Source organism: Calliphora vicina, chromosome 1, assembly GCF_958450345.1.
Source record: "Calliphora vicina chromosome 1, idCalVici1.1, whole genome shotgun sequence".
In the NCBI taxonomy this organism is placed as follows: domain Eukaryota; kingdom Metazoa; phylum Arthropoda; class Insecta; order Diptera; family Calliphoridae; genus Calliphora; species Calliphora vicina.
The window spans coordinates 41,892,884-42,037,062 of NC_088780.1; positions in this window are offsets into that span (position 1 = coordinate 41,892,884).

Consider the following 144,179-nt stretch of genomic DNA (forward strand, 5'->3'; position numbering starts at 1 on the left):
TTTAAATTTTTTTCCAGATGTTTTTTCGAAATTGTTTTTTTAAATTTTTTTAATTTAAAAAATTTTTTTTTTTAGTTTTTAATTTTTTTTTTAATATTCAGTGATAAAAAATTTTGGAGAAAAAAAAATTCGGGTTAAAAAAATTTTCCGATTTTGACCCATTGTAGGTCCAACTTACTATGGTCTTATATACGTCGTTGCACAGGTCTTTGAAATATCTATCATTAGATATCCATATTGTCTATTTTAATGATTTAGTAATACAGATATGTGTCAAAAATAGGTCAAAAATCGAGGTTGTCCTGGTTTTTTCCTTAATAGCAACTGAGCCGGAAGAATTTCGGAGATATTGATGTATCATTCGTATATGTAAGTTATTTGGGGGCTTCAGAAAGTTGATTTCAACACACAGACGGACGCTATCTATAACGATTCAGAATATATATACTTTGTGGGGTCGCAAATGAAAAATGTAGAAATTACAAACGGAATGACAAACTTATATATACCCTTGCCACTCATGGTGAAGGGTATAAAAATAAAAGGAAATAAATCCGTAACTTCTAAATACTTAGCCCGATTTAAATAAAATTTTACATGCTCAAAGAGCAAGTTTTGACCACATGGGCGCACCAGGGGCGCGGCCAGGGGATTCCAAAGTAGGACACCTCTGGTATGTTAAATTTTTAAAATGTTTCTATTTCTTCGTTGGGGTTCCGATTTCAAAAAAAATTACATATAAGAAATCTCCTCGCCAAGCACTATCGTAGCTATCAATTATCTCTTATAGCTTAGGAAATATTCGCATTTGAAAATTAAATTTTTAAAATTTTTACTCACCCTTATTCTGTTTTTTGATATCAGAGGGTCCAAATATTTCCCGACTTTCTCCATTTCTATTTTGTTAGACCAGTATCCCAGTAGAACAAGAGAAGCGTTGTCGCTGTGTCCGCTGTTCTTCACTTGGTATCAAAAAGCGTACAAAAATGATATCCTCAGGTTGCAAACCGCTTTGTGTTACTAATGTTTTGGACCATTCCACAAATTAAATCCCTAATTACATTTCTAAAATGCAAATAAATGTGTACTTTTATCTAAATTTAATAATATTCTGATGTTTTATTAATTGCGAATTACCCATCAAGAATACAGATTGGGATTTTATGTCCCACGAAAAATGCTTATTGGGATTATATGTCCCAGGATAAAAGGACGATTTCAGGATTTCTGAATATTCAGAACATACTATTTTTTCACATCATTTAGAATATGCAAAAATGTCTACCATATATATTTTGGTTCTCAAAATAAAACTCCGTCCCTAAAGGGTTAAGCCATTTAATATAATAACTATCCAACTTTTTTGTAAGTGTATTTAAAGCACTGAATTATACATTTTTTTCTAAATTTAATTCTTTCCGCCTTTCATTATCCAAAATAAGCATTGGGCTTTGTTACTACACATTTATACATTTAATGCCGCTAAGTTATTTTGACCACTGTGCAGCGGCTTGGAAATCTTTGGTTGTCGTTGTTTAAAATTTTTAAAGAAATCAGACTTTTTAATTAGCTTTAAAAATCATGCATGTAATGTAGACATAAAACTACACCATCTGCACTGTCATTTAGATAAGTTTCCAGAAAATCTTGGATTGTATAGCGAAGAACAAGGTTCTTAGCAAGATTTAAATGTGAGGGATGATATATACCAAGTTCGCTGAAATCAACATATGATAGAAGATTACTGTTGGAGTATCACACGGATGTGTCCTAAGTACCACCATAGCAGAAAATCAAATAAAGTAAAATATTTTGTTTTCTTTTTTTTACCCCTGCAATTTTCCGAAAACTACTCATAGCACATACTTAAAATCAGTTCTAGTTTGGCGGCACCAACATCATTGTAACCTGTGTTATCATGTTAGCAGAGCTATAACCAAATATTTTGTGAGATTATAGCCGATAAGTTTAATATTGAAAATACTCTACCTATTTTTTTCAACCTCGTTGTAAACATGTTGGTATAGAGATGAAACAACAAGGAACATTTTAACATGTTTTTAAAAGAATGAATTTAATAGCGTTACATTTTACAAATTCAACGTAGCGTTAAACCTTAAACGACAGAGGACAATGCACGATAAGAATTTATTATATTCATGGATATGTATGTAACACATCTACTGTGTAACGTGTAATACTTTTTGTGTGTATTATTTCTATATGTATTTGTATGTTAAATAAAATGCGGTTAAGGTAAATATTTTTGTATGTTATATTATTTTGTGTACCGAACACAAATTGGTATTTATTTGTTTTAAAATTGCAATAAATTAAATAAAATTTACTTAAGTTTTATTTCAAAGTTTAAATTTAGTTGAATTGTAAATATAGATCTTGAATATACGTAAATTGACTAAAAGAAATAAAATGTAATTGTTTATTATAACTTAGTTATCATTTAATATTATGGGTTGGATTTTCATGCATTTATTATTGGAAAATATGCGCCTAAAGTAATCTTTAAAAAAATCAAAATACGACCCAAAAATCTTAGAAATATGCATTTAAATTTTTGTGAAGAAATATAAAAGAATTAACTATGAATCGCTCAATGGAACAACAGAGTTCCCAATAGAGGCCTGCACAAATGCATTTGAATGCACATCAAGACCGCCAAGAATTTTTAAATGCTACTACTGAACTGTAGTCACGAAAATCAAACACTGCAAGTACTGTTCAGAAATATTTTAGGTATGTGTGTGGATTCGAAGACGCAAAAAAACTAACTTCGTATGCGTATTGATGAGCGATTAAGACAGAAGACACGCATCTTCCAGACATTTTTATATTTGTTTCTTTTTACAAACTATTTTTGTTCGAATTTGCATTTTAACTTTATAATAATTCATATTTTTAATATTGAGATTTTAATGTAAATAAAGAAGAAATATATGTTTAATGAATATAAATACAGCAAATACATATATATCACGACTTAGTTACCTAAAATTTGGTAAATTTAAATGGTAGATGTTGACTCAATATCAATTTAGCTCCTAGATGAATATACATATAAATACAATACTTTTAGTACCGTAACATATTTTGAATACACTCATTAAAATAATTTTCGGAAATGGGCATTATATGGGAGCTATGACTAATTATAATTATAACTATGCAACAAATGAAGACTTTTGGAAAAACACAAGATCATTACAGTATATGTTCGACTCTACTACCAAAGGATAGTAAAACCCTATACTCAGTTTGTCCATTTTGGTGTCCGATATTGTTTTATGGGCCCCCAAAGTTTCTGTAAATCAGTGGGGCCTCTAAAAAAGGTGTCATCAGTTTTTGGTTAACAGCTAATTCAGACTTTGTGATAAGGCTTAACTTTATATGGCATAATATAGCTAAGAGACCGCCAAATAAATTTTGTTAAAACTTGTTTACAAAAAATAGCTTTTTCGTGCACTTTTGTTGACAAAATATAAGAAGAACATTTTTTTTTTTACTTTTTTTAGAATAACTACCAGGGACTCCTAATTTTTCACTAACAATACTTAGCAAATTTGTAGCTACGGTAAATCTGAATAACTCTTGTGAACATATCAATGCAATCCGAACATATCTAGGCATTCTAAATAGCTGAAAAAATCACTTTATAGCTTAAAAATTTTAGTTTTTTACAATTTTTTTACTCTAAAACAAAATTTTTTTGTTAAAAATGTATGTTCGAGTGTATACTTCTATATTGTACTGGAATAATGAAGAATGGGCAAATCATTATCGGTATGATCCGGGCGCATCACTTTATCCAATCTTGACCACGCAAGACCGGCTTGATGCAAGTTATGAAAAAACATTAAAATTTTTGAAAGCGGGCAAGGTTTGTGGAGCTTCTGAAGAGTAAATATAAGCTTTTTATATAAGTTTTTGACATCGGTGGAAACCTTATGACTTGTAGATTGACATTTTAGTGAAATGAATTAATTCTGTGTTTTTTCGGACGTCATTTACCTTAAAAACTAACAATATTATAAAATGGTGATTTTCCATCAAGAAAAATAAAAATTTTGAATTAATGTAAAATTTAAACAGTTACAGACATCACAATAAAATTTGGAAGTAATATAGATCTTAATGTTCTTAAGTCAATGGCATCACTAATGTTGCCATTCTTTTCAAACATCGAAATTCCTAAAACGGGGAAAATGTGTTCCAAAAACTGAGTTTTGTTTTAGAAAATAGTTCACTTTGACGTTATTTACAGTATGATAGTATAAACGTTTTGTATGTATATAAAAAATATATAGGGCTATACAAATATGATGAGTTTTTGAGGATCGGTGCTTTGCGTTTTTAGAAATTTTTACTCAAACCTAAAATTTTGTTTCAAAATTGGCCAAGTTTGGATAGGGCTGGGGGTACAATTTCCGTTTAATTAGTCAAATTTTGCTTTATACATTTTTGCATTAAGTTCTCTTTCCAGATCATAAAAAAATTTATATAGCCACGAAGAAAATTAAAAGCATATTTTTGTAGACCTTCTCAAGGTCTAATTATATTTTAGCTCATTCGGATCATAAATGGCTTTTTTGCGATTTTTGTTTAAATGTGTGACTTTGAGGGTCCACTCACTGATCCCCATTCCGAACACCTCAGCCGAGTAAATAATACAGCACAATATAGAAGTGTGGACTTGATCATACTATTCTAACAAAAAATCTTTCTTTTAGCGTCAAAAAATAGTAAAAAGAAAAATTGTTAAGGTACAAAGTGATCTTTATGTGCTATTTAGGGTGACTAGACACGTTCAGAAAGCATTGATATGTTCTCAAGAGTTGTTCAACTTTACCGTAGCTACAACTTTGCTAAATATTGTTAGTGAGAAATTACAAAAGTGCACGAAAAAGCTATTTTTTGGAAAAAAAATTTTAACAGCATTTATTCGGACTCTTAGCTATATTACTTCCATATTAAGTTAAGCCATATCACAAAGTCTGAATTAGCTGTTAACCAAAAACTGATGACACCTTTTTTAGAGGCCCCACTGATTTTCAGAAACTTTGGGGGCCCATAAAAAAAAATCGGTCACCAAAATGGACAAACTGAGTATAGGGTTTTACTACTCTTTGGTAGTAGAGTCGAACCTATATAGTCATGATCGTGTGTTTTTTTTCACTGTTGCACTGTGTTATGGACCGATCGTTATAAAATTTAGTGAGATGACTTTTGTATATATATGTATATAAATTATTTGTGTTGAGTTTTTTAAGAGATTTATGCCAGTTAAAGAGATTTTCGGAAATGGACCTATGGGCTATGACTAATTGTGGACCGATCATCACAAAATTTGGTGAGGCGAGTTTGACTTATATTAAACTTATTTTTGCAGAGTTTGGTTTGGATATCTAAATAACTAAGATATTTATGATAGCTTAACTATTTTCAGATAGGACAATCGTATGGGGCTAAGAGAAATAATTGACCGATTATAACCAAATTCAATAGGCTTCGTCCTTGGCGCAATAAAAGAGCTTATACCAAATTTTGTCAAATTATCTTTCAAAAAACCTTCAGAAAAATTATGATACCCGAAAAACAAATATTATTGAAATTTTAAAAGAAAAATTTTTTTGCTCATTTACTTAGTATACCACACTTTTGTACATGTTTTCTTTTATAGTGTTGAAGCATAATTTTGGACATGCAAAATCGCCTATCAAGGTCTCTCGGCTTCAATTCCTAAGGTACTAAATTTCCTTGCTTTTAAGTTAATCCTACTGCTAGCAAACGTTTTGCAATTGCTGCTTCAGTAGCTCCCAATGATTTAGCAAGCTGTTGTTGAGTTTTACAATAATCTTCAGTAGTGCCTCTAATACCTGGTCTTTAAACTTGTTTGGCTGGCCTGGTAGATGTTTGTCTTCAATGTCAAGCTAACCACGTGACTTATCTTATACTCAAAATTTATGTTTTAGTTTCATTGCGTTTTCAAAGCTTTTTAGTAATCAAAATTGCGTCTAAAATCGTATAATGTCAGAATTTCATCTACACTCCTATTTTCCAAATTGCTCTCATAACTTTTAAATTACAGAATGAAAATAAAAACACGTAAGAAAGTATGGTCGGTCAAGCCCGACCATATTATACCCTACACTAAGTAAAAGAGGAAAAACATTTTTCTTTTAAAATGTCAATAATTTATATTTTTGAGTGATTTTCAAAAGTGGGCTTATATGGGAGCTATGAACAATTATGGACCGATCACCATGAAATTAGGTCGTGTGATTTATGTCTATATTAAAGTTAACTATGTTGAATTTTGTGTGTATACCAAAATTTTTAAGCGATTTATGCACGTTAAAGTGATTTTCGGAAGCGGGTCTATATGGGAGCTATGACTAATTATGGGCCGATCGTAACAAAATTTGGTGACATGAATTTTGTATATATAAAACTTATTTGGATCGGAATTTGTTGAGATACATATATAAATTAAACATTGATGACCGATAAAGTCCAATTTCGGACGGACATTTGTATGGGAGCTAGGTGAAATAATGGACCGATTTCAGCCAGTTTCAATAGGCATGGTCCTTGGGCCGAAAAAGTGATATGTACCTAATTTTATCGATATATCTTCAAAATTGCGACCTGTAATCTGCGCACAAGGTTTTTATGGACAGCCAGCCGACCATACAGACGGACGGACGGACATCTTTTAATCGACTCAGAAAGTGATTCTAAGTCGGACGGTATACTTTAAGATGGATGTTAGACTAATATTTTTGGGCGTTACAAACATCTGCACAAACGTATTATACCCTCCCCACTATTCGATGAAGAATTTAAGCAAATTTTCCATGAAAGCCATATGCCTGAAATGGATATCAAGTTTGCGGAATACATGTTGTATGTAGTTCTTCACTTCGGTATATTTATAAAATTCGCGTTAACATGTAAGTATTGTGAACTAGAATAATAACACTGATTTTTTATATATACAACTTTTAATTGGCAGCAAATTTCTATTAGTTTCATTCATTAGTTTTTTGGAAATTTTATTAACAAGTCAGAAGATAAACTTTTGTAGGAAAACATTTTAGTTAGTCATTTTTTTACCCTCCACCAAAAAAATGGTGAATGATGATATATAAAAGTATGTCATTTCGAGTATAACATTGTGATATATTCATCTGAGATGCAACACCCATCTTTGTCCAAAAACACATCTAAAGTGTGCATGATTTACCCCAAAATGTGTGCCATTGTCCTAAGCAATCTGGTATTGCAAATTGGCAAAATCGGTCTATGAAATCCAGAGGTAATGCCAGAAATGTTTGTTTGCTATTTTGTTGACATATGTTTCAGATAACACCATGGACATTTTTATTCCTTGTTCCTATAATAAAGGGACTTACTCTGTTATAAGTGGCTCCAGATTTCTCTTATTCCCGATATTAATTTGATTCAGAATTATTGCTCGATGGCCATTACAGACATCAGCAAAAACGAATAATAGCCTTCCCACTATGGTGATTTAGAGTATAATGAACTTCTAATACATATGGTTAATGCGCCGTGGTATATTAAAATCATGATTTCGGATTCGATTTTGTGAAAACATTAATACAAATTTTACTAGCTCAAAAGATTATAAACCCAATTCAACACCGATGCCATCTTTTTTACTGGCAAGTACTCTTCAACGCACGAAACCATTTCACATGTAACCACTGTTTTGGATAGAATAAATCAGGTCTTTAGTCAAATTTAACTAGTTACTGAATAAAACAATTTAGAGTACTATATTCCAGTTTGCTGAATTTTATATGCCTTTCATTTCTATAGAAAAATACAATACAAACATGCATAAGTGTGTCATTCCTATTTTCACTTCTACAATATTGAAAAGCGTTGTCATTTACTTCAATACGTTAGTTGTAGCCATGAGAATTGATATTGTGAAGCAGAAAAATCTTCCAATAAATGGCTTAGTTAATCTCCAACTACTACTTGACTATCACATAAAATCGGGGCCTCAAAAATCGTCCTTGAATAAAACATATTTTTCAAATGTTGAATTTTTTATTGAAATGAAAGTTATACAGATTCATCACAGTCGAATATAGCACTCTGACATATTTTATTTTCATAGTTTTAGTTATTAAAGAAGAAAATAAGACCCATTGAAACCAAATCTATTTTTAAGGGCAGGTCTAATACACTCATGATGAGTGTTGAATAGTATATACATAATACCTGATGAAGGGTATAAAAATCACTATTTTAAAGATTCACCAATAATGATGAAGCATATAAAAATCAAGTTTTTAAAGATTCCAAGAATTTGGCATTTTTTAATTAGGTTAATTGTAATTTATTTATATAAGTAGTACGACTATTTTATGCAAATATATATTTGCTGTGGGTTAGTATAAAGAATAACTTTGACTTTAAAAAGCTTAATTTTTATTTTATTTCTATGTTTTTCTCATCTTAAATATTATGTACTTCTTTAAGGATATACTTTTCAAACAAAATAACCTTGAATGTTAAAGTTAAAAGAAAGAAAATGAAAGAAATACTTAAGAAATCATGTTCTTTAAAACTTTTCTCTTTCATACTTTATGATTTTTAATCAAAAGCAATGATCAAATTCAGTCTGTCTTTCTGTCTATATGTACTTCTACTATGTTTACAATATTTATTTTTTTTTTCTCAAGTTAAATCAAGAAACTGTGGTAAAGTGCTTTAAATTTAACATACAAATTTGGTGTTTTGTAAGTGGTATGCTGTTTCTTTATACATTTTATAATTTTAGCTTATGCATGTTGATTTTTAAACAAGAAAATAAAATTAAGCAGCTTTCTTGTATTTTGTTTGTTTGATAATTTAAGTAAATATTTACATAAATTTCCTTTAATAAGACTTATATTCGTCCTGGGAAGGACAGTTGTTGAATAATTTTAATAATACTAACAGATTTGTTTTTTTAAAGGTATTTATGACTGTATTTTTATAAAGAAAAATGGGAAAATTCATTGAAAATAAATAATTTTCTTATTTTGTTGTTATCTTAAATGAATGCAAACTATTAAAGCTAACACCAACAACTTAGTCTTGATTGCAATTTATGCATTAGAATAGTGCTACCAACATATGGCTGACCCTATAAGGTTTATTATTATACCCTCCAAAACTATAAGTGCTGAATGAGGGTATATATAAATTTGTCATTCCGTATGTAACATTGAGAAATTTTCATCTAAGACCAAGCAAAGTATATCGAGGGCCTATATTCAAAATCCTCTATCTTAAAAACCACAACTTTTCAGGAGTGCCAAAAAACTGTTTTTTCGCGTATTACTTGAGTTATTAAAATTTGGTATTATACAATATTTTTTTTAAAACAACTACTGAATCTCACACATAATTGGTTTTTAAAATTTTGGAGTTTGATTGGTGTAAAATTTTGGAGTTTGATTAGTGTAAATTATCGTACAATACACAATGGTTTAGAAACTTTTTATACCCTACACCACCATAGTGGGGAGGGTATAATGCGTTTGTGCAGATGTTTGTAACGCCCAAAAATATTAGTCTAACATCCACCTTAAAGTATACCGATCGAATTAGAATCACTTTCTGAGTCGATTAAACGATGTCCGTCTGGTCGGCTGGCTGGCTGCCCATGTAAACTTTGTGCGCAGAAGATATTACGATGAAATTTGGTACATATTATTTTTTCGGTTCAAGGACCAAGCCTATTGAAACTGGCTGAAATCGGTCCATTATTTCATCATACAAATGTTCTTCAGAAATTGGACTTTATCGGTCATAAATGTTTAATTTATAAATGTATCTCCACAAATTGCGCTCCAAATAAGTTTTATATATACGAAATTCATGTCACCAAATTTTTTTACGATCGGTCCATAATTAGTCATAGCTCCCATATAGACCCGCTTCCGAAAATCACTTTAACGTGCATAAATCGCTTAAAAATGTTGGTATACACACAAAATTCAACATAGTTAACTTTAATATAGACATAAATCACACGACCTAATTTCATGGTGATCGATCCATAATTGATCGATTGGGGCCTTATATTGGTGGGCCCCCATATGAGGCCCACTTCCGAAAATCGCTCAAAAATTTAAATTATTGAAATTTTAAAAGAAAAATGTTTTTGCTCTTTTACTTAGTTTTTTTTTGGAAATAATCTTGGGAACTATTGGAGATATTGTTACGAAATTTCACATGGTTTGATCTGAGGTGATTTCGACTTGATTGCCTCAATTTTTTTAAACAAATCGCCATAAATCTATTTGTGATCCGAGTGAGCTAAAATTTTAAATATAAATAGTCCTTGAGAAAGTCTAAAAAAATATGCTACAAGAGTAGGTTATCTCTATTAGTTGCGGAGATATTCAGGTTTATTGATTTATTTTTTCTAATTTTAATCGATCTTTTCATGGGTTTTTAGATATGGCGGCCTACGGAGTTTTGAAATTTATTTTTAAAATATTAGCTATATTGGCTATACAATTCTAAATAAAATAAAAACAAACTTGCTAACAGTTATCTCTTGCCTATAAAAAGTTATACGCACCCAAAGTTGGCTATACAATTCTAAATAAAATAAAAACAAACTTGCTAACAGTTATCTCTTGCCTATAAGAAGTTATACGCACCCAAATTTGGAACATGTAAAAGCGCCGAATTTTTTACGTTTCGGGACTGTATAGAAATTTTATATGATCCGAAAACATAACTTAATGCAAAAGCGTGTACAGAAAAATTTGGCTCACTTAAGCGGATATATCACCCCCAGATTTATCCAAACTTGGCCAATTTAAAAAAAAAATTTGGTTTGAGTTAAAATTTCTAAAAAGGCAAAGCACCGATTCATGAAAACGCTCCACATTTGTATAATCCCATATGTTTCTTAAATACTTGCTAGGTGCTTTTACTATTAAACGAAGTGTTTATAAACCGGTTAACCGAAAAACCGGGTTTTCTTCGAATTACAATGATTCTAAATAGTAGAGGACGATGAGTTTACTTAAAAGCATTTTCAGAACAAATTTCACATTATGAAACTATTAAAAATTAAAATTAAATTCCGCATAGTTTAGGCTAATTCTTGCTAATGATTCATTAAAAACTTAGTGATGATTTTACAAAACGTTAAATTGAATTCGATGTACATATCATCTTTCAATAAATTTTACTTCGTTAGTGTGTTCTGTTCTTAAAGTTTTAATTTATTAATCATTTCTTAGCTTTTCAGAAGTATTACAGGAGAGAAAAAAAACTCTCTAAAATCCATTATTTGAAATATTTATGAAATATGATAATGGAGTTTTTTATAATGACAAATAATAACAGCTAAGAGGAAGTGCGTTTACATCTTATAGGTCCTTTTTTGGGACTTGTAACACTTTCTGTTTCATATCGGAAAGTCGAGGTGATAATAAGTTTCAAATTATGAAATATTTAATTAAAAAAGTGATTCACATTTTTTGGTTGAATTTTAATGAATAAACTAATAATTAAAAGAAGTATTATATATTTAGTAACATATTTATACTCAATTCCATTTGACTGAGATAATAATTTTGAAATTTTTACAAAATAAATGGACTTAGCACTTTTGTGCTAAGTAAATTACAAATTTTAAAGCTGAATATACTTTATTGGACATTTTATGTTTTCTACACATATATGAAGGTTAATCGGTTTAACCGGTTTTTTCGATGTCGGTTAACCGAAAAACCGTTTTTTTAGGAATTTCGGTATTTGAAAATAAAAAATGTCAAAAATTCTAATGCCATTGATTTAAGGACATTTGAGTCTATTGTTCCCAAATTTTGTTATGATATGTTGAACTGTTATAATTTTACATTAGTTAAAATTTTATATTTTTATTCGTGGAAAATCACCCTATTATAATCTTTTTAGCTTTTAAGGTAAATGTAGTCCCAAAATTTTATAAAATTATTCAATTTTACTAAAATATCAATCCTCAAGGCATAATGCTTTCAACAACTTCAAATACTTATATAAAAAGCCTTTAGTTACTCCTCAGAAGTTCCACAAACCTTGCCCCCTTTGACAAATTTATACGCATGCATTCTACAAAGAGTTATTGGGTCGCTATTCTATTCCAAAAATGCTGTTGGGCAGTGTAATTAGTCATAACTCACATCAATCATAAAGTCTTAATTTGTTGGACAGGTCATTTGTATGAGGGCTAAGTTAAATAATAGACCGATTGCAGCCAATTTCAATAGGCTTTGTGCCTGGGGAAAAACTATAAGAGATATTTTCATAATTTTTTCACATTTTGATTCCCTATTATATTCTTAATAAATCCCAATGAGATGATCAAAAAATTCTGAAATTTGTTTCACAAAATTTTTAAAAATTTGAAAATGGAGTTTTGAAACTGCCGTTAAAAACATTTTATTTTTTTGTTCATACCTAAGAATAGGTTAGCGAATTTTTAATAACTTTAACATTTTTTGACCAATTTCAGTTTTTTATGTCTCATTAGAACGAAAGTTACGTACACATTCGATTCTTTTAAATTAAATTGCAAAAGTAATTTTTTAATGGCAAAATTTTTACAAAAACTGAAAAAATGCATTTTCCCCCTTGTAAATGCATCTCAAAACTTCAGAGGGCTTGCGGCACGTCTTATCCCCAACAGATTTACCTAAAATTTTTTCAGGATGATGTTTTTTACTAATGTTCACCAAACTGTAGGGTGAGAATGGCCAAAATCCAACTAAAACCGTTTTCAAAGATTTTGAAACACCCTCAAAATTTTGAGTTATTTTGCAAAACGGTTTTAGGGTAGGTCGTAGTTCTTTAGTACCTCTAACTCCCACATTTTTACACCGCTTTAAAAATAAAATAAAAAATTTTTTTTTCCAAAAAATTCAAAAAACAACTGGAAAAAAAAAATAAATTTTGTTTACATAAAAATATTTAAAATTTTGAAGTATAATTTGGTGAAGGGTATATATAAATTCGGCACAGCCGAACATAGCACTCTTACTTGTTTTTATTCATATGGTCTGGGGGAGAAAACACTAAAAAAGGTGTTAATGAAAGTTCAATAACTTTTACAATTTCCATCCGATTTCAATAATTAAAACGATGGTTTGTTAAGAACTAAATTTCCTTAATACATTGGTATAAATTTGTATAAGCTTCCATATCAAAATAAGCAATAAAAAGCGCCAAAAATCAAAAAAGTTGATAAATTTTGTTTTTCATTTAGATATTCTTAAATAAACAATACTTATAACTAACAAATATATCAAAAAGAGCACGTCATTTTAAAGCGTAATCAGTTTTCTTTCCAACCCCATTTAAAAATTTAAAGTCGGGCAGAGACTGACTGAGTTACAGATCGATAAGTTGACGAACATCACTGAAAACGGTTTTTTCAGAATAACTTCTGAATTTGAGGGTGTTTCTGAAATTTTTTGACACAATTTCAAATGTACTCAGCAAGCCCTATAACCCACGCTAGGTCGTTTTCCAAGTTTTTTATCATCGTAGCACCGTGTAATTAACACTGAATATGGATACCAATGTAGTTTCTATAATTCCGATTATATTTAGATGGAGTGTATTTTTAATTCGGCACTGCCGAATATAGCACTCTAACATGTTTTTCGCTTCTGTTTATAATTGTATGTTGTTTGCAGATAATTTTTTTTTTTTTTTGTTACAAAATTTAATATAAAAGTTGTTGCAATTGATAGGTATACAATATAATTGTAAATTTTTATAATACGATATACTTGAATCACTCTTCTCCTGTTTTGTTGACTTCAAAATTTGTAAACAATGAAATAAAACGTTCCTTTTCATTTTGTTTACGCCGACACTTGGTTGGTTTTGACGTTGACGAACATTTAGAGCATACAAACACATGTTTCGTCATAGCTAAAGTTATGTGTTGTTTTTTATCACGTATAAATGTGTGCAGTGCGTATGTTTGTCTGTTTGTACGTTCCTGGTGTAACTGTTAAACCCAAAGGCCATCCAAAACTCATGAGACAATACAATCTGTTAAACTGTAAACTCTGTTTGTCATATATTTGTACAAATATTTCTGATGTCATGGCAGTCTTAACTAATGACACAGGAACATGTGTTATTAGTCAAGGCCAAATATGCAGACATTTATATATTTCTTAATTTCTAATGCACGATTACGTTTTAATTTTCTGAAGTAAATTAGCATACAGACACAATATAATTTGAATATGATGAAGTGTTGTATACTGTTAAGGTTAGATTGCAAACAGGACTTTCTAATAGGGACATACACATTTTGTATTTTAGCTCACATACTCTCATAAACTTTTAAATTTTTTTCATGGCGAAGTTTACGATGGCGAAAAGTTTATTACACTGCTGAATTTCTGAATCGGTGATGTCAGTGTAAATTTTTGCTTAACCAGTATGCAACAAAACCATACACATGTGCTTCAAGAAACTATTGCTGATTCATTTTATTTCGGAGGTATGATGGGACCATACCTTTTCGTCATGTTACTGTACGATAGACTATTTCAGATTAGAATTGATGGACTTGACATCAGTTGTAATTATTCCCAATATTATATTAAATTGTTATAGAGAATCAAAATTTTACAACTTCCAAATTTATTGAAATTTCGTTCGCAGGTTCTCTGTTTTAATATGAATTTTGAAGTTGCTTAAAATTTTAAATTTGGTTTGGATTCTATAGAAGTTCAAAGTTTACATTTTTTTTAAGAATAGTTTAAAATTGTGCATACATTTTTAATCGCATATGCAATGTTTACAATATAGGTCTCATAGTAATGGTAACGTACCCTAGTTTAAATATATTTTCCTAAAACTCATTTTCTTTTAAACACAGGATATTGATCAAAATAGCTATCTTCTATTTTCTAAAGATTTTCTTTAATTATAAGCCATTTTATTGTGAACAACACATAACAAATTCAGATGACCATGAAACATAATATGACCATGAAATAATAAACATTTAGAAAAATTGCATAATATTTGTTTCGAAGAATAATCAAAAAACTTCAAATAAATTTTTATTTAAACTATGTATATCTTTAAGCAAAGATATTTTAAAATACATACATAAAATGTTCCCTCAAAATATCGTATTATTTTGAATGTATATATTTGCTATCAAAATGAAATGTTTGTTTTTATTATTTATTAAATTAAAAAATATACTTCATTAAATGTTGATAAAGACGTAAAAAAAACAAAATACCCAAAGGTTACTATCATGGTTGTCTGATTGAAGAAAATGGGCCTTTTCGGAAATGCATCACTGCGCTGCATCTGATGCGCAGTACATTTTTAAATTGCAAAAGTTTGCAACACTGCAAATGTCCTGAGTTCTAAAAAGCAACAGTGAAACAGATGATGCACAAAAACCCATCAAACAAGCATCACCAAAATGGCTGATGCATTGTCTGCTCATCAGCATCAGCTGATTTGCATCAGCATCGCAAACTAATCACAGATGCCCATCAAATGCAGCGCAGTGATGCATTTCCGAAAAGGCCCAATGTTTTAGATACTGAAGATCTTGCCATTTCTTCTTGGAAATTCTTAACTAAAATTTTAGCAGTCCATTGTCGAAGCTGATAAACGTTCTTAATGTATGGATGTTTTCATTATAACTATGTCTGCTGGAAGTATAGATTTTAGATACTGAATATGTTGTCATTTCTTTCTGGATATTCTTAACCTTTGACCAAATTTCAAAAATTTTAGCAGTCCTTTGACGAAGCTGATAAACGTTCTTAATGTATGGATATTTTCATTATAACTATTTTATGTAATAGAACACATTATATTATTTTTATAACACTTTATTGTTTTTTTCTTTTCACTTCTGTAAAAACTTTCAGTTAGATGACAAATTTCACTAAAACTGAGATAATAGTGAATAAAACATAAAAAAGTAATAAAAATAAATCTAAATTTGTTTTTTTATTTAAAAAATTTTAATTTTTTTTTAAGAAAATCATGTGCTTGATGATACCGTTTTATTGACCAAGTTGTTAGCGAATTTAGATATTTTGAGTTTTTATATAAAAAATCGATTATTCTTAAGAAATATGAGTGATCACAGATCGAGTTCCTTTTCTTGATTAAACTCTTATTGGCCAAGTTATTAGCAAATTTAGATATTTTTTTAGTTTTTATATAAAAAACCTATTTTGGTTCAGAAATATGAGTGATCACAGATCGAGCTGCTTTTCTTGATTAAACGCTTATTGGCCAAGTTATTAGCGATTTTAGATATTGTGAGTTTTTATATAAAAAATCGATTTTTGGCCAAGGCAAATAGAAACACTCATCGTTTCTCGGATGGACCTAATGTGTCGTTAAAAAATAAATGGGGGAAACCTGGAACTGGAGCGCCTTGTTTCCGTCGTTGAAATTTCTTTAACGATTGATTCCAAGTATATATTCCAAGGATTATAGCAGCGTTCTGCAAAATTTATCATTCCGGCACATATCAAAACCATTTTTCAGATGCCATATCACTACCTTTGGTCACATATTTACAGCACTTGATAAGTGGGCGTATTAGTGAGCGTATTATTGGGCGTAAAAAACTTTTGTGGACTATTGCGAACATTTAAAAGAAAATAGCCAAATCGGTACAGGCGTTCTGCGATTTTAGATATATTTAGATTTACCAGTCTGGTATTTTTCTATTGCAGAATATTGGTATCGTTTTCGATTTTGCATTCACACGAGGTGCCTCACTTTTAGGTCCCGAGATGCGATCTCTCGTTGGTCTATAAAGTCCAAATTCAAAACATATACTTTTCCGTTTCTATATTCATGTGAAGTTTTAAGATATTTAAAACTAAATATTTTCCTACATTTATGCAAAAAATACGCTTTTTGTGTAGTAAATTAAATTCTTAGTTTAAAAATTAATAATAAATATATGGGCATAAAATACAAACACAAAACTGTATCGTGACTCTCATGTAGCATGTTTTCATAATTTGAAGTATTATTTCAACATATGAATGTTGCTGAAATATTAAGATAAAAAAATATTAATTGTTTTAGTTGGAAATTTACATAAATAATGCTGTTGAATAAAAGTTATTACAATTTATTTGTATTTACAAGTAAAAAGCATGTGTTGTTTTTATCTTAAATGAATGTACATTAGGGTGGTTTTAAAAAATTTCAGTGGCCTCAAAAAAATTCTGACATTTTTTTACCTTATGAGATACCTGACATAAAAAAAATTGAACGGTATACCATAGCAAACATATTTAAATGAAATGGGATTCCAAAGTACAAGTATTTGTCCATAAAAAGCAATAATACAAATAACGCATCTTCTCATTTTTGTTTACGCTATGAGATAAAACCACATGTACATACATATATTAGGGCGACCAAAACAATTGTCTGTGTTCTTAACTAAATTTAAATAATTCATGAATTCCATAAAAAAAATATGGACATTACGAAATCAATTATAACACATCGAAGTATTGACCATGAGCAAACTAAATTATATAAATTCTTTGTCCTTATAGAATTCTGAGATGATCTAGCTATGTCCGTACGTCTGTCTGTCTGTTGTGGGAATGACAGAAAATTAATTTAGACAAAATGTGCATCCTAACTATGTAGAAAGCACGATAGGGCCTAGATGGAAAAACCTAGGGTGATGCATTATTTCCTAAATATTCTCTGTTAATCAGAAATGGTTGGTATTGAAAGTTGACAAAATCAGTGTAACCAAAAAAAAGGACAATAATTAACAAAATAAGTAGAATCTTAGGATAGAATTGTAGGATAAAAAATGTTAAGATGGCGGTTTAATTTAGTATTTCAAAAACAAGGGTTGAGTAGTATATGCTTATTTAAGACCGACCATATAATACCCAACACTGAACATATGAGCAAAAACATTTTTATTTAAAAATTTCAATATTTTTTCGCTAGAGCTAGGAATAATTATTGACCGATCGTCATCATATTAGGTCATGTGATTGATTTCTATATTAAACATATTTTTGACAATTTCAGGAAAAACTGTCAAAAATGTTTGAGTCTTTTTTTGCAAAATCAAAAACTTTTTTCGAAAGCTTGAAGAAATAGCTATTTAAACTATTTGGGAAAAATTTTGCCCCAAACAGGATGAGAAAAAACACCTGTTTTTCCAAACCCCTCTAACGCAATGAGTTTTTGACCGATCTTGTTGGAAATTTGTGCCTAAATTATAATCAAATAGGACTAACCTCAGTTATCCCGGTCGGAAGACATCGGTTTTAAAAGTTTGTTCACTTGACATGAAATCCCCCATATATAAAACACAAAAAATGTTTCTACCTACCTAGGTCCGTTATAGACTCTGAAACCAGCCCTTCGATGAGATCCAAACCAGTTTCATTAGAAAGGAAATTTGGTGAAGATGTTTTGAACACCTAATTATATTAGGTCCATTCAGTCAATTTTCGAATTTACTCATACAAACATTATTACCAATTTTGAACTTATGAAAATGAAATTGTGTATGTAGGCATCTCTCCCAATGCACAGTGGTTCCGCCCATAGGCCAAAAATAAATAAAACGATCACAAAATATTTAGACAAAATACAAAAAAATTATCTCTTAAATATCCAATCTTTTTAATGGCAAACCGGTTTTTACTGGAAATCAAACGGAACTTTTTAAAAATAAAATTGAAAGCATGAGCAAATATTCATTTGCAAAGCGCAGCTGAACGCTGGAAGAATAATTCAAAGCAAAAGTGCACTTCAAAACGGTCTTGCAATTGCTGTAGTCTACAAAATTAAATTATTTTCAATGGATTTTGAAGTTAAAGGTATTTATTTTATCTTTAGAAAATAATAAAAACTAACTTGTGTTGTAATTCTTGTGAAATTAATGTTTTAGTTAACCTATATGTTTGTTACTTTTTTGTAAAACTTCATTATGTTTACTTAAAGTTTTAGTTGTGTTCCCCCAAAATTCCCCCATAGGTTTCTTTTTCATTGTATTTATCTGATTCTTAAGATAATAAAAAAGCTGAAGTTAGTTGCGGAAATTTGCGGATGGGCGTGTAATCTGAAATATACTAACCCGCCCCACAGAGGGATGGCTTCATACATTTTTTTGCAAAAATTATAAGGAGTGGTTGTAGAGCTCTGAAATTTGGCACAGATAATTATATGGACCAAACTAAGAAACAAATAAAATTTTATCAAAATCGACCACGCCCAACGCCCACTGCCCATACAATCCAAATAGATTTGTTCGCATAAAATGTTTCCTATTCAAGTAAAAGTCTATAAATTTTGTACATATATTTTCTGAAACAAAAGAAGAACGTATGCTAAGTTTTATTAAAGTCGGCCATGCCCACTGCATACCGCCCATGCAATCCAAATGCAATACATTTTTGAGCAAAAATTATAAGGGGTGGTCGTAGAGCATTGAAATTTGGAACCGAGAATTATATTCACTAAATTAAGAAAAAAATAAAATTGTATCAAAATCGACCACGCCCACTGCCCATACAATCCAAATTGATTTTTTCGCATAAAATTGTTTACATCCAAGCAAAAGTCTAGAAATTTGGTACATACATTTATTGAAACCAAAAAGGAACGCATGTCGAGTTTCAATAAAATCGGTCACGCCCACCGCCCACGAAACCCATACATAGATAAGAATATTTTTGATATTTCTTTTATTATTCGACAATTTTAAGTTTTCATCCTGTTCCGAAAACTATTCTTTTTTTTAATCGAAACAAGACACTCCCACCTTTCATTTTATAAAAAAGAGCTTGGGGGAAAGTGGGGCTACATTTTTTTTTCTCCATGGAAAATCAAAAATAGAATAATAATTAGAGTCTTATAGATTTGGGCATATCTTCTTAACGGTTTATGGTTTCCCCATAATTTTTTTTTATTGATGTTGAAATGTTATATTTTTCAAATATGTTAAAGGTAAATAGTATTATTAGGAAAATTATACATATATAAAAAAATTAATTGCTTGAAAATATAAGTAAATTTTAGCTTAACACCCTTGCATGGACTTTAGTTCAATTTTCTAAAAATAAAATAAATTTTTTCTTAAAACTATAAGTGTACATTTCATCTATAAACATTTATCTACAAAATTGCATCATTTGATTGTTGAAATTAAGTGTTTGAAAATTTGACTTTTGCATCGGTACATAAAAATCTGATCCATGGAGCTGAGGTAAGCAAACATGTAGTAGTGTCAATAGGTGAATTATCGGAGGAAGCAGCTGAAGCGAAAAATATTCATATAAAACAGTTTAGATTGCAACATCCCCGAAAAATATCGTGCAATGCTACAAATACAGAACTTTTAAATAGCGTGTTTTAAGTTCAGATCCATTTATTTCTGGAGGACAAACTTACCAACAAAGAAAACAAGTAGTTTAAGTCAAGGAGTTTTAAATTTGATTAATATTTGATATATGTATATTAATGTCTTATTTTACCTTACCTCATATTGCATTCTATAACTTTGTATAACTTTTTAATTTAGTTTTTTTTCAGTGTATAATTCAGTAATTAAAATGGAATAAAAATTTACTTAAATTGTTTAAAACAAACGAATTTTCATACTGAAATATTTTATTTCAAAAATGCATAAAACATGTCTAAAAGCCAATCAACTCTTGAAAGATCAAAGGGCTACTGTGGTTACAGTTGTTAAAAGTTTTTCTTAAAAATTTGCAAACTTTAAGTTCTTCGGGCATACTATGCGGTAACAAATTTTAAAGACCTTAGGTTTTTTAGTTTTGGAGATATGGATTATTGACCGCTTGTTCATATAAGGGAAACCACTGTGCAATGTGTAGATCCACTAAGAATCGATTTTTGGAAATTCTAATTTTAAGGGGGAAAATGGGTATAAACGGGTAAAATCGGTATCTCTACATCTCCGGATCTAATAAATCTAGAACCAAAAATCCAACTTAATCTGAATTTATTAAAAAAGATAAGTGGTACTTTTGGTACTTTTTGATGATTGCACTTTTCAGGGGTTAAATCGAGCGATTTGTTTATTTCCCATATCTCAGAAATTAAATTTAAATGGAATTGTTGTCCTTCTAAAAAATGTCAAAAGAATTTAGGAACATTTTGAAATTTTAACAAAAATGTTTCTAATGAAAAATAAAAGTTTTTGATTATTTTATTTTGAAATATTTGCAAGATTGGTTGTGGACGATTCGATTTTAAATTGTATTTCCCCTTATTGAAGCACTCTTATTTAAGTGATTCACTTCATTGTTATTTGCCACTTAACTTTAACCAATCGTAGTTTTTGTGGTTAGCAATGATGTTCCGAAGCTCTTTGATGATGAGCTCTTCTTTCGTTGAGACAAAATTGCAAAAATTTGGCGGGAACGAAATCAAACCATTCCATGCGTCGACACGAACACGACCATTACCAATACTTAACTGTGATTGGAGAACACTTCGGCTGATGGATCGATTTACAATGCAATATTTGTTGTCAGCTGAAGTGTATGCACACAACGCCACCTACCGGCAATACCGGAACCAGTATTTGAAATAATATTCGTTTTTAAATTGGTACAAAAACAATTGTCACACAAATTTGGTGGAAAAACAATCTTCGTCTGTCATGAAGATGGCGTCGTAAAATCACTCCACACAAAATGTATGGGAAAATGAATTGTCTTGATCACTTTTTTTTCGGGGATATTTCGCGAATTTGCTTGGGTATTAGCCAGAGACCAGTCCGAATTGGTATAAACATAGTAACTAAGGTCAATCTCTTTTATTACAAGTTATATTCCTAAAGTACATACATACATAGAATTAAAAATATGATAAAAAATTCAGCTTCCAAATAGTTTGTCTTTCTGATTTCTTTCTTCAGTTTCTTAGTTGTTAGCTTATTTTTCAGAAATTTCAGGGGTTGCTGGTTAAGTTTCTACGAGTGACTTTGAATAGTTCTGTTGCAACGTCAATGGATTTGGCACTCCGGTCTGTAAATAAAATTATAATCAAATTTACATTTAACAATACCTCCGACAAAATTATTGGAACTTCAATATGCTCCGTTTCTACTGTTTGCAAAAATATGAAATATGAAAAATATGTTTATTAATTCAAATAAAAACTATTATGAAATCTGAATTTAAGACCAAATAAAGCTTTGTTTGGAGAAAAAATAGTTATAATTTGTTCTGTGTTTATAAAAAATACGTAAGTAAATTGCTTTGTAAAAATGTGCTGATGTTTAAAATACAAGCATCATTGCTTCCTTTTCCATGATAAATACGTATTATCAAAACATTTACGAAGAGGATACACATATTTTATTTTGACACTTTTGGAAACTTAACCTCCTACCATATCCACATTAAGTAAGAATTTGTTTTTCAAGCAAATTTCAAACCACTTAAATTGGATATTGATTTATAGTGAAAAATAGTAATAGTTAACTTCCTATTATCGTTTGCCCTATTGTTAAAAATTCTATATCTCGCATTTAGTCAAAAATAAAAGTTTGTAAATCTGTAATCAATATAAATGATAAATATAGATATGTATGTGTAAGTGTAAAAGTTCTTCCATAAGCGCAAAGTAAATACATATAAAAAAAGAATTTACAACAAAAATGTGTGACACACTATAATTGAAATAAATCGTTTGACAAATGATTACTGCCACAAAACTCAAAAAGAAAGAAAAGAACATACATACTTATATACAAGATTGTACCGATGAATAAAGCAGGAACTACCCACCAGCTACCAGAAAACTATTCCAAATAACCCCCATAAAATGTCAAACAAAAACATGAAAAGAAAACTGTTACGAATTTCTTATCATTCAACATTAATATTACACACATTTGCTACGCCCCTGCCACACATTACATGGACTGACCTCAGTGAACGAAAAGTGGCCAACCTTCTACTTATTGAACAGAATCAATAAAAGAGGAAAATGAATGAAATCTTCTTTCAAAATACCACATGGTGACAACAAAATTGTTAAGGAAATAAATTTTAAGGGGCTTTTGTATACACATGAAAGAAAAAATATATACTATACTAAGTATGTAATAATTCTTTACTATCTTTACAACATTTTCTTTTTGTTAAATTTTGTTTTCCTTATTTGTGCCTTTTTTTGTAGCATTCCTTTAAATGTCATATCCACACGTATATAAACATACATTAATAGTAGTATATCTTTTAGTTTTGTTTCGAATTTCTTCTCAATCTTTAAAAAGGGAATATAAGTAAGTATTAAAACTTTTATCAATACTTTCAGCCACATTACTTACAATTTAAGAGTTTATAAAACAGTTTCTTATTCGAATATTACTACATTGACAAATGATTTTGTTTATAGATTTATTTTATTGCAAAGATATATAGAATAGAGTTTTATTTAAGTATATGTAAACTGAAAAAGGTATAAAAAAAACGTTATTTGCTATTCAGGGATAAACATATTGATACTTACATAAATTTCTTCAGACGTTCGCATCTAATTTTGTTGTATCGTATCTAGGACTAATTACCTAAGTTTTATGTTTTTTCAAGAACATGTTTTAAAAAGATAATTCTATGTAGAATATAACATTTATGCCCAGTTTTTCACTTGTTATTTAAATACGTATTTAGTTAATTTTTACTTAAAATTAAGTTATATTTAAATACAGTTTGAGTTTTTCAGTGCTACATAATTTGTCTTATTCAAATAAGATAAAACTATGGTAGCACTACTAGATATCAAAAATTTATCGATAGTATTGCTTAAAACAGCTGTTCAACCAAAAAAAAAATTGATACATTTTGCGCAATAAGAAATAAAAGTTTATTAATCAATAAAATTATTGGTAGGAAAATGCACAAAAGAAGCTCCAATTGCCCCGCATCGGAATTGTAGTTTTTGCAAGATGCTGTTTTTAGCTGTTTGGTTTCTTCTTCACTACAATAGAGTGAAAAAAACCAAACAACAAAAGTCAGCTGTCAAAAACATATGGTAGTTTATGAAACTAAAATAGAATTTAAATGGCCAACGTTGGCCATTTAAGTATCATTTAAAAAAGCACTGAGAAACTCATTTTCGTATTTAAATAGAACTTAAATATAATTCATATTTAAATACGAAGTCAAAAACTGGCTCTTAGTGTAAAAGACAGAAAAAGATTTTCTTAATTGCAAAGTTGTTGTAAAAATAAAAAAAATAACTACTCATTGGGATCACATTTGGTCCGAGGCTAGTGAAAGGCTTATGGCATATTCAAATCATACAAAGGTATTTAAAACAGTATTCCCTTTGGGATTACGTGCTTTGGGATTTAACAACAAAAAGGTTACATCCTAAATTTCGACATAAAATTGGTGAAATTTTGAAGCAAATATTTTTTATTTTGGAATTAACCCTATAGTAATATTTATATGCAAATGAATGTTTTTTCTCGAACGTCCAAATACAATGTAGGCTAATTATTCATCCAAATTGCATATTTTTGCATATTTTGTTATATTTGACTTCAAAATGCATATTTATATCCATATTATCCAAGTTTTTAATTAAAATATAATTTTTTGTCGTCAGTGGGCAACATATTTGTCCCATTCACAACTTAGTTGTATGTTGCACGTTGTATGATACAACTATTGTGGTTGTGAACACAAATATCTCCAAGTCGTAAGTTTACCTTGTGTAGCGTTGAAAATGCCTAAAGAGGAAGATGAAATCTAACATTCAAATGTATATTAATATTTAAAATTAATAATGCAAGCGAACAATAGCAAGCTAGTGTCTGCATTGTGTAAAAATGCAAAAAATTGACAAATATTTAAAAAAAATATCGTTTTTTATAAATTAAATAAATTTATTGAATTCAGTGTTACCGTTTGGTTGTTATTTTGAATTAAAATGAGCTAATTTTTTTGTTTATGTATGATATGAACTTTTGGTAAAACTTAAAATTTCATACAACATTTGAAAAACATATTTATGTAAAAATGTTGTAGGTGTTGTACAAAATAATTAAATAGAAATTATCAACAACATTTGTACAACTATTGTAAATTCAGAAGACTTATAACTCATACGACTGTACAACGTTTTTTTTGTCGAATTTATTATTGAAATATCATAAAATTTGATCGACTAACTTCTTTCGACACCGGAAAACTTGCATTAAGTTCTTCATTTCTATATCAACAATCATACCAAAATTTTTTTTTCCAAAAAAGTCTAGAGTTTTTTTTAAGTAAAAAATTCATTTAATATATCGAAAATATTCGTTTTTGCAGTTTCGATAAGATTTTGTAACTCCACATACACAATTAAAAGTCCTGACAGTCATTTCTCAGCAGTTCTTGGAGACTATCCTGAACAAGTGATTTTATATATCATTTGGGGTGACAACTAGTTACATAACTAGCTACGTAACTAGTTATTTTAACACATGCATGTCCTAAGCTTATGATCAATTGATCCTTTTGAATAACTTAGAGACAAATGCATTACTTTGAGACACTTAATTTACAATTGTCTTTAACCTAGATTGTTGTCGACTTCTCTCTGCGTTACAAATAGAACATACGTGTCAAATTACCCAAAATATGTAAATTGGAGTCAGCTAAATGATCAGACTTAAGTGACAATCTATAAGGTATACATTTACTACTTGCTTAACTGCTGGGTTATTACGAGATGAAAATGAAGGTTGGCGATTTGATGATTTTAAAAGTCAATTCGCAAAATGAAGTTCTAAAGATTATGGCATTAAACAAGTATTCATACCAAGATATTATAATTAAAATATCCATCGTTTTCTTAGAAGAACAATTATAAATTTTTTCCTGTATAATTTATAGAGTCTTAACTGCTGGGAACACTATTGTGTTTTATGGGACATTGCGCGATCTCTAGTTAATTGTTTTATGTTTCTGCACAAAAATATAAGTGGATATTTTTTAAATTTGATGCATGTTTTAGGCGCCTATTATCCAATAATAAATGCATGAAAATCCGTCCCCTAGTAATAACTTTAAGAAAATTAAAATATTTTACTTTCGTATATGGGCAAATCCTGCGTAACAAACGTTTCATTCGTACACGTTTTCATATTTAAATATGAAAATTTTTCGGTTTTTCAAATAAGGTACCTCCAACGTATCCCAGCAGTTCTAGGAGACAGTACCGAACTAGTCACTTTACCCATCATTTAGGGTGGGAGCTAGTTACTTCAATAGCCACGTGACTAGTCATTTTAACACGGGCATGTCCTAGGCAGGGGGTCAATTGTCTCTTTTTGATTACAATGGGACTGTCTAATAGCTGGTCCAAAGTAGGCAACGCATTGGCTTCACATACTGGTTACATAGCGTCAGTTACCTCGCTAGCTTTGTAACTGGTTACTTGATCAGCTACTTGACTAGTTATTTTAACTCATGCATGTCCTAAGTGACTATCGGATAGCTGATCGAAGGTAGTCAACGCTTCTGGTGGGTAAAATAAACTGCAGTACAAAAAAAGTTTGAAGTGACTTCATCATAGGTTACTAAGAGACACTAAAGTGACTATTGACTTCATGCTATGTTACATGCGATATCAATATACTTAAGCAAAAATAAAAATAAACTGTATGAGAATTATATTAACACAATTTGTAAAAAACCAGTTTGTACGAATTACTCACAAAACGTTTAAAGTGACTACACTCTAGATTACTTAGAGACACTTAAGTGACAATTGTCTTCACGCTAGATTACTTGGGATGCATAAAGTAACCAATTGTCTTCTCTCTGCACTACAAAGTGCACACACGTGTCAAATGACCAAAATATATAAAATGGTGTCAGCCAAGTGATAAGACATTTGTGACAATTACTGTCTTTAAGGGATACATTGACTACTTGCTTAACTGCTGGGATACTACACGCTATAGTGCAGGGATTACCAAAACTAAAACTGTCATTGTGTTGGTGAGAGAGCTACCCAGCAAACATAATGTCATACACTTAAAATAAGAACAAAATAAAGAATGTTGAGATTTAGAATTTTTGCCAGATATAACCAATTTATTAAATGAATGTAATTAAAATTTTAAGGAAATAAAAAAATATACATTCTACGGCCGAAATTCTCTCAATTTTTTTTATTTATTTCTGACTTTGTTGTTTTGTGTTCAATTGTAATTGAAACGCGTGTGTTTGCTATGCTTCGTCCAAAAACCAAACATCAACAATGCTTAATGAATTTCTGAAAAAATGAGGCATTTGTTATGCTCTTTTAAAGAGAATAAGAATAAGTGTTGTGGTTCTGCACAATTGTGCTATGAAATGACAATCCCTGCTATAGTGAGATGTAAGTGCAATTCCAAATGGCATAAGATATTACCTTTTAATTGCCATTTCTTGCGAAATAATTGATCGCAAAGTTTTGAGAAGCACATTACATAAAGTGTAAGTAACATTAAAAGTTGAAGTATTTATTCGTAATTTTAGAGAATTTGGCATAATAAAGCACACAAAATCTTATTCCTAAAAGAAAGATGAATGAAAGAGAATTCTAATATAACTTATTTGCATGAACAAACATTTGCCGTTTTTATAAAAATCCGAGAACATTTAGTGACGCTCGTTACAAATTATGCAGATGCTTGAAAAGTATCTCCTTTTCCGTGAGAAGTTGCGATAAATTCCATTCAAAGTGAAATTACTCAAAATTTATTTGTATTTAAATTGAATGGTCAAAAATATAGCTGTCAATCAAACCATCTTGTTAATATATAAGTAATGATAAAAACACATTAAAAAATTAATTTTTTGGTATAAAATTAAGATATCTGCGCTAGTGTTGGATTTGGTAATCATTTTTGTATGAATGACCATAGAAATACATTTTGTTTATATATAAAATATAATACACATATCTAGGGCCTATTTCACTAAACTACAATTCTACAAGTTTACAAGTTACAATTACAAGTCTAATTCTTACAAGTGCTGTTGAATTGTGTTTCATCAACATTTTCCCAACACTTGTAGCTTTTTGCACTTGTAAACTACAATTTCTACAATTACAAGTTCTTGTACATATATATTGTGATATTAATTTTACAATTCTTATTTATTTTTTTACTCAAAATGCAAAAATATCATATAAAAACACAATATAACATATTTCAATAATATTTCTTATATAAAAAATATTTTTTAACCCGAATTTTTTTTCATCAAAAAAAAATTAAAAAACTGAAAATTTTTTTTTAAAATTTAAAAAACAAACATTTTTTTTAAAAAATTTAAAAAAATAAATTGTACGTAAACAAATTTTAAATTTGTATTTTGAAGTTAGGTGGAGAAGAATATTAGGTGGCATAACTTCTGTATATATGAAACCTATTTAATAGTAAACAAAATAAATAGTTACTTTAATATAGAAAGCCCCTAATTCGTGTTTTTTATAAGCCCAGATTTTTGATTATTTCGATAAATGGTCCAATCATATATCATATTTAACAAAAAAATTCGACTTAACATTAAAAATTTTGGATTTTGTGTTTATTTTAACTAATTTTTATTAAAAAATAGTTAAAAATCGAATTTTATTTAAATTTATCATTCACTTGTAACTTGTAAAAATTTTTCTGAGGGTCTCCGTCGACCCTAAACTTTTTTTCTACAATTCTACAAGTTTACAAGTGCAAATTTAGTTTAGTGAAACAAAACCACTTGTAGAAGTATGACTTGTAGACTTGTGACTTGTAAAATTCACTTGTAGCTACAAACTTGTAATTGTATTTTGATGAAACGCAATTATTCACAAGTTCACAATTTTACAGGCAAAAACACTTGTAATTGTGAACTTGTAGCTTAGTGAAATAGGCCCCTAGTCTAATATTACAATTAAAAATTTCGAGTTTGACTCATTTGGGATTTGCCCATATATCTTTTTTCCAGGGAATAATATTTCTATGTGGGGTTTTGACTAACAATCTATGAAATTCAAAATGTTTATAATATTCAACTTTAAAGTTACGTTATTAGGTGAGAGCTTTTTCTAAACGAAAAGTGCAGAATTTTATTCGACATGGATTCAGTTTAATGATTTCAAAAGTTATCCTTATATGAAGATAAATGAAGACATTTTTATGATGGCAAGGAAATATTGTGAATCGTATCATTACATTTTCAACAATGTTTGTTTTTATCACAGGAATAACGTGTGCAAAATTTCACGGTATTATCTATATGCTACTGGACCAATTATGCTGATTTTCGATATCAAACAGCTTAGGACGTCAAGAAATAGGATGATAAACAATTTTGTGAATATCTCGCTAATTTTAATTGTGTATTTTTGGTTTTGCAGACGGGCATATCGATCGACTTAGAATTTCATAATGATCGAAAATATATGTACATTTTGTTGTCTGAGATGAATATTTCCCATATTAAATAATTTTAAAAAGTATTGAAACAAATTTAATTTCAACATATTATGAAAACGATTCTAAATAATTGATTTGCATAAAGAACATATAGGGGGATCACAAGAGTGATCAAGAACTCTCTGAGTTTGAGATTTTGGGCTTAGGTGTATTCCTTTAAGAACTTTTTGTACTCTTAGCGCGATTCAAAAATTTCTTCGAATTATTGAAGAAATAGCTATCTAAACTATTTGGGACAACTTTCGCTAAGAACAATAGGTAATAAGTTGCATGGATGAGAAAAAACACCTGGGGCCTATTTCACTAAACTACAATTCTACAAGTTTACAAGTTACAAATACAAGTCTAATTCTTACAAGTGCTGATAAATTGTGTTTCATTAAGATTAAACTACAATTTTTACAATTACAAGTTCTTGTACATTATATTGTGATATTAATTTTACAATTCTTATTTATTATTACTCAAAATGCTAAAATATCATAAAAAAACGCAATATAACATATTTCATTAATATTTCTTATATAAAAAATATATTTTAACACGTGTGCAAAATTTCACGGTATTATCTATATGCTACTGGACCAATTATGCTGATTTTCGATATCAAACAGCTTAGGACGTCAAGAAATAGGATGATAAACAATTTTGTGAATATCTCGCTAATTTTAATTGTGTATTTTTGGTTTTGCAGACGGGCATATCGATCGACTTAGAATTTCATAATGATCGAAAATATATGTACATTTTGTTGTCTGAGATGAATATTTCCCATATTAAATAATTTTAAAAAGTATTGAAACAAATTTAATTTCAACATATTATGAAAACGATTCTAAATAATTGATTTGGATAAAGAACATATAGGGGGATCACAAGAGTGATCAAGAACTCTCTGAGTTTGAGATTTTGGGCTTAGGTGTATTCCTTTAAGAACTTTTTGTACTCTTAGCGCGATTCAAAAATTTCTTCGAATTATTGAAGAAATAGCTATCTAAACTATTTGGGACAACTTTTGCTAAGAACAATAGGTAATAAGTTGCATGGATGAGAAAAAACACCTGGGGCCTATTTCACTAAACTACAATTCTACAAGTTTACAAGTTACAAATACAAGTCTAATTCTTACAAGTGCTGATAAATTGTGTTTCATTAAGATTAAACTACAATTTTTACAATTACAAGTTCTTGTACATTATATTGTGATATTAATTTTACAATTCTTATTTATTATTACTCAAAATGCTAAAATATCATAAAAAAACGCAATATAACATATTTCATTAATATTTCTTATATAAAAAATATATTTTAACACGAATTTTTTTTTCACCAAAAAAAAATAAAAAAACAAAAAAAAATTTTTAAAATTTAAACAACAAAAAAATTTTAAAATTTAAAAAAAAATTCGAAAAATATTTTTTTACAAAAAATTAAATAAAACAACAAATTTTGTTTACCTAAAAATATTTAAAATTTGTACTTTGAAGTATAATTTGGTGAAGGGTATATAAGATTCGGCACAGCCGATTATAGCTCTCTTACTTGTTTATACCCAATCTATCGTAAAATATGCGGGGACTGATAAAAATAAATACTTTTGCAATTGTGGGTACTAATTTAGAATTGTCTATATATGTTTAGATTTCCAAAGTGGCTATTCCCAAAAGCAAAAAAAAGAAACAAGTAAAAAAGTATAGTCGTTGAAGCCCGACCATATGACACCCATGACTTCTGTATATATGAAACCTATTTCAAAAAAAAAATAAATCGTTACTTTAATATAGAAAGGCCATAACTCGTGTTTATTATAAGCCCAGATTTTCGATTATTTCGATAAATGGTCCACTCATATATCATATTTAGCAAAAAAATCTCTTAGGGCCTTTCAATATCAAGGTAACCAAATCCTAATTAATATTAACATTTTTGGCTTTTGTATTTATTTTAACTAATTATACCCTACACCACCATAGTGGGGAGGGTATTATGCGTTTGTGCAGATGTTTGTAACGCCCAAAAATATTGGTCTAACACCCACCTTAAAGTATACCGATCGACTTAGAATCACTTTCTGAGTCGATTAAACGATGTCCGTCCGTCCGTCCGTCCGTCTTGTTGGCTGGCTGTCCATGTAAACCTTGTGCGCAGAGTACAGGTCGCAATTTTGAAGATATTTCGATCAAATTTGGTACATATTACTTTTTCGGCCCAAGGACCAAGCCTATTGAAACTGGCTGAAATCGGTCCATTATTTCACCTAGCCCCCATACAAATGTCCCCTCGAAATTGGACTTTATCGGTCATAAATGTTTAATTTATCTATGTATCTACACAAATTTCGCTCCAAATAAGTTTTATATATACAAAATTCATGTCACCAAATTTTGTTACGATCGGTCCATAATTAGTCATAGCTCCCATATAGACCCGCTTCCGAAAATCACTTTAACGTGCATAAATCACTTAAAAATGTTGGTATACACACAAAATTCAACATAAATAACTTTCATATAGACGTAAATCACACGACCTAATTTTATGGTGATCGGTCCATAATTGATCATAGCTCCCATATAAGGCCCCTTCGAAAAATTACTCAAAAATATAAATTATTGATATTTTAAAAGAAAAATATTTTTACTCATTTACTTGGTGTAGGGTATTATATGGTCGGGCTTGACCGACCATACTTTCTTACTTGTTTTTATTAATAAATAGTTAAAAATCAAATTTTATTTCAATTTATCATTCACTTGTAACTTGTAAAATTTTTCAGAGGGTCTCCGTCGACCCTAAGTACAATAGGGAAATAACTATTGACATTTTTTCCAAATATGCAAATTGGCATAGCATAGTCGAATAGAACATTAAAAAATATGATTAAAAATATTTTAATTATTTTGAAATACAATATATTTTATTATAATAATAACTGCGGGCATATTTCAAAAGATAATTTTTATAGAAGGGAAGTATCCCTCACACGTGCAAAAAAAAAATATGAAAATATTTATAAAATTTTTCAGAGAAAAAAAAATTTGGTTTATTTTAGAAATTGGTGTTGGTGCGCGATGTTTTTGATTCCAAATGACCTAAAAAAATGATTTTCATTACTTATACAACATTGGCCATCACGTGGTGGTATGCCAACAATTTTTCCAAAATTAGTTATATCCCTAGTGTACAAGTGCAAATTTAGTTTAGTGAAACAAAACCATTTGTAGAAGTATGACTTGTAGACTTGTGACTTGTAAAATTCACTTGTAGCTACAAACTTGTAATTGTATTTTGATGAAACACAATTATTCACAAGTTCACAATTTTATAGGCAAAAACACTTGTAATTGTGAACTTGTAGCTGAATTAGTGAAATAGGCCCCTGTTTGGCCAAAATGTAAAATTTTGACACCCTCTAACTAAGAGAGTTCTTGACCGATCTTGTTGAAAAATTGTGTTTGAATTACTATCCCATAGGACTAATCTTGGCCATCTTGGTCATCCCGATCGAAAGACATCAAAAGTTGACATGAAAACCCCCATATATGTCATAAAATTTTCATACACATATTAATTCCCACAAAGCGAATCTCTCAAATACACCACTGTTCTGGTTACCGTAACTATTAATTTAAACCATCGAAATAATTTTACACGAAAACAATGTTTTAGTACATTTTTATATTTTCGTAATAAATATGGGTCATTTAAACTTTGTTAAAAAAAATTTAACTTTTTCCCGTCACTTGAAATGAAATTTGTTTTAAGTATAACAAACATATAACTACAATTTGTTACATTTATCCTCTTGAACTACACAGCGAATGTGTGCACGAACATGTGTAAATATTTCATCGGAGTGGCAAGGGCAAATGATGCATAACACAAGGGTAAAATGTTTAACATTATTACGGGCAAATCGGAAATTGAAATCATTTCATTTTTTTATCATGGCAAAATTTTTAATTTAGTCTCCGGTGCATTAACACGTGTTGAAAATTACATACTAAAATGTATTTATTTTGTAATTCTATAAAAATTATTTATATGTGTGTATTAAATAAGAGGCCATAACCATTTCCTCCTTAATATATATAAACTTTTACAATGATATTTACTTTATGAATAAGAAAAACAGAGAAAAATAAGTTTTTAACCTTGGGTCTTACGATTTTGACCATATTCTGTAAACATATACCCTAAGGAGTCCTTTGGACATTTCAGTTTTTTTTCATTTAAATTTGTTTAAAAATCAGGAATACCATATAATACTCTACAGTAAGTAAATGATCAAAAATATTTTTTCGTAATTTATTTTCGTGAATGAATTTTGAAAGAGGGCCTAATATGGGGCTATGACCAATTATGGACCGATCGTCATGAAATTAGGTCATGTGGTTTATGTCAATATGAAAGTTATTTTTGTTGAATTTTATGTGTATACCAACATTTATGTTCGTTAAAGTGATTTTCAGAAGCAGAAAGCTTTAGAGGCTTTTAAAAAAACTCACAATTTTGATGTATTGTGGTTCCAGTAGTACAAATATGATCCAAATTTTAAATTCTATGTTTCTCCACATAATTTATGATAACTCAAAAAGGGTTAGTCCGTTCATATATTGCGTTTTAATCGGTTTAGTAGTTTCGGAGTTATAATAACAAATTGAAACAAAAATAAATTTTTTACGTGAAAATAGTTAATTTTGGTGTTTTAAAAACTCCTGAAAAATCAAAAACGGCAGAAACTGTTTAGGTTAGTTACTTTGTCGCAAAGCCGCGCATATAATAGCAACAAAATGAGATATCGAACATAAAAATCGATTGATTTTTCGAATTTATTCACAATTAAGTGAATTCGCTCATTTTCACAAAATTTTCCTTTTTTGTTTGATTAACATAAAATTGAGTTGTTAATGTTCTTCATTTAATTGATTAAATTTTGAAAACAGTTTTCCCATGCTATGTAAAAATTTTCACAGATATATTGTGTTTCAATCGTTCAGTAGTTTCGGAGTTATAATAGCAAAATGAAGCAAAAATATATTTTTTACTTGAAAATAAGAAATTTTTTTACGTGAAAATAACAAATTTTTTTATTTAAAAAAAATCATGAAAAATCGAAAACGGCAGAAATTGTTTACATTTATTGATTTATTGCAAAGCCACATGTAATAGGAATAAAATGAGATATCGACCATAAAAATCTATGGATTATTTTTGAATTTATTCACAATTAAGTGAATTCCATAATTTTCAGAAAATTTTATGTGCTTAAATTTTGCATGTGTTTTGTTTTTGTTACAATAAAAAAATTTACACCCAAGTACACTTATGTAAGACCCCTTTCACACTGGGCAATTTAGTTGCGCAAGTCTCTTGCCCAACAATAAAACAGCATGCAAAATTTTCTTCTCCTTAACCCGACATTACCTCTGACATCTACAAACACAAGAGACTTGCGCAACTAAATTGCCTAGTGTGAAAGGGGTCTAAACACATTAAATTTTCTAAAAATGAGGGAATTCACTTAATTTTGAATAAATTCGAAAAGAATCCGTCGATTTTTACGATCGATATCTCATTTTGTTCCTATTACATGTGGCTTTGCGATAAAGCAATAAGTCTGAACAATTTTGCCGTTTTTGATTTTTTTTATGTAAATTGGATCTTTATGTAAATTTGTACTTCAATAATATCGGATTAACCCTTTTTGAGTTAACATAAATTATGTGGATAAACATCTAAAAAAATTCACAATTTTAAAAAACAAATTTTAAAAAAAATTCTATCCATAGAATTAAAAAATTTTACCATTTTGGTTAGTTTTGCTGTTGACCTGTGTTATAGACCGATCATCGTAAAATTAGGTGACACGAATTCCGTGTATGTAGAACTTATTTGGAGCGAAACTTGTGTAGATACCTTATATATCACCGATTAAGTCCATTTTCGGGAGGAAAAAATAATTACGGAATTTTATATTTAACACTTTGAAACACTCAAATATTAAAAAATTATAGTCAGGTGGCAACTCATGACGACATGTCCAGCACCAAGTTTTGCTTTGCTACATTTTCTGACATTCAATCATAATGATACAACAACGGAATTTTAGTCATCAAACAAAAACTTTTAAGATTAGATAAATTTTGTAAAATGGAAAACACTTGTAAAGGTATGTAAATTAAAATGTTATTAAAAATGTAAAAAAAATTAGATGTAGTAAATAATTTTTGTGTCAACTTGTGTTGTCTTTTTTGTGAAGTTTTTACTGTCGTCCATTTATTCTTTGGAATAGAACTGTGTTTATCCGAGCGTAACCGTAAACAATTTATATGTGGAGAAAGGTAATAATGCCTACTATAATTTTTTGGAAAAACCGTCTGCCGTCATCTGCCGCTGTTTAAAAAAATTTATTTCCAGATAGCGTATAATATAAAATTTGGATATTTATACCCTAAACCTCCATAGTGGGGAGGCTATATTGGGTTAGTGCTGATGTTTATAACGTTCAAAAATATTGTCCCAACATCTACCTTATGGTATACCAGACTGCTCAGGATCACTTTCTGAGTCGATTAAGCGATGTCCGTCCGTCTGTCCATCTGTGAATGTAAACCTTGTAATCAAACTACTTATTGCAATTTAAAAGGTAGTTCGACAAAATTTGGTACAAGCTTTTCTCTTGTCCCAATGCCTATTGAATAGAGTTGGTCTATTATTTCTCCTAGCCTCCATACGATTGCCCTATCTGAAAAGAGTTAAGCTCTCATAAAAATCTTTGTTATATAGATGTCCAAATCAAATTCAGAACAAATAATTTTTATATAAGCCGAAATCTTACGACCAAATTTTATAACGATCGGTCCATAATTAGTCATAGCTCCCATATAAGGCCCACTTCCAAAAATCATTTTAACGAGCATAGATTTCTTACATATAGGGCGATTTGCCCATAACTAGTGATACCTCCTCGCTAAATTTTAAGATCCGCCTATCGCCATGCATATATTTCCTGTCACTAGAGGTGGGTGTGGCAGTAGGCGGATTGACTTGAAATGATTAATAAAGGCTTTTGTGAACATTTATTTGACCTAATTGAAAGTCAGAAACTTAATATTTTCCAGTGATCTTCATCCGCAGTTGCACTTTAATCCATATACTGGAAATGGGCGTGGCACTGCTCGATTAACTTAAATTTTTTACTGAAGATTTAAAAACTTATTATTATCATCTGTACGAAATTTGAAAGATCTAGCTCTTTCCTGTGATTTATTGCCTCAAAAACTGGCCGTTGGCCCCATTGTTCAAATGGAAATATCTTCAAAATTACGATCTGTACTTTGCGCATAAGGTTTACATGGACACCAAGCCAACCAGATGGACGGACGGACGAACGGAAATCGTTTAATCGACTCAGAAAGTGATGCTGAGTCGATAGGTGTACTTTAAGTTGAATGTTTGACTAATATTTTTGATTGTGAATAAGGCCTTAAAACTTAGAGTTAAAGTTAAAGATTATTTATTCAGTTACTTTACCAAAAACATTTTCCTATTGCGATCAGGCCCACTGTAGCATATAATAAATTTATATGAAAGAAAGATTTATGTTTAGCAGAAAAACAAATAGCTAAATAATCAAATAAGTATACAAAAATAAATATTTGGGATATAAATAAATGGAGGATTATTAAATGGGATTTAAAGTTCATATTACTTTAGTTTTTATATTTAACTAAAAATGTTAAAACCTAACGTGTGAAACATAAGCACCCGTTAGCACCTTTAAATAATAATTTCCTGTATCTTCAACTGACGTGGAGTAATTTTTACAATATAACTGATATGGGGTCTAGCAGACCCCTCACTTTTAAACTCATTTACTATGTTGAAGATAGTGACTAGCACCTTATTTGGTTATTTATTTATAACAGAAGATAGTTTCCAAACTAACATAATATTAAAATTAAAGGACTTTTTTTTTAAATATAACTTATTTTATTGAGGTTTACTTTCAAGAGGTACACAAAATTTGATTTTTGCGCTGTCTGTAAGACTACGACATCAGTTGCAGAGGGTTTATTATCAAAAACATAAGCCTAATACATAACTGGTGGCTCCCATGTATAAAAAGCACTTTAAAGCTTTTCATTGGCAAAAAGCTTTTTATTAAATAAAATTCATATCTTCTCTATGTAACTTTCTCTGTGTATAAGAGATTCATATAATTACCCTGTTTGGTTTGTGAAGTTGTTAAGAAATATTTATTTATAGAAAGAGTTGCCAGATATAATATTTTAGAATGTTCGGAGTTTGTTCAAAAAAATCCTCATCAAATTTTAAAACTTTTTTGTAATATACACATAAAATAGATGTCTAAACTAAATATAAAAATAAAAGTGCTGCCAATAAATAAAATTCCGTGGTTCTATTTAATTTTCAAACCATAATCTCTTATTTTATTTATTTTTTTTTATAATATAATTTACATACTTAATTCATTTGTATCATACGTCTTTCTGAAATTTTGCATTTGTAGTGCTAAAACTTGGTAATGTCTTGCAATTATTAACATATATTAGAATTAGAAAAATTAGAAAAAATTGCCGCATAAACAGTGACTTAATTTTTTATTTGCGAATAGCTAACTCACGAAAACAATTCCTGATTAACGACACTATTTGCAAATAAGATTTTAAACATTGCCGTATGTTTTAACGTTTTTAGTTTATTAAGACTTTTTTAACTATTTCATTGCATTAATTTCATTGCAAGACAAACAAGAACTTTTATTTTCATTTTTGCATTTAAAAAAACAAAATGTATCATATTTTATTCAATAAAAGAGCTACCAAATAATTAAATTTTACCATTCGGTCTCTCATAAAAACAAGAATTTTCCGTAACCAATGGGACATATAAACAGTGAGTTAGTTAATTGCAAATAATTTTTATTTGCGAATAGGCTACGTATAAACGTAGTAATACTTATCAATGACTACCACATACCATATGCATTACTTAAAAGAAATGGGAAATGGAAAACTATTATCTGTTATAGAACTGCTAGTCATTTGCACAGGGGTGGTTTTAAAAAATCGATGTCTGATTTTTTTGGGGACAACGCCCTAAAATGTTTAATTTTGTTAGATTTTAAGATTGCCAAAGTTTGAGCACGATTGAAAAATGTTAACACGTGCCACTGAGGCCTATAAGTTTTGAAAATCTCAATTTTTTGGCAGTTTAACGACTTGTTTTTTGTTGCTCGTCCTTTGTAAGTAATTGATTGTAATCTGGGATGAGCTTGACTCTTCGCTATTGTGTAGAATATAAAATATTATAAACAGTATGGCCTTTAAGTTGATGTATGACACGGGCAAATAGCTTTAGCCGTTCCAAAGATATAGGTAGCCGAAGTCGCCAAACTGCCAAAAAATCGAGATTTCATAACTTTGAGGCCCCAGTGGCACGGGTTAACATCTTCCAATTGTGCACAAACTTCAATCCTAAAATCTGACAGAAAGAAACATTTTAGGGGGTGCCCCCAAAAAAATTCTGAAATTTTTTTTTATCCTGACATAAAAAAAATTAACGGTATAACATAGCAAACAGATTTAAATGAAATGGGATTCCAAAGTACAAGTCTTTGTCCATAATAAGCAATAATAATACAAATAACGCATCTTCTCATTTGTTTTACACTATGAGATAAAACCACCATGAGCACATTCTGTTTTACTATAGTTTCCAAAAATCCTTCAAAATTCAAAACAAATCGGCTTTGGATATTTTCGTTTTGGTCTTTTTTTTAAATATTATCATATTGTATACAAAATAATCATTTGATAATATAAAAAAGCTATAAAATACTTTGCTTATATGTTGAAAACTCGATGGTGACTATTTAATTGCTTTTTATGACAATGGTGGTAGTGGGCCTGGGTGAGGACATACCAAAACCGTTTTCAAAGATTTTGAAACATGCTCAAACTTTTAAGTTATTTTGAAACAAACAGCTATTTGTTTTTGTTTTTGCCAGAGAATAATTCTCAACTCATACAACTACAACATCTAAAAACTGTAGTGGTGTGAGTTTGCATTTCGCTGCTCTAAGTAGTACATTTTTACACCGATTTCAAAATTTTAAACAATTATGAATAGGCGAAAAATTAAGCATTCATAAAATCCTTAATTCTAAAGGCAGGTTTTTTAAATAGTTTCACATTTTTTGTATTCTTTACGTAATTTTTCAAATTCAATAATAGTTATTTTAATTTTTTTCTATGCAAAAATATTTTTTTGTATAGTGTTTTTAAGACCATATTATATAGACAAAATTTTTTTTTTTTTTGGAAAAAGTTCGAAAAAATTTACCATCTAAATTAAAAATTTTCAAATGTTTTGCTGTATAGTTTTTTTTATACCCTCCACCACCATTAGTAACTTAAGTTTGTTATTCCGTGTGTAACATTGAGAAATATTCATCTAAGACCCTAGAAAGTATATATATTATTGATCCTTATAAAATTCTAAGTCGATTGAGCTATGTCCGACTGTGTTAGCAGATTTGCAAATGTTTGTTATTGTCCTAAGCAGTTTGGTATTAAAAATCAGCGTAATCCGTACAATAGATTCAGATTTATTAACCAAAATGTGCGCCAACCTCCAAAAAAATAGATAATTTTCACATATTTTTTGTTATTTGTGTAAGTATATTACAGATAATACCATAAAATTTTATACGCGTTATTTTTATGATAAATGCACTAACCCAGTTGAAAACAAGTAAGAGTACTATATTCGGCCATGCCGAATCTTAAATACCCTCCACCTAAATATGATGATATAACGGTTGAAAATCGTCAAAATACCTAGTTTCTTGTGAAATTTGATGTTTGTTTGTTTTTTGGACAAACAAACAAACAAACGTTCATGACAAACAAACATTTTCGTTCATCACTTTAGTACAAAAACTTCCCATACGCTTCGGTTTAAAGTTTTAGTATAAATAGCCCATTTTTGCGTTTATTTTCAATAATAGAATTTTAGTCATTACTGCGCATGTCTGAGCAAAAACGAATTTTTATTTCAACATTTTCTGTTTTGTATGTAAAAATTCTCATGCGCTTCGGTTTAAAGTTTTAGTATAAATAGCTGATGCACAAGCGTAAAATTTCTGCAGATACACAAAATTGCGTTTCTTTTACATAATCGAGCGCATGCCTGACCAAAAACGAATTTAAATCAACATCAACTGTTTTGTATGTGTTTGTATTGAAAACGAAATTTTGTTTAGTGCAAAAATTCCCATGCGGTTCGGTTTAATGATTTAGTATAAATACACAAACTTTAGTTTCTTTTACATAATCGAATTTTAGTTACTACTGCGCATGCCTGAGATATAAAGAATTTAAATCAACATCAACATTGTGTTTAGTGCAAAAATTCCCATGCGGTTCGGTTTAATGTTTTAGTATAAATAGCTGACGCACAAGCGTAAAATATCTGTAAACAGATACACAAACTTGCATTTCTTTTACATAATCGAATTTTTGTCACTACTGCGCATGCCTGATCAAAAAAAGAATTTAAATCAACATCAACTGTGTATTGTATTGAAAATTAAATTTTGTTTACTGCAAAAATTCCCATGCTGTTCGGTTTATAGTTTTAGTATAAATAGCTGATACAAAACAGATACTCAAACTTGCGTTTCTTTTACATAATAGAGCTGAAGCCTCTGATGCTATTGCTCATAATAATGTTAGTTTATAATTTGTAATTATAAGTTAATAGATCAATAAATAAATAAATACATAATCGAATTTTAGTCATTACTGCGCATGTCTGAGTAAAAAAGAATTTAAATCAGCATCAACTGTGTATTGCAATTGAAATTTTGTTTAGTGCAAAAATTCCCATGCGGTTCGGTTTAAAGTTTTAGTATAAATACCTGATGCACAAGGGTAAAATTTCTACAAACAGATACACAAACATAGGGTACAACTAGAGGCGCAACTGAGAGTAACAATAATTATTCTCTTCACATTTTAACTTTGATTTTCCGACTAAATACAGACCGGACCACTTTATTACACTTCTACACAATATTTGGCAATTTTTTTGAATACTTTGCAGGACGCTTTTATTTCCAAATGAAAAAAAAAATATTTTTATTAATTTTTGACACTTAATTTTATTGTGGTAGAATTTTAAAATAGAACAAAATTTAAATAAATTAAAATTTAGACATTTTTATAGAACTCTGTGTGTCTGGTGAAAATTAAAAAGGCACCAATACAACCTCAAAACTATGTACTAATACATTCTCACAACTTAGGTTTTTGACAACAGTTGTTGTCTAGACTCTAGACTTAGATTTTTTCCCTCTCAGTAACGCTTCTATGGATATATTATTCTATGTACACAAACTTGCGCTTCTTTTCAATAATAGAATGTTAGTCATTACTGCGCATGCCTGAGCAAAAAAGAATTTAAATCAACATCAACTGTTTTGTTTGTGTTTTTATTGAAAATGAAATTTTGTTTAGTGCAAAAATTCCCAAGCAGTTTGGTTTATAGTTTTAGTATAAATAGCTGATGCACAAGCGTAAAATTTCTACAAACAGATACACAAACTTGCGCTTCTTTTCAATAATAGAATGTTAGTCATTACTGCGCATGCCTGAGCAAAAAAGAATTTAAATCAACATCAACTGTTTTGTTTGTGTTTTTATTGAAAATGAAATTTTGTTTAGTGCAAAAATTCCCAAGCAGTTCGGTTTATAGTTTTAGTATAAATAGCTGATGCACAAGCGTAAAATTTCTGCAAACAGATACACAAACTTGCGTTTCATTTACATAATCGAAATTTTGTCATTACTGCGCATGCCTGAGCAAAAAAGAATTTAAATCAACAACTGTGTTTGTATTAAAAATTATATTTTGTTTAGTCGAAAAGTCTATATTTACATCAAGGTTTTCTTATAATTATTAACAAATATAATAAATACAAACTGAACCGTAATTACATTTGTAAGATAGAAAATTATATTTTCTATCTTTAAATTTAAAGAGCTTAAATTTTTGATTCTAATAATTTAATGAATCAAAATAAAAATGTTTGTTAAGATAAAGAACGAATATATAGCAAAGATAATATTAATAAAAAATTTATCGTTTCTACAAAAAATTACCTGATGGATTTTTATAAACCTTTACTAAAGACTTTAATAAAGCGTGACTTGATTTTCCTGAAAAAGACATATTGTTGGTCCGAAAATTGTATAAGTCGCACAGTGGTATGAGAAAAAAAAGAGGGAAATAAATCTTCTAAACCCTTAGTCCAGTTTAAACGAAATTTCATACGCGTAAAGAGGAAGTGTTGTCGAGTTTAAGTTTTGAACTCGGACCTCATGACCCCACCACGTGCGAGACCAGGGGTCCCTAAAGTAAGACACCTCGAGTGTGTTCAATTTGAAAAATTATCCTATTTCTTCGTTTGTGTTCCGATTTAAAAAAACTTACATATATAGAATCTTCTCATCGTGCACTACATAAAACTTCTATCAATTATCTTTTATACCTTAGGAGATATTCGCATTTAAAAATTAAATTTTCAACATTTTTACCCACCCTACTCCAGTTTTTTGATGACCAAGGTTATAAATATTTCCCGAGTTTCTCCACTCTTTTTTATAAGATTAACAACAGATGCATATATCAAATAAAGAAAGAATTGGTTAAAAATCACTGCTGAGTCCAAAGTTACATTCATTTGAATTTAAATAAATAAAAAAGACAATTTTTCGCAATTTTTTGGGGAAAAAAGTACTTTTATTCTTTTTAAGTTATCTAAAAATTTTCTAAGAGGATGTATAATAAATTTGAACTTTTTGGAAAGCTAACTTTACATAAAATATTTTAAATGAAAAAAAATTATAATTTTTGATACCCAGGGGACCAGGCCCATTCAAAAAATGCCTATTTTTTATGTAAAATTCAACTTTAGAGCAAAAATTCTCAAATCAATCAAATATAATAATCTATTTTAGATGGCCCAATATGTTCTAAAATATTTTGTGAAAGGTTCCGATAACCCCGCCCCTAGTATGGATATTATAGCCAAAAAACGAAAAAATCCCATTTTTTAATTTTTCTATACTTTTTTGGGAAGTGCGGGATTCCTGATTACAAATTTCAAAATTTGTTTTCACTTTTCCATTTTCAATAAAAAAATGTATATAAGTGTAAAATTTCATTACAAAATATTCATAAATAAAAATTTTATTTCAATTTGAAAAATTTGTATCTATGCCAAAACTCATTAAAAAGCATTTTTGTCATATTTTTCAAAAAAGTATGAATTTCTTCATTGTCAAAAGTTATATACATTATTGGAAAGTAGACAAAATCGTCTATCCATTGATATATAACATGTCCACATTATGTTTTTTACGTGGCAAATTAATTAGGGAAAACCTAACAACTCGCAGATAATTTACCTAACATAGAAATTCATAAAAAAGCATGTTGCCTATATAACAACATTTTTATGAATGTAAATAACAGTGCACAGTGGGGCAGAATCAAAATTTTTTGGAAATATATCTGGCATTTCTAAACGTCTGGTCCGATCGGGATAAAATTTGACGTGACTCTAGCCAAGGAGAATTCGACTTTAAGTTATTAAAATCGATCCTACAAATGCTCCAGGGGCAGCGTTATGGGGGCTCAAAGTAGGGTACCTTCGACATGTAAAATTTTAAACACGTCCAATTTTTTTGTTTCCCATCCTATTTCAAAGATTTTTATCGGCTAGGTCTTGAAAAAACATGCTTGCATGTGCTATTTATCACTTCTAATTTTCGAGTTATAGGCATTTTAAAATTGAAGTTTTAAAATTTGGCCATAACTTGGACCGCTATTTTAAAAATATAGGGCGTAATTTTGGGACGAATGGACTCGGTTTTTTTTGTTATATAATACACAAAAGATTTGAGGTCAATATCTCTTATGGATCCAAAAATAAACGATTTTCAATTTAAATATTAAAAAAATAGTAGATTTTTACAGTTTTTTGGGCGAAAATTTTTTTTTATTAAAAAAAAACTTTCTTTAAGAACATATAACAATTTTATGTTTTTCTGTAAGATATCTTAACGGAGAACATTTTGGTATAAAAAACATGTACCACTTTTCAAATATGTCGCCCCTACGTCCTTCGGAATTTGACCTATTTTTTTATCAAAACTTCTACTTTGGGCCACATGTTCTAAAATCCCAAAGCTGCGATCAGAAAACAAAAAAAAACTGCTTTTGAAACCTTGGTGTGTTCCCTATTTATCCCCAAAGTATTTTCCTAGACCCAAAAGAAATGTGGACCCTATAGGCAAAATTGTAAAAAATACCATTTTTGGGACTTTCGCACCAATTTTTAGGAATTGCCGGATTCCCTTTGACGTTTTGACAAGTTTTCTACAGCTTGTTATTTAGAATGACAAACTTAAAAAACGTTGAAAATTTCATTGAGTTTCGTTAATAAATAAAGATTTTATTACATATTACATATTTATTGAGTTTCTAAATCTAAAATTTATATCAAAATTTTAATAGGATTGCAAATATTAGGAACAATGTGATCCACATTTTTTCCGAGCTATATTTTTTTGTTTAGATAAGTTAATTGTTGGTGTTACAAAAAAAATTTCAAGTCAATATCTCAATTAGATTCAAAAATATGCCACTTTAAAACTCCGTCCTTCAAAAATATTGCACTTTTTCATACTAAAACAAGTAAGAAAGTATGGTCGGTCAAGCCCGACCATATAATACCCTACACTAACTAAAAGAGAAAAAACATTTTTCTTTTAAATTTTCAATAATTTATATTTTTGAGGGATATTCGGAAGTGGGCCTTATATGGGGGCTATGACCAATTATTGACCGATCATCATGAAATTAGGTCTTGTGATTTATGTCTATATGAAATGTTGAATTTTGTGAGCATACCAACATTTTTAAGCGATTTAAGCACGTTAAAGTGATTTTCGGAAGCGGGTCTATATGGGAGCTATGACTAATTATGGACCGATCGTAAAAAAATTTGCTGACATGAATTTCATATATATAAAACTTATTTGGAGCGCAATTTGTGGAGATACATTTATAAATTAAACATTTATGACCGATAAAGTCCAATTTCGGAAGAACATTTGTATGGTGAAATAATGGACCGATTTCAGCCAGTTTCAATAGACTTGGTCCTTGGGCCGAAAAAATAATATGTACCAAATTTGCTCGAAATATCTTCGTAATAATATGACCAATATTTCCCGAGATGCCGAATTATTTTCAAAAAACTTATTATAAACACTGTGTTATGAAAGAACAAAATATTTCACTGCCTCATAATCAACTTAGATCGTTTAGAAAATGAAAACTTGTTAAAAAAGTATGTTTTTTTTTTACTTAAACGACCTTAACACAGCAATATTTCAACCGATTTTCAAACAGTATCTTCTATTTGAAAGCATAAATAAAAGGTAATTTTAAGTTGTAACTTTTTTTCGATTTTTCATGATTGGTGTAAAACAAAAAAAGTAGCTATTTTCACTTAAAAAATATTTTTTTGCTTCAATTTGTTATATAACTCCGAAAATACTTAGCCGATATAAATTTAATATATAAATATATTAAAGGTTATGTAAATTTCAATTTCTCTTATTTTATTTTAAACATATTGGACAAGTTGTTTTTGAGTTATGACAGTTTTTATTTAAAAATTACATAAAAACAAACTTATATATACCCTCCTTCACCATTTATGGTGGTGGAGGGTACAAAAATTATCCATAGAATTGAAAACTTCATTAAATCTATATAGTGGTTATTCCAGCCTTTTTTTGCTGTTGATTGTTATAATGTTCAATTTCACACAATAAACAATCTTTAGGATATATTTACATTTTTTTTGTTGACCTTAATATTTCCCTTAGCACTGACAACCACCTTGCTGTTTGTTTATTTTAAAATAAACATTAGCGGGAAAATTGTGAATAAAAAAAATGTCTTTAACATTTAAAAACACGCAGCCTTCTGCAACAAAAGTTCTTGTAGCTTGCGGCCCTCTAAATGTGTTTCATTTGCTGCTATAAAAAGTTTTTAGGAACAAAGCTTTAAGATTGTTTGCAGATGTTTAACAGAATGAATAAATGCCATAAAATTATATGAATAAGCTAAAAAGCTTATGAATGTATTTTAACAGCCTACAGTGCTGGCGAAAGGTTTTGTAGTCTATTATAATATGTAATATCATAAAATGTAACGGTTTTCAATTCGTTTTAAAATTATTATTAATAATAAATATTAACATGTACACCAATTTGTAATATTAAAAATAATATTAAAATTTCTTAAATTTATTTATCTTTAATAAAAAGTTACTCAAATTTGGCGAGCTAAAGACTTATTTATTTTGAACATTATTAGTTTTCATAACAAATTATTTAAAAAAAACGCTACTTTAGAGAAACTTTAACAAAAACTTCTTTAAATAGCTTAATTTTATTTTTCACTATATGTATGTGTATTAATGATTTTTTTTTAATTATTGCAAATTTATGTATTTTAAATATAAAACATTAAATAACAATTTTGTTGATATTGGTAAAAATGTTTGTTCGATTAACCAAAAACATATAATTTGTATTTTTGGTGCTCCTAAGGTCTTAATTGTATCTATGATTTAAAAATTAAATTTTATTGAAATTGTACAACTTATTTTCTAGTTTTAAGTTTCAAGTTTTTGGTAAAAAAATTAAATGTTGCAAAAACTCCAATTAAATATAGTTTTCTGATGTTTACATATAAAAAATCAAAATTTTTCTGACTTCAAAGCTTAAAAAAATTTAAATTTTTTGATCGAAGGAAGCATAATTACCAAATGAAAAATTTAAGATAATTCTTATTGTCAGAGTTATATCTACTGTGGAATATTATGGGAATTTATTTTGTAGAATAACTTAACCCTCCAGCTCCTCTATTTAGGGGTCAATTTGACGCTTTTTTGAGAAAATTATAATAAGGACATTTAAGGATTAAAATATTCTACTAAAATTTTGTGGGGGTCACCAAAGATACCAAAGTAGTAAATAAAGATCTTTTCGCTTAAGAAAAACTTAATAAATACAGCCATTTTAATGAGACGAGATAACTTTTAGCAAGCTGTTTTTATTTTATTCAAAATTTCATCACAAATATAGTTGATATTTAAAAAAAATGATTCTTCGTAGGCCCGCCATATCAGAAAAATGAAAAACAAATCGAGCTAAATAAGAAAAACAAACAAATAAACCTAAATATCTCTTGAACTAAAAATTACAACTTTAATATGTGTACATTAGGCATCCCAGCAAAAAATGGTGCTTCCTCGGAAGAAGGTTTGTAAGACAGAGAGCACTTGTATACTGCTACCACTTCGCATGAAAGATTACATGATTTTTATATGGGATTCCTCGCGTAGAGGCTCTGCATAAGGAATCCAAAATAAGCATATTTCACAACTTTAAAATTAACCTGATTTCATCGAATTAAATATGTGCAAACAATTGTGCACATAGATTTTAGAGATACTGAGAAGCAATAAAATCTTACAGACCCAGTGATTGCCTAACAAGAAGCTCTGATTTTTTCTAAGTTCTTTACCACCTATACGAATAGCTTAATGTATGCCTTCCAAAATCATTTTTGTAAGGCAATAATTTTTGGATGCAATTAATGTAGCAGTAGAAGATGCAGTAATCATATTTATTGCTTCCAAATCCAAAATATTTTTTGCTGGGATATAACTAATTTTGGCGAAATTTTTGGCATACCACCATGTGATGGAAGATGTTGTATAAGTAATGAAAATCATTTTTATAGGTCATTTGGAATCAAAAACATCAAACACTAACACCAATTTCTAAAATAAACCAAACTTTTTTTTCTCTGAAAAATTATATAAATAACTAGCTGATCCGGCAAACGTTGTTCTGCCATACAAATTAATTCTAGTGAATATTTTGGTTGTTAAAGAAAAACTAACGAATGTATTCTAAGTGAATTTGGCATTATATGCATTTTGATGCCAAATGAAGAGAAATACAAACAAAATTTTTTGGCGAAAAATATTTATCCTAATGTCCTAGCGGTATGAAATATAATATTCTAGTACCTACCAAAAATATATACAAAATTTTATAAAAATAGGTAAATATTGATATTTGGATATTGCTCATACAAAATACTAAAATTTCGGCTAAAATACGGGTGGGTGAGGGTTGGTTGATGAAAATTTGGGTTTATAGGTATTTTTAATGCCAAATAAATAAAATGCAAAAAAAAGCTTTTGGTCAAAAAATTGTAAAAATAAATTCTGGATATGGTCACCCTAATGACCTAGCGGTATGAAATATACTTTACGAACTATTCTCATACCTACCAAATATACATAAAAAATTTCATAAAAATCGGTTGAGCCGTTTCGGAGGAGTTCAAACACTAACATTGTGACACGAGATTTTTATATACAGTGGTGGCCAGGAATTTAAGACAAAAATTGTTTGCTAAATTCCATGTAATTGTCAATTATTTTTTCAAATATTTCCACAAATATGTATGCATGAGGACTGTTTTAACACACAAGTGTGTTTTATTCGACTGTGTCAATTCATACATATTCACCATGAACACATAAAATTTTTCTACAACTTGACCAAAAAAAATTTTTTTTAAATAAACATATTTTCTCACATTTATATCATTATAATTTTATTATTATAAAATATTGGGACCAAATTTCGTATTTTTAGTTCCATTAGTTTCGGTCATATCATGTTATTAACGCGGATGTTCGCTGAGGTGGGTCAACGTATTTCCACATATCTTTGTCCATATATGTTTTACCGGTTTTTCCAAATATTTTTCAGAAACTAGAAACATTAGTAATAAATTTCATACCCTTAGAGGTCCTTTTATTTTGGCTCTATCGCACTTAAAATTCAGTTGATGAAAAAAATGCAAGTATTTGTCTTAAATTGGTGGCCACCACTGTATGTGGGGAATACTTCCTTGTTTAAAAATTATCTTTTGAAGTATGTCCGCAGTTATTATTAAAATAAAATATATAGTATTTCAAGATATTTAATTTATAGATTTTTGGTAATTATTCGAACTTTTTATATATATAATTTGAAAGTAAATTTTTAATTAGGCTTAAGTTCATTTATATTATAATTTATTTGTAATAATTCAAAGAATATCACTGAATACTAAAATTTTAGACAATTGGCAAATTGGAATGCATTTTCTACCCTGCCAAGGGCGTCATCAACAATCTTCATTGTCAAGGTCTATTTGTAAATATCATCTATTTAACTTATTATTATTAGGAATTAGAATATGGGAAGTCTAATTCATATTTATATTATTTGTAAATTAGACGAAATTTCAAATATTTTTATTATATATGTGGAAAACTGATTTTAGTCTTTTATTGTGCCATGTGTATATTTTATTTAATTTATAGATTTTTGGTAATTATTCGAACTTTTTATATATATAATTTGAAAGTAAATTTTTAATTAGTCTTAAGTTCATTTATATTATATATATAAAAAGTTCGAATAATTACCAAAAATCTATAAATTAAATAAAATATACACATGGCACAATAAAAGACTAAAATCAGTTTTCAATCTCCAGTTTGATTCAATGAATCAACACCAAGGAGAAAGAAAGAAAAACACAAAAAAAAAACATTCATAGCTAAATTGTTAACCAAAGGTTAACAATTTAACATAGCAACACTAATAAAATGATAAATTTGTAATAATAAGAATACACATATATAATAAAAATATTTGAAATTTCGTCTAATTTACAAATAATATAAATATGAATTAGACTTCCCATATTCTAATTCCTAATAATAGTAAGTTAAATAGATGATATTTACAAATAGACCTTGACAATGAAGATTGTTGACGACGCCCTTGGCAGGGTAGAAAATGCATTCCAATTTGCCAATTGTCTAAAATTTTAGTATTCAGTGATATTCTTTGAATTATTACAAATAAATTATAATATAAATGAACTTAAGCCTAATTAAAAATTTACTTTCAAATTGTATTTCAAGATAATTGAAAATATTTCATGAAAACCTTTATTGCGTTTGGTGCGTGAACTTTTTTAACAACCGCGAAAAAATAACACTGTGTTTTTATATTTTTTTAATGCTCTATATGACTATGCATGCCAATTTGCATATTTTCAAAAATTGTCAATAGTTATATCCCTACTGTACATGCTTTTGGTAGACCTTCTTAAGGACTATTAATTTTTTAAATTTCAGCTCATTCGGATCATAAATGGATTTTTAGCGATTTTTTTTTTAAATTTTGCTAATTAAGCTTAAATGGCTTTATTTACAACATTGGTATCTTTGAAATTTTCCGGCAAAAATGTTCGTAGAATACTTTAATCCTTAAATGTCCATCTTGAAAGGATTTTTAAGGATTTTATCGAAAAAAAAGGTTCAAACTGACCCCTAAAGAGAGGATCTAGAGAGTTAAGATCTTCCACAAAAATGGTCCCCATAAAATTCCACAATAACACTCTGACAATAAGAATTCTCATACACGTTAACTTACAGTATTTTTGATCTTATGGGTAAATGAAAAACAAAAGCAATTTTCAGTTTGATTTTTTTTTATTTTTGTTTTACCCAAAACTCGAAACTTTAAATAAAATGTGCGCTATCAAATTTTGCATTTAGTATTTAGATAACTTAGACAAATTTTAGAAAATCCAAAAATGTACATTAACCCATTCCCAGCCATTGTACCTGCTTGAGTACAGAAAAAAGGCAATATTCAAATACTCATAAATTTTTTAACAAGATAAATTTGACAAATTTTTTTGTGATTTTGCATTCAACACACTGTGTTTTTAAACATCACACATAAAAAATTTAAAAAAATAATACCCTTAAGGTATATTTTGTCCTGTTTTTATAATGCTATATCATTTTTTGGAATATTAGCGAGGTTAGTAACAATTCAGCTGCGGGGAGCAAACACAGTTTCACGAAAGCAAGAGTTTTTTATAATTTTGTGAAGTGGAGTGATTATGTGTACATTTTATAAAAATTTATAAGAAAAATAATTATTTGGGACAAAGTTGTGTGATTAGGAAAATCGGTGTACCCAATTGGGTACAATGGCTTGATATGTATTATTTTTTTAAAGATTTTTCTTACGCTAAAATAGAATTTCAGACCATCAAAACGTGAAGTTTTTAATGCAAAAGTTTTAAAAACTAGATTTATGGGAAAAATATGAGCACCACAATTTTGATAGCTAATATTTTATCAGATTCGGATTGTAATATGGATGAAGATGAAGGTGTTGCTGACGATATTGTTAGAGATCGGATGTACCAGGTGAAATATAAGTATTTTGTGACAGTGATAGCGACGATGATGTTCCACTTGAGATGTTCTCACAGAAAATAATGCCCTCAAGATCAAGCAAAACAAATTCTATTTGGATAATAAGACCATAAGATGTTCAAATGTCTCAAACTATTTTTTTGGACAATGAGTTCAATATTATTTCATACTTGAATGGGAAAAGGTTTTTAGTTTAACCATTTAGCAGACTTGCATTTATGCATCGCAAGCTAATAAGCACAATGTATCCTTCAACGCAGAAGATTTGAATATATTTTTGAGTATTTTGCTTTACAGTGAATATCGCTCTATGCCAAAAGAAGATATATATTGGATGATCTGCGAGTATAGTCGCACTCCAAAATTTCCGAAATTATATCACGGAACAGATTCAAAGAAATAAAACATTTTGTTAATTTGGCTGATAACACTAATTTAGATGCTACTGACAAAGTGAGAACCATATACAAATTACACTGGCTTCTGGTATCGCAACTACTCCTGGAAATCAATTTCCTTAAAGGATAAAAAATCCCCTACGATGGGGTGAATGTCATAACAGAATAAGATGGTTGTCTGAACAATGCGATATTGCATTGTGTTGAAAAAGTAATGTTTTAAAAATTTTCACACATAAAAATAGCATACACTTTACGCCATTGTACCCATTCAGGTACAGACCCAAAAACATGTTTCCTAAAATTTTTTTTTAATTTTTTTTAATTTTCTATGTTCTTTTACCGTATTTTAGTTTAAATAAATAAATGAATTTAAAAATTTTTAATTTTAAATGGTCTTGGTTTTTAATGGGTTAATGTGCGAGCAGTCAGTAAATCAAATGATTTTTATTTTAGATTATTTCTAATTTGTATGAGTGCAATTCAGTTTACTATTTTAATTACAAGCATTAAAATATAACACATTTATTAACAATTTTGTTGATATATGTAAAATTTCTGATCGATTTAAAAAAATATTTCATACAAGTTCTAATTTACAGTGGGAAAACATCAGTATGTCTTCAGTATACATATGGGGCATTTTATATCAAGTGAACTTTTGAAATTGATTTCTTCCGATCGGATGAAATTTGCACCAAGGTTAGTTCTATTGGACAGTAGTTCAGACCCAAATTCAGGCCAATTTTGAAAAAAGTCAAAAACGAAAGACTGAAGATAGATCTAACTAAAATATTTGGGACACGTTTTGCTAAGAACAATAGGTAATAAGTTGCATGTATAAGAAAAAACACCTGCTTGGCCAAAACGTCAAATTTTGAACACCTCTAACTCAGAGAGTTCTCGACCGATCTTGTTGAAAAATTGTGTCTGAATTACTATCCAATAGAACTAACTTGGTGCAATTTTCATCCCGATCGGAAGACATCTATTTCTAAAGTTGGTTCACTTGACATGAAATGCCATTTATACAAAATAGTTACTGACTGATTGACTTTTTATTGTAAAGCCTGAAACTATGGATATGTAGACCAATTAACCTTTTTTGTTGTGCTTAATATAGCAGTAGAATTATATAAAATGCTTGTTATCTATATTTTAGAGTTTCACTCCTTTATAGAAATTTAAAATTCAAAGCACATTTGCTTGCCACTGCATATAACGCATTCTAAAATAATATATACTAATACTACACAATATAACATTATATTTTATAAATTTTTGAACAACATATAGAGTTTATAACTATAAATAACATAAAATAACATCATGAAATTTTTGCAATAAAAATGCAAAAATTTCATAATGTTATTTTAATTGCTATTATCGTTAAAATTTAGTTCTCGCAATTTTAAAATATTAATGTTTTATTTATGATATTAACGTTGATAATGCAATTAAAATAATGATGTTAATTTGTTCAAAATAAAATAATAAAACTAGGAAAATAACACGGTGCTACGATGGAAAATAAAACTTGAAAAACGACCTAGCGTAGGTTATAGGGCTTGTCCGTGAACTTATCGATTTGTAACTTAGTCAGTCTCTGTCCGACTTTAAATTTTTTAATGGGGTTAAAAAGAAAACTAAAAGAAAAACAAAATTTATCAACTTTTTTGATTTTAATCGCTTTTCATTGCTTAAAAAAAATAGGGTTTCATAGACAAAAATTAAAATAATTATTGTTGAATTTGAAAAATTAGGAAAAAATAAAAAAGAAAGCCAAACAATTTATAAAAACTTAAACAATTTCTAGGAATATAGATCTTATTCATACATTTTATGAAAGTTTAGTTCTTTACCTAACAATAATTGTTTAAAATTTTGAAATCGGTCTTAAAATGTGTGAGTTTTCAAAATCTTTGAAAACGGTTTTAGTATGTCCTCACCTAGGCCTACAACCAGTGTTGCCAGTTTAGCCTTTTTGAGGCTAAATTTAGCCTTTTTATTTACTCTTTAGCCTCGAAATTTTGGTTTTAGCTTCGTGGCTTTTTTCTAGCCTTTTCTTAATTTCAAAATAGCCTTTTTTGAAATTAAAAAAGGCTAAAAATTTCGAGACTAAAGAGTAAATAAAAAGGCTAAATTTATATTTGTGAACCATTTTCATTTTAATTCATTACTGATTTTCATTTAGCTTTTCAACATACTCAAGAATTGTGCAGTATTAAAAGAACAAATAACAATTGCCAATATCAAGTGGTTCAAAATGAAATAGAGTATTTTATATCTGAAAGCTTAAATGTCTAGCAAATTCTCTTTCAAGACAAAATTGTTATTACACATTATATTCATCATTATATAATGGACAAGAGCCCCACAAACACTTGAAGGCTTGCGATACTCGATGGCGATCAATAGCCGTTAAACGTCAGTATTGCACAAAGTACAAAAAGTAAATAAATCATTTGCTGTTTTCTGATTTAAAATTCAAGGAATTTGATCCATTATCGTCGCCAATTGAAAATTGTTTAATGTTTTTGCCACATTTTTCATACTAGTTTGATGAATGAGAGATAAAATAAATAATGTTTTAATTAGTGAAGATTATGACAAAAATAATACAACAAATTAAACTAATTGAGCAATTGCGACAAAGATTACCATATGAAAACTCTACGCAAAATCAATTTTTTTCCCGTTGATAATAAAGTAGTAAAACCAAAAAAAATATATTATGTCATATTGATAGTGAAAAATTAAAGTGCTAATAAAATTACGAAGCTTAAGGCTCAGGGGCAAAATATATTAAACTACAAATGAACAAATATAGAACCAACAATGTCCATTTTCTGACATGGTTAATCTAGTATTTAACTTTTTAGTACTTCCTTTAAGTAAAGCAGATGAATTTTATGAACATATTTTCTAATTTTTTATTTAAAAATAAATATAAACCAAAATTCTTAATTTATAATATTTTAGCTTTTTTTTGGCTTTTTTTCTAAAGAGGTTTAGCTTTTTCTGGCCTTTTTTTGAAGCCAATATAGCTTCTTTTTTCGCCAGCTCCTGGCATCACTGCCTACAACCTACACTAGGTGGCTTTTCAAGTTCTGACAAAAAGTTTCATTTTGTAGCAGAGTGTAATTAAAAAAATCAAACAAAGTATTTAAGAATTGTTTTTAGGTAACTATAAGAATAAAGCACATAAATTGATTGTACATATACACAAAAAATATATTTTAAAAATATTGCAGATAATGCAGTGAAATTTTGTATATATTATTCCCATGATAAAAGGACAACCTCTGTTTAAATCGATAAGAATCGCTTCATGATTTATCATAGCCCCCATACAATTTTTCTTTCGGAATATGGCTCTCTGGGTACTGCTATAAATACCTATAGCAGTACCCATACAAACTTCAAATAAAATAAGTTTCATGTATAAAAAATCACAAGATCATATTTTTAGTGGATCATTTTATATATATGTATAAAAATCATCGTACCGAATTTTATGAAGATTGATCCATAATTTGTCATAGTTCCAAAACTACATAAATATCGAACCAATATTTTACACAGATATGTATGACAAAATCATACTACTGGAGTTTGTGACGAACAATCCATAATTGGTCATAGCATCCATAACATTTTTTTACAATCAAATTAAACATCAAATACATAAATATCACGATACAATAAATATTTGATGATATAACAACTCGTATAGTGCAATCTCTGAGAAAGCTCGATATAAATCGAAAAAAATTATTAGCGACACCAAGAGCAATAAGTTTCGATAAAAGTGTGCCATATAAATACTACTCAAAAAATTTTCCAATTAAAGTTAGTTTTGAAATAAAATTCAACACAAATATGATCCATGTAATCATTTATTTTCGAAAATATATTATCTAAGTTTTGACTGCACTTTTAAACCTTCACTAGCCATTTTATATTTTCCTAAACTCATTTTTATTGCTTTAAAGCACGAATAAGTTCACATGAGTAGAATCTATGCTTGCATGTTTTATTAATTTTCATAAACGTGCTTATTGAATGTTCCGTTGAAACAGCAATAAAAATGCCATCGTTTAGTTTTAGTATTGGAAATTTTGAAATTTGTGTAAACGAGTCGTGACTTTTTGCACAAGAATTGTATAATTAAAACACAAGTCAAATACACACAGCCTTATATTATATTTGAGGTTAAAACGAACTCTACTATACTCCAGCCATATAATAAATTCATAGAACGGAAGGAGAAAGAAATGTCAATGAATACAATTAAACACATTACTCTATTTTCACACGTCAAGGTAAAACAATAACAAAATACATGTCAATACGTTCCCGTGAATTAGGTTTTTTGAAAATTCCTTTTGAGCGTCCTATCCAATTATTTTCAAAAATTTTCATTCATTTCTAATTTATCAAAGATATGATTGTGTACAAATTTATCGTTACTTTAATATAGAAATGCCGTAACTCATGTTTTTTAAGTCGAGATTTTTTTCTGGCTAAATATGATATATGAGCGGACCATTTAGCGAAATAAAGGTAAATCAGGGCTTACAAAAAAAAAACACGAGTTAGAGCCTTTGGATATTAAGGTAACGATATGTATGTATGTATAAAAATTAAGCTGATTTTAATTCTCCTGAAAAGTTGTTTAAAAACATATAGATCGATACTTAATCTAAAAGTTTACTTCTATAATTATAACCCACATCACCATATTAGGAAATATACAGTTCGACTACAAATTACTCCCTCAGTCGATTAAACCATGACAGTCCGTCCATCATAGAATGGTGCTTATATGGGAGCTATGGAACATTGTGGACCGATCGGTACTAAATTTGGTAGTATGACTTCAGCTTATATAAAACTTATATGTGCTGAATGTAGTTTGGATATAATTATATCTTCTATATATGGGGCATTTCATGTCAAGTGAACCAACTTTTGCAATCGATGTCTTCCGATCGGGATGAAATTTGCACCAGGTTAGTTCTATTGGATAGTAACTCAGGCACAATTTTTCAACAAGATCGGTCGAGAACTCTCTGAGTTATAGGGGGTCAAATTTTGACATTTTGGTCAAACAGGTGTTTTTTCTTATCCATGTAACTTATTACCTATTGTTCTTACCAAAATGTGTCCCAAATAGTTTAGATAGATCTTTCTTCAATCATTCCAAAAAAAAATATTTAAAAAAAAAAAAAATTGTAATATTTTTTTTCCGAAATCAAAAACTTTTTTGACTTTTTTTTTAAAATGTTTTTTTTTTTTTAAATGGACCTTTTTTTTTTCTTAAAATAAAGCTTAGATATTTTCCTTGAACACCTATTTGGTCGCTTAGTGGGATGCGAGTGGGATATCTATCAAAATAAATATTTTTAACTCAAAACTTACAATTTTTGACTTTTTTTTGCAAAATCAAAAACTTTGTTGATTTTTTTATCAAAATGGACCCTTTTTTAATTTTTTTTGATAGATCTCCCACTCGCATCCCACTAAGCGACCAAAAGGGTCTTCAAGGATAATATCTAAGCTTTTGTATGAGCTAAAAAAAAAAAATTAAAAAAGGGTCCATTTTGAAAAAAAAAGTCAGCAAAGTTTTTGATTTTGCAAAAAAAGTCAAAAATTGTATGTTTTGAGTTACAAAATATTTATTTTGATAGATATCCCACTCGCATTGACCAAATAGGTGTTCAAGGAAAATATCTAATCTTTATTTTAAGAAAAAAAAAAAAAGACGGAAGACATCGATTTCAAAAGTTGGTTCACTTGACATGAAATGTCCCATATATAAAAATGAAATGGCATCACGTGAGAACAGCTGGAACGATTTGGCTGATATTTTTTTATTCGATTCGAAATTTTCAGGAGATGGTTTGTAAAGAAAAAAATTAAAAAATTCGGAAATTTTAATTTTTAATATATTGCCTTCTTTTCACTTCTCACTTTTTTAATAAGAGACATTTTTTTGAGTAACATGAAGAAATAACATTAGTAAATTGCTACCGGGCGAAGCCGGGGCTCTCATCTAGTTTAAGATATTTATGAGAGCTTAACTATTTTCAGATAGGGCACTTGTATGGGGACTATGTGAAATAGTATGGGTCAATATAAAAGTTTATAAAAGTTATCTTTAAAATTGCAACATGTAGTTTGATTAATCGACTCAGAAAGTGATCCGGAGCAGATTGGTATACCTTAAGGTCGATATTAGGACAATATTTTTGCACGTCAAAACATCAACACGAACCCTATATACCCTCCGCAATATGGTATATAAACAGGGCGTTGAAAAAACTGGCAGATTTACCTAATTGATGTACCCTGAATCGAAATAACGCTATATCTCTAAAACAAGAGCTAACCTAAAAAACGGTTAGCACCACTGGATTCAGATCGAATTAGGTAAACCTGCCGCACAGTGGTTTCCCCCATAGGCCAAAAATCAATAAACAATAATGTTTTTTTCTAAGCTTTATTGCACTAAATTTATTGACAACACTCTAAATTTTATGATTCTGCGAGATTTAATATTTGTGTCCGTTGAAAGTGGAGTTATATTTTTATTTGATATATTGTGTTTACATAGTCAGAAAAGAAAACTTAAATTTATATCCAAAAACCCTACAAACATTAAATTATAACTTATTTTCTAGCAAATTAAATAATAAAAGCGGGGCACCCGTTCATAGTGTTATTATTAAGGCGAATAGAGTTCTATAAATGTTGTGATCTTTTCAAAATGTTTAAAGAAACATTTTGTAGCCAATTTTTTAACATTTTCAGTCAAATTTTTTCTTTGGATTTCTAACTTTGCAATTTTAAATTTCTAGGGCATTGACCAGACAACAAAATTAGAATCCAAATTATTAAAACTATGAACAAAATTAAAATTTAATTTGCCCATAATTATTACAAAACAATATTTTTTTCACTTGGACTTCATAATCCACGATAAGCTTAATAACAAATACTGCATATGGATATTTTAGTGTTTAACCAATGTAGTTTCTTTAATTCTCATTATATTCATATGGAATGTATTTAAGGCACTGCCGAATATATAATACTCTAACCCCCAGTAACACAAAGTATGGTTATGTGCTAGCTAATAGTTAAAGTGACAGTTTTCATATAAAAATTATCTTAACCGACCGTATAACTATTAGTTAATACATAACCAGGCTTCGTGTTAATGCGGGTTATTTGTTTTTTTTTTAATTTTTGAAAAATTCGTAAAATAGTATTGAAAACTAAAAATTTGGGATACAATTTTTTATTTTATTTTGTTTTTTTTTTATTTGTCAAGATATAATGGTTAATGGATGTCAAAAAATGTTTATATTTTATATTTAAATATATAGAACCCTTAACGCAAAATTATCGTAAGCAGCAAAACAAAAATTTTACAGGAGAAGGTTTTTTTAGATTTTTTCATTTTAAACATAAAATTGAAAATGTTAGTGACCGACTAGTTGATAAGAAATTATTGTTTGTTTGCGTTGTTCATTCATTATGTCGCTTACGATAAAAAAGATATGTTAATCTACTTATTGTGACAAGAATGTGGCAAATGTGATATTAAATTTTAATTAAAAAAGAAAAAAACAAAATTAAAAGAAAAAAAAAAAGATTTTTCCAATATAAAAACGGAAATATTTTTTATTCGTAAAAAATAGATTTTTTCACAAAAAAAATCAATATTTCTATAAAAAGTATTGTATTCATTTGATAAAAATTATATAAAATTTAATTAAGTAAATATAATATAAGTCCAATAAAAAACATTTGCGGTTGAACTTGTTCTATTAAATAAATTAGGTATATTCCATGGAGCTTTTAATAATTATTTTAATCTGGTTATATTGAACATATCTAAAAGTATAATTTTAATCATTAGTATAATGATTCTATTAAAAAACACCAAATTCAATCTAACCAAAATAAACATGAAATAACAATTAAAACCATTAAATGTGTGTATTTTTTATCACAAGGTATATACGCCTCACATGACTAAAGATATTACTACTGTGAATGCTAATCCCTTAATAACTGAACTTTTTGGGATATATACGAGACTAAAATCCAAAAAATGTAAGAGATTTAACTCTATGGATTTCGAAAAATCCAAAAGTTCAGTTCTTAAGGTATTATCATTCAGAGTATTAATATCATTAGCCTTAGTGGCGTATGATTACTAAACCGTGTGATTAAAAAAATACAAAATGTTAATGGTTTTATTGCTTTTATAGTGTTTTTTGTTTAGATTGAGTTAGTGGTTTGTAATAGAATCATTATAGTAATGAGTCAAATTAAACGTGTAGATATGTTCAATATAACCACATTAAAATAATTATTAAAATCTAAATTAAATATACCGTATTTATTTGTTTTCTTCAACCTCAAATGTTTTTTACAGGATAGTTATCGTTAAATTATATTTACTTAATTAAATTTAATGTATTTTTACCAATTGAACAAACAGTAAATAAAATTTAACGTTTATTTTTAAACATTTTACTATGATGCATATATTTACACTGAGTTTCATAACTAAATATTGTTTTTTTAGCCCGCTTACTAACGAAAGGGTTAACTGTCAAATGAACTGTCATACTGCGTTACTTTTTGATATTTATGGTCAGTATACTTAGCAAATCAGCATGAATAGATTGACTCTTGAACAGCGCTGCCAAATTTACTTTGAAAATCAGTCATCGGTTCGCGCAACCTTAGACGACTGTATTATCTCAAAATTGTGTTCAGCGATAAGGCTCATTATACCCCACACCACCATAGTGGGGTCTAACAACCACCTTGAAGTATACCGATTGCCTTAGAATCACTTTCTGAGTCGACTAAACGATGTCCGTCCGTCCGTCTGGCTGGCTGGTCGACTGTCCATGTAAACCTTGTGCGCAGAGTACAGGTCGCAATTTTGAAGATATTTCGATCAAATTTGGTACATGTTATTTTTTCAGCCCAGGGGCGAAGCCTGTTGAAACTGGTTGAAATCGGTCCATTATTTCACCTAGCCCCTATACAAATGTCCTTCCGAAATTGGACTTTATATATGTATCTCCACAAGTTCCGCTCCAAATAAGTTCTATATATACAAAATTCATGTCACCAAATTTTGTTACGATCGGTCCATAGTTAGTCATAGCTCCCATATAGACCCGCTTCCGAAAATCACTTTAACGTGCATAAATCGATTAAAAATGTTGGTATACACACAAAATTCAACATAGTTAACTTTAATATAGACATACATAAATCACACGACCTAATTTCATGGTGATCAGTCCATAATTGGTCATAGCTCCCATATAAGGCCCACTTCCGAAAATCACTCAATAATATAAATTTTTGAAATTTTAAAAGAAAAATATTTTTGCTCTTTTACTTAGGGTATTATAAGGTCATCTGTTATTTTAATTTAAAAAAAATATATTTCCAATGTTTTTTTTCATAAAATGTTTATTGTGCTATCTAACACACAATTTATTTTGTTAGTAAAATAGAGCTATGTATATGCATATGAAATATTCGTGTATATAATAAAATATTAAAAGTGTTTATTATAAAATAAAATATAATATACATACATATATTAAATATGCGATGTAATTTTTGATCAACCAACAAAATGAATTTCCTACAGCGTATTGCAATCGTGTATGAGCTTGTGGTGTGATTGTACCAGCTGCTGGTGCTTTATCAAAAATAGTTTGATACTTGCCAAATCTGTGCAGCCTTTTTCTGACGTTAGATAAATCGAAAAAATTTTCCCTTCAGCAAAAACCGAAGTTGGATTACTAAGAACATTTGAAAAAAATTAACCATATTAGTGCAGCCGTTTTCCGATTTTAGATAAATCGACAAAAGTGGACGTGGTCGCTTTTTCTTTCTTTAAAAAGCTATGACGAACGTTTAAAAAAAAATAATTTCCAAATCGGTAAAGCCATTCTCTATATTCTGTAAATATTCATACGCATAGAAAAACTAAAAAACAATTTGATAATAGCAAAAAATAATCAGAGTCGAATTCTTTTCATACTACATGCTAATTGGGAGCTTAGTTTTCGCCGCAATTTTAGCCTAAATCATACCTAAAACATTAAAAATTTATATTTAAACTAATATGTTTACCCTTAAAATGTTGTAATAAGCTCTAAATTCTTTCACATTGTGCATACATTTTAGTTTTTTCACCTATTCAAATCATCTTGAAAAAAGTTTCAAGAGTTTTGGGTGTTTCAATCGTGGTTGTCATTCTCCTGGAATTACCCATATGATTTTGTATACCCTACACCCAGTGTTGCCAGGAGCTGGCGAAAAACGAAGCTATATTGGCTTCAAAAAAAGGCCAGAAAAAGCTAAACCGCTTTAGAAAAAAAGCCAAAAAAAAGCTAAAATATTATAAATTAAGAATTTTGGTTTATATTTATTTTTAAATAAAAAATTAGAAAATATGCTCATAAAATTCATCTGCTTTACTTAAATGAAGTACTAAAAAGTTAAATACTAGATTAACCATGTCAGAAAATGGACATTGTTGGTTCTATATTTGTCCATTTGTAGTTTAATATATTCTGCCCCTGAGCCTTAAGCTTCGTAATTTTATTAGCACTTTAATTTTTCACTATCAATATGACATAATATATTTTTTTTGGTTTTACTACTTTATTATCAACGGGAAAAAAATTGATTTTGCGTAGAGTTTTCATATGGTAATCTTTGTCGCAATTGCTCAATTAGTTTAATTTGTCGTATTATTTTTGTCATAATCTTCACTAATTAAAACGTTCTTTATTTTATCTCTCATTCATCAAACTAGTATGAAAAATGTGTCAAAAACATTAAACAATTTTCAATTGGCGACGATAATGGATCAAATTCCTTGAATTTTAAATCATAAAACAGCAAATGATTTATTTACTTTTTGTACTTTGTGCAATACTGGTTTTAAAAAAAGATGGTACGCCAAATTATAATCAGTGTATTAATTACTTAAAAGTTTGGCTTTTTAGAATTTCTGGTTTGACGAAATTAAAACAAAATGGGTTTTAACTCGAAGCATAGATCCACAAGACGTTTAACGGCTATTGATCGCCATCGAGTATCACAAGCCTTCAAGAGTTTGTGGGGCTCTTGTCCATTATATAATGATGAATATAATGTGTAATAACAATTTTGTCTTGAAAGAGAATTTGCTAGACATTTAAGCTTTCAGATATAAAATACTCTATTTCGTTTTGAACTACTTGATATTGGCAATTGTTATTTGTTCTTTTAATACTGCACAATTCTTGAGTATGTTGAAAAGCTAAATGAAAATCAGTAATGAATTAAAATGAAAATGGTTCACAAATATAAATTTAGCCTTTTTATTTACTCTTTAGTCTCGAAATTTTTAGCCTTTTTTAATTTCAAAAAAGGCTATTTTGAAATTAAGAAAAGGCTAGAAAAAAGCCACGAAGCTAAAACTAAAATTTCGAGGCTAAAGAGTAAATAAAAAGGCTAAATTTAGCCTCAAAAAAGCTAAACTGGCAACACTGCCTACACCATCATAGTGGGGAGGGTATACTGGGCTAGTGCTAGTGTTTGTAAGGTGCAAAAGTATTATCCTGATACTAACCTTAAAGTATTCCAATTTGCTCGATGTCCGTCTATCCCTTCATGTAAACTACAGGTCGCAATTTTATTATTATTATATTGCCCCAAGATTTAAGCCTATTGAATTTGGTTTGGAATCGGTTCATTGTTTATCATAGCCTCCACACATCTGCCCTATCTGAAAATAGTTAAACTTTCATAAATATCTTAATTATAAACACATAGAAACCCAATTCATCACAAGTAGGTTTTATATAAGCTGAAATCGCACTACCAAGTTTAGTACCGATCGGTCCACAACGTTCCACTGCTCCCATATAAGCACCATTCCAGAAAATTTCAGTAATGTGAATAAATCTCTGAATTATGTTAGTATCCAAATAAAATTCAACACAAATATGTTTCAAATACCCAAATCATCCCACAAAATTTTTTGACGATCGGTCCATAATTAGTATTAGCTGACATATAAGCCCCACTTCCGAAAATCACTTTATCGAGCATAAATATCTTAAAAATGTTGGTATACAAATAAGTTTCTTATCAAATGAAAACAATTTATAATAATTTTCTTACTTTCTTACTTGTTAGTTAGTTACTCAAAGGAGTTGCGGAATATTGGAAATAAAACAAGTAAGAAAGTATGGTCGGTCAAGCCCGACCATATAATACCCTACACTAAGTAAAAGAGCAAAAACATTTTTCTTTTAAAATTTCAATAATTTATATTTTTGAGTGATTTTCGGAAGTGGGCCTTATATGGGGGCTATGACCAATTATGGACCGATCACCATGAAATTAGGTCGTGTGATTTGTGTCTATATGAAAGTTTACTATGTTGAATTTTGTGAGTATACCAACATTTTTAAGCGATTTATGCACGTTAAAGTGATTTTCGGAAGCTGGTCTATATGGGAGCTACGACAAATTATGGACCGATCGTAACAAAATTTGGTGACATGAATTTTGTATATATAAAAATTATTGGGAGCGCAATTTGTGGAGATACATTTATAAATTAAACATTTATGACCGATAAAGTCCAATTTCGGAAGGACATTTGTATGGGGGCTAGGTGAAATAATGGACCGATTTCAGCCAGTTTCAGAAGGCTTCGTCCGGCCGAAAAAATTACATTTACCAAATTTGATCGAAATATCTTCAAAATTGCGACCTGTACTCTGCGCACAATGTTTACATGGACAGCCAGACAGCCGACCAGACGGACGGACGGGCATCATTTAATCGACTCAGAAAGTGATTCTAAGTCGATCGGTATACTTTAAGGTGGGTGTTAGACTAATATTTTTGGGCGTTACAAACATATGCACAAACGCATAATACCCTCCCCACTATGGTGGTGTAGGGTACAATTAACTATAACTAAATTTGGACATATAAAAATATAAAAACAAAAACAAGAAAGACTGATTAAATATATATGGACGTATGTACATATTTATGTATGTTTGTATTGACAAAGAAAAATTAAAATTCCTCCTACTTTAGTTACAATAGAATATTATACATTTTTGATAAAATAAATAGATATATTGCTTTCATTAAATTTACACCCTTTTCTTCCTATATCTATTATTCCTATATAAATTATCAAAAATTGATTTGAGAATTTACAACTTCACTTTACAATATCGTATAAGTAGAAAAATTTGAATCTGTTTAGATTACACTTGTTTAACTGTATACATATAATAAAAGTTTGTATTTTGTTCAAAACACAAAATGTTTGCATAGCATTTAATGTATTTGCATACACTTTTTACAAAATAGTCTATTCTTGTAATATGTATCAAAAAAAGAGCAATGTAGTAACGTATGCATCATAAAATTCATTTAATTTTTCCAATAAAAATCTGAACTTTACATTTTCCACTCGTATCGATAGCCATAAATCGCAAAATAAACATTTTTAGCTTTTATACTATTGCTAATATTTACCTTGTAAAATTTGTGCTAAAATTGATGTTTTTTCACTTAAAATCCACAGGCACAGTGGTATACAGGAAAATATTATTACTAACAAATTAGGAACATTGTTATTACATAACTAAATAATGTAAATGACGATGAAAATTTTTGTTAATCATGTTAAATATAGGGGAAAATTTATCGCGTACTATTTATGCAAAATTTACTGTAAATGGTTCTGTAATTGGATTCTTGGAAGATATGTGTTCAAGTCCTAACAATTTATATGAAAGTTAACTGCTATCATAACCCTCATCACCCTCTGCCTTACTGAAGATAGGATTTTTTGTATGCAGAGTACCCATTTGGAAGCAGGTTTGCATGTGTTTTGATCATTTCATCGCTTACCCTTAGACTATCCTTTTTCGAAGTATGGAAAATAACTTGTCTGTTTAGATTATTCCAAAAATTAGTAATTATGTACAAGTATTGGTAAAAATGCCATCAGAAATTATGATACCACTATCAATCAAATAATTGTTCAGCACACGAAATCTCAATGACTGGATTTTCTAACTATGACTCTAATGGACGTCTTCTATACTTCTTCTAGGGTACGATATGGGAATAGAAAACTCTAGAAATTTTAGTAAAATCCTAGACTGATCCACCTAAGGAAGGAATATTAAAAAAAATGAGTAGAGCGAAGCGCAACCATGACTCGCGGTGCTCGGACTATTGTCGTTACAGTTTCAATATTTCCAAAAAGTAAACCATAATACAGAATAGGAAATTATGGGATATAGTCGTATCGAATCATTGAAACTATTTATGGGAACACACGATTGTGAGAATAATGATAAAGATATTTATAGACGGCAATACTGAGTATTAACACTTTTCAAATTTAAAATATTATTGAAATCAGTCGGTATTTCAAAAAATCGTTTTGAAAAAACATTTATTGTTTACACGATAGTATTACAAATATTTTATTTCTTTGTTGATTGATATTTTTCTGAAAGTTTTATTTTTATTTTATATTTTCTTGACATTTTTATTTGCCTTATTTGTTTTTATAAATACGTACCCGATACATATGAAAATAAAAAGTTTTTGAATTGTTTTAAACAAATTTTCAATACCGACCGTAAATCAAAAAAATCATTTGTATTTTTTGAAAAACTAATACAAATTTTGTTTAGACGATGAAATTGTATTATGATACTTGAGTTTTTGACAAATATTAATACTCAGTATTGCCGTCTATAAATACCTTAAGAAAGACTCGGAATAGAAAAATTCTGCAGTAAATCCTATAAATATAATGTGGAAGTATCGGGAGGTTATAGTGGTATTATTTTCGAAAGTGGTACGGGTATATGAAAGTACCGTAAAGGATAGAGACCAATTATTCTCTCATAGTTTTCTTGAAAACGTTGGAAATAATGATTTATTCTTATATACTTCACAGAAAGGAGTATTTTATAGAATTTTGTTATATTTTTATTTCCAGAAACACTCGAATATTCTATGTGCTCTTTGTAGTGCAGAGAGATGTCAATTACTTACTTTGTGCATCATTATCACTTTAATGTCACTAAGGAGTCTAGAGTGTAGTCAATTTAAACTTTAATTTCGTATGGCAGTTTTTTATAAGTAAGTCGTACAAACTTTTCTAATAATTGTCATACAGTTTTTTTCTTTTTGATTAAGTATACGTCAGTGACATCCCATGTAACCTAGCGTGAAGTCAATTGTGTATTTAAGTAACCTAACCTTTTAACATTTATTTTGTACTGAACTCTAGAAAGTAGTTATTTTACCCACCAAAAATAATGTATTGCAGAGTTGTCGGAGGAAGATTTGTTTACAAGCAATCGGTTATGAGAACCCGTAAATATTCAAATAATTAGCTACGTAGCTGATCCAGTTTGGTAGCTAGTAAGGTAACTGGATCTATGTAACTCGTATGTGAATCCAATGTGTAACTACTTTGGACCAGCTATAATACAGTCTCATTTTAATCAAGAATTGCCAATTGACCTAACTACTTATGTAACTATTTGTCAACCTAAGTGTTATGTAAAATCAGTAGATCGGAACAGCTACCAAGAACTGCTGGGGTGTGAGAGAGTGGCTTATTTGGGAGTTCATTAGCTATGGTTGATCTAGAGGCAATGCAGACACGCGTCCTCTTGTATATATGCATATCTGGTAAGACAGCTCCAATACTCAAGGAGTCAAGTGTCGAAAATAATTTAAGAATATCAACTTGAGACGTTGACCATTGCTACATACGTGGTCAGTCTTGTGGACTTAGGGTATATTAATTCAAACGTGGTGGACTCACTCTCTGACACAGCTAAGGCATCACCACTGCTATTTAGTATAAGTCCCCGCTTAAGAGCAATAATTTAACTGATTAATGTGAAATAGACGGGCACAAAAAGGCATCCATAACTCTTTGGATGTGTTATCAAATACGATCGATGAATTTGCGTTCAGAGGAAATGAATTCAAAAGATCCCGATGGTTTTCATGGATGCTAGGAATCCTTGTTATAAGTGAACAAATATATATACAATTTAGATTTATTTACTTTAATCACACTGTACGAATACATATAATATACAACTTTAACCATAAATGCGGTTTAATGTTTGTTCAATTTAACATATGTTGCCTAAACTCTAGAGTATCCTAAACCAGTTAACCGGTTTTTTCATTTTTGTTTCGGTTTCCTTTCTGGATGTTTGACAAACCGTTTTTTTAAGACGGTTAACCGGTTTTAGCGAAATATATTTTCTAAAGCCTATTTGATACAATATTTCGTAAAAGATAAGAAAAGTTTCCTAAAATATTAAAAAATGTAAAATTTCGGAGGATTTAGTACACAATTCTTGACATATATCTTATTAGCGTCCACAAAATTGATATAGGATTGCAAAAGAATAACGATTTAATGCTAATATTATTATTATATTTAAAGGTAAATGTAAACATATTCCGTAAATTAAAACCTAAATAATGGTTTCTATGATAGAAAAGAAAATTAAAATGGAATTAAAGCCAAATATTTTATTACGTTTTAAATTGTAATTGTGATTTCTCTAACAAAAATGTAAATATATCAAAATGAATTTCAATACACATTTTTTCTATTGAATAAATATTTATTTAATAAAAATTACAAATTAAAGAAACACTTTATTGTTTAAACCGGTTTTTTAATTTGCAGGTTTTTCTCGGATACTCTACTGAATCCATACATACTATAAACTAAAACATTTTAATATGTACAAGTGTGTACTTTGGTTGTACTCATACAAAATGTACTAGAATAATATTTTGATTCAATACCTTGACACATTTTGGTCATGTACAATATATAAATATATTCGGTAAATACACCTGTAAGCATAGTTACAGAGATGAAATTTATGGGGATGTTAATGTGTATATTAGCGTGGTTCTTATTTTTCACTTTTTGGATTTTTGATGCTCCCAAGATCTAAAATTGTTCTTGGCTATCTAAGCAAAATCGGACTTCGTTAAGTGGTTTATTTGAAGTTTCGCATTTTGGGTCAAATGAGAAATATTTTAAATAATATTTAAAAAATTAAATATTCAAATAAAAATAGTTTTTGTTTTAGCTTTTAAGTTTTTAGAGAGTTTAGAAAGGTTGATCTTTTGGAAATATATACATGTAATTTAAGTAACCTTGAGAAATCTATGTGTATTTCTCAAGCAAACATTTTTTAATATTTTCACAATTTTCCTAATTTCAAGATGTTTTTTTGCTGGAGAAATCACAAATTTTTCGATTGTTAGGGCATATTTTTGTATCTTTTATTAATAATGAATATTTTGTTATATTTTATTGTAATTAGAATTGCATATTTATGCCAATTTATCCCAATTTTTGATAAAAATATTAGCCCTAATCTTGTCTATTTGTATTTCAAATTTATGCAATGGTGTAATTCTATATATTTTATTAGTGTGGAGTAAAAATGCAATGCATATACAATGATGCAAGATATATTGTCGTGCAACATATTGTAGAAATAGAAATAGCATCGAATATTGTCCACTAACTTCTTTCGACATCGATAAACTGGCATTAAGTCTTCATCATCTCCCTATCAACAATTTAAAAATATCATCATATAAAATTATCAATTAGTAATTTTTTCACTTTAATTTCAATTTATATAAGCTTTCATTACCGAAAGATTATATACACAGTTACCGATCTTCACAATTATTTATTGCAAGATGGAAATTAAGATTGGATGCTACATTAAAGCGTGATCAACATTTTGATGACTTTAAAAGTTCAGTGACATCGTCTTCTTCTTCTATATAAATAAAAATAAAATGTCGTTTGTTGGTAATTGCATCAGTTGTGAACGGATAGACCGATTTGGACATTTTTTTTAAGTGTTCGTCATAGTCCATCTTAGGTTTTTACGGAAAGAAAAATTGACAACGCCCACTCTTACGCCCACTTTTTCGATTTATCTAAAATCGGAAAACTGCTGCACCAATATGGCTAATTTTTTAGTTAAATGTTCTTTGCAATCCATTATATATTGTTACTGAAAGAAAAGTTGACCACGCCCACTTTTCTCGATTTATTTTAAATGTTAGTAGTAATACAATTTAAGTTTTTACTGAATGAAAAATTTATCACGCCCACTTTTTTTTGATATATCTAAATTCGCAGAACGTTTTACCGATTTGGGTAATTTATTTTTAAATGTTCTCAATAGTCCACAAATTTTTTTTTACAGAATGAAAAATAGTCCACTTTTACTAATACGCCAACTTATCAAATACATCAGCAAATATGTAACCAAAGGCAGTGGCATGGCTAAGTTAGTGCGGAGAATTCTAAAGATGAAGTTACTCAATTTCAAATTGGCCGCTATGTTAGCAGTAACAAAGCAATTTGTCGCATAAATATAAGTTTATTATTATATTTATAATATTAAGTAAATTAGTAATCCGAAGAAAAATCTGCATTCAAGCAATTTGTTACCAAAACTAAATTTCCTCGAAATATGTCACTTTACAGCTATTAAAATATGTATTTATAACCTACACCACCATATTTGTATTTTGTGTTTGTGCTGCTGTTTGTAACGCAGTTTGTAATAGTAGTCTAAGTAGTATACCGCTCTAATTAGAATCACTGAGTACAGGTCGCAATTTCGAAGATACATATATCGATAAAATTTGGCACATCTTTTATCATCATCCCAAGGACGAAGCCTATTTAAACAGATAAAAATTGGTCCATTTGGTCCCATATAAGCGCCACTTCGGAAACTAACTTTAACGAGAATAAATCAATTAAATATATTGGTATGTAAATAAAATTTAACAGAGAGAAGTTTCATCAAGAAATAAATAACGCTAATATACAAGGGCCACCCTAGTGTATAAACATTAGAGTGCACCAAAAAAATAAAATTGCTAATTTTGACAGTTCCCCATCTAGAATTGTTCTATGTATTGTAGAATCATGTTGTGTAAAATATTAGGATGATAGGATAACGTTAACTGGTGGCGCAACGACGCTGAAGTTTTGAGGTGCATTTACAAGGAGAAAAACAGCAATTTTTTCAGTTTTTGTAAAAAATTTGTCATTAAATAATGACTTTTACAATTTAATTTAAAAGAATCGAAATGTGCATGTAATTGTCGTTATAATAAGATATAAAAGACAAAAATTTGTTAAAAAATATTAAAAAATCGCCTGGCCATTAACGTGTCTCAGACCACTAGAACAAGAAATGTACGAACAAAATTAACATATTTTGCGAAATATTAAAATAAAAGCTAATTTTTACTTAAACTATATCCATATTCACTTGTATATGACATTTGGTTAGTAGGAAATCGTTAACCTATTCGCAGGTATGTCCAAAAAAAAAAATAATTTTTTAACGGCAGTAAAACTCCATTTTCAAATTTTTCAAAATTTTGTTAAACTAATTTTAGAATTTTTTGATCATCATTTTAGGATTTATTGACAACAAATAGGAAATAAAAATGTGAAAAAAGTATGTCAATACCTCCTATAGTTTTGCCGTAGCTGCGATATAAATTTTGCGATTTTCGAGAAAAACTAATTTTTTGGCCATATTTTTGCGAATGAGCCCAATTTCCTTACTGTTATTAATTTTAAGTAAAATCTGTTCAGAATATAATAGTCCATGTAATTTTAAATATAGTCTGAAAGTTTTCCTAAAATCGGAAAACGTTAACCCTTAAATCGTGAAGGTCATAAGTCAAATTTTTCAATATCATCCTAATATTTTACACAACGTGTTTCTACAATACATAGAACAATTCTAGAGTGGGGGATGGCCTGTATCTAGAAATTTTTTTTCGCCCATACAATCTTGGAGCACTCTAATAAACATACAAAATAAGCAAACATTTCAAATATAATCAAACATACTATAATAGAAAAATTTACTAAGTGGGTTAGAAATAAATAATCAAAGCAGATGTTGAAACTATAAAAGTTAGATATTTAACTATATTTTAAAAACCAAAAATCACCACATTGGTAAAAGGAGTAGTTACCACGTTTCTATCAGGCAAACTATGTTAGTAAGTTAATATTTTTAAATTTCAAGTTATTGTAGAGTCATGTATTTATAGAAAACAATTTGCGATTTTTAAAGTTATAATAAATACTTATATATCTAACAAAATGCTCATATAATTTAAAATTTTCAAATTTCATTTCAGCATTTATACCAGAGAAGACCTTCTTCTTTCGTTTTATATATTTGCAGCTGTGGCAGCTGTTAAAATTTGTAAACTATTTTAAGTAATATCCGCGAACATTTCTCATTATATCTTGGCAAGGGTGTCATTTATTTATTTAATATGAATGTCACGTAATCTATGGAGAATACTTTCAATTTTGTTTTCTTGTTTGCATAAGTCTTTTTTTACATTGCTCCAGTATAAGTAAATATATTAAATTTAAACATAAACTCTAGGAAAAAAAATCATTTATATTATAAGAAAAAATTTTTGAAATATTTGCTTATATTTATTAAGTTTTGTTGATTTGGTGGGTATATGTAGTCAAAAAAATAAAAAAAAAAATATATATATAAGAACAGAGATGTTGGTGAACGTGTTTTGTGGTAAAATAAATAATTGGATTACAAAAGTGATGTTTATAAAATTGATATTCTTTTAAAAACTAATTTGGAAAATAATAATTGAGTTTAAAATCATATATATATGAAAAAATATTTCTAACAAAAAGATTGCACTAAATAGTAGTTGATATAAATATGGAAACCTTAGCGACAAAATGCAGATTTTACAGGAGAAGTTTTTTTTTAGAATTTTTTAAAATATAAACAAACAATTTTAAATGTTTTAATGCAGGATATTATAATTTCTTTTTAGTTATTGTTTGTTTCTATTCATTATGGTGCTTACGATAACAAACTAAAATTTGATATACATGTTTTTCCTTTTTTTATATGAAAACTTTTCGGTTTTTTTCTGGATCCACATTGACATACGATAAAATCTTTAGTCTATATTTTTAAAGTTATTAATATTTTCGAATTTTTTACAATTTTAAAAATCGGAAAGTAAATTAAATTTTAATGTCAACAAACAATTACTTTGTTTTTTGATAAAATGTCGCTTACGATAACTTGGCGCTCAGGGCTCGATATTTATGAGTGCCCCATAAGTATGCCAGATCACTAAATTGATAGCATATAATATTTATTGTATAGGATTAAAAATACAATAAAACGTTTTACTCCTTTTGAGATATTTTACAATTTTATTAACGACCATTTTCACCTTCCTAAAAATTCTCATCAGACCGTTTTATCACATTTGCCCTTTTCACCACTCTTATGCATTAAACACATTGAAGACAGCAGGCTACCATCTGCAATCTGTGAAAAATAAAATACACACGTTTATATAGACAACAGCATAGCTACTCGACTGCTCGGCTGCTTTTGCCGCTGCAGCCGAATTCGGCTAATTTATATTTTTATCAACTACAAAACAGAATAGTGTTGCTAATATAATGTAAAATGTAAATCTAATTAGTAAAATATATATTTTTTTTACTTAATTAAGAGAAGCTTCAGATAACCATACTGATATACTAAATTAACAACAGGTACATAATTAATTATAACCATATTTGTGTATATCTTTACTCAAAATTATTGTTTAACCCTCTAACCGGAAAGGCTGCCTTTAGGCGCGTATGTTAAACGTATGTAATTCTGCTTTATTTGGTTATCTTTCCCGTTATAACGGTAAATATGTGTAAAGAGATAAACAATTTACTTATTGTGATAAACAAAAACGTCCACTTGTCTATTGTTTGTTTTTATTCCAACGTATTTCTAATTTTTTCAAACAACAACCTGGTATATTATTTTACCTCGAAATAAAATTGGCCAGTTAGAGGGATAAATCTTAATTACTTTGGAATTATTGTTTATTAAAGAAAAACAAAAAAATTAAAGTAATACAACTGAATTATAAATCAGCTGTTTACTTTGTAGCTGCCGCCTTTTCAGCTTTTTAATTCAGTAGCTGGCACACGACTGCAACTGTAGCCAGCAGCATTTGTGTTCGTGAAGTCATGAAGCCTGCTGTATTCAATGTGTTTAATGCATTAAGATTCACATCGTAGATTTTATATATAGCTTTGAAGTAAATTTTGTATCTAACAAGTCTAGTAATCCCCATATGTTGTCATAAAGGTGAAGTTTACCAGTACCTGCTATTTTAACTTTCAGAATTTTAAGAAAACGCAAACAACAGTCTAATTTTTAACATTTACTACAGTTATTATATCTTGCAAGTGTTTACCATATTACCAAATTGAAACTATTTCTGGTCTTGAAAATTAAAAAAAAAATCACAAATTTCACAAAAGATTACCTACATAACTGAAAATAATATTTAAACCATACAAAGTAAAGAGTGAGTCAGAAAAAACTTATTCACCAGCCAAAACTTATCCTTAGCCTAAACCAAAATATTTGATATATTTTTCAAAGAACTTAATTAAATGTTTTTAGTGCCACAATAATGTAATTTTTAGGTCGGCCATAAATCTGTCAAATTTACATTGAACTAATGTTCTTTTCAATTGATGATTAATATTTAACGAAATACTATTTTTACACCCTACACCACCGCAGTGGTTATGATTATATGCGTTTCTGCTGATGTTTGTTACGCGCAAACATTTTAATTTAACGTCCACATTAATGAGTATACTACCCTAGGCCTCAGGGGCCTAATCACTTCGCATATTTACATGTACAAAACACAAACATCAACAACACTCATAACAAGAGCGTAAAGGTACATTACCTTAAACATATATTTGACAAAAAAAAATATTATATATTTTTGTCCCTATTTTAATGAAAGTTGCGAAAAATATACCTTAAGGTCTTAAATTTACAATAACAGTGCAAAAATGGAAATTAACCTTAAGTGCACTAGGGATCAAAATGACCCTCAATTTGACTGTGTTTTTCATGATTTTTAAAGTTGAGGGTCATTTGAACCCAAAGTGCTTAAGGGTCAATTTCCATTTTTATAATCTTATTGTAAATTTAGATCATTTCTGTTGATTTGTAAGTAGCTACCAATATTTTTTAAGAGATTTATGTTCGTTAAAGTGATTTTCGGGAATTGATTATAGGAGAGATATTGTCAATAATTGGTTGATGAAAAAAAATTTTAAATATGATTTTATTTTATATAAATCCTATTTGCGGCGGAATTTGTATATATAATTTATTTATGACAATAAAGTCCTATTTCGGAGGACATTTGTATGGGGGATAAGTGAAATAATGGATCGTTTTCAGAAAATTTACAATCAACGGACATCATTTAATCGACTGGATGAAAGAGATTCTGAGTCGGTAGGTATACTTTAAGGTGGGTGTTAGGCTAATATTTTTGCAAACATCAGAAGAAATGCATAATACACTCTCCATTATAGTGATGAAGGGTATAAATATACTATAAGAAGGTCAAATTATTTTAAATATAATTCAAAACTGTCCCTGATATTTGGATTTTGAAAACAGAATCGAATTGTGCGAAGTGTTTGGCTATAACACTACCAGTGAAAATATTTTAAGCTTTGGAATACAATATTTTAATCTTTATTAGTTAATGAAGAAAACTAAATTTCCTCATACACTCGGTGTATAGTAACATATGGTCGGGCTCGACCGACTATACTTTCATACTTGTTTAATATAACTATATAAATTGAGAGTGTGTGCATATAATGAGAATATTCTAAGAGGAAATTTATTATGCCTGATTTCTGTTTCAAAGCACTCAAATTTTATATTGTACATGTACATTTTGGTGAAAACCAGCAACTTAATATAAAAGTATGTGCATTGTACATGTGTACACAGTGATAAAATACATTAACAGAGTGACAATGAAAATTTATTACAAATATGTTAAATGATTCTCAAATATACATTTTCAACTTAACTTAGTGTTATATTCGTGTTATATACCCATTAGTTATTTTATATATAAACATTTATTTGATTCACCCAATTACATTTTTTAGTACTTGAAACTATCAGTAGTTGTTATTTTAAGAAAAAAAAAAATTAAGAAAAGGACCCATTTAAAAAAAAGTAAAAAAAGTTTTTGATTTCGGAAAAACAAATATTAAAATTTTTTTTAAATATTTTTTTTCGAATGAATAGCTATCTAAGCTATTTGGGAAACATTTTGCTAAGAACAATAGGTAATAAGATACGTGGATAAGAAAAACCACCTGCTTGGCCAAAATGTCAAATTTTGACACCCTCTAACTCAGAGAGTTCTCGACCGATCTTGTTGAAAAATTGTGTCTGAGTTACTATCTAATAAAACTAACCTTGGTGCAAATTTCATCGGAAGACATCGATTTCAAAAGTTGGTTCACTTGACATGCAATGCCCCATATCATTGATCATTGATGTATAATTCTAAACTGATAGCAATATTTATAAGAGATTTATTGAAAATTGGAAAACAGTTCATATAAATATTAAGACATAAGAAGATGAAGCGTCTACCTGAAGTAGCTGGAACAAAACTGTGTGAACAGCAAAAAGATCTCACTGGCATTTGTTCTTGATATACTTGCCATTGAATCGATTCTAATTGATTGCATGCTTGCATGAAGCTACACGTGAATCAACCAGATATTTGCATTGTGTATAAATAGATTTAGTTCCGATACTCATCACAAATTATCTAGAAATAGGACGATCGATAACAGTCAGTTTCCAGCCACATAGCTAGATATAAAATTATGAAATTTACTAATCCCAGTATAATCCAACGATTTGCTAGTATATAAGACAATTCTTCTTTTTGAAATTTGTATTCAGTACTAACATTCCCACTTTAATATTAAATGGGAACACACTCAGTTAAAAACGCACATTCCAGGAATACAAATTTTTGACTGGTGTAGAAAAGATTACAAATGTTATTACGGATATGAATGTCTCTTAATATACATACATGTATGTGTAATGTAACACACAATAAAATGCAGATGTATGTGTTAAAATTATACGACATAAAGGATATGTGATTTTTGGAGGTTGTTTTCTTAACACATACTGAAATTCTTTGTTATTTATGTGTTGTGATTTAATATACTTGATTGAAAATGTTTGGCTAAAGTTGGAGTAGGAGAAAAGTACACATAAAAGAGTTCAATTTAAAAATACATAAAGAAATTAAATTGATTTAAAATATATTTATTTATTACTACAATGTATAAGGAAAATCAAAAATGTAGGATAATCGTTTAAACTCGATTCAGATGGCTTGGATTTCTTTTGTATTTTGAAATGAAAAAATTAAGTTACACAAACTTGTAGACAAAAAACCGTAAATGCGAAATCTTAGATTACTAATCATTCACCTCTTAATGCTATGTTCATTTAAAAGGTGAAAATTCAAAAATATACTTAGGAACTTATAAAATATATAATATATAAATATATATAAAATAACGAGTTCCACTAGCTTTTACCCTACACCACCATAGTGGGTCCGTGCATCTGGCTGGCTGTATGGCTGTCCATTTAAAGGTACGCTCTCTTTTAAAACGATATAAAACGATATAAGATATTCTTAAATTTGTTCTTGTTTCAAAAAGTCAGATAGGCTTTAGTTTTACTTATTTCAATCTTGGATATTATTATGACGATCGGTCCATAATTGGTTATAGCTTCATATAAGGACCTCTTCCTAAGATGACAATCTCTTAAAAATTTTGAAATCCAAATATAATTAAACAAAGTTTTATATAGAAAAAATCAAACGACTTAATCATGACGATCGGGTCATAATTGGTCACAAGTACAATATAAAGCCTACTTTTGAAAATAAATTATTAAAAAAGAAAAATATTTTTGCTATTTACTCAGTATAGAATATTATACGGTCTGGCTTGGCCGATGTATGAATTTTGATGTATGAATACTAGGGTGGGTCAATTTTTTTGGTCAACAAGCGTATAGCAAAAACGTAATCTAAGATTAGATTAACCGAATAATTTCCATTTTAATTTTAAATTGAAAAGAAAAACAAGAATTTTGTGTACTTATATAAGCATTTTGTTAATAAAAGGAACAAAAACATAAACAAACAAAACATTTCAACAAAACAATAAATATACATCTTCTGAAATAATGTTTGAAAAAAAAAGAATATAATTTAAATGATTTCTTTTAAACGATTTTTTTTTTAGTTTTAATAAAACTTGAATTGAAAAAACTTTCTCACTGATTGTAGATGATGGAGAAATCGATAGTAAGGCATGATAGGAATATCCAATTTCTCAGTTAATTTTTTAGTTTTTTGTAAACATATAAAATCCTCCATCATACCATGCGAGTCCTTTTTGCATTTTTTTAGATTTTGAATACTTTAATAGTTTCTTTAAGCTGTGATAAAAAACTCGTTTCAGCAATGTCTACAGTTTCGCCTATAACCATATCGTTCTACGACTCATTAGGACAAAGTTCATCATAGAATATTCTAGAAAAAAGGGTCAGTTGCAAATTCCTTAAAGGGGGGTCAGACGGCATGTATTGCTTGTGTTTTGTGCCATGTATTGGAACATTTTTCCATATGTAAACATATACATACCGTGTGATCCACATGAAACTTTGTGTATGTAAAATACATGTGTATTACTCGTGACATTTTTGGCAATTAGAGCATGTTCTATTTTCGTGTGTATAACAGTGTTGTATTTTCAAATACAACACTGTGTGAGTGCAAAATAAAAAAAACAAAACAAAAGCGAGTAAAGAAAAATCATAATGAAATAAGTTTCATTGCATTAAATATATTTATTGTGATTTAAAAATGTTTTAAATAAATATATTGTTAAAAACAATAAACATATAAACTTATAGAGGTTATGTCACATGCAATTACATATGTACGTTTGAACGTGGAAATTATGAATCGTATGTATAATGTGAATTATGACATACACATGGAATTCCATATGTATCGAATACATGTCCCAATACACAAGCAATACATGCCGTCTGACCCCCCTATTAGTGTCAGTTTTCGTACTATGCTTCAAAAAGCTATTGCTTGAAGGGAAAGTTTACGAGTTGAGAAATAAATTGTGTGTGTTTAAAACTATATTTCTATATAAAGTTAAAAATAAAAACAAATTTATTTATTATTTATTTATTTATTTGTTATTTGAAAATCGTCAATTTTGAATTATTCGAACAGTTAACCGACCGGAGTTAATCGGTTAATCGGTTTAATTTACAAGGTAAATTTGTTCGAACTTTTTTCGAAAAAGTTTAATAACTTTTGCAAATATAAACCGATTTTAAGAAGTAATGTCTCAAAATTGTCTTTAAAACACTGTACAAAGAGAAATAGGTTTTCTTATAAAAAATGTTTTATTTTGTAGCAGAGTGAAATCTTAAATCTTTATGTCTCTCGGAGGGAGCTAGGTTTTAATTTTAGACCCATACATTATTTTGAAAATTTTCTTAGAATTTTGTGTAGGTTCCAATTTTCCTATACGCCTGTCACGTTTTTTCTGACCCGAACAAATTGTTCCACCCTAATGAATACCAAAAATAAAATTAGTGTCAAATGAATAGTTTAAAATGTCTTAAAGATCTACAGTTTTATAAAACAAATATACTTTTATAACCAGGTGGCAGCGTTACATGAGCTGACTATTTTTTTCTATACTCATGTTCTCCCTTTTGAAATGTCAAAAACTTTTTTACAAAAATTTTTAAATTTGTTATAAGAGTAAAACGATTTTTTTATATTTATTAAAGTGAGTTTTTGCCACTGCTTTATGCGCGTAATTTTTTTTAAATTGCTAAAAAGAACTATTTAATTTTAAAAAGTGAGTTTTTGTGAATTTTTTTTGACAGTTTAGAAGGGACTATAAAAACAAAAATGATACATCTTGTCAAAAACTGAAAATGTGATATCTGCTTTCATAAGAAACTTGGTCTTTGTTTAAAATTAAATGGTTTTAAGCATTTATTTGTGGTTTTATTACATGGCTCATAATAAATCCCTTCGTCATAAGAATATTATCCCCCTTATTCATAATCAATTTTTAATTTTATAAAAGGTTTATAAAACAGAATTTCCATACAAACTTTGTTTTATAAACTTGTAATAAATTTAAAAATTTATTATGAATAAGGCCTTATATCTCAACCGACACAATTCTGCTGATATGAGACAAAATGTGTCTTCATACTAACTTAGTTTAAACAAGAAATAAATAATAAAAACCTTCTCCTAAAAATTTCGATTTTGTCGCTTGAGCTCCTTTTGTGGTTATGACTCGATATAAAGGTTTTGCATTTATTTATTACAATTTAAAATCACTTCCATATAATATAATTCACACTTCCCAAGCACTTCATTATAATTAGTTTTGAACAAGTATTGTAACATGCGGCCGAGTGTAGTTGAAGGAACACATTCACCATAAGCTTTGGTGAGCAATCGGTGTGCTTTAGCCGCACTTTTTTAAATTAAAGAATTAAAGCAAAACATTCCGGATATGATGCTAGTTGTTTACACTATAATTCTAAATAACTAGATGCGAGTAAATTACAGATATAAACCCTTCAAAATTACATATCGCTGGCTTAACATGCAAAGGCTCCTAGTCCACTTTTTTTAGAAATTGAGATTTTAATGCAGTAATGTACAATAAGTAAAAATACATTGATTACAAAGAAAAAAATTGGAGTTATCTCGCTTTTTGTTGTTGTTTTTTAGTGATGAGCAAAAGCGCTTAGTCCAATTTATCACAAGAAAAAGCTCTAAGTCCCTATAAAAAGTACAGTTTAACCATTTCTGTCAAATTATTCAATGACGTGTATTAAAACAAGTAAGAAAAAATGGTCGGTCATGCCCAACCATTTTTTCTTTTAAAATTTAAAAAAGTAATTTTCGGAAGAGGGTCTTATTTGGGAGCTATAATTATTGACCGATCGCCATCAAAGTTATTTGCGTTGAATTTTATGTGTATACCAACATTATTAAGAGATTTATGCTCGTTAAAGTGATTTTTGGAAGCGGGCCCTATATGGGAGCTATGACTAATTATAGACCGATCGGCATGAAATTAGGTGACATGATTTCCATAGTATAAATTATTTCGGGAGGACATTTGTATGGGAGCTAGGGGAAATAATGGACCGATTTCAGCTAGTTTCAATAGGCTTCGTCCTTGGGCCTAGAAAAAGTGTATATACCACATTTTATCGAAATGTCTTCAAAATTAATCGACTCATAAAGTGATTCTGAGTCTATTGGTATAATTTAAGATGGATGTTAGACTAAAATTTTTGGGCGTTACAAACATCTACACAAACGTATTATAGCGATATATATTCGGCTGTGCCGAATCTTATATTTCCTTCACCAAGTTGTACGTTAAAATACAAATTTTAAATATTTTTAGGTATACAAAATTTAAAAAAAAAAATTTCAAAATTATTTTTAAAATTTAAAAAAAAAAATTTTAACAAATTTTTTTTTTCTAAATTGTTTTTTTTTTCAAGTTTTTTAAATTTTTTTAAAATAGTTAGTGAAAAACAAGTAGGAGAGCTATATTTGGCTGTGCCGAATCTTATATATACTTTTTAAAAAAGGTTTTTCCAATTTTTTTTTTTAAATTTTGAAAATTTAAAAAAAAAAAAATTTAAAAAATTAAAAAAAATAATTTATGGCAAAAAAAATTTTTTGATGAAAAAAAAAATTCGTGTTAAAATATATTTTTCCTGATTTTGACCCATTATAAGTCCAACTTACTATAGCCGTATATCGTTGCAATGGACTTTGTAATTTCTATCATTAGATAACCATATTGTCTATATTAATGACTTAGTTATCCAGATATAAAAACTAGTAAATAAGAAATGAAAGACAAGATCTAAGAAAAAGACCTAAGTCCATAGAAAAAATACAAACTAAGCAATAGAAAATGCTATAAATCCAAAAAAATCTTTTATCTCGGCAAATACTTATGTTATCATTTTGCTTTTACGCACATCGAAAACAAAGAAAAATTGCGTTTACAGAATTCAAAAATATTTACGCAAAAAAATGTTTGAATGTGTTTTGTCTCTCCTGTAAAAAACCACCTTAAAAAGATACGCCATCTATTGTAAATCCCGCATTTTTAAGTCATACACCCAATAGTAGAAATCATTGACAGATTCTGTGCATTTTCAATAGATTGGAAGGAATGATAATAGCATTGTTTACAATATTAAATAAAATTATGAAAAATACCATCTTTATTTGGATGTTGTGTCACATTGATATGCTATGGTGGCATAGGGTATTACAATTTATTTCATTAACTTTTTTTCGGAATTTTCATTTTCACCATCACATTTGTGGTATGATAAGGTTCCTTTTTTTATTTAACCGCATAATTTGATAAAGTTTATCTTAATCTCAATCGTTTAGTTGTTTAGAAATGGTCCAAATAGTATTTTTGTATGCGTTTTTTTATATATTTCCTCCAATTTGTGTTTAGAATTTAAATGAAAAATTAAATTTATCTGATTTTATGCGAATTTTCATTTTTTTACTCTTGTCTAAAAACATTTTTCTTAAACATTTTCACTTGATTGCTTTTAATGCGCATTGAAATCGAGAGAAAGGAAAAGGGAAAATCTGCTTAAAACCACAATGAAGGAAAAAATATTTAAATAACAAGTGGCAAACCTTTGTCTATCAATGTCACTTACATAGCGTGAGGTGAAACTTATATATTGCATGGAAAAATGATAGAGAAAAATGTATACAGATTTTAAATAATGATAATAATATTTCATTTATATAAAACTGTTTTTGTAATTTAAAATTCTGTTTAGTTTTTGGGCAATCTTGTTAAAAATTTAAAAATAGTATCTGGTAAACTATATTTCTGAAATGGGCATAATTGGATAAATGGTTGCAAAACTATAATTGTGACAGACTTTAAACATTATCACTGAACAAGGAGCCTCTCCCATAATTGTTATTTCTAAATACTTTGAAGACTATAATTGTGATTTTGCTCGAATAGCACCTGTTTCATTTTAAACAGTTTGGCTAAAAATGGGCGATATTCTATTGGTGGATGTGTCAGTTATTAATAAAAGCAAACAAATATCAAAACTCGTATTACTGCATGCTCCTGAGCCTTCCGAAGTAGACCTCTTTATACCCTAAACCACCATAGTGGGGAGGGTATAATGCGTTTGTGCAGATGTTTGTAACGCCCAAAAATGTTAGTCTAACACCCACCTTAAAGTATACCGATCGACTTATAATCACTTTCTGACATATAATAACTTAATATATACGAAATTCATGTCACCAAATTTTGTTATGATCGGTCCATAATTAGTCATAGCTTCCATATAGACCCGTTTCCGAAAATCACTTTAACGTGCATAAATCTCTTAAAATATACACAAAATTCAACATAAATAACTTCCATACAGACATAAATCATTCGACCTAACTTCATGGTGATCGGTGCATAATTCATCATAGCTCCCATATAAGGCCTACTTCCGAAAATCAGTCACGAATATAAATTATTGATATTTTAAAAGAAAAAATGTTTGCATATTTACTTAGTATAGGGTATTATATGGTCGGGCTTCACCGACCATACTTTCTTACTTGTTTTTATATAAATTTCAAATTTAGACAACATTTTCACTAATCGAATAGCTGCCACTTTTCTATGCCCCAATATGTTGCAAATGGAATTTATACCTCGGACCTCGGTACCGTCAACAGAGTCAAAAAACTAAAAAATAGCATTTTTTGTGGATTTTTTTAGGAATTGTAAGATTTTCATTAACAATTTACTTTTCACTTTTGGATTTTGATCAAAAGTTTCTATATATGTAAGTGTAAAATTTCATTAAAAACCATTCATAAATATAAATTAAAAATTTCAAAAATAAACTACCATTTTTTATTCCCATATTTTACAAAAAAGTATTTTACAAATGTTTTAATTCCTAAAAATTTTATTCATTTTTGAAAAGAAAATGTGTATATTAGGGTCAGTCAATTTGTAAGGCCAAAATTATTTGAAAACCCGAAAGAACAATAAAAATTTCTAAATCGACCCAAGCTAATGTACCTACATTAGAGTGTCCCTTAGAATTACATTTTTTGAAATGTTGACACGGTACTCCCTGAAAACTTTCATAATGGCCTTATATACCACCAAAAAAATGTTTAGCTTGTCGGCGACCCGTGCCGACTTTCGATTTAGTTTTGAGGTGCATTTACAAGGGGAACAAATTTATTTTTTTCAGTTTTTTTAAAAATTTTGCTATTAAGTAATTAATTTTGCAAATTAATTTAAAATAATCGAAATGTGTACGTAATTTTCGTTCTAATGAGATATAAAAGACAAAAATTGGTTAAAAAATGTTAAAGTTATTAAAAAATCGCAAGGCCATTAATGTGTCTCAGGCCACTAGAACAAGAAATGTAGGAACAAAATTAACATATTTTGAGATATATTAAAACAAAAGTTTATTCTTACTTAAAATATATCCATATTTACTTGTGTGTGAGTTTTTATCTTCATTGGATACAGTTAACCTATTCGCAGGTACAACCAAAAAAAATAGTTTTTTAACGGCAGTTTCAAAACTCCAATTTAAAATTTTTAAAAATTTTGTTTAACAAATTTCAGAATTTTTTGATCATCACATGGGGATTTATTTATAACATAATATGGAATAAAGATGTGAAAAAAGTATGTCAAAAGTATAGTTTTTCCGTACTTGCTATATAAATTTTGCGATTTTCTAGAAAAACTAATTTTTTATCCTATGAAGATAATAACTCATATACAAGTAAATATGAATATATTTTAAGTAAGAATAAACTTTTGTTTTAATATTTCTCAAAATATGTTAATTTTGTTCCTACATTTCTTGTTCTTGTGACCTGAGACACGTTAATGGCCTTGCGATTTTTAAATACCATACTTTACCATTTTTAAACCAATTTTTGTCTTTTATATCTCGTTAGAACGATAATTACGTACACATTTCGATTCTTTTAAATTAAATTGCAAAAGTAATTACTTAATACCAAAATTTAAAAAAAATACTGAAAAAAATGCATTTTTCCTCTTGTAAATGCACCTCAAAACTAAATCGCAAGTCGGCACGGGTTGCCCTTCTTAGAGCAAGCTAAAAATTTTTTTGGTGGTATTTTAGGTCATTACGAAAGCTTTCAGGGGGTACCGTTTCAACATTTCAAAAAATTAAATTCTATGGGACACTATAACATACAATCCTTTCTTTTCCACTTGTCAAATATGTGGATTCATATAGTTAAATCGGGGTATCCGTTTAGAAGTTACAGATTTATTTCCACTTTTTTCAGTTCTTCCTCTGTGCGACGTTGCAGCAAATGAGCAATATGTATTTGTTCAAGAGAAAATATTTGACTGTTTTACTATGTTTTACTTGACAACATTTACCTAGTTAAAATCATAGAGAATAGACATAGAGCTTAAACTCTTCTGTCAAAGACCTAACTTAGTTGTCAGAAACCTAAGAATGTATTAGTAGAACAATCTATGTGAAACAAAAACAACACTCGTATGTATGAATATTTTGAATAATTTTTTTGTTTGAGTTTCTTTTTTCTAGTTTCCACTCTATGTTTCTCTATGGTTAAAATATTAAATAAATTTTTTTTTTTTTGGAAAAAAATTTAACACTGTACAATTACATTACTGCAGAGATTCCAAAACCTAAATTTATTAGTGTTTCGAAATAGCAAAGGTTAGATTGTGGGGCTTCGTTTAATCCTGTTGTTAGGTTAAGCCCATTTGGTCCAATTTTTTAATTGTTTCCTTTGTAATTTTTGAACGGTGATATATACTGACTTAGTTTTTTTGCTCAGGTGGTTTTTTTATAAACCAATGCTATATACAAAAATTCAAAGATATGAAAAATGAAAAATTACGAATCTCAGTTAAGGTTAAGTGACCATTTGGTCCATAGTATATTTTCCTCGATTTTCTTTGATTTTTTTACATTTATTTAAAAAAAAGTAAGTATTTATTAGTTTGTTTTATAAGTTTTCTGAAATATAATCTTTCTGCATTGAGCTGTTCTTGTACTTCATCTTTTTTCAAGTTTGCCATGTCGTAACTAAAACACGTCTGTTTTATTAAAAAACTGCACACAAAGTCAAGCATTTGCAAATATTTGTGCTTCTTTACAACAAAAATAAAAAAGGGAATCCCACAAAAAATAAAAAAGTGGATATGGAACAAATGGTCCATTAACCTAACATTCGTAAGTCTTTTCTAACCTAACAGCAGGGTTAGTATAATATTTCAAATATTAACAATAAGACAAAATGTGTATAGATTTTAATTGTAACTGTACGAGGTCAGAAAATTTTCATTATTCATCGGAAGCGTTTATTTATAAAAACTTGTACTTCGTGTGTTATGTTTCACATGCATACGTGATATCAAAATATGAACTTCTATTCTCATGCCTATGACGTTTGTTTATGTGTATTTCATTCTGAAAAAAAATCACATTTTTAAATCCCAAATATTAACATTTTCTGGAATTTACTGATATATCCAACAATTAAAAAAAATTGTTTTGTTAATTTATGTGTCATATTTCTGGTGTAAAAGAAAATATTTTATGGACTTCACAAAATATTACCAAACGAACGAAAATTTACATTTTAAAACGTATACAGAAAAATGTTAAACGTTTTTGATCCTACTTACATACAGTACATTAGGCCTAAAACTGTACTATACAAAACTTCTACTAAAACAGTCAAAATAAATCTTTTATCCGTATTTACCACGGCATACGAAACACCGCCATTAGCATATAAATCTTTTGACTTTGCTAAACTGCAAAACACTTTGCACGTTTTTCATGTAAAGCAACCAAAGTAACAAAACCAAACAATGAGTTGGAATATTTTTGGAATTCTAGTTTTCCAAACTGAAATTTGTTTTTGCAGTCATGGATATGCATTTATATTGTTTTCTAAATTCCTTATAATAGTTTAATTTTTACTACCAACAAAAATATGAAGGTATATTGATTTTGTCATTATGTTTAAAACATGTCGAAATATTGGTCGTAAACCACAAAAGTATGTGTATACTGAGATTTTTCGGATTTTCGGAAGTGGGACTAAAAGGGGCTATGGTCAAATGATCCTAAAAAATTTCTAAATGTGATTTCCTTTGATATAGAACATATTTGTGGAGAAATTATACATTTGAGACAAAAATTTCGTTTTCCCCCAAAAAAATGTTTATGACAAATTAGATTAAAAATTTCACTCTGTGCACAAGTTTTACAACCAGCAAGTCAGCTAGCAGGCGGATGGTTGCGCATCGTTTAATTGAATCAGAGACGGATTCTGAGTCAGTCGATATAGTTTAAGATGGGTGTTGGAATAATAGTTTAGATATAGCAGCACAATTTAAGATGATTTTGAGATATATTACGTGTACGTAAAAATTAACAAGTTCAAAAAGTAACGAGTGGATAATTCACATGAATATGACTTTATTATAAATAAGCCATTGAAATGTATTTGAGTGATACAAATATATGCTTAATTCTGTAATCTGTTCAGTGTTGCCAGGAGCTGGCGAAAAAAGAAGCTATATTGGCTTCAAAAAAAGGCCAGAAAAAGCTAAACCTCTTTAGAAAAAAAGCCAAAAAAAAACTAAAATATTATAAATTAAGAATTTTGGTTTATATTTATTTTTAAATAAAAAATTAGAAAATATGTTCATAAAATTCATCTGCTTTACTTAAAGGAAGTACTAAAAAGTTAAATACTAGATTAACCATGTCAGAAAATGGACATTGTTGGTTCTATATTTGTCCATTTGTAGTTTAATATATTCTGCCCCTGAGCCTTAAGCTTCGTAATTTTATTAGCACTTTAATTTTTCACTATCAATATGACATAATATATTTTTTTTGGTTTTACTACTTTATTATCAACGGGAAAAAAAAAGATTTTGCGTAGAGTTTTCATATGGAAATCTTTGTCGCAATTGCTCAATTAGTTTAATTTGTCGTATTATTTTGGTCATAATCTTCACTAATTAAAACGTTCTTTATTTTATCTCTCATTCATCAAACTAGTATGAAAAATGTGTCAAAAACATTAAACAATTTTCAATTGGCGACGATAATGGATCAAATTCCTTGAATTTTAAATCAGAAAACAGCAAATGATTTATTTACTTTTTGTACTTTGTGCAATACTGGTTTTAAAAAAAGATGGTCAAATTATAATCAGTGTATTAATTACTTAAAAGTTTGGCTTTTTAGAATTGCTGGTTTGACGAAATTAAAACAAAATGGGTTTTAACTCGAAGCATAGATCCACAAGACGTTTAACGGCTATTGATCGCCATCGAGTATCACAAGCTTTCAAGTGTTTGTGGGGCTCTTGTCCATTATATAATGATGAATATAATGTGTAATAACAATTTTGTCTTGAAAGAGAATTTGCTAGACATTTAAGCTTTCAGATCTAAAATACTCTATTTCATTTTGAACCACTTGATATTGGCAATTGTTATTTGTTCTTTTAATACTGCACAATTCTTGAGTAAGTTGAAAAGCTAAATGAAATTAAAATGAAAATGGGTCACAAATATAAATTTAGCCTTTTTATTTACTCTTTAGTCTCGAAATTTTTATTTTGAAATTAAGAAAAGGCTAAAACCAAAATTTCGAGGCTAAAGAGTAAATAAAAAGGCTAAATTTAGCCTCAAAAAGGCTAAACTGGCAACACTGAATCTGTTACCAATTTTTGTAAAATATTTAAAATTTTTTTTTTTGTAATCAGAAAAGAAACAAAAATGTAATGAGGAAAACTCTTATGTGATATAAAGTATCTTTAAAATAATAAATTCTACAAAATTACTTTACAAGAAGATCATTCATACTTACTCTGGCTTCAAGTGCTAAAAACACTCAACATATATTTTGCACTTTTAAAGTCATAATCATGTGGGAATGGCAATTGTACAGGTATGAATAACACACCTGAGGCATAAAAAAATGTATTCGAAGTCAAACATACATATAATTTTAATTAATAAGAAAGAAATTTGTATGGAATTTTTGTTTTAGGCTATATGAAACATAATAATTGAATAAGTAATTAAAAAACAAAGCTCATGTAAAATAATACCTCAGAACTAATCCGGAAGTAGAATGATGAGGAATACATATTTCCACTTTATAAGAACAAGTAAGAATGTTATTCGGCTGTGTACATATCCACCACCAATATAAAACTGACACACACAGAAAAAAGTTTCAACATAAATATTATGATTTGATTTCATAGATTTCAATTCATAAAATTTATTAATACTTTCTTAAATAGTATGATTTTTTCATATTTTATGTTTTCAAACAAAATTTAGAAGGCTTGGAAAATATAATTTCAATTTCAATTTAATTTTTATTTTTAAAAAATTAAATTAAAAAATTCCAAGAAAATTTTCAAACATTTTTGAACAATGTTTGAAAATTTTCTTGGAATTTTTTTTTATTTTTTTATGATTTTCAGCTTCAAAATGAGAAAATATGCGCGAAATTGACACATTTTTTTAACAAGATGCTATGCTTCAATATTTATGAATGTTTTATCATGTTTAATGATGTTTTTAAAATTTCAGTTATTGTTGATTCATCTTAAAATATTGGCCAATATATGGCTATTATGCAAATATTTTTGAACTAATTCATTACACAATACAATTATAATGCAATTTATTATAATATATTACGAAATTTATACAAAAAAAAGCAAAAAATTGCGTCATGTACAAATTAATAATATTTATGAACATGTTCTTATTCTGAATGAAAAAAGTTTGGGAAAAAAAAGTCAAGTTCGATTAATAATATTTATTACAAAATTCATTTCAATTATGAATTTCTTTTTTCTGTGCAGATTTTTGTATATTTTTTATCAGAATTTATTTAATTTCAATATCAAAGTTTGTATTTATACATTTTTCTATACACAGAGAAAACAGACTCGTAATAGCAACCGAATTTGTTGCCAATCGAATGATTCGGTTGCACACATAGAATTTGTCGGTTCTAGAACAGAAAATCAGTGGACAAAGAAGAATTTCGGATTAAGCAACCAAACTTTGGTTACCACTTCTAAAATTTTGTAGCCACAACTGTAAAATTCGGTCACTAAGGCAGAATCATTCGATTGACAAGAAATTCGGTTACTACTACGAATCTGTCTTCTCTGTGTATAACAAGCTAACCCGACAGACGGTGTCCTGCCCAAATTAAAAAATCTTTGTGTTGGATTTGTGAGAAGCTGTTTGAAATGTTTAAAAATAGTTAAAAACAGAATAAATCGTAATTTTCAATGTTAAAATTAAGTAACTAATTAAAATAAAGAAATACTTTTATCGATAGCTTCGGTGTGATATCATAATTTCGTTCATTGCAATGCTCTATGATACACGACATTTTTTGTTTTGTTGTCTGGCGCGTAAAGAAATTATGCTGATGGTGATCCGACTCGGGAAAAATTGACCATGCGAGAAGCATGGATTGTCATTACGAATGCAAGCCGTACCGGAAACTGCAAGCATTTAAAATCGAATGGCATATCGGTCGGAGCCTATAGGATCTGTTGTATCAAAGCAAGTCGGGTGCCATTACAAAGACGTGGTTGGTTTATATTTCATAACATTATGATTACCGATCTGACTTTCAGTTGGATATTGTGAGGCGGTAATCGAAGTAACTCTAGCGAGTTTATAAACTCGTTTGCAAATTGTACGTCATTAATTCGAAAGCAATTTCACTTTGAATACTAAACATAAATTAGCACATCCACTCAACCAATTATGATTTTTATAATTTTGTGAAATGTTTGGAAACACCTTCCGGATGCATTTTATCCGCCTTCCAACGACGTAGCTGCAGTGCAATATCACTCTGCGAGCGTATCGTTGCCAAAATCAACAAGATCAGAAAAGTGTTTCCAGTTCTACCGAGAGCGTAAAAAAAAATTCCTCGTACGCACATTTTTGATGTCGGTTTAACAGTGGAACTTGTTCGATCTGATTCCCTCAAGGCATCGCAATCATATTGTTTTTCGCATCGCAACTGTTGACTAAATGCGTCGTACATCGGATAATACTTTAATATTAATTAACATCAAAGCCTAATTGTAAATTTCCTCTCTTAAATTCTAATTTGGATTTGATGTTCCAATATGCATCTGATGCAAAATATCATCACATATGGCAGCTCAGTCGGTTTGGATGGAATCTTGAGATAATTATCGAAATCAGTATTCGTATTTCATGAGCATTTGACGAAAGCACAGCATATCCGAGGGTGTATTCCCAATGAGTGCCATTCTCTTACAATCGTAAGCGTTGGCACGCTTCGTTATACATTTCATACAATTCACCATTTATAGTTCGCAAATCTTGCAATGATGTTGGGCCAAGAACATTGACTAATAGCAAACGCAAATAAAAACACTCATCGTTTATTGGATGACTGTGTTAATGCGACCTAATGCGTCGGTGGAAAAAAATTGGGGAAACCTGGAACTGGATTTCCTTGTTTCCGCCGTTGAAATTTCTTTGACGATTGATTCCGGGGAAATCATTTCGAAACATTTCAAAAAATCTGGTCAATGCTGTAGATGGCGGTCTACCAACTCATTGTAATACATTCTACTCAGTAAAGTACACTCTTTGACCTTTTTCTAGATGTAAGGCTAACTGAGCAATACTTGGATGTCTTTCATGAATGGCAAATGAAAAAATGCGCCAAATTGCATTGTTACTACTAACATAGCGCCCCATTTGAAATTGAGTGACTTCATCGTTTGAATTCTCAGCACTAAGTCAGCCATGTCACTACTTCATTAGTGGGCTTAGACAATATTTCATTCTGTAAAAACCTTTTGTGGACTATTGAGAACATTTCGAAAAAAGTTACCCAAATCGGTCCTGGCGTTCTGCCTAAATCTGTTAGGATGAAAAATCTAAGGTTGTACAAAAGATCCTATGGGTCGCAGTGATTAGAGCATCACTAATAGTAATAATAAAAGATCATCTTCAAATTTTTCGAAGGACCCATTTATATATCTGCGATGAATATTTCGATATGTTACAAACTAATTGACAAAATCAATACACCACGATCTGTGGATATAAAAATATCAGCAAACGTACTAATTTAAAGTAATTATTTTAAATAATCATAAATAAAAATTTTAGAAAACTTAAAATGTGTGCTAAAAATTACAAAAGTTTGAATAATTTCGGACCAACACAATAATTTGAGATACGTCATTGAATGCGCCTCTCAAATACCTATCACATGACACCAATATCTCATATGTTTCATTTGCCAGAAATAAAAAAAAAAACATGAAACTTTCAAAAAGCACCTTTTTAACCCAGGACAAACTTTCTTAGAATAGATTAGACTTTTCTTTTAGTTGGGAAAATACATAAATTTGTTTAGCTTTTTGGTCGCAGATGGGAATAGATTAATGTCACCTTAGTTACACAATATTGCATTTCACATCATTCTTTGTGGAACACCTAATTAATAATATGAATAATATTTCCTGCATTAATTTTCTTCAAAATAGTATTTATTTAAAAATGTTTCATATATATACTATAGTGTCCCATAGAATTAAATATTTTGAAATGTTGAAACGGTACCCCCTGAAAACTTTCGTAATGACCTAAAATACCATCAAAATATTTTTTAGCTTGTTCTAAGAAGTGCAGCCCGTGCCGACTTTCGATTTAGTTTTGAGGTGCATTTACAAGGGGAAAAATTCATTTTTTCAGTTTTTTTTTTAAATTTAGCTATTAACTAATTACTTTTGCAATTACTTAAAATATATCCATATTTACTTGTATATGAGTTTTTATCTTCATAGGACACAGTTAACCTATTCGCAAGTATAACCAAAAAAAATATTTTTTTTAACGGCACTTTCAAAACTCCAATTTAAAATTTTTTCGATCATCACATGGAGATTTATTGACAACATAATAAGGAATAAAAATGTGAAAAAGATATGTCAATACCTCCTATAGCTTTTCCGTACCTGGGATATAAATATTGCTATTTTCGAGAAAAACTAATTTTTTGGCCATATTTTGGCGAATGAGCCCAATTTCCTTATTGTTAATAATTTTAAGTAACGTATGTTCAGAATATTATAGTCCATGTAATTTTAAATATAGTCTGAAAGTTTTCCTAAAATCGGAAAACGTTAACCCTTAAATCGTGAAGGTCAAATGTAAAACTTTTCAATATTTGGAATTTCTAATGGAAAAATAGCGAAGTTAAGTATTTTTTGGCCGATTTTGATGAAACTTAAGAAAAATATAACATGAAGTCTAGTATTTACAATAACAGTACAAAAATGGAAATTAACCCTTAAGAGCACTTGGGGCCAAAATGACCCTGAACTTTTAAAATCACGAAAAACACACACACAGAAAACAGATTCGTGATAGCAACCGATATTGTCGCCAATCCAATGAGTCGGTTGCACACATAGAATTTTTCAGTTCTAACAACAGAATTTCAGTTGATAAAGAATAATTTCAGTTGAGGCAACGAAACATTAGTTACCCCTTACAAAATATTGTAGTCACAACTGTAAAATTCGGTCACTAAGATCTGTTTTCTCTGTGCAGACACAGAAAGTGCCTCGAACTTTTAAAAATTGCTACTACTTTTCTCATTTCAACCTCACTCATTTTCTCAACTGTTCTCTCATCTCTTGAAAATTACGCCATTTTGTAACATCTGGCATCTACTAGTTAATCATTACTAATCATATGTTATAGCAGAAAGTAAAAATCTGGGAATCCCAATTCTGGTTTTGACGCATCGCTTGTGAAGGCACTTACAAAGAAATATTAATTTAAAGTTTGTTGCTGCAATATTGGTAAGCAAAGGAGATGATTAATAACTACTGGGAATCCTCGCATTAGAGAATAGCACAGGTATCAGTCAGGCAGAAGCTGTTAGCGATCCTTTTTGAAAACTTCAGGACTCTTTCGGCACGGGAATGCAAAGTCCGATTGAGCTAGAACTTTTACAAGCGTATTTTTGCACTAAAAGGAACAATTCTAGTTGTGAGAACTTAAACATTTTAAGAAAAAAAATTTTCCTTATCACAAAAACCACCCTAGTATACATATATATTTTGTATAATTAAATTATGTTCATCATTAAAAAAAATCAAATAATTGTTTTATGACTATAAAACGGTTCGAAAAAGAAAACCAAAAAGAAATGAAACGTTTTAATGAACAAACGTTTTCACCCAATGAATGATTTAAGAATATAAGTAGTTGTGAAACTTTATTTCACCCATAAGTGATTTTAATTTTTATACTGATTAAGAGCTTTTTTTTGCAAACTGCTTTGACAATTTTTTTTTTTTAAATTTCTGACACAAAAAATTTAATAAAAAAGGAAAGGAAAAAGTTGTGCTTTTAAAAAAAATAAATAAAAGTTGTTAAAAAGCAGTTTATGTTGAAACTTTATAAAGTATGTATGCACTTAATATGATTGTAGTGGAGGAAAGAAAACAACCAGCGACGTACTGCCATGAATCAATTTATTCACATTTTTATTTTTATTTTCCTTTTTTTTTTGTATTTCTATCCACAAAGAAAGAAAAGAATTAAATGTGTCAAGTATGAATGAATTTCGTATGAAAAATACATGAATGCCATAACTTTTTATATCGGTTTGAAATGCCAACATACAGGCATTGTATAAATAAAATTATGAACATTTGTGTATATATTCATAAACTGCATTACTGTGCAGAAAATTAGCAACAAAGTTAGTAGAAATCTAAAAGTTGGTTAATTTTTTAAAATATTAAATTTATAACAAAAATTACGATATTATGTTCATATTTTCATATTTAAGTTTTAAGTAAAACATAAACTTCAAAAGAAATAAATATGTTTCTATTTACAGAAACCAGATCAAAAATGTATTGTCTACACATTGTCTACAATAAATGAAGCAAAATTATATGCTAAGAATATAACAACTGCTTAAAATTGTTAGTATTTTTCCAATGTTAAAAGAGATTTTAACGGATAAACGTTCAAACGAAATAATTTTACTAATAATTTGATTCAGGTTTTTTTACTGGATTAATTATTTATAAAGGATTGTCATAAGAATTGCCACTACTTCACAATACAAGTTTTTATTGAAATATGATTCTAATAAAAGTCTGCAAAATTTGGTAGAAATATTAATTTTAAAAATATAAGGGTAACATTGTTCTAGAATTTAAAAATTTAGTATATAGTCAGTTGATGAATAATAAAAATCATGTAATGAAATAACGGACAAAATAACTAAATGATGATTTAACCATATGCGGCGAAGTTTTATATTTCGGTTTTCCTTCTCAAACCGTATATAAATTCTTTCTGTTTTCATATAAATATTTTTACTCAAAAATACAGTCTAGGAAAAAATTCTACATACACCCTTTGATTTAGGGGTTTTAGATATTTTTCCAAGAAAATTAAAAAAAAATGTTTATGTCAATATTTAAGTTTATTTATAAAATAAAAGAGTTTTTCATTTACATAATAAAAACAATAATAAAAAAACATTAAAAATGCATAGGAAAAGAGTCTCATACAGCTAAAAAAATAAATATTTGGGGGATTCAAACGGTCTGCTGTTAGGTCGTATTGTTATAATGTCGTAAAATATTTTTTTAGTTTAAACAAATTCTGCTTGAAGTCGCCGGGGAATTGATTTCACCGAATTCTCTGTAATAAAAGATGTTATTTCGGCGCATGCTCGAATAATAGTGATTTTTAATGTTCTTCTAATATCATATATGCTCTATTGGGTTTAAGTCTAGTAACTGGGGAGGTGAATTTAGCTATCTTGGGGCATAGTAAAGAAGCCAGTCTCGAACAACGTGCGCAGTATGCTTAGGGTCGTTATCTTGCAGAAAAATCCATTGATTTCCCAGGCCCATGCTATCAACAGATGCCTTGGGATTTTGTTCCAATATGTTTTTATATTGATAGCGGTCCAAAAACCAAACGGCCCACTCCAAATGACGCCATGGCACCCCAAACTACAACGTTGCCTCCACCATGTTTGACTGTAGGTATAATATTCTTTAGAGCAAGTGCAGTGTTCGGTTTCCTCCAAACTTTGGATCGGCCATCACTTCCGAAAATATTATACTATATTTGTCGGTAAATATAACACGATTCCAAAAATCCATACTCTTGTCTTTATGAGCCTTAGCAAACTCAAGGTGAAGTTTACGATTCTTCGCTGAAATGAGTGGCTTTTTGCGTGCTGTTCTCCTATTAAATCCATTGTCATATAAAACATTTATTGCTGTTCGTGAAGTAACAATGTTATTGGAACATTTTTCTATGTGTTCCGCCAATTTTGGGTAGCTTTTTTCGCATTCTTGTTGACTAGTTTACAAATACTGGTAACATCATGTCAAAAGCTTTTTTTAATTATCAATTTGTCAACTTAAACAATTGTAATACTTGTAAATTTAAATAAATCAACAAAGTGAATGGTTATTTTTCCTTTATTTGTTTTTATACCCTACACCACTATAGTGGGGAGGGTTTTATGCGTTTGTGCAGATGTGTGTAACGCCAAAAATATTAATCTAACACCACCCTTAAAGTATACCGATCGACTTAGAATCACTTTCTGAGTCGATTAAACGATGTCCGTCTGGCTGGTTGGCTGGCTGTCCATGTAAACCTTGTGCGCAGAGTAAAGGTCGCAATTTTGAAGATATTTCGATAAAATTTGGTACATATAATTTTTTCGGCCCAAGGACTAGGCTTCGTGCAACTGGCTGAAATCGGTCCATTATTTCACCTAGGCCCCATACAAATGTCCTCTCGAAATTGGACTTTATCGGTCATAAATGTTTAATTTATATATGTATCTATACAAATTTCGCTCCAAATAAGTCTTATATATACAAAATTCATGTCACCAAATTTTGTTACGATCGGTCCATAATTAGTCATAGCTCCCATATAGACCCGCTTCCGAAAATCACTTTAACTTGCATAAATCGTTTAGAAATGTTGGTATACTCACAAAATTAAACATAGTAAACTTTCATATAGACATAAATCACACTACATAATTTCATGGTGATCGGTCCATAATTGGTCATGGCCCCCATATAAGTCCCACTTCCGAAAATCACTCAATAATATAAATTATTGAAATTTTAAAAGAAAAATGTTTTTGCTCTTTTTCTTAGTGTAGGGTATTATATGGTCGGGCTTGACCGACCATACTTTCTTACTTGTTAATATTCTATTTGATATTGGAAGACACGTTGTATGTAGACTTTTTTCTCGCTAATTATTATGTTTTTCCCCAATAATTTCTACGTTAAATTTTTTCATATTATTTTTTGATTCTAACAGTCTTAGTTTAAATACCTTATACATTGCTATAACATTTTTTTAAATTTTCTCCAACAATTCTCTAAAGCTTCAAAATCGTAGGGTGTATGTGGACTTATTTTCTTGACTGTACCTTAATTATACATATAAAAAGAAAAACTTTTTTCTATAATTTAAATAAATTTTCACTAATATCATATCTAATGGTACGGCACTATTCCAAACTGATTTTTAAAAAAAGAGAAAGTGTTATATTGGTGTCGACAGGTTTTTAAGATAAATGACTAATCCATATCCAAATGATATGTGATAAGGTATCGATCCAAAACTATTATAAAATTTTCCTAAACATCAGATGAAATTCATTTATTTTTCAGTACAAATAATCCAATCCTATTTTGTATTTGTAATATTCTAAAAAATAAAATAGTTGTTGCTTATCTTTTGCACATTACTGCATGTATATGAATGTAAATTGTGTTGTGTTGTGTACGATTTATGTGTAGAAAGAATATAAAAAATATGGTGTATTTCGTTTAAAGATAATATGGTGAATGACAGTAAACTTCTAGAAATTAAAAATTTAATATATTAAAGATTTTATTGCGCTTACATGCACTGCTTTTCTATAAAATATGAATTAAGTATGTTTCTATTTAATTTGAATAATTAATTTATTTTTTTAACAACCAACTGTTCTATAAATAAATTTTCGTAACATGTCAGTTTAAGTGGTTTGTAGGATTTATTGCAACTTAATGAACAACATTAAAAAGCAAACAAAAACCTTTTCTCATTTCTTTCAATGCGTGGCCTAAAAAATGCAAAACAATATATATAAGTTTAACGAATAATACAATAGATAAGGAATTTGTGTACATATATAACTGCACATGGAGGCAACTTTTTGTAAATAATTTCAAGTAATAGCTAAATATACTCTTTTCTGATTTTGTTTTAAATTTTGTAGGCCCGATGTGAGAAAATTCCTCTGCTACCAACAAATTTAAATTTCATCAATATATCTCCAACCGATCGCGAGCTACTGAGTTATTTCCAAAATAATATGTATCCAAATAACACTGCACTGTTTTTATAAAAATTATTAATTTTAAAGTCTAACAGTAGACTTTAGAGTTCAACTAATTACAATGATAGGAAAGTAATTAATTAACAAATAGAAGACTCTAGCTATAACAGCTCTTTAACCCATTATTGCCCAGCCGGTAATTTTACTTACCAACTCTTTAAACAGCTCTAAAGCTAATAATGTATAAAATATTGAACTTTTCTTTGAAAAGCGTTTTAATTTAGTGTGTTTTAAAAAAACAATTTGGAGGATATTTATTTTTTTTAATTTATGTGTCTTTGGAGAACGTTTTCGACAACCTCCAAAATTGGACATATTTTGAGATAAGTATACAAATTATATAAAATGTTAAATTGACTAACAGTAAACTGTTTATAAGCAATAATTTGTATCACTTTTATTACGTATAAAAAATAATTCAAATAAATTTACCTAAACACTTTATAAAATTCGCTTAATTCGTATTAAATTCTAAAAAGTGAATTTAGTATGCAACAATGTCACGTTATCTGTTGAGCCGCATGATATAAAAATTTTGTTGGATTTTTGTTATTTATCGGCTTTCATGAATTACCGTAATGGAAAATATACTGGTCAAAGGACCCATATTTTGGCGTTTAAATTATTTATAAAGCTATATCATGAAATCGTGCCGAAATGATAAAAGGATACATTAATTTATTTGATAAGAGCAACATTGATCTAAAAGATATATTCGGTAAAGTTATAGACTTAGAAGCATTCTCAGACTTATGAAACAAACGTTTTATACTGTCTGTAATATTTGCTCACAATTTACCCATTGATGAGGAAATGATTCCATATTTCGGTATGCATTCTTGTAAGAAGTTTATTAAAAGAAAGCCTATTCGTTTTGAATTGAAGGCATTGTGTTTGACTGCATCAAACGGATATCTTTACAACGTACAACTCTATGGCGGTTCATCATCAAATTATGAAGGGGCCCAACTCCCAGAGAAGATGACAAACGGCGATCGCTGGAGAGACAAATCACGCCAGAGTGGATCCAAAACCCAACACGACACTGGACTGGATATGGGTGGAGTGGATCTACATGACAATCCGTTAGCTAACTATAGAATTGATGTACGATCAAAAAAATGTTGGTGGCCTTTTTGAGTTCGTAAAAACTGCATGTGTTGGTCTCAACAAAAGAGGGAATAAAATCATTTTCGCAACTACTATTTCGTGCAGCTGTTGCAGTATAAGACCACCCGAAAGTGAAGAATTTTCACTATCAAGAGACCATTAGTCGCAATTGGCAAACCTTAACAAAACAATACATTGTATTTCAAGACGTTTTGGAAACCGAAAACGGGTTGTCATACCCATACAACATATGAATGCCAAGTATGCAATGTCTGTTTACATCAAAAATGCTTTAAAAAAGCATATAAAAGTATAAAATTTAATTTTATATGGTAAATGTAAACTTATTTCCAAAAAATGTATTAACTTTTTACTTTACTTTTACGAAAAAATCAATTTTATTATTAACATTTTTGTGTAATATTCCGAAAACCCTTAACATATCAGCCCACTGGTAAGTAAACTTACCATCTCATATCTCAAAAACCAATCGTTCCATTTTCTTGAAATTTTAACTATTCCTTAGTTAGACCTAAAAAACACTACGTACAAAGTTTCATTGAAATTGGTTAACGCTTTCGGGTACCGGGCAATAATGGGTTAAATATTCGAAAATAACTATTTTCTTCGTATGTTCGGATACTTTTCATTTGCGTTCAGTTTTTGTTTTGAGAATCTTACCATTATAGCTCTCCAGATATTCGACAATAAATATTTCCTCTGTACGGGAGGAGGCGCGTTACATTCTCCGGTCTCCATAATTTACTTACACAAAGTTTAAAAACTCTAACAATTACAGTTCTTTTGATATTAGAAAATAATTATAAACTCGGTTTGGGAAATATTTCGATATATTTTATGTACAATGATAACAAAAGATCTCATTTCAAGCTTATCTTTAGCTATTATAGATCTCCAGATATTCAATTATAACGATTTATAAAAGGGACTTAATATTTTTATATGAGCCTGATTTATTGTATTAATAAACTTATCAGAATTAAAGTGCCAATCTATATTCCAGAGGATGAATAGGGATTTACTTATGGTACCTTTTATTTTTTCTTAATTTAGCAACCTAAAAACATTAAATATATCTGAAAGAAGTTGAAATTTACAAGAAACTACTTATTTATACATTTTCTTTGATAGAACTTTTAAATTCTTCGAATCAGTGTACATATGAATGGATTAGAAAAAGGGATTACTATTTCTAAACCCATTAAAACATAAATTTTTTAAAATATATCCACTAGTGGAAGTGGAAAGAGAATGGATATATTTCTTCATGTTTGCGATGACATATAGTACTTTATGTAATAAGAAGCTAATTCCCAAATCCGTGCTTTAACAAATTAAACATGAATTTTCTCACTTGCGTTATACGATGGTTGATTAGCTTTGCTAACGAAGTAGAGGGTTAATAGCTATCAAAATAAATAAATTTGATTTCAAATCGTTTTAGTAATTATTTTTCTGTGTACTAGAAAACGTACAAAATATGGTCGAATTAGGTTCTCTACAGAAGATACATTGTTTATTTCTACAATATTTTGTGAATTAAACAGTTTATGTGGAATTTAGGAATATTTCATTCGTTTTACATAAACAGACAATGCATTTTCAATTTCGTTTGAAACAATTTTTCTATTAACATTTTTTGAAGAAATTTATTGAGGAAACATATAGTACTTTTTGTAATAACAAGCTAATTCCCAAATCCGTGCTTTAAGAAATTAAACATAAATTTTCTCACTTCCGTTATACTTTGGTTGATCAGTTTCGCTAACCCTTTCGCTAAGGGTTAATAGCTAGTAAAATATATAAATTTGATTTCAAAATGTTTTAGTAATTATTTTTCTGTGTACTAGAAATCGTACAAAATAGGGTCGAATTAGGTTATCTACAGAAGATACATTGTTTATTTCTACAATATTTCGTGAATTAAAGAGTTTATGTGGAATTTATGAATATTTCATTCGTTTTACGTAAACAGACAATGCATTTTTAATTTCGTTAGAAAAAAAATTTCTATTAACATTTTTTGAAGCAATTTATTGAGGAATACCATGCGTATGACTAATATTTAATTCGTACTATGTATTTATTAATAAGTATAAGTCTAAGAAACAAAATTTTGCTTAATGCATTAAACAGAATGTAGCATATTTTACCATTTTTCACTTAAATACTTACCACATCGAAATATTATTCGTAGACCCCAAAAACTATTTATTTTCTGGGTCTTCATGCAATTCCAAGACAATCCACATATGAGCGGCTCCTCAGGGTACTTTTGGAAAATTTAAAAATTTTGGGAAATTGATTTTTTCTAGAGGATTTCAACCCAAACATTATAAAAATACCAACAAATCAATTTGTAAAAAAATTTTAAATAGTACTTTTCTGTCTGTTTGTTTAAGACACGACACACAGTGCTTTGTTTTCATATAAGCAATGGACAAAAATAGAAGGAGTTATCGCAGACAAATAAAAATTAGTAGGATATTACCTTTTGGTAAGATTAAGAAAAAATATAATTTTTAAAAAAATCCGTGCAAGGATACGGATACCCCCCATATAATTTTGAATAAAATTTACAGTTATACTCCTAACATTTTAAAATTTGGTTATACTAATTCTAATAAAGTTATTGATGTTTTTGAATTTTTATTAGAATCGCAGCAAGGATTCGGGTGGCTGCCATACATCGTTTTCCTTAAAAGACCTAGAAACCTGAATAAAATCATTAATTTTGTTATTGTTCTCTTATAATATTAGATGTAAAATTATGAAAATGTCATCGGAAGGATATTCATAATTCCGATACATCAAGATCTCAATATCCTGTATAACATCTAATTTTTTTTACAAATTCGTAAAAATCGTTTACTATTTTGGAACCAAGCTTTAATTTAGTTATTATCATTCCAATTCTATCAAGGATTTACATAGCAGCTATATATCCTTTTTTTAAAAAAATCGATAAATGCTTTTAAAATCATCTAATTGATTCAAAATTTGTACCAAGTTAAACAAATTAACATCATTCCCTACAAACTTGTATAAATAATTACACAATTTATTTAAAATTAGGCTATTGAAATATGCTCCCGTTTTCATTTGAAATAATGAAACTTTCATACAAAATTTTTGCATTGCATCCCATAAACCCTTTAAAACACTCCCATCAATGTTAATTAAGATTTTTATTACAATTTTGTCTAATTTATTATAAGCTTTTTTGTATTATTTATCACAGTCAAATTCGTCTTATTTACAAAATAGTATACTATTTTGGACAATGGTTTTATTCGAATTTGACGCAAAACTCGCAGATATATAAGTAGTAAGTAGAATTTAAAGTAGGAAGTAATAGGGAAAATCTAGCCCAGTGCTGTTTTGTTTGAATACAAATTTGCCTTGTATATCACGAAATTAAATACAGTTTTGATTTTATATTATTCAGGAAGAAATTTTGCATTAAAGTAGTAAAATTCAAAAACTTCATTATGAGTCTAATATAATAGTGAAATATTGTATCGATTTTCTAAATTCGGAAGGACGGATGGACTGAAATGTTCATAGATGATAGTTCAGCTGTAATATTAGAAACTGGATGCTGGATTATACCTTATGTGCTCCTAATATCAGCAGAAGCTCATAGTACTATCTCAACCTAAGGATGTGTAGGTTATATAAAATTATTGAGTTACTTACATTTACTGTAAAAATGTATTATTTATGGGTGCCACCAAAAACAATTTTTTTTAAAGTTCTAGTCAAAATGGACAAAAAATGATTCCACATTATAATAAATAAGAGATAGGCATTAGATAAAATTAAAGAAAATTTAAAATTGATTAACGTGTTTTTTTGCAAAATTAAATCAAACTTTTGTATTTTTTTGGATTTCACCTAAAAAAATTTACAACTTCAAGAACCAAATAAAGAACTATTAATACACTTTATGTCATAAAACTGCTATTATCAAATAATGCAATATTTCTTAATTATTTAAAAGAAAAAATGGTAATATTTTATAAAAAACAAAAAATCTGGAGCTATTTTCCCAAACTATCAAATTAAAAATTTCCGAAATTTGAATTTAGGCATTTAAACAAAAACAAAATTTTAATAGTTTTCATACAAAAGGACAACCAATGATTACATTTTCTTAAAGAAGCTGAAGCTATTCTAAGGTAAAACATAATAGAATCGATTAACACGTATTTTACTAATATTCCAACAAAGTTTTGGAATTTCAGGCTTACAATAAAAAAAATGTTAATTATTAAAAATTGCGTAGATTAAACAGTTATTTATAAAAAAAGAGATATTTATAAAAAATCTTTATTACACGATTGAGTTATTTAGTTATCTATTCAAAAATATTAATTTCATTAACATCAATGGCCTGTCGCTACAGCACCTAGAGGGTGAAATTTGATATGATGTACATTAGAGTGTCCCTTAGAATTAAATTTTTGAAATGTTGAGACTGTACCCGCTGAAAACTTTCGTAATGACCTAAAATATCACCAACAAATTGTTTAGCTTGTTCTAAGAAGGGCAACCCGTGCTGGCTTAGCGATTTAGTTTTGAGGTACATTTACAAGGGGAAAAATACATTTTTTCAGTTTTTGTAAAAATTTTGCCATTAAATAATTACTTTTGCAATTTAGTTTAAAAGAATCGAAATGTGTACGTAATTGTCGTTCTAACAAGATATAAAAGACAAAAATTGGTTAAAAAATGTTAAAGTTAACAAGCTAACATTTTTTTGGTGGTATTTTAGGTCATTAAGAAAGTTTTTCGCGGGTACCGTCTTAACATATCAAAAAATTTAATTCTAAATGACACTCTAATGTATATCTATTATGTTATGTATAAAAATTAAAAAACGATTTATCTAAGATTTTATATAAAATAAATTTACGAACGTCTCCACCATTAGTTATGAATTTTAATTATTTGCAAATGACTACACGAATATATTTTACAGTAATTGTCATCCATATGTTACCATTTCTTAAAATATTGTCATCACTGATTTATGATTCTTTTAGAATTTATTTAAGTTTAACAAATAATATGAATGTATGTTGTACTAACAAATGAAAGTCAGCTTTTTAGATAACAAAAATAAAGTTAAAAATGTTTTTTCAAATTGCTTAATGACCGTAAAACTAGAAAAGTACAATGATAAAACATGTATGTTCCAAAAATAAAATTTATGATAGTTTTCAAAATTATTACTTCATATGGGTTAGAAATTTAGGTTTACAATATGATTTAACAAGAAATGAGAACTATAAAACTATAACAGGAATGACCATTTTAAAAAAAAACTTTAAATTTGATCGAAAAAATGCAAAAGTCAAAATCTGTATAATATAAAACGAAAATGATATTGGTGCCTTTTTGCCTCCTCAAGATCAAAAACATTTGTTGACCAGTTTGGTTAAAAGACTACACATAAGTGATTTGGAAATAGTTTGGCCTTTTCCTTTGCGCTTCCACCGGTGGCTTGATATTTTTGGTTGCCTCTAAAAAGGAAAGATTTTTGTGTTTGGTTTTTGTTAAACTTTGAATAGTTTATATTTCTGCGATCCTATTTTAATTGAATGGCTCTTTACAGCTTTTTACTAGCAGTCAGGAAACAGGAAATGTGCGTACTAGATTTAGGAAATATTTGACTCTTAAAATGGTTTAGAGCTTATTCACTTAATTATGGAAAGTCACTGACATATTTATCTATATTTACCTCACACTGAATACAATAATCTGTATGAATATGACTGTAGATTAGGGTAATAACCTAATTTTGGCACTAGTAGCACGCGACGGAAAATGTTGTGTTCTTTACGATAAAATTTTTTCAGGCCATTTTAGAATAAAAACTCACCCACAAAAACGATTTTTTAAAGTAATAATTTTCTCAAATTTTTATACATTTATTATTTGTATACCCTACACCACCATAGTGGGGATTTGTGCAGATGTTTGTAACGCCCAAAAATATTAGTCTAACACCCACCTTAAAGTATAGCGATCGACTTAGAATCACTGAGTCGATTAAACGATGTCCATCCGTCTGGTTGGCTGGCTGGCTGTCCATGTAAACCTTGTGCGCAGAGGACAGGTCACAATTTTGAAGATATTTCGATCAAATTTGGTCAGCCAGTTTCAAAAGGACGAAGCCTATTGAAACTGGCTAATAGCGGTCCATTATTTCACCTAGCCCCCATACAAATGTCCTTCCGAAATTTGACTTTATCGGTTATAAATGTATCTCCATAAATTTCGCTCCAAATAAGTTTTGTATATACAAAATTCATGTCAAAAAATTTTGTTACGATCGCTTCCGAAAATCACTTTAACGTGCATAAATCGCTTAAAAATGTTGGTATACTCACAAAATTCAACATAGTGAACTTTCATATAGACATAAATCACGCGACCTAATTTCATGGTGGTCGGTCCATAATTGGTCATAGCCCCCATATAAGGCCCCCCACTTCCGAAAATCACTCAAAAATATAAATTATTGAAATTTTAAAAGAAAAATATTTTTGCTCTTTCACTTAGTGTAGGGTATTATATGGTCGGGCTTGACCGACCATACTTTCTTACTTGTTTTTATATTAAAAAATCGGATTTTTTCCGCAAATTTGCAAATTTTAAATATAGATTCAAGCAAGGTTGATATATTTATAAAAAAAAAGTTATTTGGGTTTTTTGGATAACAAATTTCCCGCGTTTTGTGGGTTAAATTTTTTGATAACCGCAAAAAAGGAATACCATTTTTTTAAATAACTTTCAATGGTATATTCGACTATGCTAGGGCCATTTTGATATTTGCAAAAACTGTAGAAAAGTTATATAGCCCTACTACTGATATCTTTTTTATATCTTAGTCAAGTTATTTTAAAATAATATATACTAATAATGCAAATTTTTCCTCCCGTAATAATTAATTATAAGAAAATAAATCATATGAAAAAAAACAATTTGCAAACTCTATACATATTGAGAGTCGATTAATATTTTTTGATATGACAATGTCTTTGATATCAGGAATTTTTCTAGGATCAGAAACCCAATATATGGGTTGACCAGGGGATCAATGTTATTTTTACGATTAACTAGTACCTTATAGAGTTTGTCTACCTCAGGGATTCATTAATCCGGAACCCCAGTACGTAATTTTGGCATTGCAGTCACAGCATGCCAGAAAGCGGGTCACCATAAATTCTTACCATTTTCAGCAGAGTTCATACTTTTATTATGGGATTTACGTGATATTATCTGCAATATGTTAAAAAAATTCCAATAATATTTTGAAAATTATCAGCTCTTTTGGAGAATGTCTCATATCACTACTTCTACTGGAATAATTTTACAAATTTTTAATATTTGTTTAATTTAATCATAAACGAATGTATATGATCAGTTATACAGACACAGGAAAACATAATGACAACTAGATAGGTAACTGAGAGTCAAAAATGTAAATCTGTTGTCAAAAACCTAATTCATGAGAATGTATTGCCATGTATTTTGTTATTGTATCGTATGTGTGAATAGATTTTATCCAAAAATATTTCTCTCTCCTTCCGCTCTATGTATATTTCTCTATGCAGGAAAATAATAAATAAAATATTTCTCTTAGAAAATACATGAACCTGTAAATGGAAACGTTATCCTTTATACAAAGCGAAACAAAGTAAAAGCCGGTTACACATAGCGATTTTAGTGCGACAATGTCATAAAAATACAACGTCATTCGGAGTAGAGAGCTTTATTCAAGTAGTTTTTCATTCATGTTCTCAACATGTTCCATGCGTACTTAAAAATGTGTATTGTCCATGAACACTTTGTTGCTTTCTTTCACGAATTCATTTGTTTGAAAAGACTATTGTAAATTCTGTTGAACATTCAAATAATACTCGTGTTCCATTGCAACAATACCTAAAACACAACGAACTGGGTTTAAACAAGGTTTGAGTATTATTTCAAGACACTAGCAAACATTTTTTGTATAAAGTAAACAAGTATATATTTCACTTTGTGTCTTTAGTATAAAGAAAACATACTCATGCACTAACATAAATATGAATGACTTTTATCGTAGGCCTAAACAATCATAATGTATTCAGAGTATCTTAAACGGTGCGTAAATATTTTACAGTTGAAACGAGTAAAGTTACCATTTGATTTATAAGAGAGCTACTTCCAGAATCCCTGATACACAACAACTTGTCTACTATGAAATGCAGCCATGTGAATATCTTCTTAACAACATGCTTTTTTTCAGTAGTTTTAAATTTAGTTATTTGTCATTTATTTATCAAACCAGTGCGTACAATATGGTACATCACATCACATACGTTGTGTCTGTTGACATATTATTGTCTAAAAGTCGTAAGTTCATCATGATGTGAGATTTAATGGCAAATGGTGTAGATTTTTAAATTAAAAGGTGTCCCACATTATTGTAGCTTTTATTGAGAACTAAAAAAAATAAAAATATTGTAAACATAGTAGAATTACTTATAGACAGAAAGAAAACTGCGTTTTCAGTTTTTCATTTCGTGATCCTCTGTCCTTTTTAAAGGAAAATTTCAAAGAAGTACATTTTTAAAAAAATATATAAATACTTCTGCTGATCCAACAATGACAAATTTTATGTCAAAAGAACAAGAAGTTGTTAACTATTTTGTATTATCTTTGTTTTATTCTGTAAGGATCAAAAGATGTCAAAAATGTCCTTTAAAATTGTTATATCTTAATATCCTTTAAGATTGCTTTCCTTTATATATATTGTGGGGGAGATATAATGGGTTAGGACTGATGTTTGTAGCATACTAAAATACTGTTCTAACACCTACCTTAAAGCAAACCAAACTGCTCAGGATCACTGAGTCGACTAGTCGATGTCCGTCGGTCTGTCCGTCCGTCCATGTAAAAAAACTACTGTTTAAAGATAATTCGACAAAATTTGGTACACACCTTTATATTGCCCCAAGGACAAAGCCTATTGAATTTGGTTAGAATCGGTTAACTATTTTTCCTAGCCCCCATACGATTGCCCTATTTGGAAATAGTTAAGCTCTCATAAATACTTTAATTAAAAACATATCAAACCAAATTCAGCTCAACTAAGTTTTATATAAGCCGAACTCTCACGATCAAATCTTGTGACGATCGGTCAACAATGTTCCATAGCTCCCATATAAGCAAGATTCTCAAAAATGTCATTAATATGCATAAATCTCTGAAATATGTGAGTATCCAAACAAACTTGAACACAAATATGTCACGTATATTCGCAAAGTCTCCCACCAAATTTTGTGACGATTGGTCGATAACACTATGCAACAAATGAAGACTTTTGGATCATGACAGTATAGGTTCGACTCTACTACCAAAGGGTAGTAAAACCCTATACTCAGTTTGTCCATTTTGGTGACCAATTTTTTTTTATAGGTCCCCAAATTTTCTGAAAATCAGTGGGGCCTCTAAAAAAGGTGTCATCAGTTTTTGATTAACAGCTAATTCACACTTTGTGATACGGCTTTACTTTATATGGCAATAATATAGCTAAGAGTCCCCCAAATAAATTTTGTTAAAATTTTTTTCCAAAAATAGCTTTTTCGTGCACTTTTGTTGAAAAAATATAGGAAGACAAATTTTTTTTTTACTTTTTTTAGAATAACTTCCAGGGACTTCTAATTTCTAATTTTTCAATAACAATATTTTGCAAAGTTGTAGCTACGGTAAATCTGAATAACTCTTGTGAACATATCAAGGCAATCCGAACATATCTAGGCATTCTAAATAGCTGTCAAAAATCACTTTGTAGCTTAAAAATTTTAGTTTTTTACTATTTTTTGAGTCTAAAACAAAAATTTTTTGTTAAAAATGTATGTTCGAGTGTATACTTCTCTATTGTACTGGAATAATGAAGAATGGGCAAATCATTATCGGTATGATCCGGGCAACTTAATCCAATCTTGACCACGCAAGACCGCCTTGATGCAAGTTATGAAAAAACATTAAAATTTTTGAAAGTGGGCAAGGTTTGTGGAGCTTCTGAAGATTAAATATAAGCTTTTTATATAAGTTTTTGATATCGGTGGAAACCTTATGACTTGTGGATTGACATTTTAGTGAAATGAATTAATTTTGTGTTTTTTCAGACGTCATTTACCTTAAAAACTAACAATATTATAAAATGGTGGTTTTCCATCAAGAAAAATATTTATTTTATTTATTTATAATTATTAATTACAGTAATACAATTAAGTAATTAAAAGAATTTTAAAAAATTACTAGCGGCTAAGGCTTTCGACTCCGATTTGACTATTATTATAGGTATATTTTAAAGAAAATGTTGGTATAGAATACTTTAAATATTATAAGAGAGTCCAATTTCTGAGATGAATTTATAAATTTGTTTAATGTCGTGTTCTGCCAAGTTTTTTAGACATTCTGTTGGTTGTTGTGATTCAAATATTTTTACTCTAGTGCTGTTGGAGGATGGGCAATCATCGAGTATGTGCTTTACGTTGAGTTGGGTATTACAAGTGGAGCATATTGGGGGCATGGTTCTATCCAGTAGGTATTTATGGGTTGCTTTGGTGTGTCCAATTCTCATCCGTACAATTTTTCTGACACGATTTTGGAAAGTTTGGTTTACTATCCATGGGATTTAAGTTTTTCTATGCATGTTGATAGTCAGACCATTTTTGACTTTTGAATCTTACATAAAAATAATAAATTCGATTTAAAATATCACGATGTTCCCATGTAGAGAAAGTAAGTAGAGGTCTGTTTTTTGCTTCAGCGGCTGCTTTATCTGCATATTCGTTGCCTGGTATACCGACGTGAGAGGGGATTCATAACAATTTTATTTTGTTGGTGTTTTTAATGCAAATGTTTCTAATTTGAGTAATCAGCGGAGAATCATACAAAGTATTTTTTATAGCCATGATAACCGAGAGGCTGTCGGTGCTTATGACAAATTTTGATGAGAGCTGAGAAGCATTTACGGCTGCTGTATATATTGCTGAGGCTCCAGCTGTAAAGTTGGAGCAATGGCTATCAAGAATCCCAATACTAATGTCTTTACCATCATTATGTACAACGACAACGACTTTTGTTACTTCATTATACAGGATTTTATTGCGGCATACCATAACTTTAGTAATTAATTTATACGTGAGTAATAAAATGCGGTCTTCGATTGATGGCATTCCAGCTTCAGCTAATATATTTTTTATGGGACTGGTACGAAAAGCTCCAATACTGCGTCTAATAGCTACGAGATAGGGTGTTTGGATACTTTTTATATGGGTAAAGGCGCAACATCCATATATTGGAAGAGAAAAATCGATTTTGGAGAGAATGATAGAACGAGTGATGTTTAACATAGTTGATATGTGTATCATAAAGTGTTTAGAAGTAAGATATTTTATAATGTTAAGTCTAGAGGACAAACTTTTTCTAAGTTGCAGGCAGTGCTCTTTGAAGGTGAAACGTTTCTCAAATATTACACCCAAAATTCTTAGACTATCTACTTGTTTAATTGTTACGTTTTTAAATATAATATCGGAAAAGCTACAATTGTGTTTTCTGCAAATGTGAAGAACCTTGCATTTGTCGATCGATAGTTTGGCACCTGATGTCAAACCCCAATTATCAATTTCTTTTAAGATATTAAGAAACGCTTCTTTGACTATGTTATTGTTATTGTATTTGGTAAATAATACAGCATCGTCCGCATATATAGCATGTTCAACATATTTTTGTTTAGATATTAGTATGCTAAGTTGATTAAAGGCGATTATAAAGAGTACAACGGATAGTGGAGAACCCTGTGATATGCCATTGTGTAGAGGGTATGAGGGGGAGTGATGATTATTTACTCTAACTTTGATTTTACGATTACTTAAGAAGCTTTTAATAATGTTGTACATTTCCTTACATATTTTCCACTCTTTTAATTGCAGCAATATAACGTGAATACCAATACGATCGAAAGCTCTTTCAAAGTCAGTAGAGAGTATATTAACATGGTTTTTGCTAGACAGTGCGTTGTAAATAAAGTGTTGAAGGTATAAATGAATGTCGTCTGTACCTTGACCTTTCATCAAGGCAACCTGATTAGGAGAAATAAAATTATTGGATTTCAGAAACCACATTAAACGTGTTGCAATAATTTTTTCTAATATTTTGCTTATGCATGGCAAGAGAGAATAGGCCTGTACCCATCTACAGCAAAAGGATTTATGTTTGGTTTTTGGATTGGTATGACAGTTGCGACTTTCCATGCTTGAGGATATATACCAGTAGATAAAATATTGTTATATAATTTTAAAATGTGTTGTTTAGATGAAAAGTTGAGGTTTCTTAGCATTGGATAAGATATGCGATCTTCTCCGGGTGTCTTGCCTTTAGAGGATTGTAACGCGTTTTCTAGTTCAGTGATAATTATAGGTGTTCGAATTTTATGGGAAAAAGTGTTGAATGAGCTCAGGTTGTAGGGGCTGTTTATTGCATTAGTTTTTGTGTTTTGAAGAAAAGTGTGTATAAGCAGATTCATTAGACCAGTGTTTTGCGAAATAGTTAGCAATGTCAAAAGATGATAAAAAGTCAGAGCCAGTCCTCATAAATTTAATTGTATTGGAATTTTTTATACCAGTAATCCGTTTTATATCGGTCCATATTTGTTGTGAGGTGGAGCTGGGGTTAATGTTGGAAGTAAATTTTTGAAGACACGCAGCTTTGCTTTCCTTAACTGATCTTCTAAAGAGTGCATTACATTTTTTGTACATGATTAAGTTGGCGTCTGTTCTTACTCGTTGGAAATTGTGCCACAATTTTTGCTTTTTATTTCTTAAAATTTCCAGATTGGAATTCCACCAGGCGACACGGGGTTTGAAATATCTGAATTTTGTTTGTGGTATCTCTATTTAAAATTTTATTGGATTTTTTTATTTGCATCCAAATAAATTTCAAAACCAAATACATTTTTTTAATTTTTAAGGAAGTCTACATTGTTAAAATTGAACAATTTGTTCTAGGCGGGAATTCCATGGATCCCGGGAAATTTCAAAATTAATCCCGATTTCCCGGAATGTGTTCTACAGTATCTAAAACTAACTGTTAATAAATTTGAAGGCAAAACTGGGTAAAAAATGGTAGGTTTTTTGATTTCTTAAAAAAATTACTAAAAAGATAGAAACAATGAATGTCTTTTCGATGGCCAAGTTGCGCATTTCGCAAGTTTTAAAAATTCTTATTTAAGTAGCCAGTTATTTAGACAATCATATCAAAAGGTATCAGTATATAGACAATTTCACAACATTTAATCGGTAGGGGTATAGCTATCCGAATGACCTTAAATTTGGCATCATTTTGTTTAAGATATTGAAGAACAAAGTAGACTCAAAGTAGATAAGTATATTTTTTAAATGTCAGGTCTAAATAATTAATAATATTTAGATAACACTTATATTTCTATAGCTCATGACATAGAAATACTAAATTTATTGTTTTTGCATTGCCGGCCGAAGGCTTAGCGAAGCCAGTTTTTGATACACTCCAGAGGAGAAAACCATAGCGCGCGGCCGAAGGCAGGAAATACAAAAAACTTTTCTGAGTGAAGACCATTTTTGATATTTATGGGTTTTGCTTTTGCAAAGTAGAACCCAACAAAAATGAAATAACTCCCAATACAGGGAAATAACTCCTAATTCCCACAATAATATGAAATAAAACCCAACAAAAATTTCAATGGGAGTTGTTTCATTAGGAGTTATTGCATTATAAAATAATTCCCAACAAAAAATTATGAAATAACTCCCTATTCGTTAGGAGCTGTTTCATAATGAAATAAGTCCTAACTTGCATGAAAAATTTGTTGGGTGTTATTTAATTTTTTCGTGGGGAGTTATTTCACGGTACCCATTTTTACTGATTGGTGAAAAAATTGCCGTAACGAGTAAAATAAATTAAATTTCTTAGTTATTATGTACTAAATTCTAAAATGAGCTAAATCCTTTACCTGTCAATTACTAAAAAAATTGTAAATTATAGTTCATAACCAGTAAACATTTTCTGAAATTTGTAATGCACTAGATATAATGCAGTGTGTCCACGTATGCAATACTTACCTATTCATTGTATATCTTCCTACTAAAAGGCTTAAAATACTCAGCTTCGTCTCTTGACAGGCAATTATTTTTTATAAATTTTTTACGATAACTCTACTTGAATTTCTAATACTCTATTGGGAGTTCTTTTGATTTGTCTGCAACTGTCATAACATGATTGTGGTTTTTTGATGTGCCATTTTTTTTTGTCAATTACGACACATAGTATGTATTCGTAGTGGGATGAATCTGCATGTGTAACTATATAAATGAAAAATGTTTTGGAAAAACTTGTCTTTTTGGTACAATAAAAATCTTTTCTTTTGAACACATTAGCTTTATTTATATTTTTTCTGGTTTCGTTTGATTTGTGGTTTCTTTTTTATTGCAAACTGACATTTTTGGTTTAGAAGATCAATTGTGCGTTATACTTTGATAAATTGTTTTGTTGCTAAACAAAAAAGTTATATAAAAGTCATGTGTACAAAATATGTCAATGCCAAATGCAATATTCTAACTTGATTGGTTTAACTTATCAATAGTTTATTGGATGTTTATATGGATAACATTGAGGTTTATTTGTTTACAAGATTTAAAAGTAGGTTAGAAGATACATCATACGTCACATTTAAAAAACTGTGCGGTATTTTTTCACAATTCAGCTGAAAAAATGTTCATGTAAAAATAAAATACGAAATAAAATGTGTGTTTAGTTTAGCAGACATCACACTCAATTCGCATGTCCAGAACATCAAGAGCGTCTGATTACAAATTATTTACACCATCCAGCGACATTATATGTCGTGCGTTTGTGTGTCAATACGCAACATTGAAGAGTGACGCTAATTACATGACCCCATTCACAGATTGTCATAAGATCTATTCATCTTTTGTCTCAGTGCTTCAATCTCTAAATGGCTTGGTCTATAATTGAATCAGTATGAATGACAAATGTTTCAGTCATCTGCGAAATAATATATAGGGTTGTAAGTTTGATCTAGTAGGCCGTTTAGAAAAATAAGGAATAGAGTAGGAGAAAAATACGTTTGATGAGATCCCATCTGCAATAACTCGTACAGCACACTCGATGAGAAAGCTCGATATAAATTGGAAGAAGTTATTACCGATACCAAAGGCTATTAGTTTCGATAAAAGTGAATCATACCAACCCTTATCGAACGCCTAGGAAACTTTTCTCAAAAACTGTGAAAGAAATGTCACCATTTTTCCAATAGATATGCTAGCCACTCTCCCGTAAAGCGTCCTATATCCTACTGGCTGTCGCTAAGTAAGATGTTGGACTCCAAATATTTAAGAAAATTGTAGTTCACCATACAAAACTTTGAAAAGTGCTGAAAATATTTACATATATCGGGAGATAATTTTGGGGGTTCTCTTACTATCCATTTTTAGGAATTAACATTACATTAGCAAACTTCCAACAAACAGAAAATTCGCTGGCACGCTATGTACTATCTAGAGTCAAAGAGCACTGCTTCAAGACCAGCGCTGGTATACCATCTGGCCCAGGAGACTTTTTTACATTGAGATACGATAAAACCCTATTTTTTACATAGTCACTAATAATCTTTCGAGTTACACTAATGGTTGAGCACTTTCCGGCAAATGAAAATGTATTGCAACTAATTCAGCAAAAAGATAAGCTTTATCAAACGCGTCAGTGAAAGTTTGATCATCTTTTAAAAGAGTCGGAATTAAGCAGTACTAATTTACCGAATGGCAGGAATCTTTACTGCCCCGGAAAGCAGTAAGAATTTTAGCACGAAATCGTTGCTCAATTATAGCTCGAATTTCTTCTTAGCGAATCAGTTTCTGCGTTTTTGTTATTTTTGACATTGCGCCATGTTCTGAATGCTTCCTCTCTGGATCTGATTGCAATTTTGCACTTCTTATAAAACTTATAAACCAAAATGTTTGTCTGGGTCTAATCTAAGATTTTTTTTGCTGAAATCAAAAGAATTTCATTTCATTCCCAACATGTTTATTTTCTCATCCATTTTCACCATGATATTGACATTCTGTTTCGTATTGTTTTACTATATGCTAATTTATTTTATAAACGTCTCCAAAGTTTTTCATTAAACCAGACAAATGGCTTGCACACATTAATAAACTAAGAAATTTTTACTTCTTTATTTATGTTTGGTAATATTGTGCCAAATAATCAATAGTTACCAATTGTGCAATAAATTTATTACATTCGAACTTTCATTAACTATTATTTGCAGCATTCATTTGTTTTATTTCATTGCTATTTTTATACCCTCCACCACCATCAGTGGTGAATCAGGGTATATATAAGTTTGTCATTCCGTGTGTAACATTGAGAAATATTCTTCTGAAACCCAACAAAGTATATATATTATTGATCCTTATGAAATTCTAAGTCGATTGAGCTTGTCTGTCCGTCTCTGTAAAACACGCTCACGTCCAAAATACGCAAACTTAGTAGAGTTGCAAGAAAAACGTTTACTGTTGTCCTAAGCAGTTTGGTATTGAAAATCAGCGAAATCGATACAGTGGAACCAAAGTTATGAATTAAAATGTGGGACAACCTCAAAAAAAAATTGATAATATTCACATTTTTTTGGTAATTTTTTGTAAATATATTGCAGCTACTATCATGAAATTTTGCACTCGTTACTTTTATGATAAAAGGAATAACTCTGGTGAAAATTATCAGAATCCGTCCATGATTTCTCCTGGGCCGCATACAAGTTTCTTCCCGAAATATGGTTCTATGGTCTATAAATGCCTACAGAATAGGAATATCCATAGAAAATTCAGCAAAAATAAGTTTCGTGGTAAAAACAATTAATTAGAAATTTTTCCGAAAATCTCTTAAATAAGCATAAATATCTTATAAATGTCGCAATCAAGTTGAAATTCGACATAAATAATCCCCATATATACCAAAGTCTCTGTACCTAATTCTATGAAGATCGGCCGATAATTGGTTATAGCTCCCATATAAGGACCACTTCCAAAAAACACAATAACCTACATAAATATCTAAACAATATCAATATCAAAACAAAATTTCACACAGATCCGTAGTTTATATTTAGAAATCATACTACAGGATTTTGTGAATATCGGTTCATATTTGACCATAGCTCCCATATAAGGTCCACTCCCAAATCAGTTAAGTACTCATAAATCTCTTATAAATTCCATTATCATGCTAAAATTCGACAAAAATAATACTCATATACATAGAAATCACTGTACCAAATTTTATGCCGATTGGGCGATAATTGGTCATAGCTCCCTTAGACGGCCCATTTCCGAAAAACATACTCAACTTAAAAAATATTTAAAACATATCGATATCAACTTACAGATCAGTAATTTGTATTCAGTAATCATACTTCTGGATTTTGTAAATATCAGTCCATATTTTACTATAGCTCCCATATAAGGTCCACTCCCGAAAATCACTAAAATCCTCATAAATTTATTCAATATATACAAAAATCTATGACCAAATCGATTATGATGATAGGCCTATAATTAGTCTAGCGTCCATATAAGAACAACTTCAGGAAAACACATTAACCTGTACAAATATCCAAAAAAAATCTATACTGAACCAAAATTTTACACCGATCAGTAATTTGTATCCAAGAATCGTACTACAAGATTTTTTAAATATTGGTCCATAATTCGGCATAGCTCCCATATAAGGTCCACTCTTGTTAATAGCGTTGTTTATATGAAATTCTACTAAATTAGCCCTCAAATACTTAGAACTATAATAGGTCATAGCATCCATATATTAAAACAAAATAGTACACAGATCAGTAATTTGGATTCAAAAACCATAATGCTGAATTTTGTGAATATTGGTTCATAATTGGCCACAGCTCACATATAAATACATAAAAATCACGTTAAAATATTTTATGACAATCGAATCATAATAGGTCATAGCTCCCACATAATTCCAACAACCAAATATTTTGAAATTTGTCTAAATATATTTGTATACCCTTTTTTATACTCTGTTTCTTCACTTGACGTTAAAAGGGAAAAATGTTAAATTTCATACGTTCTGATAGGAATTTCAGTTATAAATTGCTGAATTAGATACAATTTTTTTACATTTGAAATAAAATATCTTCTGCGTAAACTAGTCTTTCCAGCAATTGTTATATTATTTCAGTTGTTATACCATCATATTTAGGTGGATGGTATTTAAGATTCGTCACAGCCGAATATAGTACTCTTACTTGTTTTTCTAAACATATTGTAGTTTCAACCAAAAGCCAACGAGATATGCAGGTAATTAAGGAAAACTATACAAATTTCTGGTTCAATAAAATTCCATATGTATATTATTGCAAAAATTAAAGAATTTAACACAAATATTTCTGAGTTATTTCTTAAAAATATCTGAATTAGCAATTTGAGTTTTTGTTTGTTTGTTTGAAGAATTCATACATAATACTTATTATTATAATTTAACAGTACATTAAAAAAATTACTAACAAGAATAAAACACTCAAAATATTATGTAGGTAAATTCAACAGAAAATTCATTAATATTAACAATAAACTTATTAAAAAAACGGTCCGCTTACATTTCATTTAAATCAAAATGAATTTTCATTTATTTTTAAATGTTAATTTTTTAACCAACAAGTTCCGTAAAAATAACTGATTTTTCTTTAGTTTTAACTGACAAAAAGCAAACTACAAAACATTAGAAACTACTGATTTATCAGTTGTTTTTAACTGACAAATTTCAACTGCGAAAATTGTAATAATTACTGTTTTGTCTCTTATTTTAACTGTAATAAATTACCTACCAAAAAAGTTAAACTAACTGTTTTTTACATTGAACAATTAAGAATTATGTAATTAATAATTACATTAGTGCATAATTTACAAAAAAATATATTTATATATATTATCAATAATTTAAAATAGTTTAAAAATCAATAGAAATCTGTAAATTAAAAATAGAGGGTGGACAAAATATCAGACGGATATAAAATGCCACCTTATTTAACAACAACTACCATATTTAGTATAATTTGCAAAAAACTTGCATGGTTTTGGTGAAATCCGTTGAACAATATCGAATTTATTTTTTTATTTTGTAAACACATGTAAATATTTAATTTTATTTGAGTTTATATTGACAATTAAAACTTTTTAATATTTTTTAATACTAATTTTATATAAATACATATCTAAATAACACGGAAAATATTAACTGTAAAGAAAAACAGTTTTTTATTGTAGTTTGTTTTTTCAACAACATACTTAAAAAGTTAAACCCTAAATTTCTTTGTAAAATAACTAAATTTTTATTAATTTTTAACTAAACGGAGAACTTTTCAAACAAATTACAATCAGTTACTGTAAAATATTTTTGAGTGTACAAATTGCTAACATTAATAAATCTTTCAGCTAAATTCATTTGGTCAATTCACAAAGTCTCTTATCAGTCATATTGTCATAATGTCTTAATATATCTCGACACGGCAGCTCGGCTTAACACTTAGGCATTCGGTGAAGGTCTCTACTGGTTGGTTACGATAACACAATAAACATAGCATACAGATTACTATTATTTTAGGATATTTTTTACTTGAAAAACAATAAAAACCATTGTGAAATATTAAGATATTATGACAATATGAAATGATAAGAGACCTTGTGAATTGACCAATTATATATGTATAATTATTTGCTTTGCATAGTATGGCACTATGCAAAGAATATTGTCATATATACACAACTTCATATTTAATTTAAATATTTCATTATGTACATAATACATTACTCTTACGAGATCTACGTTTGGAATGTAAATTATTATTAGGTAAAAAAAAACATACTCTTGATTTTACATATGGGCAATTCCATGACATCGTAAGTGACATTTGTACGCCTATAGAGTGGAATAGATTTTGCAAAAATAAGAGTATCTGAAAAATAATTTGACCTTTGTATTCCATTCAGAGGGTACTATATTTTAAAACAATAATAAGTTCTTTCGAAACATTGTTGTCTAAAATATAGAGCGACATAAAACGGAACTAATTTTGAGGTGAGAGGCGTTATGTTTTCTTTTAAAATTTTTCCTTTACAAACCGTCATAGTTAAACAAAAACAATCTTTGGGCGAATTTATAATAAACAAAATTTAATATGGTACGTGACAGATTTTTCTCTTACAGTTAATCAATACAAATATATGTATACAGAAACTTAGGCCCTAATTTTGTAAATCACGTCAACATAGTGATATTTATGTGGATAGCAAAAACAAAATTTCAAAAATTTTAAAAATTTGTGTTGGTTTTATATACAAATTCAAAACAGAAAAAACATTGATTTGCCTTTAATTATTTAAAAGTTTTGTATATAAAACAAAAACAAATTTGTAAAATTTTAGAAATTTTGTTTTTGATATCCACATAAATATCACTTTGGTTTCGTGATTTACAAAATTATGGACTTAAAAAATGTATAGAAGTTATATGTACATATATTCGGTTTCAATAAACAATTTGATAATAGCAGAAAAACCATTCGAGTCATATTCATTTCATACTACATGCTAATTTGGAGCTTAGTTTAGTTTCTTAGCCTAAAACATACCAATTATTTAATTGGTATGTTTTAGTTATGTTTAGTTAGTTTAAACTATTAGTTTTTCCCTTAAAATATTGTAATCAGCTCTAAATACTTCCACATAGTAATATTTTAGTGTTTTCTCCTACTCAAATCATCTTAAAATAGTTTCAAGTTTCTCGTGGAATTGTTCTTATGTGTGTACTCATATGGGCAATTCCATATCATCGTACGTGATATTTGTACGCCTATAGAGTAGAATAGATTTTTTTTGGTATTAATTTCCATTCAGAGGGTACTATATTTTAAAATAATAAAAAGTTCTTTCGAAATATTGTTGTCCAAAATATTGAGCGAAATAAGGGTATATCGTACGTGATATAAAACGGAACTCATTTTGAGGTACATGTAGAAATATGTGAAAATATTCGAATCCTGAGAGGCGTTATGTTTTCTTTTAATTTTTTACACTAAACGAAATATTTTTCCTTTACAATTCTTCATATTTAAATAAAAACAATCATTGAATGATTTTATAATAAATAAAATTTAATATCGTACGTGACATACCGTACGTGACAGATTTTGCTTTTTTAATAAAACAATATACAGTGGTGGCCAGGAATTTAAGACAAAAATTGTTTGCTAAATTCCATGTAATTGTCAATTATTTTTTCAAACATTTATACAAATATGTATGCATGAGGACTGTTTTAACACACAAGTGTGTTTTATTCGACTGTGGCAATTCATGCATATTCACCATGTACACACAAAATTTTTCTACAACTTGACCAAAAAATTTTTTTTTTAAATAAACATATTTTCTCACATTTATATCATTATAATTTTATTATTATAAAATATTCGGACCAAATTTCGTATTTTTAGTTCTATTAGTTTCGGTCATATCATGTTATAAACAGCGGATGTTCGCTCCAGTGGGTCAACGTATTTCCACATATCTTTGTCCATATATGTTTTACCGATTTTTCCAAACATTTTTCAGAAACTAGAAACATTAATAATAAATTTCATACCCTTAGAGGTCCTTTTATTTTGGCTCTATCGCACTTAAAATTCAGTTGATGAAAAAAATTCAAGTATTTGTCTTAAATTGGTGGCCACCACTGTATATTCTGTAAATATATGTATAAAAAAACTAAAAAAGGGAATAGAAAATATACATTCGGTTTCAATAAACAATTTGACAATAGCAAAAAAACAATCAGAGTAGAATTCATTGCATACTACAAGCTAATTGGGAGTCTAGTTTTTGCCGCAATTTGAGCCTAAAACATTAAAAAATTAAATACAATCAGTTTAAACTATTATTTTTGTCTTTAAAATGTTGTAATATGATATAAATACTTTCACATAGTAACATTTTATTATTTTCTTCAATTCAAATCATCTTGAAAAAAATTTTCAAGGGTTTTTGTGTTTTCAGTCGAGATAGCGATTCTCGTGAAATTGCCCATATGTATGTATTTTAATTTGTAGATAAGTAAGAAAGTACTTACAATTTACACAATTTACGAATATATAAAGATATGTAGCAGAGCTGTATATGACTAATTCATATTTGATTTTGAATTCACAATGAACTAAAAAAATTTAAATGCATTAATTTTGCCCAAAATATGAATTGAATTAAAACATGAATGAATTTATCATAAATTAAAAATTCTTGAATGTATTCATTTTACCAAAACAAGGAATTGAATTGTAATTAATGATTGAACGAATCATCAAAAAAAATAATTGAATTAAAGTATGACTGAATTCATCGACAAAACGAAATTTTTTATTGAGTTTTTCATTGAATTTATTAATCAGTCGAAAAAGTCTTGGAAGGTTTAGAAAATTTCCCAAAAGTTTTAGCTTATAATCGTGATGAGGACAATTTTTAAAGGAATTGTTGAAATGAAAAATTTAATTACAATGAAAGTCAATAACAAAAAGTCGTTACAAAATTATATGAAATATTGGGCGATGATGCTTTTCCTTCAAGCATCTCACTCATAGCATGATTTAATATCAAATTAAATATATGGTGTTGACACCCTATATACTGTGGTGGGGGTACTGAAAGAGACTTAAAATAATTTTGTAGTTGAGCAACGACACCATTTTTTTTGCTACCGGTGTTTACACTTGTTGTGTCGCAAACTATTTATACCCTACACCACCATAGTGGGGACAGTATTATGCGTTTGTGCAGATGTTTGTAACGCCCAAAAATATTAGTCTAACACTCACCTTAAAGTATACTTATCGACTCAGAATCAATTTCTGAGTCGATTAAACGTCCGTCTGGCTGGTCAGCTAGCTGTCTGGCAAGGTAAACCTTTTGCATATAATTTTTCGGCCCAAGGACGCAGCCTATTGAAACTGGCAGAAACTTTGTTTATACGCTTAGAAAAAATGAACAGCGTAGCTTCATTTTCCAATTTTTCATGCCGTTTTAAAAAACAAAAATTTCGAAATTTTGCTAAAAATCATTTTTTGTTTATATGTATATAAATTGGTAAATGTCATACTCTTACTATATTGAAAATGGCAATGAATCTGTAGTTATTTAAATTATAATTTGCTGAATTAGATAACATTTGAAATAAAATATATTCTGCGTTAACTACTTTTTCTAACAATATATAAAATAATATTACATAACATGGTACCAATCCTCATAAACGGTGCTAAGTCCCAATTATTAGTGTTTATAAAAAACCGACTTTTTAAAAAATTTGTTTGACGATTAACCGATTATTGGACTTTTATAAAAAACCGGTTTTTCAGTTAACCGACATCGAAAAAACCGGTTAACCATCATATACTATGTCATAGAAAACATAAAATGTCCAATAAAGTATATACAGCTTTAAATAATTTTGAAATTTATTATCAACTCGACATTCTGATATGAAACAGAAAAGGTTAAAAGTCCCAAAAAAGGACTTATAAGATGCAAACTTACTTCTTCTTAGCTGTGATTATTTGTCATTATAAATCTTACCAAATATTTATAAAAAACTCCATTATCAGATTTCAAATCATGGATTTTAGAACGTTTTTTGTCTCTCCTGTAATATTTGTGAAAAGCTAACGAAATGATTAATAAATTAAAATTTTAAGTACAAAACACACTAATGAAGTTAAATTTATTGAAAGAAGGTATATGTATCGAATTCAACTTTACGTTTATGCGGATTTTAATTTTTAATAGTTTCATTATGTGCAAACAAGTTTTTAAGTAAACCCATCGTCCTCTACTATTTAGAATCATTGGAATTCTTAAAAATATTGATCTAAAGAAGTTTGTGTTGACCAATAATGTGTACGCAATGAATATTAAAAATACGCAAAAACATAAGATTTATTAATTTTAGTCCCAAATTTTAAAAACCAGTTAACCGAGTGATAAAAACCGGATAAACCTATTAACAGAAAATCAACATTTTAAATTAACATTTTAAAAAACCGAGATTTCGAAGAAAAGCTTGTTTTTCGGTTAACCGGTTATCCGGTTTATAAACACTAGTACCAATAACAAACACTGAGTATGGATATTTTAGTGTTTATACAAATGTAATTTCTATAATTCTTATCATATTAAGGTGGAGGGTATTTAAGATTCGGCATAGCCGAAGGTGGAGGGTAATTTTAAACAAAGCTATTGCTTCTTCCATATGTTAGGATTTGATTTCCTGGTGGTAGTTTAAATTTTAACAGCTCACTTTAAAGCTGTTTTAAACCAAAAATCCCTTAAATCAACTTCAATTAACTGCACCAGTGCACATTTCTGATTATATTGTGTACATAAATAATATGTGCATTAAAGTACTTTACAGTACATAAAGTTAGTTTTTAAAATTGATTAGATGATTTTAAATAGACTGATAGGTTTACAAAATTCGATGTAATTACAGTTTCTAGAGAATACCTTCAATTTTATTACTATTGAATTTAGTTTGTGAATTCTTGGTATTTAAAGTTGTTTCCGTTATGAATAAAAGTTAAAACAGTTAATCAATCACAATTAACCATCAAAATATAAATTTTAAATTTATATCGAGTTTTAAAAACACTCTCTGTTGATAAGTTTTGTTTGGTACTGAAAATAGGAAATATCGGTCCATGATTTCAACTAGTGCCCATACAAATGTGCCCCCGGATTTCCATTTGAGCAGTCATAAATATGTTGATTATGCAGAAACCCTGATAAATTTTTATTATAAAGGCGAAAACATTCATAATTGTCTTATAATAACACGGTGCTACGATGGAAAAAAAATTGGAAAACGACCAAGTATGGGTTATAGGTCTTGCTGAGTACATTACAAATTGTGTCAAAAATTTCAGAAACACCCTCAATTTCAGAAGTTATTCTAAAAAAACCGTTTTCAGTGATGTTCGTCAAATTATCGACCTGTAACTCAATCAATTTTGTCCGATTTTAAATTTTTTAACGTCCTTGGAAAGAAAGCTGATTGCCTTTTAAAATTACATGCGTTTATTGATACGTAGATTTATAAGTTATAGGTATTGTTTAAGATCTCTGAAAACAAAACAAAATTTATCAACTTTTTTGGTTTTAGTCGCTTTTCATTGATTATTTTGATATGAAATGTATATCAATGTATAAAAAAATTTAGTCCTTAACAACACACTGTTTTAAGTTTTCAAATCGAATGAAAACTGTAAAAGTTATTCAACTTTTCATTAATAAAAAAAAACTATACAAAAAAGAATATTTGTAAATTTTTAATTTACAAGGTAAATTTTTTTTTTAACTTTTTCGAAAAAGTTTAATAACTTTTGCAAATATAAACCGATTTTAATAAGTAATATCACGTTTCTGTCTACATAAAATTGTCTTTAAAACACTGTGCAAAAGAAATTTGGTTTTCATAGAAAAAAATTAAAATAACTATTGTTGAATTTTAAAAAATACGAAGAAAATAAAAAATATTTTAAACTTTTTATAAAAACTTAAACAGTGTCTTAGAATATACATTTTATGCCTACATAAGAGGAAAGATTAATTACTTGTCTATTCATAATTGTTAATAATTTTGAAATCGGTCTAAAACTGTGTGAGTTAGAGGTACTAAAGTACTAAGACCTACCCTAGAACAGTTTTTTCAAAATAACTCAAAATTTTGAGGGTGTTTCAAAATCTTTGAAAACGGGTTTAGTATGTCCTCACCTAGGCCTTTATCCCCCATTAGGTCGCCTTTCAAGTTCTGACAAAAATTGTAATTTTGTAGCAGAGTGTAATTAATATCGTGATGAAATTGGACATAAACAATTTCTATATGAACCTAAATCTTTCTATCAGCTTTTTTAAGGTGCGGTCCATAATTAATCAATATGTGGGTATACAAGAATATATCACTCTTACTTGTTTAATACTCATTTAGTAATAGAATCAACATGTACACTAGTGTGTCCCAAAAAATATATTTTTTTTATTTTCATGGGTACTCAAGCATAATTTGAAAGCTTATAGAGTAAAGTATTTTTGAGATTTTTTTTCAGATTTATCGGAAGAGGTTTAGAGATCGCTCAAGTCGAGTTTTTGCCAAAAATCGGGGTTGTCTGTATTTTTTTGAGTTTTCTTCATAACTTTGTCAAAACCCACGATTTTCTTTGCTTTTGAGGGAAAGTTTTATAAGTAAAATTTTCAAGATTTATTGTGGTATGCAAAACCTATTAGTTATTGCAATGAATTTTGACTAAATTTTCTGACCAAATAACCGACTTAGCAAAGTAACACTGAATTCGATGAACAATTAACACTCTGTGCTTTTTTTTACTAAATGAACTTTCACGCATTTAATAAATATGGTATGCAAAAGCTCTTTAAAAACTGATTTTTACAATATTTTCAAATATTTGTCTAACCAGAGCACCCTGACGGCAAAGTTTTACAAAAAATCATAAACAATGACTTCAAAAAATATAACTGTTTAGCAAAATGACAATAGATGCCAATAAACTATGATTTAAAGACTATACAAAAGGTGGTTTGCAAAGTTACCACTAGGGTTTTTAATTTCCCGACCTTTTTTGATTCCCGGGAATGTTTCTCTACATTCCCGGGTAACCGGCTATTCCCGAAATATATAAAAATACTGTGAATTATGAATATTATAGCAAAATTTCATATAAAAACTTAGTGTTATAATCATTATATATCCCTAGAAAGATAATCATATTTTGCCATACGTTAAAGATAATCATGTATGCTTTTTGGAATGCTAAATTGTGGCATTTTGTTGATTAATTTAAAATAAACAAATGTTGATTACTTTTTGCAGTATAGCTGAAGTAAAAATACCCGAGTTTTAAATATGTTTACATATATTTATTACCAGAAAAAACCAAAACCAAGGTCCTCAGTAATTAACCAAACTTTTGTTGAAAGAGTATGCGTAAATTTTACGCAGATTATCTTTCTAGGGATATAAAGCTTCGTATTAATTAATTCAATTTGAACTTAATTCATTTCACAAATCCATTCCCAATATCTAATTCTTTAGCTTCCTTTAAATGCTTCTATTTGGAAATACTTAATAACAGAATTTATTCAAACATTGAATGATTAAATTTTTGTTGATTCAAATCTACTACAAATTGAATTAAAATGTTTTTTCTCATTCAGTTTTATTTAGCTTTTAATCATTTACAAAATGAATTGAAACAAATTTTATTTTAGTAAAAGGAATTAATTCAATACATTTAACTGAATCGTTAAGAGATACAATTTATTTTGATCACGAAAATGGAATTAAGAATTAATTCTTTCGATCCTTTGTTATATGTTATATTTACATATACATAAAGTCTTCATTTGATGCCTTTTTATTTACAAAATATAAAAGTTTATACAAATAATTTTTAAAAAATATAATGACGGAGAGCTTAAAGATGAAAATTTCCAAATTATTGGATTCAAAGGTGTTCATTCACAAAATGAAGAATTATGAATTTTTATAATACAGAATGAATTTTTTTGCAGAAAACACAATCATTATAAAGCTGTCATTGTTACCAAGAACTATTGCCGTGTTTCCTTTGAAAGCCAAAATCAATTCTATACATGAAAATACCAAAGCCGCCATCAAATGTGGGGGCTAGAGTTTGTGGAATAATTCGCACCGCTCCATCTTGGCATTGAAGATTATTCACTTTTATTTCTAGATCGTGCAGTTTTCCATATGTCTTTTTAAATTTCAATTCGTTAAACCCCAACTAAATAATAATATTAAGCGACCGAGATATAAACGAAAAACTGTAAAAAACTTTTCACTTAAAAAAAAAAAATGGAGTTCTAACTTGTTTTCTTTGTAATTTTATCAGGTTTTATTTTCCGGGAATCCCGACTAAAAATCCCGGGAATCGGGAAGTGAAAAATTGTCAAAATTCCCGGGAAATTTGTCCCGGGATAAAAACCCTAGTTACCACCCAACCGCAAAGAGTTAATTTTGTAAATAACGCTTTATAACTTTTAAAACTCTTATAATTGAAAAATCAATTATTTCTTAATAATTTAGGGACAACAATTTTTGAATTAGTTGGCTCGAATATTTATTTAAAATTTTCGGAAATGGGAAAAAATACGCTGTTTGCCTATAAAAAAATAAAAAAGTAATAAAAATTTGAGAAAATTTTGACTTTAAAAAATCGTTTTTGTGTGAGGTTTTTATTCCAAAATTACCCGAAAAAAAATGTTATCGTAAACAACACAACAAATGAGGATAATTTATGTCGAATTTCAAACTGATCACGATATTTATAAGAAATTACATATTTAAGTTATTTTCGGAAGTGGGTTAATATTGCCACTTTTTCAAATCTGGACCATAATTATTTAAAGAAAATATCACAACATTTTTGAAAAATATCAACTTTTTGCACATTTCACATTTTGTCCAGCAACTCTGGTTATACTTGACCGATTTTACCCATTTTTAATACCAAACATTTATGATCAACAGCAAATTGTTTTGGTGGTGGTTAAAAAAAGTCAATGTTGAAATAAGTTGTGGCGTTGCTACATTTAAGGATTTCGTATACATATAAACAAGTTTATATTAGTTATTTCTTGTAACACTGACGATACAATTTATTTGCGATAGCGTTTAACGAAAATTTTCAAAAGTTTAACTGCACTTTTTATTTAATCCATTCATAAAAGAAACTGAATATACATATGTACACTAGGGTTGCCCATATTTTGCAACCTCTAAACTTTATGCTCTAACTTTTTTTTGATGACGAAGAACAACTTTGAAACTGTGAGCATCGAAAATCCTCAAAATATAAGGGCCACCTTAAAGTACAAAAATTTCAATTGATACGCTTGTCTTTTGTATTGAATTTTAACAGTATTCATATAAAAACTTTTGTGGGATTAATTTACAAAGTTTTAAACAAAATACCGTTTAATTAGATTACGCTTCTCGGAAGTTTACAATTTATCGTGAATTTAATTAAATTTCCAAATAGCCAGTTTATAAGCTATAAATGATGTGCTTTTATAATACATGAATCAATTCAATACATTTTCACTTCTCGTTTAAGGATAATTAAATTTACGGGAAATAAAGCAAATAAGTCATATAATATATGACTCATACATATAACGTATGAAATATAATATTCATGTACTTTATCATTTATTGTATATGAATACAAAATTGTACAGGTACAAACGTTTTTTTTATACAAAACTACTTTGTTTATAAAACATTTTTAGAATCACATATTCTTTGAATTTCAAGTTTAATATTATCATTAGTCTATTTTTACACAGGTCAAGTTTTCTTGCCGCAAGTCTGAGTTTATTGTAGAGAGAGGCAAGAAGAAAGAGAGGGGTACACACTTGCTTGTAGTGGCAAGTCTCTTCAATTCTCTTTTGTTTACTCATTGACATACAAAATTGAACACATACTTGCTTTGTGTAAACAGACGAGCAAGTTTAAAAGGGAATCGAAAAGACTGGCTTCAAGCTGACTTAGTTTTTAAAGCTTTTTCATTCCTATACAAATTTTGAATTGAATTAATTTTGGACAAAAAATTTTTGTGTTTGAGTTTTACTTATAAAGCACTAAAAGGAGCTAAACACAGTGTGCTAAAATTTGAATATGGCTAATATATATGGGCGAGTACATTACCAATTTTTCACATTTTGGATTTTCGATATTCCCAAGATCTAAAAATTGTTCTCCGTCATCTAGAAACGAATGCAGAGAATTAATAAAAAAAAAAAAAAAACACATTTTACATTTTTAAATTTTTTTTTTAACGAAATTTCAACCAAAAAAATGATTCTGTTACTAAATGGTGATTAAAAAGGGCAAATTTCAACAGTTTGCATATTATGGGTTAGAGTTGGGACCGTTTCGAGGAAATTTATTTTTGGTCACAAATTATTTCTTAAAAATATATTTCGTAGCCTTATCTCCAATGTTTAATTTTAGATGATTTTTTTGGCTTGCTCACTTTTGTAATCGTAATATTAAATTTCTACAGTGGTTCCGCCCATAGGCCAAAAATAAATAAAACGATCACAAAATATTTAGACAAAATCCAAAATATTGTCTCTTAAATATCCAATCTTTTTAATGGCAAACCGGTTTTTGCTGGAAATCTAACGGGACTTTTTAAAAATAAAATTAAAAGCATGAGCAAATATTCATTTGCAAAGCGCAGCTGAACGCTGGAAGAATAATTCAAAGCAAAAGTGCACTTCAAAACGGTCTTACAATTGCTGTAGTCTACAAAATTAAATAATTTTCAATGGATTTTGAAGCTAAAGGTATTTATTTTATCTTTAGAGAATAATAAAAACTAACTTGTGTTGTAATTTTTTTGAAATTAATGTTTTAGTTAACCTATTTGTTTGTTACTTTTTTGTAAAACTTCAATTCCCCCATAGGTTTCTGTTTCATTGTATTAATCTGATTCTTAAGAAAATAAAAATGCTGAAGTTAGTTGCGGAAATTTGCGAATGGGCGTGTAATCTGTAATATACTAACCCGCCGTCTTATTTTTGCATCGGTACATAAAAATCTGATCCATGGAGCTGAGGTAAGCAAGCATTTAGTAGTGTCAATAGGTGAATTATCGGAGGAAGCAGCTGAAGCGAAAAATAAGCATATAAAACCGTTTAGGCTGCAACATACCCGAAAAATTTCGCGCAATGATACAAATACAGAACTATTAAATAGGCTGTTTTTAGTTCAGATCCATTTATTTCTGGAGGCCAAACTTACCAACAAAGAAAACAAGTAGTTTTCAAGGATGTCAAGGATTTTTAAATTTGATTAATATTTGATATATATTAATGTCCTATTATACCTTACTACCTTATATTACTTAGTAATACCTCATATTGCATTATATATATAACTTTGTATAATTTTTAAATTTAGTTTTTTTGAATTAAAATGGAATAAAAATTTACTAAAATTGTTAAAAACAAACGAATTTTCATACTGCAATACTTTATTTCAAAAATTCATAAAACAAATCTAAAAGCCAATTAACCCTTCAAAGATCAAAGGGCTACAGTTGTTAATATTTTTTCTTAAAAATTGGCAAACTTTAAGTTCTTCGGCCATGCTATGAGGTGACAAATTTTAAAGACTCTAGCTTTTTTAGTTTTAGAGATATTGATTTTTGACCGCTTGTCCATATAAGGGAAACAACTGTGCATTGTTAACTTGCATATATCTGGTGTAAAAATTGTCCAAGACTGCAAAGTTATATCTCTACACCAAAAATTATAGTTTTTATAATATTAAAAATATAAAATACATGAAATTTATTTTTTTTAGAAAAATTTCTATATTTTATGTGTAGTTTCTTAAAATTTTTTTTGCAATTATTACAAAATAAATCTATTTTTTGAGTTAATACCATTTTTCTGAAACTTATATTTATATTTTGTTCTATTATTTTATCAAGAAAACAGTATCAACTCAAAATACAACAAAATTTATATAAAACAATTTGATTATTTTTAACTTGAATAAAGGCTCAATTCAAAATAATACATTTTTTTATGAAAATATACGATGTATTTCTATTTAAATCTTTGTATTAATTCAATAATAATACCTTTTTGTTGATACAAGGTAGTAACTAATTATCACGAAAATGGTCTCAAATGTGGTTTTCGAGATGAAAAAGTAATCTGAATACGTTGAAATTTTTACAGTAGATAGATATTGATGTTGTTAGTTGATTTCTTGCAAAAGGTGAATTTTTAAAAAATTTGAGTTAATACAGTATTGTTGAAAGTACTGTACTTTGCGCACAAAGTTTTCATTAGAGTTTCGTATTCGATTTTCCCCGAAAGCCTAAAACATTTTTATTTTATTTCACTGAACAGTTGTCTTTAAAATCATTCCATATGTGGACTCGAAATTAAGGAAACAGAAGAAATTATTTTTATATTGTATTATTTTTATACTAAATATGTACTTAAGTTATACTTTGGTTCTTAACAAATTCTTCATATTTCTTTTCATAACATTTGTATCACAAACACAGAACTATTCTGTTTAGATATTTATATTTCAAAGTTCAAAAGGAAATTGCCATTTAAGTGGTAAAACATGCAATTTATATAAACATCTAAATGTTGAACATTCAAACTTCACGGAAGTAACACAATTTTTTTTAGTTCTCCCCATAAAAGATAATATAAAATACATTTTTCTATACAACACGATTTAAACTAACAAAGAAAGGAAAACCGCACAGCATCTAAGGGTATTTTTATATGAAAATAAAAAAAAATAGTTTTATATTGTATTTGGCTTTCAATGCATATTATCGTAACTATAATCGTATCACTTTAATATTATTGACGTCCATTGCAATTTTAGTTTAATATTTAAATTGAGTTGAAGATAAAAGAAGGATGAATGTAAAATTTAATAATATTTGAAGAAAAATGTGGAATAATAATACAAACGATATTACTACATATTTAAAGTTAGCTTATAGTAGTATTGGATAAAAAGTTGATTTGCTATTTGGTACCAGATATGAGGACAATCGGATAATTATGAAATTGTGTAAATAATGGTACTTTTTCCGAATTCTAAATAAAATTCTCTACACAACATTAGCAAAATTACACGCCACCAGTTTGTTATCATTTTATCCGGAATTTTATCACAAATATAGATGATATTTTAAAAAAAATTTCGACCCTCCTTGGCCATACATAAAAAAAAGAAAAAAAAATCGAGCAAAATAACAAAAAAACCTAAATATGTTTTGAATTTAAAGAGATATCTTACATATGGGCAATTCCACGAGACTGAAAACCCAAAAACACTTGAAACTTTTTTCAAGATGATTTTAATAGGAGAAAACATTCAAACATTCTATTCATTTCTTTAGTTTTTGTATACATATACTATTTAGGGAATACATATTGTTTTATTATAACAGAAAAATCTGTCACGTACGGTATATCACGTACGATATTAAATTTTATTTATTATAATATCATCCAAAGTTTTTTATTATTTAAATATGATAGATTGTAAAGGAAAAATATTTCGTTTAGTGTAAGAAATTAAAAAAAAATATAATACCTCTCACGATTCGAAAATTTTCGCATAATCCTACATGTACCTCAAATGACTTCCGTTTTATGTCACGTACGTTATACCCTTATTTTGCTCGATATTTTGGACAACAATGTTTCGAAAGAACTTTTTATTATTTTAAAATATAGTACCCTCTGAATGGAACATAAAGACCAAATTATTTTTCAGATACTCTAATTTTTGTAAAATCTATTCCACTTTATAGGCAAATGTCACGGGCGATAATATGGAACTGCCCATATGTATACATGAATATCTTCTCAAAGACTATTCACATTTTTAATTTCAGGATTTTTGGTGATTTCTTAAAAAATTTGAGAAACAATGCGTCGTGTAATTTTGCTATCTTTGGTGACCCCCACTGAAATTTTCCGGCAAACATTTTAATCCTCAAATGCCCTTTTTGAAAGGAGTTTTTTTGATTTTCTCGAAAAAGATATTCCACAAAAACGATACCAATAAAATTCCACAATACAACTCTGACAATAAGAATTTTATTAGACATTAACTTTTTTTTTATTTTGTATAATGCTCCCTTCGATCAAAAATTAAAACTTTGAACCACTGAAAGAAAAACTCAGACCAGCTGGACTATAAGTTTATACTACAACAATTATCCACTCAACATGGCCTTTCATAATTGTAAGGTCGCTATTCTGTTCCGAAAATGCTGTTGGACAATGTTATTATACCATACACTACCATCCTACCGGTCATAAATCGGTCATAAATGTTTAATTATACCCTACACCACCATAGTGGGGAGTGTATTATGCGTTTGTGCAGATGTTTGTAACGCCCAAAAATATTAGTCTGATAACAAAATATTCCAATGTATTAGATCGAATATAATGGAAGAATCTAGCTCCGGCCCTATGCTCGTTAAAGTTTAATATGCTAATTTTACACTACTTTTGCATGCAAATACAAAAAATGTAGCTTTTACCATTCTTAAAGTCAATTTATTTGCTTGGCATTTTTCAAATGATTAAATGTGTGTCAATGACACTGTAATGAAATTTATTTATGTGTATGTACATGAACTCATAATAAAATCCAAAATGTTATTTTAGGAATTTAGTAAGATTTTCATATAAAAATACATTTATATTAGCTTAATGTTCATAATTTTCTATAGTGCACTATGTGACCATTTCCAATTTTTACGGCAAAAATTAATATTTTCAACTTTCGCTTTATGAAAGAAATGTCAGGATTCACTTCCCAACACTTGAACGACATAAATGCCTGTCACTCAGTTTATATATAAAAAAGTAAAAAATTGCTCTAATTAGATTGCTTAAAATTATTTATAACAAAAATTCATTTATTGCATGTGACATTTTATTCTATATTCCAAAATTTTATGTTATATTCCATGTGATTATCGATTAATTTTTCAAACATTTCCACAAATATATATGCAAAATGATTGTTTTAGCACTTAAGTGTGTTTTAATCCAGCTGTGTTAAGTCATACATTCATTCAGCACGAATGCATACGTTTTTTCTACAAAATATTCAGACCAAACACTGTCTGAATAGCTATGTTTGTAAGTAAGAAAAATTAAGATATTTTAAAATGTTGTATGAGTTGTAATGGAGGGGGTTTTTCAGAAATTTGGGGTGGGTGTTAGTGCAGTTTTTTTAAAATGCTTATTTTAGCAATAGGGGTCTCTATGCACAGTTTTATGATGCTAGCTCCCTTGGAAATAATTTTGCAGCATTTTTGGCTTTTGGACACATAGTGCACTGTAATGAGCTTTTGAGAAATTTAATTAATATGAAATAAACTTATTAGATAATAAAAATATCCCATAGGAAATATTTTCAATATCAACAAGGAAAAGTGTTACACTCGGCTGTGCCGAATCTTATATATCCACTACAAATATAATACGGATAACGATTTTGAGTATTTTATATAAAAATATTTATCTGGTTCTCTTTGTTTGATTAGTTTTTATTCTTTACAGAAATTAAGTGGTAAATTTCAACTTTCTAAATAACATTTAAATTTATTGGGATCAAAAAAGTGACCCAAACTAAGTTTTTCATATATTTCGGTCTAAAATATTTTAACGGTTTTAACGGTTTAATACATAAGCTATAAGCAATAATTATTTGTGGCAAATATCGGTTTACTAAGTATCTTTGTATTCTAAACATCGGACGACACATTAGTCCGTCACTCTAGACCAGGCTCTGTTCCAGTGGGGTGAAACATATAAATTCCTTCTCCAAACCTGAAAAGTTTTGGCTGCTCTAGGCGGTATAGTTATAAAGTTATTCTTGTGAGAGCTATGGCTAATTTGGAGTAAAATTTTGCTTCGATATCCATATTTATAAGTAACTTATTTATGTTGCTTACCCTCATTAACACGAAGTCTGGTTAAGTGTTAAATAATAGTTATACTGACAGTTTTCATACAAAAATAACTATTAGTTAGCACCTAACCAGACTTCGTGTTAATGGGGGTTAATGTGTTTTACCTCTCGAATTTGTTGCCAATCGACTGATTCGGTTGCACGCATAGAATTTTTCGGTTCTCTAAACAGAAAGTCAGTTGCTATCACGAATCGGTTGCTATCACGAATCTGTTTACGGTGTGTATGAAACTTATTTTTTGCAGAATATTATACGGAATCCTTGAAGGAATATGTGTGTATAGCTTATCCTTTTATCATATGAATAATGTGTGCAAAATTTCATTGTATTTTCTGAAATATCTTTAAAGAAAATAGCAGGTTCGTAAAATTGTTTTATGCTAAATTCCCAATTTTTATTGATAAATTCATTGAAATTTATTGTTGGGGGATAAGCTAGTTCCTATGCGCATTTCACTGGTTTGTTAGGCCAGATCATCAGGAAACCTTTTCCCAAAAAGCTTTAGAAAAACTTTAGAAAAACTAAAAGGCTAAACAAAACACCAACAATAAACCGTGATTTTACTTTTTTTTTATTAAATTTCCTTACTTCCATTTTTGAAAAATATTAACTTTTTTGGTGTTGACTAGATCTTTTTGATAAAATTTGCATATTTTCAACACCAAACATTTCTGATCAACGAAATAACGTGCAGACAGATAGATGGACATTGCTAGATCGTCAAAGAATTTTATATGGACCCATAATGAAAACTTTTTTGTAGCACACAAAATTTAGCCAACATTGAAGCACAAGCTTCATTTCAAACAATAATGATAAAACCAAAATTGCTTATACTTTAGTTTTCAAATAATTCTAACTACGATATTAAATGTAACTATCTGGCCTCGAACTCACCAAAATTCTTTGTTTTATAAAAAAAATAGAAAGGTCTAATAAATAATTATATTAATTAAACCGTATTTGTATAGCAAATGTGAGTAGCACTAAAATTTTATTTTTATATTTAATTACTTTATTTACAATCAATCCATTTAAGGATACATATAACTAAATTTGATAAAATAATAAGTAATACAAACATTCATTCAACTGATTTAAAATATTTGCCTTCAATTCTGTTGTTTTTTTTTATTCTCTTATGTTATAATTTAACATAAATTTATACTGGCAGTTGTCATACAAAAACAAGAACAGTTTTTTTTTAAATTAGGTGGCATATCTTCTATATATATGAAACTTATTTGTATTGAATTTTGTTTGAATACTAACATTTTTAAGAAATCTATACTCGTTAAAAAGGTTTTCAGAAGTGGAAAGTGGGAGCTATGACTAATTATGGACCGATCGTTACACTATTTGGTGTAATGACTTTTGTATATATACAACTTATTTGTGTTAAATTTTATTGGAATACCAACATTCTTAAGAGATTTATAAAGTGATCACTATTTAAAGTGATAATTTCGAAAGTGGGCCTTGTATGGGAGCTATGACTAATTATGTACCGATCATCACAAAATTTGGTGGTGCGAGTTAGGCTTATAAAAAAACTTATTTGTGCTGAATTTGGTTTGGATATCAATATAAATAAGATATTTATGAGAGCTTAATTATTTTCAGATAGGGCAATCGTATGGGGGCTGGGAGAAATAATGGACTGATTCTAACCAGATTCAATAGGCTCCAAATTTTGTCGAATTATCTTTGAAATTGCGAATTGTACTTTGATTATAAGGTTTACATGGACGGACAGACGGACGGATGGACGAACATCGCTTAATCGACTCAGAAAGTGTTCTGAGCAGATTGGCATAATTTAAGGCAGGTATTGGGACAATATTTTAGCACGTTACAAACATCAGCACTAACCCAATATACCCTCCCCACTATGGTGGTATAACTAAAGTTAACATATAACCAGGTATTATGATAATGGGGGTTAGAAATTAAATGAAGAATTGTTTTTTAAAGACAATATGTAATAGATTTGTTTAAGTTTTTGTTTGTAAGCGAACGTGATTTTATGATCCTGGTAGCTATATTTAAATTAAGCACATATAAGTCTTTATATAACTTGTAACATATGCAGGCCATCATGGACTATACCGACTATACATACTCCTAATTATATTAGTTCAAAATGTTCTATTACACATTAAAATAATAGTAAATTATTTGAAAATGTAATTGGCATCCCCTAACATTGTTTTATTCATAGCTACAAATTCACTTTTCATGTCAATCAATTTGAATTGTTGATGTTTAGATGAAAACCTAATTAAGTTTTTACTTTATACATCCTTTCAGATTAACAGGCATGTGGGTGATGATGAGATTATACATGATTATATAAACACGTGCAAGATTTTACATTTCACTGTTTGCATTCTACTTGTAAAATAAACATATTGAAGAAAGTATAGTTTGCAAGTATGACCATAAACTATCCTGCACCAGTTATTAAGTAAACATAATAACACTGTGAGCGAATTTCACACTTTTTTCTGTCAAGCGGGGCACCCGACAGGTTAACCTAATTAGGGTACGCTGAATCAGTTGAGCTAACAGTTTGTTTAGGTTAGCTCATCTTTTCGAGATGAACCGTTATTTCGAAAATGCAGGATGTTGCGCAAGACATTTGCACGTAAATCAATATGCCTATTGAATAAACTAAAAACACCGAAATCGTTTAAAAATATATATTTTTTTGGGCAAAAAAAATTATAAAAATTTCGAAATTTTTGTTTTTTTAAAAACAAAAAAAGCCACAATGATTAAAATTTGTCAACAACTTTTGATTATACATATATACAAAAGAAAAATGCATAGCTGCATTTTCCAATTTTTCGTGACGTTTTGAAAAACAAAAATTTCCAAATTATGCCAAAAAAAGAAGTTTTAGTCTTTATTAAAGCTAATTTTATTACTGAATTTCTGGTTTTTAAGCTTATTCAATAAACTTAACCGTTTTTGAGTTACGTTAATATATGTATGTTGTGGAACATCCTCCATTTTCGAAATGACGATATATCTCGAAAATAAGAGCACCATTATGTTAACACTTGACAGTTTTTTCAACTAGCACAGAGTAGTTTATTAAATTAAGTTCAGCATACATAAAATATATTTATAACGAACCTATATTTCAGATATATTTGATTCAATCGTTTAGTTCCGAAAAAAAGACTGGACAAAAATATATAGTGAGGTAAATATTTAACATAATCTAACTAAATATCATTCTTACCTAGCAATCTGTATTTTGCTGGCAAGCTGACTATGGACATTAGAGTGCTCCAAAAAAATAAAATTGCGAATTTTGACCGTCCCCCCTCTAGAATTGTTCTATGTATTGTAGAAACACATTGTGTAAAATATTAGGATGATAGGATAACGTTAACTGGTGGCGCAACGACGCTAAAGTTTTGAGGTGCATTTACAAGGGGAAAATATGCAATTTTTTCAGTTTTTGTAAAAATTTTGCCATTAACTAATGACTTTTACAATTTAATTTAAAAGAATCGAAATGTGTACGTAATTGTCGTTATAATAAGATATAAAAGACAAAAATTGGTGAAAAAATGTTAAAGTTATTAAAAAATCGCCAGGCCATTAACGTGTCTCAGGCCACTAGAACAAGGAATTTATGAACAAAATTAACATATTTTGAGAAATATTAAAATGAAAGCTTATTTTTACTTAACATATATCCATATTTACTTGTATATGAGTTTTTGTCCTCGTAGGATACCGTTAACCTATTCGCAGGTATGACCAAAAAAATAAAATTTTTTTAACGGCAGTTTCAAAACTCCAATTTCAAATTTTTAAAAATTTTGTTAAACAAATTGCAGAATTTTTTGATCATCACATGGGGATTTATTGACAACATAATAGGGAATAAAAATGTGAAAAAAGTATGTCAATATCTCCTATAGTTTTTTTTTTGCATATTTTCCCCTTGTAAATGCACCTCAAAACTTCAGCGTCGTTGCGCCACCAGTTAGCGTTCATCCTAATATTTTACACAACGTGTTTCTACAATACATAGAACAATTCTAGAGGAGGGGACGGCCTGTACCTAGAAAGTTTTTTTCGTCCATACAATCTTGGAGCACTCTAATGGACATTGTTGAATAGAGAAAGAAACTATAAATCGATTGGTGTACTATATGGTAAGTATAAGACTACATGTTTATTACATATATTATCACAAACGCGGGGAATATAAAATCACACAAAATGTGAAACAAATAAGTTTTCTTATAAAGTAATTTGCCTTTCAATAAAAACTAAAAATATGCACAATCACGTTTTAATTTTCAAGTATATTTTCATTCAAAAATATTTTTGTATATCAAGGTTTTCGTTGTAAAATAATAACAATGTACAGTAGGAATATAACTATTGACAATTTTTGCAAATATGCAAATTGGCATAGTATAGTCGTATAGAGTATTCGAAAATATAAAAAACCACTGTATTATTTTTTCGCGGTTGTTAAAAAAGTTCACGCACCAAACGCAATAAAGTTTTTCATGAAATATTTTCAATTATTTTGAAATACAATATATTTTATTTTAATAATAACTGCGGACATACTTCAAAAGATAATTATTAAATAAGGGAAGTATTCCTCACACTTGCAAAAAAAAAAATGAAATTATTTATATAATTTTTCAGAGAAAAAAAAATTTTGGTTTATTTTAGAAATTGGTGTTGGTGCGTGATGTTTTTGATTCCAAATGACCTAAAAAAATGATTTTCATTACTTATACAACATTGGCTATCACGTGGTGGTATGCCAAAAATTTCGCCAAAATTAGTTATGTGCCTAATGTACAGTTGTTTGTTAAATGTTAACTATATATGTATGTATTATTAAAATATTTAATGATGGTATACAATATCATAATTTTTGTTCTTTGTCATATAAGTTCAAGTATTGTAACAATAGCGTACAATTTTTCAATTTTATATCATTTTAAATGCTTACATAATTTGCAGTTGTCCTGTCCAAGTTCAAAAAAATGCTTGTGTTCGATTTGTGAATTTGTGAGAAGCGGTTTGAAAAGGGTAAAAATAGTTAAAAATAAAATAAAAACGTATTATTAAATGATAATTCATATAGGACATAGAATAAAATATTCATAGAAGCGCAACTGAGAGACAAAGGACCTAAGTTTGTTGTCAAAAACCTAAGTCTTGCAACAACAGAATACATGTAAATCAATGTAAATATTTTGAGTTTTTATATAAGTAATAGATTTTTGGTCAGAAACATGAGTGATCACAGATCGTACTCCTTTTCTCGATAAAACGTTTATTGCCAAAGTTATTAGCGAATTTAGATATTTTGAGTTTTTATATAAAAAATCGTATCGTATCGAGCTCTTTTTCTTGATTAAACGCTTATTGGCCAAGTTATTAGCAAATTTAAATATCTTGAGCTTTTATATAAATCATCGATTTTTGGTCAGAAATATTAGTGATTACAGATCGAGCTGCTTTTCTTGATTAAACGCTTATTGGCCAAGTTATTAGCGAATTTAGATATTTTGAGTATTTATATAAAAAATCGATTTTTGTTCAGAGATATGAGTGATCACAGATCGAGCTCCTTTTCTTGATTAATCGCTTATTGGCCAAGTTATTAGCAAATTTAGATATTTTGAGTTTTTATATAAAAAATCGAATTTTGGTCAGAAATATGAGTGATCACAGATCGAGCTGCTTTTCTTGATTAAACGCTTATTGGCCAAGGTATTATCTATTTAAGATATTGTGGATTTTTATATTAGTAATCGAATTTTGGTCTGAAATATAATTGATCACATACCGATGTATTTTGCAGATGTATTTAATAAGTGAGCGTATTAGTGGACGTGGACAATTTTTATTTATGTAAAATTTTTTGCGGACTATGTATTGCGTTATTAAAATCGGTCCAGGCGTCCTGCGGGTTTAGATATATCGAAAAAAAATTGGCGTGGTCAATTTTTCTTTCAGTACAAACTTAAATTGGATTACTATGATCATTTAAACAAAACATTATGCAAATCGATGTAGCCGTTTTCCGATAATAGATAAATAGAAAAAGTGGGTGAGGTCAATTTTTCAATCCGTAAAAACCAAAGTTGGGCTATGACTAACATTTAAAAAAAAAATTGTCTAAATCGGTCCGGCCGATGCAATTACCAACGAACGACGTTTAATTTTTATTTATATAGATAGATTTCCTGATATTTCGATGACTTCAAATATATTTTATGCGTATTTTTTATATAATCTTAAACCTTTAAAGTAGACATATATACCCCTGTCATAGAATCCCATTCCGGGAGATTTACCTCAAAATAACTCCCGTTTTATGTCACGTACGATATTGCCTTATTTCGCTCGATAAAGTTTCAAAAGAACTTATTATTTTTTTAAATGTAGTACGCTTGGAATGGAACATAAAGAACATATTATTTTTCAGATACCCTTGTTTTTGCAAAAACTATTCCATTTTATAGGCGTAAAAATGTCACGTACGATGACATGGAATGGCCTATATTTTATTATTTAAGTAAACTATTTCTAAAATGTTAGATTGCTGTTTCGAGGTATTCTTTGACAAAGCTTGATTTTTTATTGCGTATAATAAGAGGACGATTTCTTTAAAACAAATTTCAGCATGATAAAATTTGACTAACACTTCTAAAGTTATTGGCAATTTTACTTTAGGTATTTTGCACGCATCTATTAAAAAATATGAATTTTTAACAGTAAAGTTTAAAAAATTATTTTTTATCTAAATTTGTTCATTTCGCCCCAATACTTACTGACTTTTATTTTGTTGTTTTATTTTTAATATTCTTTTTAGCGAAATGTAAATGGCTTTATGCCTTTTTTGTTCTTACCTCTAACCCCTGTATTTTATGATTATTCATTAAACTAGAACGTCAGCGCTCTCTTTAGTTTATCCTTCAGTCAAAAGATAATGTCATGGCAATGGCTTTTGTGCAAGGATTAAACACAAAGTGGAAAATATTAAAAGGAATACACAGCATGAGATGTAATAAAAAGTAATTTATAATTTTAGTTGTAATTGCAAACAAACTTAATAAAGTACTGCAAGGACATATAAGTTTATAGTGTGTTTAATATTAAGTTTTAAATTAATTTACTTTTATATGCTCCACCACCAATGCTACATTTTTATATTTGTATTGTCTATTGTTATTTTTGATTTTATTTTATATTTTTCATCCGCACAAAAATACACAAAAGTGAAAAAACCAAGTAAATCTTTAAAAAATAAATATTTTTATCAAACATTTTGACAAAAGAACAATAAATAAAGTACTCTTTTCTTAAAATATAAACAAAAATATCAAGAAGCAATACAAAATTAAAAATGCAATATCCGTGGGATTCTAAGATCAAAATTAAGTTTGGGTGTCTTTGCATTCTGCTGTGCCATTTGAAAAATTAAAAAGTTACTTTGAGTGTAATTACTAGGGTATTCATTCGACTAATGATCGTTCGCTTAATCGAATAATTTCTTACGAATAATTATTCGAACAATTTATAAATGGCCATTTTAGAATAACGAATAACAATTTTATGTTCGTATATATTTAAATTTATTAAATTGCTTAACATTTTTCATAATTCCAAATTTAAATAAGTAATAATGTCTCACAAAAATTTTATTGTTTCTGAAATTCGACAAATAACTAAAGATAAAGGGAGTCTTTCGATCACTGTAGATGAGTGGTCCGATATCTCATTCTAGAAATATATAAATATTACTGCAAGAAATTACAATTCTAAAAACAAATATTTCAAAATTTTTAACTTAAGACTTGAAGCAATGAAAATAAATGGTACGAAATAAAATATTTGTTATTTAGCTGGCGAAATATTAGAAAAATCGCAATTAATAATCAAAATATTAACTTAGATTAAAGTGGAGTTGAATGTGATGGAGAATGTGTTTTTGAAACGGTCA